Source organism: Semicossyphus pulcher, unplaced genomic scaffold (assembly GCF_022749685.1).
Source record: "Semicossyphus pulcher isolate SPU_LCO1_2020_fin unplaced genomic scaffold, fSemPul1.0.p SCAF_11, whole genome shotgun sequence".
Lineage (NCBI taxonomy): Eukaryota > Metazoa > Chordata > Actinopteri > Labriformes > Labridae > Semicossyphus > Semicossyphus pulcher.
Genome location: NW_027211615.1, coordinates 22,381,819 through 22,525,997, shown reverse-complemented (window position 1 = coordinate 22,525,997; position 144,179 = coordinate 22,381,819). Strand labels below are relative to the sequence as shown.

Genomic DNA, 144,179 nt, shown 5'->3' with positions numbered 1-144,179 from the left:
CAAGTTAAATGTGCTGGTCTGAGTCCAGTTTATGTAAGAAGAATGCACTCTGATTGGTTTGATTCATGTTATGCCGAAAACACGCCGATGAATAATCCAGGTACTTAAGCTAACCTCTTTGCGCCCAGATTGTGCGCCGTGTAACTAGCAAAAGTGGGTCAGACACTGAGCGCCATGCGCTTTAGACTGTGTGTCTTCTGCCGTGTAAATAGGGCCATAAATGTTATTAAAGAGAAGTTAGCTACGGTTGCTAAGATTCAGCTTTTGCTAGTTTTACACATTAAAAAAGGGTTTTCTTTTCACACAACATGAAATGTTTACGGATCCATTTAGCTGGTTGTTTGCTTCTTGAAGCAATGCTGCCTGACACCCCGAAATACTACCTAATACCCACTGTGGCACGTGCAGCGTCTGCATGTTTCCTTTAGTCGAGCTTTTTCAACCTTGTATCAGTAACTGCGAGCGACAGGACTTGGGATCGGTCAATTGAGGCTAATGTTTCATCCTGTTAGACAGCGGCGAAATTTGCTTGACTGCTTGGCCAGGAGCAGTAACTTCCTCTTTTCTTTGAGGTTGCCAGTCGATCAACTGACACCCCGGGAAGTCACTGTGCCTGGCCGGGGAACAGTCTGTTACATAACCCCTCATATTACTGCAAAACACCTACTGCCCCTGTGGGTCGCTATTCACAGGCCTCCTCATGATGAATAATCACTGTGTTTTTGGTTTGGCTGTTTCCCTCTGCTGATTCATAAAGAAGGACACATCTGTTTGCTACTTTTGAACATTACTGGACAGCATAATGTCATTCTTTCCCCTGTGATCAACATGCTTAACATCTTTTTCTACTTTCTGTTAGTGTGTGATGTGTTCCTGATTGTGTTTGTGCTCTGCCTGACACTGTGCTTAGTGTATGGCTTATGTAAATACTGTTTTTAATTTCTGGTGAACAGAAGACTTAAGAGCTGTGGTTTGTGACCAGTACTTTATCTCTCTGTGTGTGTGTTTGTTTCAGCAGCGAGGTTTGGACTTCACAGAGAGGGAGAGAGACACAGACAGTAAATCAGAAGCAAAGAGAGAGAGAGAGGCAGGGAGAGCGAGAGCGAGGGGGAAGCTGATAAAAAGGAGCAGGAAACCAGACCAAACATGGGCACAGGTGACGCACAGAGGATACCCAGTTTCCATAGCAACAGGCAGGTGCAAGACACTGAGAGCTAATCTAGCTTTTCGATCTGCTGAGGTGAAACATTTGCATGCACATTGCAGTGTGAGGCGCACGCACGCATACGCACACACAAAAACACACACTAACACAAGAACATGAGATTCTTAGAGGAGACTACACATCGCACACACACGCACACACACGTGAAGTTAAGGGTGATAACCCTGCAGAGCACAGAGCAAGACGAAAGCAGATACACATGATACTGCATGATATTGCAGTAATAGAGAAAATGTAATTGGCCAACCAGAACCCTGACCTTACTGACCTCATACATGGGAATGCCTGACACATGAAGATACAGAGGGATAGGAGGGGGATGAAAGGGAGTTGACAAGTAGGGGATAGAAGGAGAGGGATGAGGCAGGAGAGGGAGATTAAAGGGGAAGTGGAGAAAGGGGGAAAGGAGAGTTGATCCGTACCCTGGGGGTGAAATACATGATGAAGGGGAGGAAAATGCAGAGCGGAGGAGAGCGGGTGGAGGAGGGGGCTATTGTATGGTGAGGAGGGAGCGGAAGAGAGGAACGAGGTTGAGAAGAAGGAAAAAGGTGCTGAGAAAAGTTGGAAGGATATTTACAGTTGCTGGTGCAGTAACTAAACAACAGCCATGCTAGCAGCTCCGTTACACTCTGATTATGCACAGCGGTGCTATGAGCTAAACGCTAAAGTCAGCATGCTAATATGCTAACGATGCCAAGGCAAGCACCCTGATGTTAAGCAGGTATAATGTTTACCATGTTCAGCGTCTTAGTTAAATAATTAATCTCGAAGATTTTCATGTAAATAAATGTCTGTTAAATCACTATCTGTCGCCGGATGTGGTAACACAATGATGATTGAGGCTATGGCCCACTGATGAAAGCCTTTGCATTTGCAGTATATAGTATTATTATGGACTGGGTGTCTGTGGCGACATGCGCGGAAAAAATCACAAGCAGCGCCCAGTTAGTGACGTGTTTTCGTTACCCAGCAGTGGTTGGTCAACCAGAGAGGGTAGGCGGAGCTAAGCGGCTGCTCCGGTCTCTGCAAGTGTTGCAATTAAACAGTAATCTACTATGGCTGAACAAACAAAGAAAAGATCGATGACTACAGATACAACTTCAAAAATAAGTGAAAATCCAAAAAGTGAAGAACGTGAGGAGGCACGCCTGTTCTTCAATCATCAATAATTGCCAGGATTCCCCACAGATTATCTTGCCTTGTTTTGAAATGTTTTACGATCACGTAAAGAAGCTGTTCACCGGCGACACAGGGCCGAGTCACTTGGAGAGATGTTCACTGATGGAGGCTCTGGTGCTCATCAGTAACCAGTTCAAAGACTTTTAAAAATCGGAGGTGCAAACTGAACTGTTGTTAATGGGTTGCTCATTTAACACTGATGTTATCTGACGGACCAGAACCGCGGCACAGACGGAACGCGATGGACACGGATCCTGCGGGACCGAGGGGTAACAAAGGGAGCCAATTGCGGACGTCTGGTTAAATTGGGAAGTGTGCACCTGCTATTACCATATATTGCCATTAGGTGGTTCCAAAGAGAACAAAACTGAAATTTTTGAGATTGTCCGTTTAAGTGTTTGAACTTTTATTAATCGGCTAGCATAGTAAAAAAAATACATGGCAGCACTAAAAAAAAAGTGTTCAAAGTTAAAGTTCATCCCGAGAGGGGTTTGTTCTTCTATGCCACCTCATATTGCAATCTATCTATTGGTTGATGAAACATTTTACTATAAACTACAAATGTCCACCTCATTGTGTAGTTAAAGACAAAACTCTCTAAAGTCTCAAGGATTCATCATCTGGCAGAAAAACTTTATACCAATCCATTAAAGAGATTTGGAGTGTATACATGAGAACTATGACCTGTTGGGGGAAATTGATTTAGAGTCAATAAATCCGATAGCTGTTAAGATTTTGCAATCTGGAATGAGGGCCAACTTTGCCATCCCTAAAGTGATCATTAATCCTGCTGAGAAGTGTTGCAGTCTATTTGTTGTCAGTGTCACTAAGTCAGATGAATAGAGGGGAAATCTGTGTACTGCCGTCTGCCTCAGTGTCTTTTTTTATACTACCACACGGGGTTGCTGAAGAAAGGTAATGCTACCGATAGAGGCTTCTGTGTTTACATAATTTAGCAGCACTAGATTTAGTGAAATAGCTTATTTTTTTTAATACATGATGGCATCTCTGTAAATCAAATTGGAAGGTAAGAAGGGCTGGCATTTACTGCTGCTTATTCTTCACCATTTGCAGTATTCTAATTACCACGACAAGCACAGAACTGTCTCACTGTCCCCATCTTGATACAGGGCTCATTGCATTTCCCTGCTCACTGGGCATTTCAACCCTGGTCATGCAGCCGGCAATCTCAGCTGTTCAAACATTCGCGCACACACACACAACATTTATATGCACACATATGCACATATGGGAGATTGAGAGTACGCACATTTTGAGTTCAGTCGACAGTAATGTGCCACTTCCTGTGAGCTAGCCAGGAGGGACGTTAGATTCTGGGCCAGTGCACCCTCGCAAATTCTGTTCTGCCTGTTTCCTCTTCCTCCCCTGCTCTCTCTGATGTATTTGTTGCATTACCTTATTTTACATGATGTTACACTACCTTATCTTTTGTTACTTTATGTGACACTACCCTGGGTTTGTGTGTGTTGTATTAGATTAGGATAGCTGATTACTTACATAACCTCATGTTGCATCATGTGGTGCTCTGTTTTTCTGTCCAGCTGCTTCACCCTGCTTGTTCCTGTTTTAGTCAGTTCTCGTCTGCTCTGTTGTACTCCACTCAGCTGTTTACACACAAGGTTTCCAACTTTAGCCTCTGCGCTTTTTTTGTCGATTCTAAAATAGCAAAACACCCAAGGTCTGGTGTATTGTAGAAAAGAGAAGAGACGAGAGAGAGAGGTGCAAACTGAACCAAATAGGGGACAAAGCAGCGACGGTAAATAAGGAAAAAGGACGAACAGAAGAAGGAAATAGAAAAGCAAGGGAGAGAAAAGACGAGAATAAAGAGGCCAGTGAGGTGTAGAGCTGCGGGTCGATGTGGATCGATTCTCACTTTGACAACCATCCTCACCGTCGGATGCGAGACCTTCAGTCCCACACTTATCAATGTCGCCACTCACTCCCGATCTATCAATACCTCAATTATCAGATTGAATATCACGCTCCCCAGTGGGCTGGACGAGACCGAAAGCCATTTTTCATGCACGTCTTTGCTGATGTGCACTGGTTCACAGCTCAGTGTCTCTGTAGGGACAAAACAACACAAGAGACCTGCAGGAAAACGCCATCAGTAATGAAACAAAGAATCCTGAACGTTGGGAATGCAAAGATATCGTCTGTTATAATAATGCAATAAAAAAACACCGATGAATCGTGTAAAGGAATATTTACTGTACTGCACTTATACACTTCCTTTTTTATGCTGCTTCAAATTTCAGCTCACTGTATTTCAAATTAAACTGCCAAACAGCTTATGTTGCACAGACTCCGTGGATGACTTAGAATATAGTCACTCACTGTTTTGATACCCACATTACGAACTGCTGATGCTGCATGTTTTTGTTGAATCTCTGTAATGTCTTTTTTGGCTGACCGCCGGGGTCAGCCCTACACACGGGTCTGTATGTGACTGACTGAGTGAGTGAGTGACGGTACTTTCACAGCCGTAGGACAGCAAGCTTGATGTTCTTTGCAATTAGGTGGAAAAAAACATGTGCCTAATATATCGGCATATTGGATATCGGCAAAAAATTCAATATCGTGCATCCCTAGTTTTGGTGGGTACTTTATTCTATAACAATACAACATATTTTATGGGCTAAGTAGGATTTTTCCTGCATTTTGTCGACAACACATTCAAACTGGGCCCCTCCTGCTGGGCTCTTCGTCACCAGAAGCTCACTCTCACTCTGAGAAAACGTCCACCCCGCCGAGCTAACACCGACAGCATCATGATTACCGTTGCGCTAGCATGCTAGCCGGCGGTTACCTTTGAACTAGCATGCTAACCGTCAATTACCGTTGCGCTAGCATGTTAACCGCTGGTTAGCTTTGCACGAACAACGCTTGTCCAACTCGGTTTGAGGCACCTGACTGTTCAACAGAAAGAAGGCCAACTCTGCATCGCTCTTTCGCCATGTTCGTCGTTCTGAATGGCTCCAAGTTGCTAATTTGAACCACTCTCACACTCACCTATACGCTGTGATTGGCTCAGGGATCCACAACAGCGCCCCTCCTGAAAATGTCCCGTGCAAAGCAAAACAACAGAATAGATGCAGAGGGAAGGGTCTCACAAGGGTCTGCACACACACTCACCAACACATATAGAGGCCCATAAGTGATGATTTATATTATATTATATTTGTAAAAGTCTATATTTTATTTTACTAGGAAAATCCGACTTATTATACCTTTAAAAAGTACTCAAGAATAAATACGTCAGAATCTGAATGCAGAACAGAACATCTACTAAAAGACGGCCACATGCATGTAAAAGCACTCACTGCTATTTCATACATGTCAAATCAGCCATTTGAAAAATCGGCAGCTCAATCAGATGGAACATTTCAACACGACAGCCAGATCATATGAGATAAATTGTCGTGACAAGCTCTCAGAGCCTGATGAAAGGAGCTGTAATGGTGTGTTTGGTACAATGACTAAGGACTGATATTTGAGGGAAAGGAGAGAGGGAGAGGCAGATTTTAATGCTGAGTCACAGCAAGGCTGCTGCTGCAGCACCCTCCCCCACACCGAACAACACAGCCTGGCCGACCGACTTCATCTCTCATCCTTTCCTCTTTCTCTTCACACACACACACCATCCCCTCTGTACATCTCATGGAGTGTGTTCCGTCTCTTCCTCTCCTCATCTTTAATGTTCTGTCTCGGTCGATTATCCTTTCCGGACCCTTCACACCTCTCTTTCTGCTTATAGCCTGCGCCTATTGTTTTTTTTTTTTTTTGCCGTGTCATTCTTTCGCAGCTCACCCCCATCCTCTTTGCTCCCTCCAGCCTCCCACCTTCCTTGTGAAGTTTAATTAAGAATAAAATCAGTCAGAGAGAGAGGGAGATCAGAGTGCGCGGGCTTGTCTGCTACAGGGTTGATAATGCTGCGGCTAATCTTCTCCTCCACTTGCTGTGTTTTGCTCTTTGACTGTGAGACAAATCACTGCTACAGCCCGAGCTCTCCGTCCCCAGACACCTCACACACACAACCACACACACCCATCCCTTCAAAGACTTCAAAGGCCTCGTCTGAAAAGTTAGTTATTCTCTTTAATCTCCTTTAAAAGCGAAAATGCAGCAAGTTTAATGGATGAAAAGAAAGAGAAAAGCGAAGAAAGGATGAGTCGTTAAAGATCTCCTCTCAATGACAGTGCTCCGTTTATTTGTACTCTCCTGAATACAAATCGTCTCACCATCTCAAGGCATTATATTATACTCATTTTCTAAACGTCGGTGCAAAGCTCGCCCCTGTATCGACACGCCAAAGAACTAAGAAGCTGCAGGTTTAAGACTTAAGACATCGACGTGTTCAATCTGGAGCTGCTCTGTGGAGGATCAAGTGTGACAGATAAGCAGCAGCAGTGACAGTGCTCGGCGGCTGATAACCCTTGTAGACAAAAGTTAATATTGATTTAAACTGTCGCAGTTTTAATAGAAGAGAATTTAAAGGGAGATTAACCTGAGTAAAGCTGGAGTAATATTCTCTCATAAATCTGGCACTCTGGGAGGAAGAAAAGGAACATTTGATTGTGAATATATGAATATAGTGGATGGTATATTTGTAGAGTAGAAGTGCTGAGCGAACCAATCGACAGGTCAGGAGTCAATCTGCACACCCCGTGGACATGTGCTATGTGCATTAACCGCTGCACTGCTCAGCTGCCTCACGATAGAGTCGAGTCAAAGGGCCGCGAGTCGATGAGCGTCCAGCTCGGGTCGAAATGTAGTCGATGAAGGAAGCTGCCACCGCAACACGTGACAACACAATTGTTCTCTTTTCATGCATTCACTAAACCAGCCAGTTAACTCTTACATGAGTATATATATCATACGAGTTTCTTGTATTGTTGAACTGCTGCAGTGAGTTAACTTGACTTTAACAGCTGTAAACTGTGTCCTTTGAAGAAGCAATCTCGTAACGTCACTTTTGCTCTCTTTGACAGCGTCCTGTCTTTATATGAATGCCTAATTTTTATTTATTTGTATTAATTTTTCATGCTAACATGCTAAAGGTAGATGGGGAACTGGGTCTACGCTATTAAAAGCTACCTGAGGTAACAATTTGCACTTTATTTGATACGTGAAGACTACCATAGATTTAACAACGATGATACACTAAAGTAAATTAGATCAATTCTACTTTTCTCATCAACTAATTACTTCGTAAAAATAAGTATCAAAAACTCTTGACACAGAGAGACAGACAACTTTTCACTACTTGACCTAACGAGCACGTCTTTGGACTGTGGGAGGAATGCACGGGGAGAATGGCAAACTCCACACAGAAAGGAGCACAACGTTCCGAACCGGGATTCAAACCAGGAACCTTCTAACTGTGAGGCGACAGCGCTAACCACTGCACCACCGTGCAGCCTTTTGTGAATTAAAGAAGCTCAAATAAGAACAAATTATAATCAACAACATGAGCGTGCCCGAAATGTATTTCCTAATATATAGGAAAGTCAGGCAGTGTAACCGCCAAGTGAGAGCTACACATTTACATTTCTTGTCATATACAGACACGCCGGCTACAAATCGTCTGGTGTATCTAACTCATAAATAAACACTTTCATTCATTCTATGATACACAGCAAAACAGGAATCTTAACTTCAACCCCGATGGCACACTGACACTGGCGATTAATCCAACCCTGGTCTGCAGCCAAGAACAATCGCTTACGCATGTGCGCTTTGCAGCAGAGGCCCGATATCTTTAGGTAGATTTTATTATGTTCTTTTGGGTTGCAATTGTTACTGTTGAAAATTAGGTAATGCAGGTAAACTTCACTTGTTCCAATTAATTCACTTGCTGACTTGTACTTTTCCTCACAAATCCTTTTTCACAGTGTACCTCAGTGACCTTTAAAGGCAACTGAACCTCTGTTTGAAAACCCTTCCTGCCTTAACCTGACCCTACACGGCTCCTGTGGCCTTCCTTAAAACTGAAGCACATTTATTTATTCCTGATCTGGTTAGCTACAATTCTGAAATGTTTAATTCTGCTCACTTTAGCCACACACACACACACACGCAGACACACAAATATGAGCACACCTAGGACACAATCATCACATATACCCCCCTGGCAGACATGCAATGGAGTCAGTACACACACACGCTCACAGACTCCCTCCTCTCTGTTCTTCTCCTCTGGCTCTCCTCTCTCCGAATGGATTTTTCATGCAGAGTTATCATTATCATTAATTTAGCCGACAGGTTCGCTTCAGAGCAATTGAAGACACATTTGTTACAGCGCCAAGCAGCTGGCGAAGAAGAGAGCGGGGGGGGGGGGGGGACATTCCCACGCTGCTGAGTCCACAGACGATTCGGTGTGGACGTGCTGAGAAAACATCAATCGCTCTCTTGTTCATCCCAGTAATTGATCGGAAATAGAAACCTCCAGTCGTAATGCGTGCGGTTAGACTTTAAACATATGAAGCAGAGATTCTTTAAAGGAAACAACTGTGAGGGTGAAAAACAGACACCTTACCCAATAACATTTGTCCGATAATAGTGACATGGCAATTTTCTAAATGCCAGCGTCATAGGATTGCTGCCACGCAGATCGTGGTTGAAACTGTATTTTCAGATGAGTGACAAACACAGCCGATGTGTACAAGGTCGGGCTGCCTTGTTCTTCTAAATAACAGGCAGAGAAAGTGATGATGACTGACACATTTTCCAGACTGATGTGATGTGTTTTAAGTCCATTTAGCCAACGATCCATACAAGGTCCATTCAAGAAACAAAGCTGATGACATCCTGTAAGAATCAACAAATAGCAGTGCCCCTGCAGTGTCACTCAGCCAATTCATTCCTACTCAAGACATCCTTGAAAAGAAGCCACAAATATTCACAAGGGCTAAATCATTTGTTAACACAGATGTGCACTGTAGCAAGCTGTCAAACAATAGTAAATAAGGGACTATTTCCAGTGGCGGATGAATCCACGTTTGGCTCTGTAGGAAGTTTTTCCAGCAGCAGGACGATGGTTGTAGGATCGTCTCAAAATAAACTATTGTAATAAAGAAACATGACAGCCAGTGCACAGTGTGGCTCAGTGATGTGTTATATTATAAATAGTTTATGGACAACAAAGGAGCTCTGTGGTGCACAGGAATAAGATATAACACAGGAAGTACTTGTAAGAAGGGTATTGTTTCAAGCCTTGGTAGTGAAACAGCGACTTCACAACTCACAGCAGGCCTGCAAATATCCTATATTTTAGATGTATGTCCTTCTCTGTGATGTTACAGTAACACTGATGATACAGCAGAGAACCACACAGCTGGACTCCGACAGGCCTCAAGGTCAGCACTGGAGTACACTCGTCTCATTACTCATGCTGTCTATTGACAAGTTATGTGGAGGAAGTCAGCGTCATGGTTACCATTAGCCAGATTTATCTCTAAGAAATCAGAATCAGAAATGAGCTGCTGTGCCTTTGTTTCACACACAGATCATTTTGGAATAGACACCATGAAAGCACTGTACTTAAACAGGACACCCGTACTTTATTGTGTGTTTGTGAAGCATGTTTCCATTTTCAGTTACAGTTAATCCGAACCGCCACAAGCACTGCCGCCGCCAACCAGTCAAGTTTGATTCATCACGCTGGCTGTAAACATTGCAGACGAGTCGGATTGCTTATTGGTGCCAATAGGGAAGTTCAGGTGCCCCAGTCCAACATAATCCACAAACTGTTAGGTCTGTATTGATGTATAAAATCTGATGTAATCATGCTTAAACTAATGACTATTTTTAATATGTCTGTGGCAGGCTGTGAATCATAGGTAGCACTTAATAATGATGGGACCAATAATGATCCTTAACTGATGCATGACTCATGGTTTTAATGCCGGATGTGTCACGGACTCCTGTTGCTCGCCATTATGTTGATCAATCCACTTTAACTGTATGAGAGTAGTTGGCATTAAATAGTTAATCAGATTAAATCATATTTACTTTATATATCAATTAAAATGCATCATGTAAGGTGGATATCAGTTTCATAAAAGAAAGTAGGCCTATATGTTCCGTGTTTACTGAAACATTCAACAGAATCAGAATATCAAAATGTTTAGTTGCAATCTGCAACTGACCATGAAAACACTTTTTGAAGTCTCCCCCTCTCTCTCTCTCTCTCTCCCTCTCTCTCTCTCTCTCTCTGACAGACATCTATTAATACTGCTGCTGCTGACGTCAAAAGTGTCCGCCATCTTTGACTAGAGCTGCGCTGCTTTCCCCCCATTGAAGAAGAAGTGAGGAGGAATCAGCCGACGCGCAGTGCCTTTGCAGCATCCCAGTCAAATACAGAGAGAGGCTGGTACCGGGTAGCTGTTGATATACGCAGACATTTCCTCCCATCCTGAGTGCGGGGCACCGACATCAGGCACAGGTGAGAGCTCACACTTTTCCTACCACATTTTGAGCATTTATATGCATTTTTAAAGCAGGATGGTTTTGGTGCTTTGATGCAGTAGATGTTTGTAATTCGTGAAACCTGAGCGATGGTGATGCAAACGCGCATTTTTTTGTATTTTGTATTTTTCCATCTTGTTTGGGGGGCATGGCGGGATATTTGCTGCATTGTTAGGGGGGGAAGAGAAGGGTGGTTGAGGGAAAGGATGAAGGGAAGGAGGCAGAGGAGGCAATGCGTGACCTCCCGGGCGATAAATCTCAAACGCGCAGTGGATTGCTGCGAGGAAGAATGCGCTGCGCTATAATGCGTATATTCAATGTGGGCGTTTTCAATGTTTCAGCACCGTGGACAGCGGCAGGGAGGGAAAACAGCGAGGTGTTGGAATAATGTCTCAGCAGGTCGATTTTTGTGGCCAAACAGCGCACTGTAAAAGAGGTGCGGGGCTGTGTGTGTGCATTTTGAAGGGGATTGTTTTCATTCAAATCAGTGTAGCTGATTCAGAACAACGCATCTCCCACCTCAGAGCTGATCGAGGCAGCAGGTAGATTGCTGATGTCGCAGCACGGCGGCGGATCATGAATCAGTCTGTCGCACTCATGTCAGACAGAGAACAACAAATAATAGCAACCCCGCTGATTTGAGCAGAGGAGTCAGGGTGACTGCGTTGGACGTGGTGTGATGGAGTGAATATCATGCAATAGTAAACTGCGCCATGGTGAAGTCGGTGGGAGGAGGGTAGCCGATATAAACAGGAGGGAGGGGGTGATGCATGATCAGGCTCCATGAATGCGTCGCTTCTTTTATTTATTTTTTTCTCCACGCAGCGTCTTCTCCCCACAAGCTGCCGAATGCATGCCACACCGCGTCGTGAGGAGAGGTCGAAAACATCCCCGGCGGTGTTAGCGGTGGGTGAGGGAGGAGGGTGTTATTCAGGGGAGATGTGGGGGAGAAGAGCGCCGGGGAGGTCCGCGGTGAAACCCGCACTATGACACCCAGCCCCCCTCTTCCTCCTCCTCATCTTCCTCCCCCTCAGTATCCTCCATTCAGCCCGCCGTCTCCGAGGCGACGCACATCACTGTCAATGAGCCCCGAACCCGATGACTGTCGATCACGCATGGCGCACAATGGCACGGCTGGGTGCTAAATCTGCACCTGAGCGCTCCACAGGCACAGAGTGTGTACCCGCTTGGAGTGCTGCATTCATAATGATGTTGGGTTACACATATGGTATAAAGCTCCTGCAATAGTATGGCAATTCATGATACAGACAGACTGAAAAAATAACGTCAATTTGACAGCTTGGTTGATTTCTGCAGGCGGTTCGTTGAGAAGCAATCGTCGATGTCTGGGTTTTTTCTGTGGTGAAGTGACGCACCTGTGCTGCCCGTCACGCATGGCGCGCATCGTGGCTGCTGCACGAGTAACCCGAGCCTCATGACGCAGAAATTGATGGATAATTGTTGGTTATCCGGAGGTTTTATGATGCCACAGATTAGAAATTGAGGTCGTGTTGATCTTTGGCGCACCTGACGTTATATTATATTACCACATGGGGCGGTAGGCTAGCTGACTGATGCTCAGTGACAGATGCTGTCACTTAGGGGTTGATTGAATGTTCATCACTGGAAATCATGCGGTGTGCACTGTGACACTTGGATTACTAAAGTTATCCTGCCCTCACATTCTGTTAGTGAGTTCTGTGGTGATTTGTAACGACCTTAAAATCACAGAATTTATTCCAAACAAAAATGAGTTCATTTGGAAGAGCATAGCCTACAGGCTTTGGACAATGACAGCTGTGTGGTCATGACAATGGCAGCTTATAGCCCACAGCACACAGAGAGCACAGTAAAGCCCCAAAGGATGCTCCAGTTGCCATGACCGCTATACCAATATCACTGCGGCTTGCACTGTTTGGACTGCAGAGAGGGAGAGAGACAGAAGCAGGGAGAGGGTGGTGGTGGTGGTGGTGGGAGGGGGTGTCAGGCCTATACAGTGCGAGGGGCTGCTCTCTGGATAAATGGTGACTCACAACACCATCACCATGTACTGATTGTTTCTCAGAAACACCCCGGCCGTTGTTCGTTTCACATGGGTGCTTTTTTTTTCTACGCCTGCATGTGTGGCACTGTTCTGTAATGGAGCTTTAGCATGTGTGATCGATGCTGCTGGTGGATACGGAGCCGGCCGGCTGGCTGGCTGCGCATTGCGTGTTTTTGGTGCAGGTACAGGCCTGATTTTTTAATCCCCCCATGGCAGCTCCTTTTCTCCTCCGAGTTTCTGTCTTGTGCTTTCAGTGATATTCAGCCATAGTTATGCAAGAAGTCAGAGAAATGCAGAGAAGAATTTCTTGCAGGGATTCTGTGGTTTGAAAGGTCCCTAACAGGCCCGAAGTAACCTCACCTCAAGTCTACACATGCATAAGCAACACACATTAACCTCATACTACAGCCACATTCTGCAAACCCTCTGCGACGAGATTTACAGACACTTTCACCGTCTTTTAATGACCTACATCCAGCCGTAGACGGATCGTTAGATTTTCTTTTAAAGAGAAGCACGAGGCGATATTTAAAGTGCCCTTGAGCCAAGAACCACACACCGCTGCCTCGCTCCGTCGTTTGAAAAGTACTGTGGATTGGGAGTGCAAAGTTAAAGTCGACTGCGGTAATGTCTCGCTGTCACAGTGGAGCTCAGGTTTTAGCTGCATGACAAACAAAATCATCCTCTTGGATTCAGCCGAGCTTGTTCCGCTGCTGTCGCATTAGCAACTCGGAGATGTCCCCACAACACCCTGTGGAGGCCGAGCACGCCGCTCTCTCTCTCTTTATTTTCTGAGTAATTACAGCAATTCATAGTCCGGAGCCAAAGAGACATATCATCTGTCTCAGATGGGATTGTTTCTACCTCTTGGATACATCATTTTTTATTTCTGTCACCATGTGCTGAAACATTGTGGAGTCTTTGTGTCTGAGTTTTGACAGGTGGTTGGCATCACACAAGTGTTTCCCACCGTCTCCCACGTGGAGACAGAGGTGGAAAAAAAGATGGTCCTCCGTCGCAGATATTTAAAGTTAGCTTCTATGTTTGTATTTTTAAATTTATTTAATTTACTGCTGAGGTTTAAATAAGAATACAGAGAATAAAGTGCCTCGTTTAACACTTTGGCAAATACGTTTACTGTGAAGCCTAATTTTGTGTATGTTAAATATTTAGCAACAGCCAGTAGCTTAGCTTAGCATAAGGAAACAACAAGCCGATGTACTGTTTAGCCCTTTAACACAACAGTACGTCATATTTACACTTCAGTTTCACAAGTCAGAATGTGTTAGTTGAGAGGTTTAGAGGTCCCAGCTGAGGCCCTATCCACGCCATGTCTTCAAGCTCAGCTATAGTAGCTTCATGTTTACCATATGGACTTGAGAGTGGTTTAAATCTAACTAACTAAAGTGCAAAAAAAAGTGAGAAGTTATTTGAGAAAGTAAGTCAGAAGTGTTTCCGTGATACACGACATAAAAGCTCAGTGTGAGAGAAAACAGCGAGTCAGGGTGAAAGGCACCGTTTGAGCTTTTCTTTGTGTCCAGTCAGCCCTCGTGGGACATCCTCTCACTTTCTCAGAGACTCTCGTGCATGTGAACAAAAACAGAGAAACAAAATGGCTGCTCCCGAGGCCTCAGAGCCGTGGCGATGCATAGAGAGAGATCGCAGTGGTGCAGAAGTTTCATAACCACGTTATGAAAGCTGTTTCCTTTGTTGCTTTTAGTAGTTTTTATGAGCAAGAGGCTCTGTCATTTTGTAATGCAACTCTTTTCAAACGCCTTTTAAAGTTGTCTCTTGTTTTGGATAGAACTGTGTCACTGCATTTTGTAGTTCAGTTAAATGTTATTAATGGGGATGGCTGCAGAAACACGGAGTCCTTTCAGTGCTTCTTCTAAATTTAGTTGTATTTATCTCACCTCAGTTCTCTCACAGACGGGATATGACAGGTATTATCCCCCGAGTGGTGCTCTCCCTTCTGAGTCTTTTCTGGAAGTGAGAATGAAAAAAAGTTTTTTTTTACCTTTTAAAGTCGTGTTTAGGAGACAGTTATCTGTGAGGCCGAGCCACCGCGCTGTCAGGCGTCGTTATCGCTCCGCCATCTGTCCTCTCTCCCGCTTTCACAGGGTTAGATTATTATTCTTTGATTAATGAAAGGAATTTAGAGAGGAAAGTGATTAGAGAGAGGAGAGGGAGCGCGGTGGAGAGGGAGAGAACGGACAAATGGAGGATATTAATATGAGCGAGGGAAGGAATACTGCCAAAGTGAATAATTACCAGGATGAATTATCTGAGGAAATACCCTGGATACTCTTCATGAGAGAAGATTTGCCGCTATAAGAAAGATACATTTAATGAGTAAACTCCAGGTTATACCTTCATTCATTCATTCTATTAAAACAGTCTCATGTTTTACAACAGAAAATTGATATTCTGGAGCACAGCCACCTGCATTAGTGCGTGCTATGATGCAGAAGCCTCACATTGATCTGTAGCTTCTAACATATCACTTTCACCACAGCATTAGCCCTTTCTTTAGCGGCCTCCTATTGTAAACGATCCATATACGACCGCGGCTTTCACTTCCAGAACAAAAGCATGCGCAGACTTCTTTTCCCCGCGCAAGTGAAGCATAAAGTCACCAATTAATCTGCTCGGGTCAACATGAATACGCCCTCCGCCCTCTAGATTACACGGCATTGTGTGCTCAGGTGCAGGGACAATACGGCTGCATCAGTGCTCTGCAAACACCACCATGTGTGGAGTGTGGTGAGGCTTTCATTCAGCGATTAGCGGAGTGTTAGGTGGTGTTTTTTGGCGATATTGTTGCTGTCGGTCTTCCTGTTGGGTTAGGTAATTTATGATGCTGCAGTGCAGCTGACCAAGGTTGTTGGTGCAGGGAAGCCTCTGCGATGCTTTTATTTAAACCTGGACAGCTCGGTATGTGGAGGAAAGAGTTCATGTAGTGGGCGACCGGTTGATTCAGGTGCATGGTGGTGTGCACCTGACTTTGTAAGAATGGTAAATGGACTGTACTTATAAAGCGCTTTTCTAGTCTGTGCGACAACTCAAAGCTGCTTTTACACTACATATCACATTCACCCATTCACACACTGATGGCAGAGGCTGCTACGTTAAGTGCCCAACTGTCAATCAGATATCACATTCATACAGCAATTTGGGGTTCTTGCCCAAGGACACTTCGACATGTAGCCTGAGGGAGCTGGGGATCGAACCTCCAACCTTCCGATTGAAAGACGACCCACTCTACCACTGAGCCAGCAGCTGCCCAGAATGTGTTTAGCTTCCTCGTCACTGCACAGATAACAAACACGTCCTATTTTGTGTTTTATTGTACTTTTTTTGAGGTTTTGTTGTCCCACTGGTTCGAAGTTACCCACAATAAACTGACATTAATGTCTGCCAGATGTGTAGACAATGTCTTAAATTGCATTAAGGACAATAAAGATTGATTCTTTTGGATTGACCTCCACACTGGAGGTCAAACAGTGCAGCAGGGCATTTGCTGTAAGCATTCCAGTGTGACTGTATTCGCTTAATTTAAGTCTTTTTTTGTAAGAAAAAATGACACAGGAATTTCTGCCAAATCTTCTATCAAAGTAAACTGAATTTCTTTAATTTTTTGGATCATCACTTTGGATTATTTTCTGACTTGTAATAGAACAAATGATCGACTAGTAATTTACATTTTTGAGAGCCGTACTGATCTGAACTTGATCTGAACTCCAAACATTCTTCTGCAGCTCAGGTGAAGAGGCAGAGAAGGTGAAATAATATCTATTTCTGAGTGTATTCTGTCAGAAGGTATAGCCTCATCCTCAGGGTGCACCTCATTGCTTTTTAATGCCTTTCTGCTTTGGCTTCAAAGGACCACGACTCAGTGCCATTAAATGTGTATGGTTGGCTATGAAATAAACCGTTTTGGAATTCTTTGGGAGAGTCTTTTCCCCAACTGTACAAATATGCTCCGTGCCAACAGGCAGGAGGGTTGACTAAAGTAATCATTAGTTCATAACAGTGAGAAGCTGCGGCGCTGCTGCATCACTAAAACATCTGGATTTTTCTCTTCCCACTCCGTTGTTGGTTTGTTGGGATTCCATCAGATATATAAAAAAAAAAGACATCTGCTGAATTTCTCACCCGGAGAGCCTTCGCATCTCTCCACCCTGACGTTTATTGCGTCGTAAAAAATAGAGAGGTTGTGCTTCTAATTCAAAACAGGCTGCGGAGGCCTGCACAGAGATTGCCTGCTTGATTGTTGGTCGTATGTTTCTCTGCATCGGCCTCCCCTCTGAGCCCCCACCTCATCCGAAACAACCCATTTTCACGCCTTTCAGCTTTACTGCCAGCATCAGTCCACGAGCGCCCCTCCCTGCCATGTTTTGCTTGTCAGATGTCGTATCTCCACGGCCCCCTGGCAGTCAAAACGTCACCTTTAATAGCCACATGCTATTAATATGGCTCTGGGGGCTCCTTCGGGTGGGCCGATGCTGCAGCCGTGCAGGACCCCTTTCACTACGGACACCACAGAGGAGACGGTGAACACGTGGCTGAAGGGCGTTGGTGATGGACATATTTAGTGTGCTTTGCTGAACATGTTGAATTTATCCTTATTTTGCCACTTTTTTTCACCCTCATGCATTTCTGCGTTTCTCATCTGCCTACAGCAGCTTTAAATAAACACCACTGAGATGTTCTCCTCTTGTCTCTCCATCTATTGTCCCTTTTGCTGTGCTCTGCATTTGTTACCAAGGAGCTGGAAGCAGGCTGATAAGGAGTCGTGCAGCTAGGGAAAGGGTGGGTGAGGGGGCGGTCGGCCTTATATCACCAGGCTTGCCCTTGTCTTCACCCTCAGTCTATCTGGTCGCTTTTAGCAGATGCAGCAGCTATGCCACCTTCAAGAGACATTAATTAGAATGATGACAAGAGCTGTGCCCGACTCAGAGATTTGTCAGATGAATTTGGATCAGGCTGTTTAATACAAAGATTCGACTATGATCCTTCTTCCAGTTCAGCTCCACCCAAACTGAATCTGCTCCATACAGCCTGCCACGTTAAAGCAGAATACGAGTACACGTTGGGACTTCTGGGGACCACCAATGATTGCAACTGTCCACTTTCAGCCCCAATGATAAAACTGCTCTAACTGTAGCTGCTGCATGATAATGGATGGCCTGTACTGTGGTTTTCACATTATCATACGCACAGTTCATAATGCGGCTATCCCTCAAGCTGTGCAGAGTGAGTGGTCGCTTTGGAATATGATTATGAGAGTGTGTGTGTGTGTGTGTGTGACTGGAATACCAAGTGAGCAGCCTCCCATTAATGACGCGTTCTGTCATTGGTCCCTGACACTTGCAGAAAGCTTCTCACACTCACTTTCCATCAGCCTGACCTGTTACTAAAACCACAACGTAAACTACCGACACTCATGTCATTCTCGCTTTACCTTAACCTTGTGAATAGCTTAGCAGACTGCCTTGGACACGGACAGGATACGTCTTGTGTAATTAACCTACAGCATACAGTATGTTCAATGTGATACCTTGTAGGCTGCTTTGAGGAGGTTATATGTTTGTATTTCTCTCCATGTAGAACACAGTGTTTGGGGTCCTGACCTACCCAGTGGTTGTAGCGGTCAACACACAGAAGGAGATTCATCTCTGCATGGCTTTATATCCTGAAGCTGTCTCCTAGCTTCATTCGAATTCCCGCCAGGCTTCACAAACTGCTCTGGTCTATCTTCCCATTTAGATATACACAACTTCATAAATAATGAATGATGTTTCAGGCGACTGTTCTCACTCTGTTTGCATGCCAAAGGCAGGCTCGCAGCAAGGACTTATGGTTTCATGTGCATGAGCAATAACAATCAGTCAACTCAAGTAAGATTTTAGGTTTTACTTATTTGTTTTTAAGATTTTGGCCTTTTGCCTTTATTTAAGTTGCAATCTCGAAGATTTCAGTTTCGTTTTCTTTGGCTGCACCAATAGCGATCAACGCTAATTGTGGGAGCACTCTTCCCAGATATCCAGACAGTGTCGCATGTGTGACGTCCACGGTTGGCTCCGGTTGTAACTCTTGATTTTCCTCGCTGACGGTCGCTTTCCTTTTTAGTTTGCCTTCATCTGAGCGTCTAATTTGTTTCTTTTTCTTTGGATTTTCACTTATTTTTGAAGTTGTATCTGTAGTCATCGATCTTTTCTTTGTTTGTTCAGCCATAGTAGATTACTGTTTACTTGCAACACTTGCAGAGACCGGAAAAGCAGCCGCTTAGCTCCGCCTACCCTCTCTGGCAGACCAACCACTGCTGGCTGATGGAAAACGCGTCACTGCTTTCATCAGTGGGCCATAGGCTGAATCACCAATGTGTTACCTCATTCAGCGATAGTTAGTGGCTTAAAAGACATTTATTTGAATGACAATCTTGGCGATTATGACTTTAATAGTTCAGCTGCAGATAGAAAGCAGGATGCACCAAAGGGCAAAGGTCGGATTTGACTGGTGTGTTATTTTACATGGCTGCTAGTCTTTACTGTAGGATGGGTTTTCTTGTATTTCCAACACATTGTTCCTTTTAGGAATGAATGTTACTACATTAATAACTAATCTCTTCAATGTTTTCTCAATTATTTATTCTCTTTCATAAATGTGGCCAAGTAGGACACAGTGCTTTAAGCTTAACAACCATGTTCACTGTGCCATTAGGAGCTATTAGCATGGTACAGCTTTAGTATGTTAGCATGCTAACATTTGCTAACATTTGACTGGAATCCCTACAGCTATTTTCTTTTCAGTATGACAGTAACAATGATTTAAAATTCTTCAAGACTAGTTTTTTTGTTGATGGAGTTGACCTCTGTTTAACCTTCCTTAACTCTGGATTTGAATGACAAAAGACCCCTTCAGCTTTTCTCAGGGCACAGTTGAGAAAAATGTCCTGTAAGTCCTTCAGTATCTCTGTAAGGAGCTTTTAAAGTGTTATCCTCTGTCTGCGTCAGGTTTCCCGCTCTGTTATGATCCTCCACCTTCTGCTCTTTAGCCATGCGTTCCCGAGATGTGGATGGTCACAGTGGGGCCGGATGAATAAGTGATGGTGTCTTGGACTTCTCAGGTCAATAATGCATGGCATTCTTTGTAGAGCGGGCCACTGGGATGTCGCTGCAGCACTTATTGCAAGCTCCTCTGAGGAGAGAGCGCTGCAGCTGTAGTGACACTTTGGCTTGTTGTGTAATGTTTCATCACTGTTGATATTATTCCGGCTCCCACTGGTTCCATGAAGGGTAGTGTCGTCAAATCGTCATGGTAATAATGTGTTAAAACTTCCAAGCAAGACGGCTCTGCCCCTGTCTCTGCAGGCTTCTGTAAGGAGCAATAACGGCCCTACAGAAGAAGAGCAGCAGTAACAGAGATATATTTAAACAAGAGCAATTCACATCAGTGTCTCACCTAAGAGAGTGCCATGTGGAGCTATATGGTTGGTAACGACCAGGCCAGAACCTTTTAATCCAGTTGTTGTAGTTTGGATGCTGTGTTCATTTGTGTCTGCATCAGTGCGTATCATATCGTCTTGGGTTTTTCCCGTAACACCAGAAAATGAGAAGCTATTCCTGAAAGCTCGATAGATATTTTTGAACCCTGTGACTAACTGTGTCACTCACACTCCACTGTTCACTGATGTCTCGCGATCATTTAATATGTTTTGAAACATACGTCAGACATTCCAGCCCCGCATTTCCACTGAAGAAAGGCAAAGAAAGATGCAGGGACAGACGTGGAGTGTCTGAAACTGGAAAGGATACAAAATGGCAGCCAACAAGCACAAACTTAGAGGCAGAGAAGAGACACACACACACGCACACACACACACACACATGCAAGCCCATTTGCATAAAACAGCAAACAAAGATCTATTGTCTTCCTTGCCCCCGGCCACATGACTGCTTTTCAGTGTCTCACCTTCATGGTCATTGTCTGTAACATATTGATAAGTCTGTCTCACAGCCTTAAGAAGAAGTTTTTAAAAGTTTTTGTAAGTATTCAGGTAAAAAAAAATAGGCCATAAAACTGACTATATTTCCAAGTATATAGCACAGTACAAGTAATACAAGGAGTCACGATTTTGTTAGAATTTTGCCAATATTAAGTCAGTTGTAAAAAACATTTTTAACTGAGAGGACATGACTAGTAATTATTTGGGACAGTAACATGTCCTAATTCTTTAGTCTAATTCTCTTAATTGGTCTGTTCAACCTTGAATCATGTGTTATTATAAATAATGAGAAATCTCCTTCACCAACACTGAAACAGGAGTCCCACAGGGTTATGTTCTTGGTCCTCTTCTTTTTATTTATACAAAAAACTTAACACAATAATGGGTAGATTGCAGTACGTTATTTATGTATGAAGATGACACCGTCATATATGTATAAGGAATAAGTTTGAGACGTTGTCTTACACTCAAGTGAAGAAAACTGTGTAAGTTTACAATTCTTCTAGTGGTCGGTCCTCAATAGAAGCTAAAGGTTGCAAAAGCAAACTTAGATACATTTAGAGTTATTAGACACTGCCTACCACTTTATGCTATATTATTATGTTATTTAGTAATGTAATGTAATGTAATGCAAACAGTCTCTGAATATAGTTTAGTCATGTAGTCGTGGATGATCTCCTGCCTTTAGTATGTTTATTTTTATCCTGTATTTTTTTCTTTATTACTGTCTCTTTAGTTTTTGTACTCTGTGTTATGTATTTGTTGTTGCTATATACATATACAAACATTAAATATATAAATATAATATACTAATCTGTAAAGTAAATTTTGTAGGTAAAACGGTAAAGATGGTGCAGTCCAGTCTTTTTTATTTACCAAGTAAAAATTAGGGAGGCAGATAGAGACGTAAAAAAAGAAAGACGCAGGGAGAAATGAAGGACAGAGGAGGGATATTAAAGAAGAGAGGAGGGGTAGAAATGAGAATGTGTGGGGGTGGTTGCTGGGGGCTGGCAATCTTCTCCAGGTGGAACAAGATTGGACAGGGTATGAAATATGCCGTCCTCCGGGGAGCAATGTGGTGGGAATGGAAATAAGCAAATCTTCATACCTTTGGTTATTGTTCCCATGGTGATTACACTGTAATGTCACTGTGGAAGTAGTAAACACGTGACGAATGGTTGGATAGATGGAGCGCTAGAAAGAGGAATATCTTATTAAACATTCATGGCGTTATTTCTCGGCTCATACAGTACATAGATGCAGATATTAAGGTGTGTTTTTTGTTCGTCTATTTTCCCACACGCTGTTGATAAATGTGAAGCCTTGCTCTAAAATCACCTTGTCACCAATGAGAGCTGTCAAGCCAGTCATATATCACACTTTACAGCATCTGTTCTTGTGTCGTAAATTAAATCATGCTGCTTATCAGCAGACCTCATGTTGCCACAGCCTCCGTCCAACATGGATGTTATAAAGTGTGTGTAAATGCCTGTGTATACAGTGCTTAGATTTGTGTGGTGCACCACGCCACGGCTTAGCTGCTGTCAGTTTAATAACTGCGAGGTAAATTTTTGTCCTTTTAGCGCTCTGTTCCTGTTCTTTATTGCTTTTCTGACTTTGGGTCAAAAGGTCGCTTTGGTTGCCGTCCCTGCCATAAATGTCAGTGTCAGTACTGTCAGTGTAACACATTACAGAAAGGTTATACAAACACAAGAGCAAAGGAAGTGTACGTGTGTGTCAACACATAGTGGCAGACGCACAAAGACAGATTTGTTAAATAAGGAGATAGATACGGTCCTTACTTCCTTTTCCACGTGCTGCATTGTTACAGAAAGAGAAACTTGTGATTTACTTGTTATTAACATCATGATGCAGATTTGTAAGAAGTAAAAATTCAAGCTTTGTCAGGTCTGTCCTCAAGAGGAGAAGAAAACTCTTAAAATGCTCGTTTGTTGAACGGAGGTCGGATTGATCTGATGCATTCGAGGAAGTCGGGAAATCCGAACACTGAACGGCTTTCGTGACACAGCGTCAAGGGAATTCATCTCAAGTTAAATTTTAGATCTAGAACAGATTGTTAGCTGTTAGCATGCAGATGTCTGTTTATAAACATTAAAAAGAAGCTAAATCGTCGTCAGATCACGCTGATGGGAGCCGGGATGTCATTACGGCGGATTACGTTCCGCCTGCTTTTGCTCTCCTCACTGACTGTTTTTCCTGCGTACGCCGCAGCCTGCTGATACGTGATTGGTCAATATTACTCAGACTACAAGCGTAGGTCAAATGGAAACCAGAACACTTGCCTTCACAGATATCCACTTTATTTAACTCCTTTTAAGTGGTCTCTATCTGCTTTGTTATGGCAAGTTTCTCAGTGTCTAAAAATCTGCATCGTCACTCATATTTCTGCATAGAACCGGAGATAAACAACATGTATATATATTATATATTATATATTGGGTATACAAGGTAAAGAATGATTTCCAGATGAGTTGCCAATACAGCAAGTTGCTTATAAGCTAAATGTGTAAATTATTTTTACCCTTAAATGGTAAATGTTTAGCGTTTAGTTTTGTCTTCAGACCACTCACAGCCCTTCACAGTGCATGTCACATTCACCCTTTCACACACACATTCACACACAGATGGGAGAGGCTGCTATGCAAAGTGCCAATCTGACCACCGGGATTTAACTAACCACATTCACGCACAGTCACACGCTGATGGCTATGCCTTAAAGGAGCAAATTGGGGTTCAGTGTCTCGCCCAAGGACATTTCGACATGTCGGCTGCAGCAGCCGGGGATCAAACTGCCAACCTTCCCATTGAAAGACGACCGACTCCACCGCTGAGCCGCAGCCGCCCCGCCGTTTAAAGTGTCAAAGAATCTGACCCCAAACCACGCACACTAATTAATGCGCTGATTATAAAGCATGATATTACAAAATGGTAATATGCTTGAGCAGTATTTGGCGTTAATTCTTGAGAAAACCTATGATGAGCTTGTTCCAGTTTTGATGCAGGCATTGCTGAAGCCTGCTAAAATGCGAAGCCGTAATTGAGACATAAAGTAAAAGGTCAGGGCGGCCTGTTAAAACTTAATTGCCTGAATTTGGTTACATAAGCGGCCAGGCCGGCGATGATGCCCTCTCCTCCTTCAGAGAGTCGCTCTGAAGATCCAACACGATTCAGACGTTAAGCCGCACAGTCCGGAGGTTTATGTAACCCAACATGGCCGCTGCTGTTGTGAAATGATGCAGGACAGCGAGAAGAAAGGAGAGAGGGAGAGGAGTCAGAGCAGGGAGAGATGCTGTCTTAATATCAGTTTCTGATTCAACATTTTATCAGCAAATGATTGAAATAATCCAAACGTATGTCAGCGTTTAGATCACCTTCAGTTATATAAACAGACCTCTGAGTAAATGCTGCCATGAAAGGAGCCTGAAAACAACGCAGGACTGAATCATTACGATGCAGCTGTTGATCTGAGGTTGTATAAATGACTGAATCAATCTACAGAGATGAATGGAGAACAATCTAGATACCGCCCAGGGAGGCTTTAATGATTCAGACCGTGACGTGCTGTTATATCGCTGTGGCGGTGAAAGAAATGGCTTCATATATTCTTGTATGTGCAGCAAGTGTGTGGCCAGCAGATGTTGTTGTGGAACGTCTCCTGACACACGAGTGGGCGAAGCAAACACACGGGGGTACAGCAGGACCTCCCAGGCAGATTATCAAGCAGACCGCGTGCTCAGTCAGCGGGATGAGACACGTCCAGGTGGGCGAAGCCGCCTGTCCGAGATGATAGAGGGACTCTCGCTCCTTATTGGTCTTTCCTTTAGTTTAAAGATGCACACTGTTTATGTTGAAGTTACAATTGAGCATCGATGAAAACTGTTGTATGTTTGCCTGATGATTGTGCTTCTGTGAATTAAGTAACGGCACATTCGGTTCAGGATGAAGGGGTACAATGTTTTTGGCCGCTTGTGGGCAGCAGAGAAAAGCCACATCATGCATATGATAACCTTACAAACCTGTTCAGGTAGTGTGCATGTATAAAAGTGTTGTCAATGAAAACAGCTGCCTGCTGTTGCAGGAAGCTACGTTGATGGAAGCTTTGAGAATGAATCAAACGGTTGTGGCCGGGAAACCAGAACAAAGAGCTGAAAGAGAGCAAGATGCTCTGCAGAGATGAGGGGAAATGAAAACTTCTCTGTGTCACTATGGGAAACACCTTCCACATACATGTAGTAGTGATTCAATATGACTATGAAATATTTGACTTCTGCTTTAAACTTGAGGGACTTTTGAACCTTGTGAAATGCATCTAAAGGTGGAGTAGATTTCTGTCCACAATCAAGGTGTCTATACTGATGTGCCACCAGCTCCTAAGAAAAATATCCGAGTCAACATACACCCAGCTTGTCTGGACTATGTTTAAAGTTGTAATCTCGAAGATCTCAGTTTTGTTCTCTTTGGTGCCACCTATGGTGATTAACGGTAATTGCAGGAGCACACTTGTAACTCTTGATTTTCCTCGCTGACGGTCGCTTTCCTTTTTAGACCGCTTGCCTTCATCTGAGCGTCGAGTTTGTTTCTTTTTCTTTGGATTTTCACTTATTGTTGAAGTTGTATCTGAAGTCATCCATCTTTTCTTTGATTGTTCAGCCGTAGTAGATTACTGTTTACTCGCAACACTTGCAGAGAGCAGAAAAGCAGCCGCTTAGCTCCGCCTACCCTCTCTGGCAGACCAACCACTGCTGGCTGATGGAACACATTACACCCAGTCTGTAATACTGCAAATGCAAAGGCTTTCATCAGTGGGCCATAGGCTCAATCACCATCGTGTTACCTCATGCGGCGATAGATAGTGACTCAACAGACATTTATTTACATGAAAATCTTCCAGATTATCACTTTAAGATCTGTGACAAAACAAGGGTCAAAAAGAAGGTCAAACCTTTAGTACAGCTGCAGTTGGGTCTGTGCTACGTGTCATATTTCTGTCTTCTGTATTTGGTGTTTTTTTTATCAGAAATATCACTTCAGACATCTTCTTTATTAACACACGTCTCTTTTGTTTCCCTGATGTGCATGAAAAACGTGTCGCTCCCTATTTCAACCCTCTAGCCAGTGAGTCATCCTTCTTCTCCCTGGGCAGTGAAGGCCATCATTGTGAGGGGATTACCGTGGGAGGGAATTACATTTGATTCTTAAGGGGTTTAAATAATTTGAATGCTAATTTGTAAGCATTTCTCGTAGCGATATCCACTGATGATCTCTAACTCATCTGACACATGACAAGATGTTTCGTGATCAGCTTTGGAGTTAGCTCCCGGTAATCCTACATCTGGAGATGCCAAACTGTTTGGCTCGTGATACCACCAGCCTCCTCACGACCTGCAGAGGGGAGGCAGGGATCAAAGCTACACGACTAACAGGCTGTTTATGTCTCTCTGTGGCTAATCCTCCCAAAATCCCAGTCAACCCTGTCTGAGACTGGCATTCCTGTGCAAACATCAGTCGCCCCGCTCTCTTTCCATTGATTCCTCAGAACACTGCTGCTGCGGCGGTGGCTCCTTAATCCTCCATTATACAGCCTGTGACAGTAAACAGAGACTTTGGAGACACAAGCTGCCGGTTGGCTACCTCTGCGTTTTATTGTAGACAATTTTAAATAAGATTCATTTTGCCATGCTCTTTCTTTGTCTCATTAGTATTCGTATTTTAACGTTATTCCCCTTTGACGATTAGCTGCTGTTAGCCAAACCAGAAGCCAGTTGGTAGGGAGGAGTCTTTCACCTTGCTCAAGGGCATGTGGACAGGACGCACGCCGGATGATGGATGTATTTAAACTGAGGAATTACAGGATGAAATGATGTTGAATCAGTGTTTGTCTTAAATAAGACAATAGGAAAGCTCTTCTTCCAGTCCTTAAAATCTTCAGCTGCCCATGTGAGCCCGTAAACATCGCCTCTCACTGCCACTCATGCTTTTTTATAGTGCTCCATTTTTCTGCTTCCAACTGTTCGGAGTATTCTCATTGCTCAGTGGGGTGCAGAGAGGAGACTGTATGATGTTTGTGTTTACAGGTGCCTTACATTGAATGCTTACCGACTTTATTAGAAAACCGTGTTTTAATTGTGTTGTCTTTCCACAGTGGCGTCATCTCTTTGAACTGCAGCATCCAATACTAAGTCCTTTCCCCCTGTTTGTTCTGTCTCCTTTCCAGCCCTCCCCGAATTCCCACTAGGATCTTCTCTTCCCTGTTGGAGGCCTTCTCCACCCCCCACATCTAGCAGCCATGGCAGATGATGCGGACATGCGCAATGAGCTGTCAGACATGCAGCAACGCGCCGACCAGCTGGCCGATGAGGTGAGAACAACGCGCTCGCTGCAGACACATTACGGCATGCACGCATTTATGCAAACTTAGACGGACTCGACTGCATACAAATGAGCCGCACGTATATTGACAAACATTTTGCAAGAACTTGCAGCTTAGAGTTAATATCATATCTGCATATAACAGCAAATCTTGTCATTCTGCACACATTCTACTTATGTGCAGGGTGTTAAACCATAACAGACCATATCACAATAGATAAACAGTTCAGTCCTTGAATGCATAATACATACAGCACTATGCTTATCGCTGCCTCGGGCTGTGGCTGTATCCACATGCTGCATTTAAGTCTGTGTGTGCGCAGGTGATAGTTTACACATGCATCTTACTTTACATAACATTACATGATAGCATTCTGAGTGTGTGTGTGTGTGTTTTTGTGTGAGCACACTCATGAGCGTTACATTTACAGAATTGATTGCGACAGTGTGTCTGTGCTCATGTGTTGGAATTCGTCCGTGAGCGCGTGTGTCGAGGGTGTGTGCGTTTGTCATTAGCAGTCAGGATGAGAGAGAGACAGAGAGGGTCTCCGCCATGGCCCAGAGCAGATGAACCCACGCCCCTCCAGCTTCACATATGACTCACGCTGGCACAGCTGAGCAGAATATTAAACACACGCTCTCTCACACACACATGCATGAACATAGGGCATGGACAAAATGGCGGCATCGGACAGTTTTGCCTTTGTTGCATTGACCTACGAAATCTCTCAGATCCACAGAGAGGACAGCTCGTATATTTGCCTTTTCAGATTGAAGACATGAGGACTGGTTTTGTAAGAGTGCAGGCGCATCCTCGTTCATCAGATGAACAGGGAAAAGATGACAATCAGGAAAAAGTACAGATGAAAGCATGAGGATTGGTAGGAAAGGAGGAGGAAGAGAACTGGCAACATCAAAGATGGCGGCTCAAATCGAGGCTCGTGCCCCACTCGATTCTTTACCCAACCCCCCTTCTCCGCTCCGCTGGGCTCACAGTGAGCACAGCTAGGCGAAGCTGTGTCATTGTAAGAAGAACAAGATATCACAGAGCGCCCCGTCCCTGCCGAGCGGTTATAGCTACCAAGCTGTGCTGTGCAGCCGCACGCTTCTCAGAGAGGCAATTGGAACATGCAGCTACGTATATGTCAATACACAGGCTATTAATAGACATCCAACAGTCTTGATGGAAGGGGAAGAGACGGGCGGATCAAAGCGGGCTTTCTTTACAAGAGTCAAGTTGTGTTTTTACGCAGAGCTGATGTGCTCTTGAGAAAATCACTGGTGAGTTCCTAAAGCTCAAACATGGGGGAAGCATTTGGCTTTGATATCAGACTCAAAATTCCGTCCTAAGACGAGGCATATGCGTTATTGTGAGTGCAGACAGGTTCATGTAGAGGTCATGTCAATAAACATGAGATATTGATCCTTTTTTTGACCATTTGATTGTTCGAATTGACTCCACATTGTTGTGATACACGCTCGCTCATGCACAATTCAGTGATCATAACTATAAGACCGCTGACAACCTCACGACTACACTCGATTTATTCGTTCTCCGTTTAAACATTCTGATGTCAAACTGTACGTTTATTACCCGTTTACGACGGGCTGAAGCTGTTTCAATCTGTCACTGTATTTCAAACTAACTGTGTCTTTTATTCCTCCGCAGTCTCTGGAGAGCACTCGTCGTATGCTGCAGCTGGTGGAAGAGGTGAGGACCAAAAAAAAAAAGCATTAACTAGAAATTACTGCTGAGTATTTACTGCACTGAGTCTGGGGCGGGAACGGGGAATACACTGGAATGGAAATACTGCACCCTACTTTTTATTTGGATCCCCTGCAGCTTCCACAGAGTGGTGGCGTTTAGATTGGATATTACAGCCATGAGGCCGTTTAATTCTGGTACTGTGGGACTTTCATTCAATTTTTAGAGACCCAATGTTCACATATATTTGGTACTTTTATTCTTATTATCACACAAAGAGCAACATGCTGAGAGCAACATGCTGATAGCAACGCATTACAATTGAGAGGAGAGCAGATTAAAGTCACCAGAAGAAGACAGTAAATAGTCTCACAGCAGCAGAGCTGAATGTCCGCTGGTACAGCAAAGGACAGGAAGACGACAAAGTATTAAATCATGGAAGTCAACTTGTGTCCATGATAGAAAATCTTATTTATAAGACCTTTTGTTCTCTTGAGGCACGGCTGAACAAAACAAAACATTAATAAGCATCATTATTTAGCATCTCACATTGTTATGGGGACCATGACCAGGCAGTGACCGACTTGACTAATGCTCTTCCCCTCAGAAGAGCACCTCTTTGCTAACATTTAACACACTCGCAACAGTTCCACGTCTTAGGAAGTCTTGTTTTTGCAAAGCCTTACAAAGCCGGAGCCAGGAGACGGTTAGCTATCGGGGAATCAGCTAGTCTGTCCGGTATCCACCCTGCAGCAAGTTTCAAAGCTCAGTAATTAATACTTAATATCTCTTTTGTTTTATCTGTGCAAACTATCTAACAATCGTATTCTATTTTCTACATAAGAACAGGATTAGCAAATGACTTGCTGACCGACAGGTAGACAAACGATCCAGGGGTCAGGTGCTGGTCGCCTTATTGATCTCTGAACCTGCTGAAGCCAAAGATTTAGCTTTAACATACAGATTATCACTGCGCTGTGCTTCAATACATTCTTGTCAGGCAGGGCTGATTAAATATAATCTTTATTTAACTTGAGTCAAATTAGGTAAGACAACAATGTTACATCAGAACTAAATACACTGCAAAAATACATAATACAAAACAGGGCAGCAGTGTTAAGTCATGTGTTCGATGGTTAAAACTACTGAAGCTAACAGTGACCATTGTTTTACTTTAGAATGAACCATGGATGAATGAACCATGGTGTTATTGGCATACTATAAGGAGACAGAGGAACACAGAGAGACACACCAGAAGCAGACGGTATAAAGGGAATAAAAAGGAAGATTCAGGGAGAGAAAATGCGTGGACAGCCGGGGGAGGTGGCGTCTGACGAGCTCTCCGTGCAGATCTCAAGGTCACATTGATCATCTGTCGACACGTCTCCCCACAGAGCCCCGCCCAACTATCGCACTGCAGGCGGCAGATTAGCAAAGTGCTTGAGATATTTAGATGACACACGGGCAGGAAACAAGAGACTGGCACGCCTTACTTTGTAGATCAGTGTGGTTTCTGACAGCATGTAACTTTATAATGTATGGAAATGTAAACGTTTGAGGGGGGATGGTTTGGAAGATTGCCATGGCAGCAAAAGCAAAACAGAGAGAATTTCCGTCGTGCTCCTCCAAAGCTTTTACCTTTGAGAAAGTTTGAATTGAAGCACTTCTAAGTGAGTGATTACATCCAACTCTACTGTGCGTAGAGATAAAAAGTGTTATCTTAGTGGAAACAGTGTTGAAAAAGGGACTGTGGCTTGGTTTAGCTGCAACAAACATGTAGGACAGACTGTAGAATAACAGTGGCCTCAGAGGTCAGGACTATTATCTTTTATTATTATATTAAAATAGAAATACAGGGCATTTAAGATATTTTGCACATTCTGACAGAAACCTGTAACTATAATATAATATTTAGTATCTAACTCTAATCTTAAATCCTTAATGTGATGTACATAAAGTCTTAAATACGCAGCCATCCTTCCAAACATGTATAAAACCCCTCATCTGATTTGAATAAGGGATCAGCATTGATCCATCCCCGCTCCTGTATCGCCTCATGTTTGATTATTCCCTGGAGTTTCCCCAAGAGACACATTTCCGCCACTTTGGGATTTCTCTCGCACCGAGGCTCTCCGAGTTACGGAATAATTTATACACCACCGTCTCCTCATTGCTCCCTTCTCGCCTCTCAGCCATCAATGTGCTTTCCTCATAAACTGCTGAGAAAGCAGTGGGGGGGGGATGGTGTGTGTAACGGTGTGTGCATTCATGTGTGTTTGTACACTGTCACACCATAATCTTATTTGTGCCTATCAGGCTTCACCAGGTGCCACATCTTAGCGTGGCGGTGCCACATTTCTAAGACGCAGAGAGGAAGAAGAGAGTGTCGCTTTCCTCTGCTTCCTCACACTCTTTGTACCAGCATCAGAACCTGCAGCCAACAAGCCCTATCAATGACTAATAGCCTTACTGTTGCTCTCATGCAGGCTCAGCTGCTCAGACGGTTCACAGTCAGAACGGGATTCAAATGAAAATGTGAAACACCAATGGAACTACAGTCTGACTTAGAGGTTACAAGTGATACCACCGCACGGTCCAACGGTCCAACAGCTGCTGAGTGTTAGACCGAGGCGCTGTGGGGACCCTGGGTTATTAATCGTGTCATTTGTAAATTGAAATCCAATAGCATCCTTCGCAGTCAGCGATATTATTGTTAATCTCCCGGGGGCTATTTCCTGCTTAAGGTGAAATAAGCAAATGACCGTTGCCCCTCCTGATCAATAGCAGCCAACGTGCTGATGTTGGGGGAGCATGGGTTACTTCAGGAGAACAGGAGCATGAACGCAATGATTCCTGGGTAACTGTCACATCAGTGTCCATGTTACAAACATGTAATTCTCCACCTTCACTATTATTTAAGTCGTGTTCTATTTTCCACTTTGGATATTCGACAGAATATTTCAACATATTGGAAACATAAGCTGAAATAAGCTTTCTTGCAGAGAGTAAGCTAGCAAGGCTAATGTAGCTAGCTTAGACTTTTATCGTCCTTTTGCTTTAAAATAAGATAAGATATAAGATATATTATGTTTGAGTGAGAGAGCAGTTAAACATTAATAGTTCTCCTGGTTTCTGGTAAAGGTCAACAAGCGAAAGGTGAAGGGGGAAATCGCTGACGCCGGCTTGTATTTTTCAGTATCCGCATATTCCCTAAACTGTTTTAGCCTCATTCCTGACCTCTATTTCGTTTCATGTCCTCCCCCTCCCTCCCTCCCTCCCTCCCTCCCTCTCTACCTGGCTCTCTTCGGGGAATAGAGCAAAGATGCCGGCATCAGGACTTTGGTTATGCTGGACGAGCAGGGAGGTAAGTCTGGAAGAAGGGAGAGGCTGAAGTTATTCACATTAAGCTACGCTGGTTAAATGATTCTGTAATTGTTAAAAGTAATGAATCCTTCTAGTTGCACCACAAAGGACTTTATTATTTATAGACATAAATGTTGGTAATAAATATATGGTATGAATGGATGAACTGTTTCATATGCAGTTGTTTGTTTTCATTTAAAATCGTTTCTACTTTCTCCTTTTTTCCCCTGATTTTATTGAGTTTCCTCGTTTGGGTTTTGATTTAACGCATGCTTTATCGGACTGGTCAAAAGTGCCGGTTTAACTTTGGGGAAATTTCCTTTCTTTCAGCTTTCTTTAACCTTTGTTTCCTTTGGCTAACATTCTTTGTGTTTGCCTAACTGCTTTTGATTTGCCAGAAGCTTTCTTTTCATTTCCATTAGCTAACAAGGGCAGCGAAAGGAAACCTTGAAAGTGCCAAAATATTTAATGCCAACCACTGCAGTGCCAAAAACCTACAGCTCAACATCAGGATAAATCACGTGTTATCCAGAATCCAGCTGGGTTACAGTGTTTGTCCTGGTGCAGCTGATGGCAGAGCCGCTGTTCTCTGATCTACCTGTGCTATAATCTTCTTTAGAATCTTCCTGACCTTGAACATATGTTACAATCCACCAAATGAGCTCAAACACAAAATTTCAATCAAGTTCATCACCACCTTTATTAATACACCCTATTATAGGGCTCTGGGCAAATGGTACTTCCTAAATGATTACAAGTTTGCCATCCTGTCTTTCCTGTGAATAATACTGGGAGCCTAAATGCCCAACCAGGTCAGAGAACAGCCAAACAGGCCCTGCCTTCGTGCTAACTGTCCAGGTGTGTCAAAACACGAGAGGACGATAAGAAAAACGATCGATTTAGCTGGTAGTGACAACATTTTATCACTTCTCTATCAACCCATTTACTGATTTGTACAACCCCTGGTTGGATGCAGTTTGTTAATGACCAATCCACGATCAATAACATGCTCATATTGTTAGGGTGAAATTACCCTTTTCTTCACTTCTTTCTGGGGGGGAGGAGGGGGGACTCAGTCCCTCAGCTCTCCCATTGGCTGGAAGGCATGGAAATCAATCCACCAATCCTGTGAGAGAGCTTTAATTGCAGCAGTGTGATTGTTCACTCGGGGGGGATGAAAGCTCCATCCCTCTTCTGACCATCCATTTATCCGCTCATCCCTAGCGTCCAAAGAGCCACTCCACACCGCAGGATCACCACTCCCAAATCCAATTTTCATGGCTGACTTGACACACGGGCGGCTGTATGACCTTTGACCCCGCTTCATTGATTCTGTGCAGGCAGAAGAGCCTGTAGTTGATCCTGGAGTGAGTTATTAAAAGGGTGTAGCGGTTTGCTTTTGGTGACGTTAAATATAAAACATTTTTTTGTTAACAATCAGCGCAGCATGGTTAAGCCATTACCCCACCTCACTCTAATAACACAAAACAACATGGATCCTTTCACGCTGTGTTTACACGGATGCATGCCAACCAGGGATTTTACAAATCCGAGAAAGTCAATGAACTCCTTTTTGAATCAGCTCCATGTTTAACTGTGCCTCACCCTCTCACACGCTGCCTGCACCCTAATTTCCTTTAATCACACGCAGGATGGAGAAACTCTTTATGCCACAAAAAGTCACCAACACACCATCCACCACATCAGCATGACAACGGCCCCCGACGCCCATAACGCAGAACACAATTATAACACAATCCTTTCAGTTTGCAAAGCCAGACAAGTAAGAAAGTTTTATTTACTCTATTATAGCAGCAAAATCTCACAATGTATCACACCGAAACATGTAGAAGGGGGAAAAATGCCTCTTAAAGGGTCTCCTACTGTGCTCAGAACTTCATCCACAGCTGCTCAGATATATGTCTCAATACTTTTCCAGTAGCTTTTATGGCTTGAATGGTACCATACACATTTATATCGGCTCTTCATAAGCGTACAAGGACATAATATTGTCCTCGTTCAAGCTCACAGAAAAGATCTTCTCGAGCGGTAGACAAAGTCCTTCCCGCGGTGCATGATGGTAGACATCAAAACAACTATCAAGGATTTCTTTGCTTTGTGAAAAACAGTCGCTCCGTTTCATTAAATTGGATTGATTATATTTTTCAACTCTGTATGCTTAATATGAAGTTAGAGCCAGGAGGCAGTTAAGTTAGCTTAGCACTAAGACGTCAAGTAGTGGAGAGCGGTTATCTTAGCCTTCCTCAAAGATCATTTAGTAACGCGTCATGTTTGTTTGTGAAAGAACAATGTGGTTTTACAGGGGTTGCATACAGAAGCCCTTCCTCTGCTTCCCTTTAATGGATCCAGAACAGAGATTGGACAGAGCCAGGCTCCTTCTTCCTCTATTCTTTAGGATAAACGACGCGACAGCTTACCTTAGCTTCCTTTTGAGCATACAGAAGTGAGAATGAAATAAAGTCTCAGCTAGAAAGCGTATTTTCCCCTGAAAAACGTTGAAAGGTTTTAACTTTCAACTGAACACTTTTCTCTGTCATTATTTATTTATTCATTTATTTTGCGTTTTTTATTCTCTGCCCCAAATTTCTGTGAGTGCACACCCACCCCCAAATCAATGCTCTCAATTCTACTTAGTCCTAATCTCCCAACCTTACACACAATGCACATACATATCTTAGTACAAATCTGACTCACTTACTGCTCATCATGACTCATTTCTGTCAATAAGTCGATGAAATTCATTCCACTACTGTCATCCCTTTGTCCTGACCAGAGCAACTCGATCGTGTTGAAGATGGCATGAACCATATCAACCAAGACATGAAGGAAGCCGAGAAAAATTTAAAAGATTTAGGGAAATGCTGTGGGCTTTTCATATGTCCATGTAACAAGTAGGTACTGACAACGTGCCCCAAAGGTTCTTTACATATGTGGTGGCGTCCAGTTTTTCCTCTTTTTTTCTTTTCTTTTTTGTTTTACTTTCTTTCGTCACAGTGAGTGTCTGAAGTTGTTGTCTTCTCTCCTTTGTCCTCTCTTTATCTCTCTCTTCCTCTCCTCTTCCTCCTTCTTTCCTCTCTTCTCGTGCTTCGTTCTGTGGGGGATAAATGACTTGTGTTTAATCAGAGCAACTGGAGCGCATCGAGGAGGGAATGGACCAAATCAATAAGGACATGAAGGATGCAGAAAAGAATTTGAACGATCTAGGGAAATTCTGTGGTCTTTGCTCCTGTCCATGTAACAAGTAGGTGCTGCTTGCCTGCCTGCCTGCCTGCCATTCAAAAATAAGAATAAATATCTAAGGAGTCAAACTATAATCGAGGTAGAAGTGACATCATGATGGCCATCAGCCAATAGTCCGCTCTGCTCCAGTTTCAAAAGAACCCAGACTCTGCCCTGTTCGCATCTCTACGAGGTGGACACAGGAGGCCATGGCGTGCTTTTAAATCTCCCACAGACACAAACACAAAGTCCAGCTGAAATTTGAATTCTGCTTATCTTCTGTGGAAAACTTATAATGATACTGCAACCATAACCATTGTGATTGCTTCTTGTACAGTTAGCATTTTAAGATGTCGGTCCCTTTATAACTTTCTACATTTGTGAGGACCCATCCGGTTGTTAAGTTTGTAATTTGCTTGGAAAGTGTAAGCTAGCAAGCTAGGCTAATGCTGCGTTCCAGACAACTGGGAACTCGAGAATTCCCAGTAGAAATGTCCAACTTCCGAGCCATGAAGTCTGGAACGCAGCATTTTTCCGACCTCCATAGCTATGGAACGCCATTCAAAGTCGGAGTTCCCACTTGTGAACTCAGAGCAGATTCATTTACCCCGACTTCACCACCGGAAGTCGGAAATTTCCCAGTTGTCTAGAAGGCAGCATAAGTAGCTCCTTCTCGGAGAGTGCAAGTAACTTAGCCTAGCATGCTAGTGTTAGCATTGATTCCCAACAGATATTACTTCTAACAAACTGAGTGACGTGTACATCTTGTATTATAGAAGGAAGCTAGTTTAGCTGACATTAGCTGGTTTTCAGTCCAAAACAACAAGTCTGTTAAAACACGCAGCAGCGAGTTACTCAAAGCGCAGCTGCAGCTAAGCATCGGCTAACTATGCTAGCCGAGCAGCTACCTGTGTGTCTGTTGGAAGGGCCTAATACTACAAACTATTTTTAGCACCCAAAGATGCTGCACCAATCAAAACACAGGTCGCGCTCCATTGTAGAGCATTAAAGTACAAGGTGCTATCACTGCAGTAGAAGAAACAAAACCTTCTTGGTTTCACAATTTAAATTTCAGTTTGACTTTGATGCAAATTCAGACGACGCCGACACACTGTGGATAACTGCGGGCACATGCAGCAGCTTTTGGTTGTTCTCGCCGTTTTCCCCGATTGGCCCCCCAGACATACGGTATCCCAGAATCCATAGCTGCTCAAACGTATTTATCTCTGTGCTGCTGCTTTTGCACGGTCCAACAAGACGTGTGCAAATGGCTTGGGAGACCCAAATCCTTTAAAGACATCCTCAAAAAGTCCAGTCCTTCACATAAGCTCTTCCTCACTTAGTCAAGGCCATGGTTCATCTATAAGTGCCTCTCTAAACACTCGTCTACCAAGTGCCATTCTCCAAGTGCCCTGTTCTCGAAGCTTTCCACTTCTCCAAAGACCTTTATAATGCGAGTCATCAACAGCACATGCAGGTGCATGTTAGAAGTCTCACTTGTAACATTTGTGCTGATTCCTCCAGAAATTATTTATCGGGTTATAATTATAAACGGCCTTACAAACATTAAATCGCTTAGATTCAACCAAAAGAGCAGGGCTGTGGCTCCCGAAGCATCTTGGCACTCTGATCATTCCATGTGTTGACTCCTGCCGGAAGTGTGGTGATCTTAGTCCCAAAATGCCTTTGGTCAGCCTGGTCCGGAACTGTTTGACACTTCTCCTCATCTGCATGATCTCTACCACCAGCACACCGCTCTAACATTTAGTAGATCTTCACCTCTTTGCAGGCAACAAGACCTTTCTGTTTCCCCCTAAGCACCCTCTCCCCTTACCACCACTTTGAACCACAAAACGCCAATGACATGGAATGACTGGCGAGCATGACCCTTTGAATGCTCATGCATGCATGACAATGCAACTCATAACAGGACTGCAACATATGATGATGCTGATATTAACAATGAAGGTGACATTGATGATGTTAATGATGATGAACGAATCTTTTTGTTTGATTTATCAGAAGCAGTTAAAAGCCTGGTGGCTTATTTCAGGTAAAAGGGGATTAAACAGAAGATACTTGTATTAATTTGATCTTTTTTCTTATTCGGAAAATTCTTAATTATCTGAGAAGAAAAACATATGAGAGGAAAACCTAATTCAGCTTTAAACAGACCCTTAAAAGAGACAGAAGTGTTAATTGATCAATGCTAAAAGGAGGCAGTGAACACATCACAAGAAGACAGAGCTGACACAGTGTGTCACATTCAAAGCAAACGGAGAAAAACAGAGTCGTTCCTGAGAGCTGGAAACTGGGTTAAGACACATGCGCAGTGAGATGCTTTCAGGGATGTAGTCATGTTAGTTCTGTAAATGGGTGCACCATGCCACTGCGCATGTACTGTGTGGTACCCTTGTCTTTACATGGCTCGGCGTGGTGATCCAGCCTGCTGCAGCCTTGTCTCCCCCTCTGGTTCTGCTGCAGTTTCTCTGCAGTGCCACCTCTCCTGCAGAGTGCTGTGCTAAATTCCCTTTTATCTGGCCCTGGCTGTTTCAACATTACTGTTCGCTAAGCTGCCTCTCCCGCAGGGAACTCACTCACATGTAGGTCAGCCATATCAGATAGTGGCATGATAGCCTGCTGGGAAGTTGAGTCAAACTGAACGCACACGTAGATGGACACTAGAAAGACAAAGGAAAAGGTTTCGGTTGGATATTTCCACCACTCAAAGACGGAGACTTAATTCCATCATATAAACTAGGACATTTTTTAATCCCTTCAGCAAGCTGATGATCAGAATTAGCTGACTCCTGTAGTTTTTGTGCTTACTAATACCCTCTGATTCTGTCTGTCTTCGTGCCACCGTTGGGGCATTTTGATTGGTGCATAGCTCAACTTGCAGTCAGCGAATGAATTAAAAAGGTTCCCGTTTTGCCATGGGATGTGCAATACTCATAAGATCTAATCAAATCATCTCATATTAGCCGCAAAGCTGATTAGAGGAAAGCATTATATATATTCTGAGACTGCAGGGAAGCAAACTGCAACAGAGAACGTGATGCAAGAGGAGAGGAGAGGAGAGGAGAGGAGAGGATGTACAATATTAAGAAGCAACAGATAAAATAAAAAAAGCTGTGAAGGGAAACAAACTAGGAACAAAAAGGACGGACTCAGACAAGGGTAGCATGTGTGTTTACCACGCTGGTGTGTGTCAGCAGGGACAGCGAGCCAAGCATAGCCTCGCCTCAGTCCATTTCTATTAATAAAGCAGTGTAGGAGGCTGAGAAATCGCCATCCCTGATACAGCTAAAAGACAACCACACAGCGCTCTTTGGTTTGACCAAAAAAAACAAAATGAGACTTATATCTCAGGAATATCAGCGTGAAAATGCTCGAGAGGTGAAACCTGTCCTGCCATCAAAAGTGCCTTAAAATTCTGGAAACACAAATTCACTAAAACCTCATCTAAAGAAAAATTTACCTTCTTATCTGATACCTTTCGTGCCAAATCAGATGCGTTTACTCTGACGGGCAGGTTGAGGTGTCAAATTCTTATCACACTCTTTACTCCTCTGCCTCACCGCAACCTGACCTCCCAGCCTGTCCAGACCTCTGAACCTGGAAGAAAAGCGGTGACATTAAAAGCGAGGGTGGGGTCAGAGGTGGGGGTGTTACAGCAGGTGTTATTCTCTGTTAACTCACTCCAGTTTCTTGTTTTCTTTCGTTTTCTTTTGTCATCTGGCAGTTTGTTCTCCACGTTAATCGTCGTCCCTCCTAACAATGTGACAGTCCTGTACACTCTATGTTGTGTGTCTGCCACAAGCTCGTCTCTTCTCTGTTCTCTGTCACACTGGGACATTTAACTGTGGGACTGGGGTGGGGTTTGTCATGGTTGTAAGAAAAACAAAGGAAGGTAACATACTGAGTCATACCACATGTTGAAGCTATTAAAACGCATGCATATACAAATCAGACAGATGTGACTTGTGCCTGATTCTGAACAGAATGTTATATACCTACAGGATATAACATCACACACATTGTGTAACGACAGAATGAGCCTGTACTTACCAAACCCTATCTACCAACCAGTCCATGCCTGCTATGCTTTGCTTGACTTAGTCTAGTCCCCACCATATATCTATGTGCTGGATGCATGAAGCCAAATAACACCTTTGTGTCGGCTGATCACGCCACATACACTACCTCAAATCCAAGGCTCTCTGTGTAGTTCTGACTAATGGGAAGCCAGCCTGGTTGAGGTAAACTATGAAACGTCGAGTCTACCTGTTGAGTAACCGTCTCTCCTCATTCCTCACCTTCGCCGCCGCCGCCTGCCAGGATGAAGAGCGGAGCCAGCAAGGCCTGGGGGAACAACCAAGATGGCGTGGTGGCCAGCCAGCCCGCCCGCGTGGTCGACGAGCGTGAACAGATGGCCATCAGTGGAGGCTTCATCCGCAGGTACGAGGACACTTCAGATCTAAAATGCAGTGGTAAGGGAGAGGGAGGTGATGTAAGGTGACGAGATGCGCAGGTGGTCCAAACATTTAGAGCTGAACCAAACAAAAGAGAAAGACAGAAGCAACATGGTACAAGGAGTGGCATCTAAGGTGTGACATTAGGAAGAATAAACGTACTTGCTCTATTACTAAGAGTTAGCTAAGAAGATTGATGCAACACTAGCTGAAGCTACAGTCAGGAGACGCTTAGCTTAGCTTGGCACAAGCACACAAACAATGCATGTTCCAGCACCTGTAAAGATGTCATCAGACTTATCTCAGTTTTGGGCAGTAGAATTTTATTTTTTATCAGACAGCCTGCAGTACAAACTGGGGTTGTAGAAATGTAAAAAATATGTGGGTGTTCAACAGATTTGGAAGTTGTAAAGTGGGAATGTGGTGTTTCCCAGCATGGATCAAACTAAACAATAAGTCAGGATGGGCTTTGATGATCCCACGTTTCATCCAGTATCACCATCAAGTCAAACACCTTCGTCATGAGCAAACACATGCTTAACTGAAAACCTTCCCAGCAGCTTCAGTTGTGCTTCAGTGTTTAGTGACAATTCGCTAATGTAAGAATGCTAACACAGAAAACAAAGATGGTGAACATTATACCGACCTAACGTCCAACGTCTTTTAATAATCCTTTGACGGAGTAGCTTTTTTTTTACACTGCAGTTCCGCCTCAGCGCCGTAATGAAGCTCCGTCCTCATGCCACCTTTGTCATTTTACATTCGACCACGCAACGCCGGCGTGAAGCCGCCCCAGTGTGTGTTTTTGTGTTTTTAGCGTTCCGGCGTTGCGGAAGCAAAACGTACGCTGTTCCGCCCTGCCGGCTCTGCAGTTTACACAGACGCCGTTTCGCCTCTGTTACTACCTCCGATGCCGGCTCAGAGGCGGAACGACTTCGCCCCACCATTCCGCCTCCGTGCGTTCTACATAGAAGACGTAACGTAACAGAGGCGTAATAATTCCGTCTTGAACTGGCAGTGTTAGCATGCTAACAGTAGCATTTAGCTCAAAGCACTACCGCAATTGGAATATGGCCTCTCAGTGTTGCTAGCATGGCTGCAGACCCTTTCGTCTGATTTGACGGTGTGCAAATGACGGTGTTGGCGCTAAAAATACTAGTTACAAACTTTGCCTGAAAAACACTGTTGTCGAAGAACAGTGGGTCACTAAAATGTCAGCTTGATTGTATTTGACATTAGCTTACAGTCTGCAGGGTAGGTGTAAAGGACACTAGAGAAGAGGGGAGGCAGAGAGGAGGTCAAGAGTTTAATTAATTCTTCAGCCATTATTTCTTTGTCTCTTACAGCAGTATCATTTCTCACAGTGAGAGATGATACTGCTGTAGGTGCACAGGGCTGTGAACATTTCCAACAAGCTGACTAAGCCTTAATGCAAAAGTTAAAAGTCAACTTGATGGTGATTTTAGTCTCCTGAGAGTGGTGTATATTGTTTTTGTAGAGGATGAAGGGTTCATTTCCGACTACTGACAGTGAAAAGGTTTTATGGGCATTATTATACATCGTTCTTGTTCCAGAAATCATTTCGATTCACTCAAATTCAGCTTCTGTTTTTATAGTTGGATCTTTTCTTCACAATCAGCACTGTTATTAATGCAATGTTAGTAATTTCCTTTTCCTTTCCTATAGCAATATTGAATCTCTGTAGTGTGAAAATTGTTTTTTTTTGTACCCAGTGAAAACAAAATGGTTCTTGGAGGTAGTATTACTCTTTTAGGTTAATTGGATACTAGTTATCACTGCAGTCCATAATGGGTTTGCTATTCAATGTTTGTCTCTTAAATTTACTTTTTAATGATGATTTTAAATTGTGTGTCGGGCATTAAATAGTATTTTGAGCAGAACGTTATGAGACCTACATATAAGAGAGATAGGATAGGATAGGCAGTAAATACAGCAGCAAGAGGGAGTAACTCCTGTGCACAGAGTCCTCATAGTGTCCAGATGCCTGGTCTGAGGTCAGACACGAGGCCTTTAAGAGACAAGAAAGAGATCAGAGGTGAAATACGGATAAGAGCGTCACACCCAGACCGGGCAGCTCCTCCCTGAACCTGGTCAACGTGGCAATATGTGCCGGTGTGGCCTGGTGTTTATGCAGACGTCACAGTATTTAAATCTGCCCTTGTGTGTGTGTGTGTGTGTGTGTTTTTAGGGTAACAGACGATGCCCGGGAAAATGAGATGGACGAGAACCTGGAGCAAGTGGGTGGCATCATCGGTAACCTGCGCCACATGGCTCTGGACATGGGCAACGAGATCGACACCCAGAACCGCCAGATCGACAGGATCATGGAGAAGGTACGACACATGACGAGATGCCGATCTTTTTATCTTATTTATTGAACCGTTATATTTATTCATTTATTTTACATGATAGATTATTAACCTATTGTGGTATTTAAGCTTTATAGAAGATAAAGATAGAGACAAAGGTTAAACACTGCAATGTTTTTTAATTTTAACTATCTAACTTGTAATTAATTACATTTAATTACATTTCCACTGAGATTATTATTATTATTTTTATTATTAAAGATTATCTGGCAAAAAAAATGGGTTTCCCATCAAAATATTTGAAACAGCAACATCAAAGCAAGAACACAAATATCTTAATTGGTCGAGGGACATTTGGTTAAAACCTTTTTTTCTCTCTAATAAGACTACATGTTGAGAACATTGGGGTCAAATGAGAGCTCTAATCTAAACCATAATTAGAACTGTGTTCCTTCATTTGTATTTGTGTGGGATCTTATTAGCAGTAGCGGCCCCTATAGATGATTCATACACAAATTATAAGTAGTTTGTTTTTTAACATTAACTGCTGGAAACCAAAGTGCAACAACAACACTGACATTTCTGTCCTAAAGGACAAAAAGGCTTTGATGTGTTTCTCTTTTATTATTGTACCAATAAGTTTTGATATCAATTACGAAGGTTTAAATCTGTTAGAACTGATATTTCTCACTGCAGAACATTCTAAGTTTAATCCAAAAGCTTAAACACTATCGAACAAGTCTTTCTTTAACTTTACAACAAAAATAACCACAACAAGCAAACTGACCTCCTCCTCCTCCTCTTTTCCTCCTCCCAGGCTGATTCCAACAAGACCAGGATTGACGAGGCCAACCAGCGCGCCACAAAGATGCTGGGCAGTGGCTAAACGCTCCGAGATCAGAGCGTGGGCTTCCCGCGCCGCACGTCGTCAGGCGCTGACATGCTTTCATCATGGTATTGACCTTCTAGGTTTGCACACATGCACATATCACCTCCCCTCCCCATTGTAAATGTTGTTCTGTGTGTCGTCTGTCGAGCTTTTTCAAGATGATTGTCCTCGTAAAAAGATGATTTCTTATACTCCGTATATCATTCTTTCCAAAGGTTGTATATAGTGCTGACTTGATGGCTCTCTAGCTCACCTGTGAAGTTTTTATTCTCTTTATCGATATATATATATATCATATATTATAATATATATCATATATAATATATATATATATTTAAAAGTACACTGCTCTGGATGACAAGTATATAATAGGAATGCTATACAAGCTGTTTGTTTGATTCTTTTCCTTTTCAGTATCTCAGTATCGTCTTAGTAAAACTGTGTCATTCCATTTAGGCTACTGTCATGCTCCTTATTTTGGTGTTGTCACGACAAAAGGGAGAAGACTGATGGAAAAACATGAGTAGGGATTTACTGAGCGACGATACAGACGAAAGGGATTGCAAAGAGCACTTACAATCAAAAGGCAGTCGTTGGTACATTTTCCTTCATTGCAATCATACTGAGTTACTGTTTAGACAATGTGCAACTAGACTCTCTGTAGCTGTATTAGACATTGCATTCCAAGTGATGTGAATTGTGCGTTCTCTGCATGACAAATGGTAGATTTTAGTCTTATAAATAAAACCTGTCTGAAAAATATATATAAAAAATGATAACATGGCAGTAGCAAATTGACAAAACGCATGCTCAGTATTAGGACACAGTTGATCGTTCCATACTCCTGCAAGTTTGCAATAGTGCCACTCTTTTTGTCTCGATATATTTACCGACTGTGACCATCTCGTTGTAAAATAATGCAAAAGGGATCAAAAAAGTGAGTTCAAGATGAAAAAATATGAGGACTTGGGGTTGTATTGCAAAAAATGACCTGTTTTCTAAATGATTATGCAGTTCAATGATGACGATGTTGACTATGTGCTGAAAGATGAGGACTGGTTGTGTACTGTAACATAGGTTTTGGATGCTCTGAAAAAAAATAAACGTTTGCAATGTAAAGCAAAGACGCATATTTCTGAGAGACCTTACTTTTATAAGAAGACTGTATCTGTAAGTTTATTCTCCCCGTGTGGTTTGTTATTGGTAAAAATAATGATAGTATAAAATAACAGTAACTATACTCTGAAACAAAAAAATACATTCAAAGGGTTTTTTTGTTGCTTCTGTACTTTAGAGCTATGCACACCAAATCGCCAAAATGCCGAGTAGTTAGAGTAAGGTGATTAAATACCTAAACCTGAATGACACAATAGGTTAAACCGTGAGATTGATGTCCTCAACGCATGTAATATTAAAGACTCCCTCTCTGTATCCTGTCAGTGTGTGAAGTGGTGGACATTTTGTAGCTAGCTGAATTGATTAAAAGTAATAAACCCTAGTCCCACTCGTGTCTGTCTTTATTGCTCCTGTGAGTCGAGAGGCTGCTGAATATCTCTCAGCTGCAGTCTGATATTTAAAGAGTAATACCGCTCGGGTACGTGCAGGCTATCACAGTTTTTCCTAACCACTTGTACCAAGCCTAATCTTCAGGGATTAAGTAATCCAGGCTTGTTACTAAAAAAGGATTAAAACACTGCAGGTTAAAAAGATATAGAGATTTATATAGACTGTGTGCAGGTATTCGTTTTAAAGAAAGAAATTACTCATCATCAATACTTACTGAAATGTACAGGATTCAATCACTAAAATACAAATGCAGCAAAGTTTAAAATCAAAAAGTAGTTATAAGATAAAACAGAACTTTATTAATCCCAAAGGAAATTATAGAGCGAATAAGAGAAAAAAAAACTCAAATATAAGTGTATGGGTTAATGCGAAAGAGACAGTGCCTAAAACAATATTACAATAGTCATCTACAAAAGTAGGCAGGAAGTAATGGTGGCAGCTCTCTGTAAGATTAAACATCCCTGACTGAATAAGTAACAACCCGTTAAAAACACTGCTATTAAAGCTACTTATTCCCTCTGACATAGCAGGCCATACGACTCAAAAGTATTTATCCAATATATTATTTTTTAAATGAATACGTATTTACTTTGTCGTATCTATGATACATCACATGATCACAGACCATCACATGTTCAATATAAATGATTTTATGCAGCTCCATGTAAGCGTCCTACTCTTCATGAAGTGGCGCTCAAATGTCCCAACAGCTTCTCCGACCTGAAGGAAAGATGCAAAAGAAGACATTCGTGAAAGGCGAAAAAATATAAAGCAACAAAACGGATATTAAGAATATATTCCAATATACTCCCTTTGGAATAATAAGTAATTTAATATTTTATCTGTAACAGAATGCAATAAAAGTGATCTTTAATATAATGCATTTACATGTAAGTAGTTGCTCCCCAAGCTTTGTTTATGATAACCCTACTACCTTTGGACTACAGTTTAATGTTAGCACTTACTTTAGGAAAGATACTCAATACTGTGCAAGGATGTCCCGATTAGGGATCGACCGATTATCGGCCATTTTTAATTTTAATTTTTTTAATTTTTAATTTTTTTAATTTTTTTTATCCGACGGCCGATAAGAGTGCAGAGTGCTCACACACACGGCGGAGAGGAGAAAAAGTTCATTTCTTTGCAAATTGTATTTAACTTTGTTTTATTTACTTTTTATTTATTAAATTTTCAGTTAACTTTATAAGAGATGCTGCTGACCCTGGGAACTCCCTGCGCTTTTTGTTTGTTTGTTTAATAAACATATGCTTAAAGGCATTTAAACAAAGTTAAGTGTTGGAGTTTGTATTATTCCAAATTTTGACGCCAATATTTTCACTTTTACTGCAAATGAATATCGGCTCCAAATATCGGTTATTGGCCTCCTTTACTACTAATAATCGGTATCAGTATCGGCCCTGAAAAGACCATATCGACCTATCTCTAGTCAGGATCAAATCACACAAGGATCACCAAGATAGCTTTTATTACTCGTGGCGGGTACGTGATATATTATACATGAATAACAAATGTGTCAGGAGACAGACATAACACGTTTGGTGATGCTAACTTAAAGGTATATGTTAAATGGACTGCTCTTACATAGTCTTCCAACAACTCAAAGGACTTTACATGTCAGCATTCACCCTACCACACTTCATACATTCATTCTGTGCCAAGGTCAACTGATCAAGTAGTCATCGACACATATTCACACCACGCAGGCGATGCCTTCAGGAGCAGTTTGGGGTTCTTGCCTAAGGACGCTTTGACGTGTAGGCTGAAGGAGATGGGAATCAAACCACCGATCCTCCTGGGAGCATTAATGTGTGCGCAGAGTTTTATATTAGCACAGTGAGCGTGTTCTGAGAAGTGTTGGTCACAGAAAACAAGGAAACACAAATGTGGACGCCGGACAGGAGGACAGAAGAACAGAAGAATGGAGGTAATCATATAACCTTCACTCACCGCTGAAGGTAAAAATATTTATTTCACATCGAATAAATAAATAAATAAATAAATAAACCCAACCACTTAGTCTTCACAGATTGATTTATCTTTGCTTTCTTTATTAGCTTAGCTTTAGAGTACAGAGACCCTGCTAAACATTTATAATGAACCCCGCCCCCACATGAAAGGAACTATTTTGTTCGATTTGTTCACACTCAGCATCGTCCTTTATGCACAGTATTTGGTTCCTTTGTTACTTTCTTTCTGCTTTTAAATACATGACACTAATTAATTATATAATATATTAATTATTCTATAATTATAATTAATATAATAATTAATATATTATATTAATTATATAAACGAATTAATTATATTTCAATAAAAGCGAGTGCTATTTCAGTAAGGAAGTTACAAAACAATTTCGGCTACTTGATTTTAGATAGATAGATAGATGAGAATAAGAGCAGGATATTGTTCTAGTATGTGGTTCTCTCCATGTTCAGTATTAACCCTGGGAACAGTGCGAACAGCTGTCCCAGACGTCTGGACGGATCATAATGTGGCAGAAGATCAGAAAAGTATTTTGACCCTGACGCTTTCAGTGCTTTAAAAACAGGAAACAAGACAACAGTGTGAAGTTTATTTTTCTTTGTTCTTAGTATTTACATTTTTCAGCTCTATATCGATGCTTTAAAAGAGACCTGCAGAGGTTCATTTATAATACTGCTTTTGTAAAGCCGTCTTAGTTAGTTTGTGTCTCGTCTCTTTGCATGTGTAGCAGTGTATAGAGCGATCAGGGCCACAGTGTTCGCCAGGCATCGCTTCACAGCCAATTCAGACAGCAGGTCAGGTCTAGTCAAGTTATTTATACAGCCGGAATCAGAAATCAGATTTGCCTCAGGGGCCTTTACAAGTTGTTCAGGATGCGATATTTGCTGTCCTTACATGGTTGATTAAGATGAGAAGAAAAATCAGATAAGAGGACAGACTGCACAAACACAGGAGCGTCCACGCACAGATAAGAGACACAAACAAACACATGGAGAGAGACACAGAGAGAGGATGACACGCGCACAAGGGAGAGAGGGAGAAAGAGGAGAGGCTGAGTCTCCAAGGGGACCGTGATCCAGATCTACGTCTGGATGAGGCACTGACAGCCAGGAGAGAGAGAGAGAGAGAGAGGTCCCAGGACGGCCACTGGTCCATCACAGAGGGACCTGAGTGAACAGAGGGGACAAGGAGGAGGAACAAGAGAGAGACCGAGAGAGAGAGAGGCAAACAGCTTGGAGGCCTGTGGTAGGAGAAGCGAAAGCGAAGGGGGGCAGGGAACTGCAGTATATTAGGAGGTTTACAGTTTATGCTCGTCAGCAAAACAGATATAGACTACAAGTACCAAGGTTACAGTCTAGTGGCTACAGACCCGGGTTATCAAAGAACAAGCGCTAAAAATTCTCTACGGTGCAAGTAGAGCTGGATTTGAGAACATTGGTACTGCAAGGAAGCCAGTCATGCTGGAGAGGAATAAAAATGTAGCTTCAGTCAAAGATTGACGCAAACATTAGCATATACCCCTGTATAAAGGATGTGTCCTCATGAATTACTTGGAATAGGTGTTGCTATATAGTTAGCAACCACTTGTTTTACATTTTGCTAGCTAGCTAACAAAGTAAATACTGTCTTGAGTGGATAACATCAGCTCATTCATTCAAAGCTTTAATCTAGCTGGTAAATTGGCTAGCATTTAATTCGCTTATTACTTTATCAGCTAATGTGACAAAGCAAGCTTATGTTACTAAGCAACCGTGATAAATCCATGCAGCTGTCTCAGTTACAGCTAGCTGGCTAAGCTAAGCTTGCTTGCTAACACTATTGCTGGAGATTAAAACCTAAAATAAAATCTAGTTGATATGTTAGCGTGAATAGCTTCAGTGTTGCCAGGTCTGATCGACAGCTTCCGGCCCAGTTACAACTGAAAACCAGCCCAAATCGTAACCTCGCCAGAAACCTGTGTAAAACCGTAAAACCATCACATACGCACAGAAAACAGATCACAAGCATGCAAAGCTTCATACCTGCATCAAATAACCAAAGATAAAATGATAGATAAATATGCTATCGCAGCCCAAAGAGTGCAGTCAAACAACCAAATACACTAATTGGTGTTCACAATAAAGTGATCAAATGCTGCCATGAAATGTGACACCAAACATCCAACCTATTTAAAAACTACAGGATTATGGAGGAACGAAAGCGCTAAAATCAAACAAATAAATCAAAAATATAAATTCATGAATATGCCATTAAATGCAACAAAAATATTTTAAAATAAGGCATGATTAAAGGCATTGATTAATCGATAAAATGTGACTTAAATTGATATTCTGATTTAGGAAATTGAAAAAGATTTATGTCACATTGTCACTGATAATGACATCAAAGTAACTCGGTCTTCCTTTATTCATAGGATTGAATCAATCAATCAAATTTTATTTGTATAGCGCCAAATCGTAACCAAAGTTATCTCAAGACACTTTACAAAAAAAGCTGGTCTAGACCGACTCTTTGTTACGTTATTTAAAGAGAGGCCCAACATGAATCACCATGAGTAGCACTTAGCAATATTCGGCACATTGGCAAGGAAAAACTTCCTTTTAACAGGCAGAAACCTCGAGCAGAACCAGACTCATGTTGCATACAACTAATGTCAATCAAATGGGTAAACAATGAGTGAGTGGAAACCACCATAAAATCACAGCTTGTTTGGTGTTCAAAAACCTGCCAGATGTTGACAGAAGCAGCCCCAAAATTCATCCAACACTATTTTCCCCAGCCCAAGGTGATCAAAAGAAGCCCTAATGGGTGGAAACCTGCTGCTGGATAGCTTCTCAATGACTTCAGCAGCTATCTATAATCCATTAGCATGTATTATGACCAATGACCATCAACAGTGTTGATTTTAGCCAACAATAAAGATCTAGCTAATGTGAAAAAGGCCCATTCAATTGGTGCAAAATATAACTAGTCATGCTGGTCAGTCACATACAGTATGTCTCATCACTATGTGAGTGCAAGCAACAGACAGCTTACTGCGGTTCACTGAACAGGCACCATAATTGAAAACATAAGGCACCATTATTAGTGAATCCAACTGAACGAAGGCCCATAACAGCATCATTCATTGCCTATAGTTTTAGCAGCTATCGCTTGCTGTGCGTCCAGAAGACGACACGTGTGTGTCGACGTCTGCAGGTCTAAACTGCTCCAGCTGTTTCGTCTCCTTCCTGCAGTTGGTGCAGGCTTGCATGTAGTGACTGATAATGTCAGAGAAGCTCCCCCTCATGGATAACCTGCAGCCTGTTAAATGTAAATGACCGAGTTTGGGAGCAAGATGCACGGCATGCTTTGCATCCATGAGTTCAAATGTAACGACTTGTTCCATTTCAACACTAAGAAACAGTAGGAGTAGTATGATAATAGTAGTCCGTCTGAATCATATGTACACTGATGATAATGTACGATGCAGATGTTTGTAAGATGCTAAATCTTACAGTATTTGTGGGAGAATTAGAAGCTCCTTTTCCAGGTCAAATCCTGTTGTTTCATATCAGACAGTGGACTCGTGGTTTAGAGGAGGCCAAGACTTAGGAGAACTCCTGAGCAAAGACAAAGCATCAGTGAAAACAAGTGGTGCAGTACGGCTTAGTCGCCAGAGGACTGTCTCCCTCTCTCTGTCTGCGCCTCATCCATTATTCAGCAGAATAACAAAAACACCCTTGAAGGAGACCAGAGGATAGTTCAGGAACAATGTGGACTGTTCTTGTTTCTGAAGTGACAGTAATGCATTCTAGCTCATCATCTCACATTGGATTAGGTTAATTGGTTAGTTTATGTTCCTCTCAGTCTTTCAGGGTAAGGGCCTGACAGCACGGAGGTTAAACAGGGCAAGGCCTTGACCTGAAGGAGCGGACACACGGGCACAGGTACAGATTGATGCAGCACTGTTGACTGTGTATTAAACTGCAGACCTGCTTTCACATCATAATAGATACATTTAATTGAATCAGGACAAACTGACCTGAGCAAGAGACGCTAAAGAGCACACATATTTTATAATAATTTAAAAAAAATAGAAAACTAGAAATACAGGGGTATGGTTATAATAAGTAGAAGAATAAGAATAATACACTTTATTTATAAAGCACCTTTCATAGATAAAATGCAGCTCAATAAGATCCAGACATGTTGAAACAGAACAAAATTAAATTAAAAACAAAACTCACTGAATAAAAATAGTAGTGGTAATAATAACAATGATAAAAACACAAGAAAGAAACATAAAATGCATAAAATCAGGTAAAATACCACATTAAAAATAAGTGCAGCAACATATTAAAATAGGGAAAATCACAGCTGACCAAAGGTGTGAGGGCACTCAACCTTTCGGCCCTGTGAGAGTGTTGAAAGAATCAACTCACTGCAATCAGGTGTGTGTGGCACTGATTGGCTTTGATTAAGCCCAGGTGTGGGGAGTCTTCATAAACCCTGAGACTCCAGTGCCCTGGGCTGACTCATTATCTCACCTTCAGAGGTAGTGAGAGGTTCTCCATGTGGCTTCTCTAGTTGTCGGTGTATCTGCAAACACCAACTCAGAACTTTGTGTGTATTTGTGGTCAATTGTCTGTTTCCCAGGGAATAATTTGGGGTGCTGGAGAGTTTGTGTGACTCCAGCCTTTTGGGTTATCAAAGGCCTCCCGAGCAGCCTTTGCCTTTAGCTTCGAGTTTTCTGGGTCGGTGATTTAGTTAATCATTTTAGTGCTTTATTTCATTAAGGAAGCCTGTAGCGGCTCTATACAGTTTCGTTGTCTTTTTCCTCCCCTTTCCAATCTTTGGTTTAAGCTGTTTTTTAAAGATATTTAGTGACCTGGCTTTCCTGATGTCTCTGGGCGGTGCATTCCACAGCTCGACAGCCGACAGCAGACGATCGCAGTGGTCTTGAAGGCAAATGTTGAACAAGGGAGTTGGAAATGTAGCTTGGTCCTTTTAAGGGCTTTTTATATGAGGAGGAGGACCTTATATCAATTTAAGAAGCCAGAGCAGAGCAGCTACAACTGGACTAATGCGCTCTCTCCTCCTGGTTTTGGTTAAAAGCCTTGCTGCAGATGAACTCAATTAATTGAAGATAATACACATTAGAGATGATTTATTCACTCTTCTTATAGCTCTGTTTTGGTCTCCTCCAACTAAATGTTCCAGTTTGTTCACCAGAAGATTCTAACTGTCGGCCTGCACATGCGGCACCTTGCAGTTCAGGTTTTGAAGCCCGCCTGCAACGCTTGAAAAATGCACCGATGTGAGCAAATAGTCACAAACAAAACAGTGGATGTGAGGGCTGTAAAACCGAAACAACCAGCTGAGAGACACTTTTAACGCTAATTCTCTTCAATGAGTTCATCATGGAAGCTGTGACACTGTTAAGAACATTTGAGTTAACTGACAACAAAGCGAAAATACCGCAACTTTTTCCCCAGCTTCAGAAATTCAGTCCGCAGGAAAAAGCCTGTAATTGTTCTTAGATAATCTTTTCATCACATTTAAATATGTATACCCACATTTATAATAAATAACATAAAAATAAGGGATGACCCATACCTCATTTAACATTTGACTTTGTGTGCGTCAATATTTATATGCATTTAAGTTTATAATAATAACAGATGTGTCAAAAACAGGTGCATGTCATTGGCAGAGCGGCGGATGAATAAATTAGCACTCCGGCTGCTCTGTCCTGAAGGTGACTTTAAGTAAGTCAATTTAGTAATTAAACCTCATGGCTGCAAAGGTGTGTGTGTGTGTGTGTGTGTGTGTGTTTTGTGTACGCACACACAGTATCTTTCTCCAGGCCAACCCTGGAGCTCCAGCAGCCCGGGCTCTGAGTTGTGTCTGCAGACTTTCTCTCTCTCCCTGTCTGTTGCTGACACAGTCTTGGACTCCGTTCTGTCGGAGTCAGCAAATACAGTCTGCAGGAAACAACAACAACCTCCTCCTCCTCCACCACAGACACACACACACACACACACACACACACACATATTTACAGATGAGACAGATGACTCGGTGCATCAAGAAGTTCTTAAATCTGGTTACTAAAACATACAACTGTTCAATAATTATTATGTTACTTATTGCACAGCACACTTATATAAGGGACTGTAAACATATGATTAAACGTTTGTTTCTGAACCTAAGCCAAAAGAGATCAGACTACACAAAGCTCCAGCGCTGCAGAGGACATCGTACACCAGTTTTCTTAGAGGTCAAAGAAGACTAACCAGTACAGTGAACTGCGTGTGTAAAACAGCTGATATACCCAAATATTGTCATGTGTGGAGAGGTAGCAGAGAGGGTTAGAGGTCAGAGAAGGAAAGCAAAACAATCTGCCAGCGCCTGCATTTACAGCAAAGGAAGGGGCCGTGTGGAAGAGACGAAAGTGAAGGAAAGAAGAGGAGGAGGAGGAGGAGGGGAATCTGATGAAATGCTACTGTATGTTGTGTTACGTGAGCATGAAGAGAGAGGGGTAAACAAATCCAACACCCCGCTGGAGAGAGAGAGAGAGAGAGAGAAAGAGGCCAAAGAGAAACAAAGACAGAGAGCAGACAGAAACACAATGAAAGATTCAGAGAGAGAAAACAGACTGCAGCTACTGTAACAAGAGGAAGGCAGAGAAGCGCTTCATGCTACACTGCACACTGTAACATTACAGAAGACCCATGTGTCCCATTCACAGACCAAAACCAAAATTCAGAATGACATTGCCGTAGAAGCAGAAAATGTGTCCGAGCATGTCAGACCCCTGAGAGAGAAACAAGAGAACATGTCACAATACTGAGCTTATTCAGGAATCCTTCTTTTTATATGATTAGAACTATCTTTTATACATTTGGATGTTGATTCAACACCTACAGAAATCCTAGCTGTGTCCCAATCCAGGGGCTGCAGCCTTCAGAGGAGGCGGTCCACTGAGGATGCTCCATTCATAGCCTGCGTAGACCGTTAAAGCCCAATTGAAGTGAGACAGTCTGGCCTACCCTTGTGCAATCTCGGACACCATCAGCTATAGTCTGAGACGATATAGCCTCTGGGGACACCGGCGAACGTGCCGGGCGGGAAGCACAAAACGACTTCCCGTCAAGACTTCCTTTTCCGCGTGCTGCATTGTTACAGAAAGAGAAACTTGTGATTTACTTGTTATTAACGGGTCTTACCTTTGCCCAAATTTCAACATTGTAATTCAGATTTGTAAGAAGTCAAAATTCAAGCTTTGTCAGGTCTGTCCTCAAGAGGAGAAGAAAACTTTTAAAATGCTCGTTTGTTGAACGGAGGTCGGAGCGATCTGATGCATTCGAGGGAGTCGGGAAATCTGAGCGCTGAACGGCTTTCGTGACACAGCGTCAAGGGAATTCATCTCAAGTAAAATTTTAGATCTAGAACAGATTGTTAGCTGTTAGCATGCAGATGTCTGTTTATGGAGATTAAAAAGAAGTTAAATCGTCGTCAGATCACGCTGATGGGAGACGGGATGGCATTACAGCGGATTACGTTCCGCCTGCTTTAGCTCTCCTTACGGACTGTTTTTTCTGCGTACACTGCAGCCTGCTGATACGTGATTGGTCAATATTACTCGGACTACAAGTAGTTCAAGCGGAAACCAGAACACTTGCCGTCCCGCACATCCACGTCCCTGCCTACTATGTAGAATCTGTAAATAAACAGGTAGCAAGCGGGCTAACTAGCTAGTATAACTAACGTCGAGTGAGTTAACCTACTATTTTAAAGATAATTTGTTTCAAGGGCCCTTTCGTTTTGTGTATCTCTAGCTTTTCAATTGAGCTGAAACCAAAAACGTTTACATTTTAAAGTGTATTCCTCTGGCCTTATAAAAGTCCGCCATTCCGTTTGAATTGGCACGCAATGCATCTCTGGAAACGGTGGGCCGCGAAGGATGCACTCGATGGATCCTTCGCGGCCCGGGAAACGGAGGATGTATTTGAAGGAGCCTTTGAATTGGGACAGCCTTCATCGCGCTACTGTGACACAATCGGCCATCAAATACAGCCTTCGAAGGCTGCAGCCCCTGGATATGGACACAGCGCCTGTTGTGTGTTTTGAGTCTTACCAGTATGTTTCCATACTGACATATGAGGTTAGCAGCTTCTTTGACATTGATTGGACATGTTATGGTGTGCAGGGTGAACATAAGCACTGTGCTTTTATGGTGCGGTGTAAAATCAATCAAGCATTCCAGATGATGACATTTTAATTGTAAAACTAAAACATGATTTGGTTTGTACCGTATGTAATGACAGTCATGGCAATAAAACTATATTGAGTGGGAGATTGCAGGCGGATCATTGGTCGGACAGAGAGATCCAAAGGGAGTGTAGGTGAGGGACATGACATGAATAACTGCACGGCCATAATGGCAGACCGGAGTCATGTGCTGGGGCAGGGGAGAAGGGTGGGGCTGCTCTCTGCTACGCAAAGGGAAACCACTGCAATCTCTCCCCCTCATTCTCATTCTTGTTCACTACCACGAGGCAAAAATAGCACCCCACCCATCCCTCCAGCAGCTCCTCATCACACTGCACTTAGGGACTATTTAACACCGAGAATAACCCGATGACATCTTCTGTTGACTCTTTTTCCTCTGCACTCAAAAGCAGCTTTCTGTGTGTGTGTGTTTATGTTTTGTCAGTGTGGTTTTATGTGAGTGGTGGTGACAGCTGGGGGAAGGGAGGCAGATGAGACAGGGAGACTAACAATAACTCACAACCAGGAGAAACAGTGAAAGCAGACAATAGCTGCGAGCTCTTTTTAAACACGACATCCTTTCTACACATCGGAGATGTCCGCTATGTGTCGAAATCAAACCCTCCTGTGATTCTGTGATTGTGTCGCTGTTTGTACAGATTTAAAAGGAGCACCCGCAGTCTTTTTATTAAGGCCGCGCATCGTGTCTGCATCCTCAAAGGCACCAAATGACCTCTACTGTCATGCCGTGTAAATATTTGTCAGGGATGGGGAGCAGAGGAAACACTGGCACCTGGTGGCAGAAAAGGGTATTGCTCAACCACAGGAAAATGGCTTGAAGCATGTAGCAGTTTAATCCTTGTGAGCACACAGAAACAATTGAGTATTAAATCTGTCAGAAGGGTTTTTGTAAGCTAAATATATCAAGGCCAAGGATTGTCATGTGACCAAACAGTCCATCATGATTTAGAAAATCATTTAAAATCACATAAGGAAAGAGTCAATACAATGTTTAAATCACTCTTTAAAGGTTGGATTTTTAGAATAAAATAATTTGTAATATTGAGGCCCATTAGAAAACAGTCGATAACAATTCAAACAAGTTTTTATTATGTTTTTATTATTGTCAACACATCACAGGAAAAGACCACAACCAAAGACATTATTATTTCTGTCTTCTCTGCCTTGTCAGTGGCTCTCAGCCGCAAACCCATTGGGTTCTAGAGGGCATACAGTATTAGATTTAAATCATACATTTATAATGTCATTCTCAAAGAAAGCTTCTTTTTTTTTACCTGTTATTCAAACACAAGTAAACAGTGTGTTGGCTGGGGACTTTTTCCAGAAGTGGATTTGGTGCTTCTGCAGATGTGTATGTGGGATTGATGGTCTCCCACATTGCTAGGGTTAACAGAATCTAACTGTTGTTTGGGTTGGTTAATAAATAAATGAATAATATTGCCAGACTTATCGTTTACGCCTAACTGTAACTTGTAAAAAGAATGTCAATGTATGAAATATATTTCACTCTTATCTTTAATATAAACACAGATGATGCTGTTGACAGCAACTAGAATGCTTAATCTAGCAGCTAAAAAGCAGTAACTGCGAGTGTTTTAAATATCAAGAACCTTTTTTTGTCTTCTTACATTTTAAAGTTTGCATGTTGACTAACATTTTATTTTCATGAATGCAGACTCAACAGATTGGTCAGTGAGGTGTGCCTGCTGTTTACCTCAATGTAGACAGTTAAAAGCGACTTCCTCAGGGTGTTAAGAAGAACGTTTTTACAGATGAAAAACATGTTTTCATTCACCCTGATTAATAACACAACATTCTGTTTTGCAGTGGAAAGAAAAGAGTTAAACACAGCCCATGTTTTCTGAAGTGTACTTGAGTGAGACCTGAACCTCTCCCTGCTGTAGTGTTTCTGTTAGCAGCTCCCATTCCTCTGATGAATCACACTTGTTAGAGTGATATTATTACACACATAAGCAGTCAAAACATTCATGACAGGTCGGGTAACATCCCCAGTAAGACACCAGTACAGACACAATATACTGGAACATGACGTTGGTCAGATCTTTACGGTGGTTACTGTTAAATGTCTACTGGTTGTTTCTGACCGAGAACTTAAGGCTGCGATTACTGAGGCGCTCGAAGAGACTGGTTTTGTAGAAGGCAGCTCCTGGGGTGTACACGCCTCCCCTGTTAACAACAACACAGAGAGAGAGAGAGAGAGAGAGAGAGACAGAGAGAGAGAGAGAGAGAGAGAGAGAGAGAGAGATCACTTTAAGAATAAAAGTAGGCAAATAAAGATTGAAAAAAGGTAGGGATGCACGATATTATCGGCACGTTGTCGGTATCGGCCGATATCGGCTTAAAAATGAACTATCGGACCAACACGCTGATATCCTCCGATATAATTAACCGATAACATACTTGATTAAATGCCCGACCTCGGCGCAATGTCCCCGGCGCGAAGAAGACCTGCGCGTCGCAGCGTGATGACGTCACGTGTTTCTACCTGCAGCATGAGAGAGTTAGAAGCCAAAATGTCCGTGGTGTGGAAGTTTTTCAAAGTGTCCGAAATAGATCGCAAAACTGCTCTTTGCAATGACTGCTCAGCTTCGGTGATGCGAGGAGGAGCCAAGGCAAAGTCTCTCAACACTACAAACTTCATTAACCATCTCAAGACCCGTCACCCCGACCGTTGTAACAAATGTGATAAGAGTATCACCATTATACTGTACGCTAATTCCAATACAGAAGAGAGTTGATGATCTCTGCAATTACGTGTGCAGGAAAAAAATATCGGTATCGGTAATCAGCTAAATGAGGTGTAAAATATCGGCATATTGGATATCGGCAAAAAATCTAACATCGTGCATCCCTAAAAAAAGGAGCAAGTCTCGGCTTGTATGATAGAGAGGGACAAAGTAAAGGAGGTGCAAGCAAAACAACTAAACAGACTAAACCGACCTTCTCGGGAGAGAGTGCAGCTCGTTCAGCAAGGTTACAGCTGTTTGTACTGTGGCAGAAGCTGTTACGATGTAACCATCTGAAAACCAACACACAGACATCCAGAGAAAAACTTTCAGACATGTGTATTTGACAGTTTGCGGTTGTGTGTTTAGTATGCGAGTGCTTAAAGGAAGGGTGCGATGGTGTGGCATTTAATTACACTTCATGTCACTATTTTTAAAACTGGGAAAATGAGTTACTGGATCTAACAAGCAACAGTCAAACACTGTTTAACATCACTATTTTAATTGATGCTAAGTTGATTATTATATAATAAGAACTATAAATCAGCCAACTGTAGTTTTACCTGCTCCTATGACCTGAGTGCAGATCTTGGCGTTGGGTCGACCCTGTGAGGGATCTGTTCCCTCTGAGTATCCCTCCCCGTAGAAGGTCATGCTGAAGGAGTTGTCTTCTATCTGAGAGAAGAGAATTAAGAAGAAGAGTCGACAAATAAATGGAAAATATTTCACAGTGTAAATATAATACAAACTGTACTGTACAATAAAAATACTCAGCAAATGTTTACTTTACATACATGATTCAGGTCACCAAAACTGTAATGGTTGTTATAACAACTAATGATTTAAGAGAAGTACAAACTCCTGATGTGTAAAATCTGCTACAAGGGCAGACGACTACAAAAAAGCTGGAATCAGAAATCCACTAAATCATTAAGTAGCTCATAGTTAAACATTATTATAATTGTCCAGCAGTATAATATTAAAGCCACTGAAAACTTGCTGTCAAATTTTAGGTTTTACAATAAATTAAATTCTCGGGTGGGTTTCGTTCTATTTGGCGCCACCTTATGGCGATAAAAGGCAATTGCGGGCGCATACGTCCCAGATAACCAGACGTCGACAGTTGGCTCCCTTTGTTACAGTTATAACTCTTGATTTTCCTCACTTTCCTTTTTTAGACTGTTTGCCTAAGCAGCCGCTTAGCTCCGCCTACCCTCTCTGACAGACCAACCACTGCTGGCGGATGGAAAACGCGTCACTGACTGGGCGCCGCTTGTGATTTTTTCCGCGAATGTCGCCACAGACACCCAGTCTGTATTTGGCGATAGATAGAGACTTAACAGACATTTATTTAAATGAAAATCTTTGAGATTTTGAGAAGAGTAGATAATTCTTATTTCTTAGTGTATTTTATAAAACAAACATATTAACTTTGACCAATAACTATATTTCCTTCTTGTTTTCAAAGATAAGCCATGTCACGTTACCGAAGGTAATCTTTAATTTATCTCACGATACAAACATATTAAACTGTTACAGTATTTGTATTACCTGCTTCATGGTCGGACCAGACTTGGTGAACATTCCAAAGGAGAATATTGATGGAAACTTTGAGAGTGACAAAAAACAGATATCACATTATACACACACGTAACTGTCACACACTTGTGCATGCATTCTGATTAGAAACTGTCACTCTTTTTCTTGAATTGCAGTGCTGTTTAAAGAAACATTAAAACAGTTGATGTGAAACATTTTTCTGCTCAGAAGCATCAAGTAACATCACAGCTGGTGCCAACATGAGAAGCTTTGGGTAAGCCTTTCAGCTTCACACCAACACCTATATTCATGCACATTTTAAAGGCTTAAAGTTTCACTCTTTAAGCTTCCTTTAAGTCAACTCTACTTCCAAGGGACTCAGATAAGGGGTTCGGTAAGCTAATAGCATGGTACATGTTACAATAGGAGGATAGTTGATGAGCAATGTAGCTACCGTGGTGAGGAGCTTCCTGCCCAGGCTGAATTTGACCATGACCCAGAAGAGCAGGCCGCCACAGAGGAGCTTCACCACTGAGAAGACGCCACCGATCCCGACGTAGGGACTGTACTGGACCTGTGGATGGAGGGATGAGAGAACATGAAAGGCAGAATGTGAATGATGAAAAGGGAAAGTAAAGGTGACAGAGAGGGGAAAGAATAAAGGGGACGCAGATAACAGGTGCAAGTGAGGGGGAAAGAGAGATGAAGGGAAGTTAAAAAAAGAAGAGCGAGGAGGGGATGGGCATGAAAGAAGGAATGAAAGATTAAATTGATAAAAGGACAGGGAGGGGGGGAGGAGAGTGGAGGACAAGAGGATGTAGATGCAAAGGCAGAGGATAGAAGAGAGGTATGAGGATGAGAAGAAAAGCAGCATCACATTAAGGGAAGAAGGGAGGTATGCGTTGGGATGAGGTGTCAAAGGGAGTAATGAGCAGCAGGGAAGAAAGTGATGAATCACTACAGATGACTCATCATATTTCAGCTTTGCTGGTAGATGGGGGTCTAAACAACATAATGAGGTGGTTTCATTAAGGCCGTGTCTCTGGCTGTGATCAAAACAGTGACAGCTGCCGGAGCGGCTGACCTAGTTACAGGTACGGCAGGGGAAACAGGTTTCGCTTTCCAAAGCAGGGAGGCAGATTTGCAGGAGAAATAAGAAAGAGTGTGCGTTCTTATTAATAAGTATGACATGCAGCATACCATACTGTGTTCCTGAGGGACACCGGTAGTACTGAGATTTTACCTGTGTTGTTTCCTGTCCCAAGGCACGCTCAGGTAAGGCTTGCTCAGTTATTGGCATCAAACAATGCTTGCCAAATTTTTGATTTCATGGGAATTTATAAGTATTCATTTGGCAGACGCTTTTGTCTAAAGCCACAAACAAATGAGGCTCAATGTAAGCCAAAGTAAATCGAGGAGCCAAGTTTAGCCCGATCGTGCCTCGGGCTAAGAGAATACACAAAGCTGTCGGATAAGAGAACATCCTGTAATCTTCTTAAAATGATTGCTGATATAATTGTAGGGTTTGTTCTGGTCAGGCCTCTACGGAAAAGAGGGTTCGAACCTAAAATAACAAAGATTACAGATGAATTTGCTCAAACTAAAGCGTGTTGACGCAGGTTTTTCAGACCCGGGAAGACCCGCGTATAGATGCCGATTGTCTCCTTTCCCATTGCCAGTGAAGTATCCTCCTGTCGGTCTCTTTTCTGCTGCATCACCGTCTGACGTCACAAATGCGCTCGAAACAGAGTTAGTAACCAGTGAAGATGTTACAGTGGTTAGGTCTTTATTGTATCTATTACTCATTCAGTCTGTTTATCAAACTCAGCACCAACAAATTTGTAACGATGTTCGAGCGCTGCCTGGACGGAGACGGGCGGAATTTGTAGCTGAGATGACGAGGAGTCGCAGAAGTTAGCGACGGAGCATAGCATCGCGCCAGAGAGGGGGCGTGTTTACACCGGTTTGGTGTTCCCATCAATGCCGAACGGAGCGAGGTGATAATTACCCGGGTCTACAGCAGAGTCATTTGACCCGGGTCTGAATGCCGACTGTAGTCTTTCCCATTAAGCACAAAAGCCGGATGTGAGCGGGTTTTTTGACAAGTGGGAAAGCGGCTTTAGTTTAACAGGACCAGAAGCAGGGAGGTTTCAGTGTCAGCAAAATTATTTATATACCAATATTAATCTAAAGGGTGCAACCATAAGCCAACATAATCCACTGTTCGTGACAGAGCAAGTACAGCTGTGGCAACAAAGCCCCTGAGAGTCCTGAGGGAGAAATGTCGAGTACAGAGAGGTGTGCATGCAAGCTCTATGACAGAGGTAGCCAACCCTGCTCCAGGAGCGCTGCCTTCCTGCATGTTTTAGGTTTCTCGGTTCTCTAACACACCTGATTCAAATGTTTTGCTCATCATCAATCCCCTGAGACGCTTCAGTTGGCTGATAACGAGCAGATCGTTCAAATCAGGTCTGTTAGAGTACGGAGAAACCTAAAGCATGCAGGCAGGTAGCTCTCCAGGAGCAGGGCTGGCTACCTCTGCTCTATGACATCTCCCAGTTTCAAGCTGTTCCACTGATCAACAGTCGGTGGCAGTAAAGTGTCAGGACATTTCACCAGAAAAAGATGGATTCAAGGAGAATTCACTTTGAAAATGTTTTAGGAGAAAGAAAACGGATTCAATTGTTGGGCCCCAAGTAAGAGTGTAACGGATAATCTTACTGGTGACTGTTGTTCCTCCTCGTACAGGTAACGCTGCGTTCTTTTGACCACAGAGCGATCAGAACCCATAAACGGGATGGTGTACTGCTCAATCTCCTTGCTGAAAAAGAGAAAACTCCTAGACAGACACACATGAACACACACACACACACACCGGATTAGGGAGCAGTGGTTTACACTCACCAGATCTGTCTATGCTTGCAGCATCAATGCAGTAGTGTTTGAGCACATTTCATCCATTAATAGTCTTTAGATCTGTCCCTGCATTGCTGCCTACACTGAATGAAAGTACCTCCAAGTGCACTGAACTTTTAACAGTAACTTCAAGTCGACCTTGTGTCTGACTTATGAGTATGTTTCATGTTAAGATTAAGCCTAACATGTATGCTAACAAATTAGCACCCCATTATTATTTTGCTGATGTTTGCATTAGAGATAGACCGATATGTTTTTTTCAGGGCCAATACCGATACCGATTATTAGTAGTCAAGGAGGCCGATAACCGATATTTGGAGCCGATATTCATTTGCAGTGAAAGTGAAAATATTGGCGTCAAAATTTTGAATAATACAAACTCCAACACTTAACTTTGTTTAAATGCCTTTAAGCATATGCATCAGAGCCAAAATAACCCAGTTTTAACTTGATCTCTTATCGGCCGTCGGATAAAAAAAAAAAAAGGCTGATGCCGATATGCGTCAAAATGCCGAATATCGGCGCTGATAATCGGCCCGGCCGATAATCGGTCTATCCCTAGTTTGCATTAGCTGAAATGGCACTAATAAATTAAGTTATATTTAGAAGTTGTGTCCCAACTTGAACTTTGGAATCAAACTATTGAAATTTAAGTCAGTGTGAAAAAGATACACAAGTTTCAGTGGGAAAACGTGTCCCTGCTGTGCACTGAACAGACACAGTAAAACCCTTCTTTCTTGATTTATCATTTCTGGCCCCACATTCCAATAAAGATGTTAATACTTAAAGCCAAGTGTTTTGGCCGGACAGTAATTGGTCAGTTAGAGCCTTACCTCTGTTTGACTTTGGCACCCACCACAGGCAGCGGCTTGTGGCCAAACTTCTTCCTCAGCTTGTGGAGGGAGCCGCTGTCAGCGAAACCGTACACGGCAGACTGCCAAGTGGCATCGTGTCCAGCCGACCCCTGCAAGGGTTGAGATAACATCGTGCCCTCATTTTCACACAGTAAACACAACAGTTTTAACTTATTTCTTTGGATTTTCAGATGTGAATAACCTGAGTCCGACAGGGACTGTTTGACTTGCAGTTACTCAGAAGCAGCCAGGAGCAGGTTTGGGTTTTATAGCAGCAAAATTAGGTTCAAGGGTAATTTAATTACAATTATTCACAAGACTCCTAACATGAGGGCAGCTCACTGAATCTGCTCTCTCTCTTTTTATATATTTCTCTTAATTTCCTTTGAGCTTCTGTTGTGTTCATAGTATTGTGCTCAATACTATTGTTTGCTAGTAGTCGTTTAGTTCAACTGTACACTCAATAGTGGTAAATAAAATGCAATACTTTGATTTTAATAATGTATATATACCGCCTTGGAAGTGATGGCTCAATAATTACGTACACCAACAGCTAGCAATCGATTTTTTTAAAAAGGTGTTATATCAGACTTCATTTCCCATCATGCAGTGCAAAAGGCTGTAGTTAGCCCAGGCTACCTCAGGCCCACTGCGGAATTCCAGGAAGCTCTCCACAGCTGTCAGCGTTCCTGAAATCACACAGAATCACACAGTTGAGGAGGGAGTTCCAGGTGGATTTAATCAGTACTGAAACTACAAGCAGATTCATTAGTGGAACAACTGAACTTGTACTAACAGAAACAAAAAGTTTGTGGTAGTTAAAATGTACTGTGATGTATATTGTATATTGAGATGTATTAAAAAATATTTTTATAGGAAGGCCTTTTTTTAATGATTGATTGGTATTTTATGTGCTGCAGTCATTTATTTATTAATCTATTATTATATCTATTTGTTCTTGTTTATAACTTTGTAACTTGCTGTTTTTTGTATGTATTTTATGAAGTGTCTATGTTTTAATTTTGGTCTATTCTATGTATTCTGTAAAGCACTTTATAACCTTGTTTAGATAAGTGCTATATAAACAAAGTTATTATTATTATTATTATTACTGTGTTCATTTTTTGCTTTATCTATTTATTAAGAAATGTTGTTTTTCCCATATTTAAACATTGTGGTGAAGTAAAAACCTGACTCAACCTGTGGAGTGCTTTCTACCTTTGAACTGCCTCTGTGTATACAGAAGACCCAGGTCTGCAGGGATGGAGTCGAAGCCACAACTGCCAATCACATACACTCCTCTGTCCAAGGCCTTGGTGTGGTACTCCAGCTGCATACGCTCCAGGAACTAGATGGAAACACAACAACAAGCATTAGATTGCATGAAAACACTATCATCATGCACAGTCAAATAGGCAAAACTTTACTACTACTTTAGGTGTTGTACAAAAATCTAATATCTAACTAATGTAACGATCTATCTAAAAAAAACAGAGAAATATTCATTTCTTCTCCTACCTGTGGCTCTCCAGAGACGTCTATGTAGTGAGCTCCATTTTCTACGCAAGCTTTGACCACTGGTTCACCATAAAATCTGTACTGAAAGGACAAAGAGGGCAGTGTTACGAGTCCAGTTTAACAATTGTGTCAAATCGCATTTTTTTCGCTCACCTGCTACCAACATGAAGAGCATACTTACAGGTCCCACACAGTTGAGAATCACCAGGCCTTGTTGGCACATAAGTGCCAGGGACTCCTCGATGGACACATCAGCCACGATGATTTCAATGTCTGTTCTCAGCTCGGGCATGGCTGATAAAAGAGAGGAAAATAGATTATCTTTCAGTGATGGTGCAGTGGATTACTCTTAAACATAACCCCCACACTTAATTTGTGGTTTGTGTTAACGTCCGGCTAAATGCGCTACTAGCTACCCTATACACAATACAAGCCAGACCGAGTCATTTGCCGGTCCGCAGGCCAAATCAGGCCGTTAAACTGGCCCTTTACTTATTTAAAGAAGGTATAAATATGAAAAAATATATTTAAAAACAGATTTGATTGGTAGGCTATTTAGTCGAGGTTGGCATGCAAAGAAATGCATATCTTATTTAAAGCTTTAACCCAGGCAGAGGACGTTTAGGAAAGTCAAACTGAGTAAAAAAAATGTAACATGCAACACTGAGTTTATCAAAACAACAATCTCTCTTCTAAGGTTATTAGGCACTTATTAATACATTTAAATTCCTAGCTTTACAGGTCTTACATTGTAAATCGAAATGTCCAGCCCCTTAAATAGGATTCATGTCTGAAAGCATTTTTAAAACTGTTTTATTTTAGGGTTATAAGAAACAAAGCTGAAAATATCTGATATTAATCAAATATGACTTTAAGACTTTCTATTTGCTGCATATAAGCTATGTTTCTGTGCTCAGATATAAACTCTGAGAGGGACAACATGTCCTCAAACTCTGTAAACTACTATACCAACAGCATAAATAAGGAGTGTGATTGCAAAGTGACTCGCTGGTAAGTCAAACAGGAGTCCAGCTGTTAGCTACACGGCACATTACTGAAACTAAACAGCTGTCTTGGAGTTAACAATATTATCTATGAAAACTTTAAGTGTTAAGTAGCAACTAGCTAACAGAGCCAAACAACAACACAGACTGTTTCTTCTGCCAGTCAGGTGTGTAAAGTATCCTGCAGCAGTGACATCTGATCGTTAGGAGCCTGTCAGCGAACACTGCTGTCTCATTTATCTACAGAACACCCTGTCAAGCACATACACAGCCTCCCTGCGGCGTGTTTCAACACGTCTTCCAGACGCTGTCTGCTTCTCCCGGCCACGGCCCATGTCAGACTGCCACCCCCGGGACTCTCTGCGGCACATCGGGCGACTTCCTCCACAACAAACTGACCGGTGAACCCTGTGGCACCGAAAATTATGATATGATATGGTCGGCTAGAGGTTACAGACGCCATTGTTTACGTTTTAGTTCAAGGTCCCGCCTGGTAACGTTAGTTCCGGTGTTCTGTCCGCTGATTGGCTGAGAAACGAACACTATGATATTATTACCGTAATAGACATTTAGGTGACCACGTTAAACTGTTATTGCGCTATTTGATTCGCCATGTGTTATCTGTTGAATTGCCTGTTTATTAATATTATGAATAAAGGTAACAATTAACGCTTAAATCTTTATGAACTTTCTGCCTCATACTGTATTCTTCATGCATTTTGACAGCAGCAGTATGAGGAGGAACTTTGACAATAAAATGGAGGGTTATTCTGTGGTGAAGCTACACTGACATCTTGTGGTGAAGTAATGGTATAAAATTTGGAGAATTTTTGACCAGAATAAAAATAATCACACATTTAACTTAGAGATAAGAAACTATTTCGTTTATTTAAAACGTTCTGTGTTTTCAGAAGTAACCAGTCTTATTAGGATATCATGATCAATTCTTCATGTGTATCGTCATCAGTTAGTTTGAGAAGATTCATAAAACAATGAAGACAGCTGTGTGATCTCTGCTTGGCAGGACACTTCAACTCAGCTTGTTAATCATTATATTTTATACGAAGTCCATGTTATATATTTTTATATATAATTCAATAACTTTGTTGGTCATATGTCCAACAGCTGGCTATGGCAGGTTAAGAAGGGGGATGCCTTTTGGTCATTTTGCTAACAAGGGGGAAATGGATTCCACGTCAAATTGGCAATTCCAGAAAGTTTGAATTAACCTTTTTACTCCCACTGGTTTGTTTGCCAAACTGAAATCTATTAATATTGCAGCGATCCAAATCTTCTTAGCTACCATGCATTCATTCACACGTGAGATGAACAGCGGCCACAGAATTGGCCAAAATACGTTCCTCAATTCAAGTTATGTAAAGGTGAAACCAGACATTATACACAGGTGAGTCAGACCTTCTAAATTGTTCGAGAAACTTTCTCGTCCATATTCAATTTGATATCTAGTTTCACAGCAGTATGTGGATTAAACTTTGTAGAAAAAAGCATGGGTGGTTCTTTGGTGTACGTCGACATCTGGTGGTGAAGTTCAGAATTTAAAGCCCGACTGAAAACCCTCCAAAGCAACATTCACACATCATTTAGAGGTGATAAATCCTGTTAATACAGGGACACTGAAAAAGAAAACAAGATGGCAAATGTTCCTTAATTCATATATTTTTGTATTCTCTTGAGGACACGACTAAACATAAACACTGAAACATAAAAAGGTGGATTGCATAATGCATTGTCCACAGTGAAAAGACAGGAGTAACATTCGTCAATTTAAAAACATTGAGAGTTCAGAAGGAGAGATATAAATCTGTTGAAATCTGTAAAAACATCAATACAAGGCAAATGGAAAAAAAAGGAACATGCACAACAAATTTCATTTCCTCCTTTTTTAGTAACATTTAGTATTTTCTGTTGTGTTACTTGTCCCAGCCAGGAAACACAACCGTTGTTCCATTAAGCTCTGCTTTTGGACCGAATGATAGATGCATCGGTTACGTACACGGAATATTAAACTCCCACTGCAGAGAAAAGATGCATCACGACTGTGCATGTAAACCACTTGAACATTTAGTGCTGGGAGCATTCATGAGAGATATAATTAGTGTTTTTGATGTGTTTCTATTCCACCTGTATTTTTGCTTTTGTGATCTGGTGTTTGCACACGGCAGAGTGGAACTCGGTAGTTCAAATGTAGAACAGGAAGTTTAGGGTTTCAACATTGAGCACCAAAAGTAAACACAGGGAAAGTGCCTGAGCTTGTGGAGCTGAATCACTGTATTGCATACTGATGACACCTCTGAAATATATTGTCTTATAAGGTGGTAGACTTTATATTTCAACACCAAGAGCAACACTCTGCTCACTGTATATCTAGAGCTTCATTCATGCAGAATGTCTTAAGATGCTGTGCTTTGTTTTGAATAGGGCACTTTGAACATGAACCGGTATCACGTACGGTACAGAGTGTCTCTTTGAACTGCTCTTATTAATGTGATCAGAGGAATGTTAAGAGTTAACCACCTGTATTGAGGTAAACACAAGGCTCATCTGTGTCTGGAATAATATAAATCTTTTATGTCATGCTGTATTTAAAGAAGAGAGATGGGCCAACAGAGCAAACGGTAACATGGATTTAAAGGGAAAAGTAACAACACACCAACACACAGTTTAAATTACTTGCTTAAACGACTATGACTGCTACAAAGGTGAGTAAAACGCTAGTGCACATATAAACTACTTCTTCTGTTAAAATATAAATGTTGTTGTGAGCCCTCTTGTTTGGTATCTGTACGGTTCACCTGAAGATGGGATGTCCACACAAACAGTAGAAACAAGAGTTTGTAAAATCTACTCCCACAACATTGCACACTTGTGGATTCTGACAGCTCTGACTGCTTGGTGTTGCTTCGAGCATCCGTTAGTATCACATGAAGCTGGGACTGATAGCTTTAAGTGATCGAAGCTGAACGAGTCAAACACTCTGGACCGCAGCACCGGATGAATGCTTGTAGGTCCCATGCTTGTCCCGTTGACTCGTGCTCAGGTGCTCCCTCTACGCGTTACGCTGTCCATCCCAGAACAGGAGTCTGGAGTGCTGATAAAAGCGTCTATGTCCGGAGGGGCAGCCAGTGTCCGAGCCCTTCAAAGAACCGCCGTACGTTCATGACGTAGAAGTCAACATTTTGAGTGAAGTCGGTACAAATGTTGGAGTAAGTGTCCACCAGGGTGCAGTACAGAGCGGTCCCACCTATGCTGATCACCACGGTAACCAGGCACAGCAGCAACAGGATCAGGCAGGAATCTCCACCTACCTCATCTACAAGCAAGACATGGACACTGTTACATTCTCTTTCATAGTGTCAAACTGTCATGCCAACGTTGGAACATGCACTGTAAAAGTATCAGTGATGCGTACAACCCTACCTTGCTCAATGCCGTCCTCTGGCTCACTGAAGCGAACTTTGCGTTTGGAGTTGTTCTGTTTAGTAACGATGTCGCTGGGGGGAGGCAGTCCATCCAGAGATGCTCTCCTCCTCTTCAGAATGGAGACCAGGCCATCAGGAGCAGAACTCTGAGGGAGACACAGAGACGACAGAAATGACACTAATGTGTTCTACTTGTTTTGTTCCAGTGGACTGAGAGTGCTTAAAACATCCCGATGACTTTGATAAGTACAGTAGGTCTGTCTGATGTATGTTAAGATATTAAAATGTACACTTATCAAACTAATCACTGAAACCATAGAACAGAAACTGTGTACAAATGTTAAGTATGGTTGTTGAACCAGGAAGTTCAACAGACACAATGGGTTTATTTCCCAGCGGACATTTTTACATCCAACAGGAGGAGAAGAACAGGTGTTAATAATAACTTAACAATAGTTCTGTTCTATTCAGGAGTCTGAGAAAGACAGGCAGTCAGCATGCACACAACCAGGACCATGAAATTGAAGCAGCTAAATGGAATACAGCCATCGTTAATGCCACTATAAACACCTGTGCTTTTCCTCCTGTTGGATGTAAAAATTTCCGCTGTGGCCTATAAGGCCTATAACTGTTAAGTCGTCTCCTCCAATTAAATAAGACGAACCTGCATGCAGGCCTTCCTGCATGCACATTCAAACCTCTGCAGATGATCCAGAACGCAGCAGCGCGACTGGTCTTCAACCAACCCAAAACAGCACATGTCTCTCAACTGCTCATATCCCTCCACTGGCTCCCAGTCGCCGCTCGCATCAAATTCAAAACTCTGTCGCTCGCTTACAAAACAGCAACAAAAACGGCTCCTGCCTACCTGAACGCCCTCATCCAGGTCTACACTCCGTCCCGCCCACCACGCTCTGCCAATGAAAGGTGCCTGGTACTCCCATCACAACAGGGCCCCAAGTCTCTAACTAGACTCTTCTCCTCTGTAGTCCCCCGGTGGTGGAACGAGCTACCAAACTCCATTCGGTCCGCAGAGTCCCTTTCACCTTTAAGAAGAAGCTAAAGACCCAGCTCTTTATGAACACCTCTGACCTTAATGATATTGATGCTATTGGTGATGATGACATTGAGGATGTGGTTTATGTTGATTTAGATATTCATGATGATGACTATAATGACCTTGTTGATGTTGTTGATGATAATTTAAAAAAATAAAATAAAATCAGCTTCTTTACGCCCTGTGCTCTGCCTGTCGGCACCAGTGTCCGGTCGCACTTGAAGCTGTTTGTTGGCACTTACTGACTTCGTTCGCTCCTCTCTTGATTGTTGCTTGTGTTATGTTAACTCTCAGATGTACGTCGCTTTGGACAAAAGCGTCCGCTAAATGAAATTGTAACAGTGTTATAAACTGGTGGTTTGTTGAAAACCTGTATGTTGTCTGACTCCTCTTGCCAGTTGTCTTGTTAGAACTATTTTCAGTGATGCCTAAGCTATATTTGACCATACTTCGTTAAACAAAAAGCATACACAATATTAAGATTGTTGACATCAGGCATGGCGCCAGGATTTTTTCTCTACCAGAGCAGGTACAAAGCACGTTTGGTATAAGTGTAATTTGGCTTATGGCTATTTTGTGATGGTTATATCACAAAAAAGCTAAAAGCTTAATGCAAGGACAAAAAAAATGTGAAAGACTTCAGCACCGGACAGCGCCCAGCAACAACAACACAATACATCCAAAAAGAAAAATTGATTCAAATAATGCTGTTCTGTTTCTCAGGTCTTTACGCGCCGCATGCAGGAAAAACTGCGCTCACATGACGCAGAGGTTACTGACAGTGTGACAGATATGCTTAAAAGTTTATAGAGTCTTTGTGAGGTCATCAGCGGCCTGAGGGGCTTAATTGTGGCTATGCAGTTCTGTGACGGAGCTACAGCACCCCGTAGCCCCGGTGTAGTGCTGTGCTTGTTTGACATGATCTATTCAGCATTCTGTAGCCTCACAACACCTCCATCATCCTCATCAATTTCTGTCTGCAGCTTTATTGAATAATAAAACAGTGCCCTGCTTAGGTCAGTGGTCTCCTCAGGTGACAAATATCCCATAAAGCAAGTTTAGTCCTTGAAGGTGAAACGTACAAAACATCATATGAAGACGAGCTAACTGTTGGCTAACTGTAGCTGCAAAACATTTCATGAACATGAGCCTACTGTGAACACAGAAACACAACCAAGGGCTTTGAGACTTACACCATGTAAGTGCCACATTCGATTAACACTAAAAAGCTTTGCCACATGTCACAACTGATACTGTCGTTAAACAGTATGTTTCAAATTATGAGTGCAAAACCATACTGTTATAGAAGAAATACAAAACCATACTTGTGAATCCTGCTGTATGTTTGATATCAGTCAACAGACGACCAGCAGCATTTCAGGTGGCTGTGAGCTCAGCAGTAGAAGCAGCACAAGAGCAACAACAAAGAACCACAATTACAGTAAAAAGTCAGCAGAGGTCAGTAATGAGATTATCTCCTGGCAGAGCTTTAACCCTTCCCACCCTAACGAGAGCCTTTTGACCTGATCATAATCTCTTAACAAACCACAGGGCAAGACGCAGCACGACCTTATGCTGACTACTGAAGTGGAGACAATTACCGAGCTGTCGGCCTCATCTGCTGCAAACATTTATGGGTCAATTATTTACGAGTTCAGTGGGTCAATAGCGTGCTGAATCCTGCCATGGTCATCACATTCAGCTCCTCTAAAGCTCTTATTAGACTATAAAGGTGAATGCAAGAATATCCAAGCAATATTTTATAGATAAAAATACAATGAACCAGAATTTAACATTAATTGTATTTGAAGCAGCTCAACATTTACATGTTAAAACAACATCGGGTAAAGGGGAATCCCAGGCTTTAGGATACAGCGGTTCTATAATAGGGATAGACCGATTATCGGCGCCGATATTTGGCATTTTGACGCATATCTGCATCGGCCTTTTTTTTTAATCCGACGGCCGATAAGAGATCAATTTAAAACTGGGTTATTTTGGCTCTGATGCAGCCGCGCCTCTCTGTCTGCAGTCACTACTCTGTCTCCAGCATTGTCCCACCCACAGCACTGATTGGTTACACGCAGAGCCATGGGACGGGTAACAGCCAATCAGCAGTGAAAGCTGTGCATGCAGCTCAGTGCTCATACACACGGCGGAGAGGAGAAAAAGTTCATTTCTTTGCAAATTTTATTTAACTTTGTTTTATTTACTTTATAAAACTTCAGGAAGTTATTTATTTATTTATTTAAATGTTCAGTTAACTTTATAAGAGATGCTGCTGACCCTGGGAACTCCCTGCGCTTTTTGTTTGTTTGTTTAATAAACATATGCTTAAAGGCATTTAAACAAAGTTAAGTGTTGGAGTTTGTATTATTCAAAGTTTTGACGCCAATATTTTCACTTCTACTGCAAATTAATATCGGCTCCAAATATCGGTTATCGGCCCCCTTGACTACTAATAATCGGTATCGGTATCGGCCCTGAAAAAACCATATCGGTCTATCTCTATTCTATAATACCACATTTTTAAGTAGGTAAATGAGAATACCCTTTGGTCTATTAAAGATCAATTTAATCTAGCTGTAATTGTAATTTAGTACACAATTGAAAATGTTGATTCAGTGATGTTCTTGTTCAGGTTTTGATAACCTCTTGAAAATGTAAGAGATTCAGTTAACTGTCATCTACAGAAGTTCTCGATGACTCCGCCATCGTCGCCCTCATCACTGATGGGGAGTGCAGGGAACCGACCCAGGACTCTGTAGACCGGTGCCAGTGGAACTGCCTCCTGATAAATGCTGGGAAAACCAAAGAACTGATGGTGAATTCGCAGGAACAAACCCGCTCCTCCCACACTGGTGAACATCCAGGGACTAGACATTGAGATTGTGGACTCCTACAAGTGCCTGGGTGTTCACCCGGACAATAAACTGCACTGGACAGATAACATAAATGCACTTTACAAGAAAGACCAGAGCAGACTCCATCTGCTGAGAAGACTCAGGTCCTTTGGAGTGCAGGGAGCTCTCATCTATCATTTCTGGAGTGGTCTGCTGGAGCAGCATCACGGCTGCAGACAGGTCTTTTATAGGACCCCTCAACTCTCTGGAGGTGGTGGGAGACAGGAGATGATGACAAAGCTGTCATCGCTCATGGAGAACATTTCCCACCCCCTGCATGGCACAGCAACACCACTGGGGAGCTCCTTTAGTGACAGGCTGCTTCGCCTGCGGTGTATGAAGGAGAGATAGCGCAAATCCTTCCTTCCTAACCAAAAATAAACTAACTTCAATCACATGTGCGACAATATAAGAACTTCCAATGTGCAATAACATGTTAGCTATTTTGTGCACTGTGCGCACTGTTTTTCTGTTAATGTGAAATACAACATATGCAGCAATTCTAAAAACAAACAATATGCAACAAGTTTTTTAACTACTCGATTATCTGTGCACTGTGTGTTCTTTTTTTGTTTGTTTGTTTGTTTTGCTGCTGCGTAACACCGGAAATTTCCCGATTGTGGGGTCGATAAAAGGTTTATCTTATCTTAGTCTATCTTAATTTAAGCAGGATGAAAGAAACAATCTTTTAAAAAGGAGACAGTGAGCCTGCAGCCATGACAGAGACTCTTTACGGCCTACAAAGGCATTGAGCTAAATGCTAACAACATGCTAACATTTGTTTATTTGCAACAAAAACTCAGCTGTGTAACTGTACTTTTCTTATCAGCTAAAATACTCACATCCGCATGCTAACATGCTCTCAATGACAATACTGACATGATGATGCGGATATAAAGTTTACCATGTTCACTATGTTAGTTTAGCATGTTAGCATGCTAATTGTGCTGCATGTCATTCCCTCTCTTTTCCCCACATCTCTCTACAGCTCTCACTGTGGGATGAATGCAAAACCAAAAAATGAAGTAAAAAAATAACAGGATATAAAAATCGGTTATTCCTTTAAATGTTGTGTCTTTCTGTTTTTCTGGCCAACAGTCATTCGTTAGTTCAGCATTGGGCATGTCTATATCTTATTACCCTAATTAGGTTGTACAGGGACAAAAGAGGGTAAACTTCCTTAGTTAAAAAACCCTGAACCCTCATGTATTGTATTGCCAAATAAAGGCGTTCCACCAAAGCAAAACCTTTTCTGGAGTACATAACTGCCATTATCCTGACCTCATCAATCCAAGGGCTTCAGCCTGCACGGCTTGTTTGGAATAGCTCTTATTACATCTCCACCTCGAGGAAGTACCAAGCCCTTCCAGCTCAGTGCTCCAGTCGGGTCATGATGTCTTGGCTCAGGCCCCGGCTCGGTAATCTAGCCCATTTGGCAAGGATAGACATCCCAAGTGTCAGGCCACACCAGTGAATATGGGTGGGGATTTTTCTAACAGAGAGAAATTTGCGATGATCTCACCAAGAGACACATTTTAGGGAGTGTCCCGGCAAAGACAAAGAGCTGAATAGAACTTAATGAAATGCAGTCTGCGGGCTGAAAGAATAACAGACAGTAAAAGCGAGGAGATCAGGGAAGGGAAAGAAGGATAAATGCATGCACGAGATGGTTCATGGATCGTGAGGAGGAAAGAATATAGCCTTCCTGTAGTTATCACAACCTTCATCTTCAACCCAAATCACGATCTATGAGAATCTGCTTCTGCTCGTAAGCTTCAACAATATGACCTTCTCTTGTAAAAACAGATGTGAAAGCAGACAAACAAAGTGCATTCCTACCCCCTCTGTGTGGGACAGCTTGGCCAGGTCCTTGTCTGAAGCCTGCGGGACTCCTGTCGGCCACTCCACCTTCACCTCCTCCTCCTCTGGCGTCTCCTCACACGTCTCCTCCTCATCTACTTCATGTCCCTCCTCGTACGTCTCTTCTTCTCCCTCCTCCACGCACCCTTCCAGATGGCCTGTCTGGGGTAAGGGAAGTCCTGAACCCGAGCTCTTTGTGCTTTGTTCTTTTTGCTCATCCTGGTCTGTTGTTTCAGGCTTCTTGACTGGCATGTGGAAAAAAACAAATGTTACATTATTACTCCAGCGTGACTGTATTTGAACGTACAGTTGATACAGAGGCGGTGTAGCTAAATGAGAACAAGTGGATTAGACGTTTATGCCACTAACGGGATTAAATGGGGCAATGGGAAGTTTACTCTATTGTGATTTGTCAGCCTTCATTTATAGAGTAAAGGTAAAAAGAGTGCATGTCCTTTTTGTCTTACAGGCCCGCTAATTAAGTCACAATAGTTTATCAGTGATGTTTGTGTTTCCCACAATAAATCCTGAGAGGATAAATGCTTTATACTTTGGTGACCTCCTGACTTTTTATTTGACTTTTCACACACAAAACTAATGACATTCTAATTAGCATATGTTTTAGCATGCTAACATGCTAAAGTAAACTGGAGAACATGGTACATATTTCCGCTGTTTAGCATCAGATGTTTCAGGTGTTCATTTGGCTGTGTATATAGACCATAAAAAGATGGACGACACGACATCTCCCTAAAAGTGAAGCCAAACCCTCTCTATCGCCCCCTGCTGACTGGCTGCAGTATAGGTCATAAAGCCCGCCTCCTCCATGTTAACAGATGGGACATGAGTCAAACTATAAAATCAAAATACACGTCAAATAAATGTTTCTCACACATGGTTTCTGTCATTATAGTTAGTTCTTATCATGCTGATTTAAGTCCAAGTGTTTTTTGACAAGTGCTGCGATGCTGTAAAAAGGATGATTGACAGCTCTGTTGACCAATCCAGCTCCTGCAGCCGATCTGTTCCGGATTAGCAGAGTAGAGGACGAACGCCGAGAGGAGACGTAACTAAAACAATCACTACAGTCATTGAAGTTTACATATCTGTGAACGTCTGCTTCAGACCAACACAAATTCTATCAAATTCTTTACTTTGGTCTAGAGGGAAATACCTTAACAACAAATGGATAGATCACCAGGAAAGTTTGTTTCAACTTTAATGATCCTGAGAGGATATATGCTTTATACTTTGGTGACCCCCTGACTACTAAACTATTGACATTCATGTCATGAGTCATTCTAGTTTAGTCATGTTGTTGATTTGTATTTTGGTGTTGATATTATTTCCTGTTTTCCTGTCACTTTGTCTCTTGTTGCCATGAGCTCTTATTGTTTAGTTTGTATATTCTGTTCCTGTCTTGGTTTAGTTGTTCTTTTCATTTAGAGAATTTCCTGTTTTACTTTGTAGTCCTGAGTTTGGTTTCTAGTGTTTCCTGTTTTATTTTGTAGTTCTTGCCCCTTGTATGTCATGTCTTATTTTACTTCCCTCCTTTGTTCTGTTTCCCGCCTTTCAGATTGTGTGCCCTGCCTTCATCGTGTTCACCTGTGTTAATTAGTCTCACCTGTCCCTGATTACCCTGAGTGTATTTAGCCTCTGTGATCCTACCCTTCTGTGCCAGTTCATTTGAGTCTTTGTCCGTGACCTTCCTGCTGTGAATTTGTGTGTGTCTACATTGGATTATCTTCGTGCCTCCCCAAGTAAGTGTTTAGGAGTTTTCCTTTTGTCTTTTTGTTAGTACTTTCATTTTGCTCCGCTATTTTGGATTTTGCCTTTTGTTTGATTGAATAAATCATTTAGTCTGCACCTGGGTTCTCCACCTTTTTGGTTTAACATCAAACAGTGACAGTTCATTGTTGTTTAATTCTAATTAGCATATGTTAGCATGCTAACACGCTAAAGTAAAATGGAGAACATGGTACATATTTTCTCTGTTTAGCATTAGGTGTTAGAATTGTCACTGTGAGCATGTTAGCATACAGTTAGCATGTATCTGCCTCTCATTTGGTTGTGTATATAGACATATAAATGTTTACCATTATCATGGCAGGATCGTAGTGTCTCACTGCTGCTCTGAACGTCTGTCAGTGTTATATTCAGTGTGTTCTGTTGAATCAAACACAGTACACAATAATTCATCATTTATGTCTGAAATTGAGCAGATCATTATAGAAAGGTAAGGTTCAAATGTCTTACCTGTTCCACGCTGGTCGAGGGTCTGAGGGATGAGGAAAACAAGAACACAGAGGCAAAGGAAAGTCAGGATAGAGGTTGACGGGACAGCGTGTGGAGAAAGACAAAGAGAGGTCAAACAATGTGTTACAAAACATATTACAAAGCTAAAATATCCTGCAGCCCTTTCCAGCAGGAGGTGGCATCGTGCAAATCAAATCCACCTGCGCCAAATGTCTGCGGGCTGCAATAACATACCAAGAGACTCGCAGGATAGGTGGGACACAACAGCGTCTGGCATGCAGACATGCGGTATGTGTCTGGTGGAAATCACAAATCCTGCGGGAATCTTTTCTGCCCTCTTAGAAATATGGATTTTTCCCCACTTGCTTATGTGTGTCTGTGTCCTGCGTCTGTGCATTAACAATGTGTCGGCTGTGACTCCTCAGTGTGTCCACATGCGAGACAAAATGTACAAATGCAATGAAGGAAATGGGAGGAATGGGCGTGTATCTGTCTGCTGCAGCAACATAGCAAATCACACATCATCTGATAAATGTTGTGTTCATGTGTTGTGATGTACCGGAGGTGTGTCCTGCAGATCTGGCTCAGGGTCTCGATGTGTTTCTGACTGATGAAGTCTGTCTCATCCGGCAAACTGCTTTCAGTGTTCTTCCTCTCTTTCCACTGGCTCTCTGGGAACATACGTGGAATGCATGTAGAAAACAAATGAATGCAAAAACTCATTTTCTCTCTCTATAGCACAGAAATATATTTAAGGTTTTACTGTATGCAGTACCCCAGTTCTCCTGCAGGGTGTCAAGGTTGGAGAGCAGACGCTCATGGTAGAGCTTCTCCAGCTGCAGGAACTGGATGGCCCACTGGTCTGGTAACATCACTAGTTAAAGACACCAACCTAGACTGTCAAACTGATTAACTTCAATTTCAGTCATTTTTACACGTTATAGTAGAATTAAAACAGTCATTCAGTTCTTCGTTCAACTGCTCGTTAACACAAATATCTAATCAGCCAGTCACATGGCAGCAATTCAATGCATTTAGGAATGTAGACATGGTCATCGATTCTCATTTGAATGACCCAATATCGATTCATACACTGAACAAAAATATAAACGCAACACTTTTGTTTTTGCTCCCATTTTTCATGAGCTGAACTCAAAGATCTAAGACTTTTTCTATGTACACAAAAGGCCTATTATCTCTCAAATATTCATAAATTTGTCTAAATCTGTGTTAGTGAGCACTTCTCCTTTGTCGAGATAATCCATCCACCTCACAGGTGTGGCATATCAAGATGCTGATTAGACAGCATGATTATTGCACAGGTGTGCCTTAGGCTGGCCACAATAAAAGGCCACTCTAAAATGTGCAGTTTTACTGTATTGGGGGGGTCCGAGGGGGGTCAGTATCTGGTGTGACCACCATTTGCCTCACGCAGTGCAACACATCTCCTTCGCATAGAGTTGATCAGGTTGTTGATTGTGGCCTGTGGAATGTTGGTCCACTCCTCTTCAATGGCTGTGCCAAGCTGCTGGATATTGGCAGGAACTGGAACACGCTGTCGTATATGCCGATCCAGAGCATCCCTGCTCAATGGGTGACATGTCCGGTGAGTATGCTGGCCGTGCAAGAACTGGGATGTTTTCAGCTTCCAGGAGTTGTGTACAGATCCTTGCAACACGGGGCCGTGCATTATCATGCTGCAACATGAGGTGATGGTCGTGGATGAATGTCACAACAACGGGCCTCAGGATCTCGTCACGGTATCTCTGTGCATTCAAAATGCCATCAATAAAATGCACCTGTGTTCGTTGTCCACAACATATGCCTGCCCATACCGTAACCCCACCGCCACCATGGGCCACGCGATTCACAACGTTGAGCTCCGGTGGACATCCCTGCAGTCAGCATGTCAACTGCACGCTCCCTCAAAACTTGCGACATCTGTGGGACATCTGTGCACATTTTAGAGTGGCCTTTTACTGTGGCCAACCTAAGGCACACCTGTGCAATCATGCTGTCTAATCAGCATCTTGATGTGCCACACCTGTGAGGTGGATAGATTATCTCGGCAAAGGAGAAGTGCTCACTAACACAGATTTAGACACATTTGTGAACAATATTTGAGAGAAAAAGGCCTTTTGTGTACATAGAAAAAGTCTTAGATCTTTGAGTTCAGCTCATGAAAAATGGGAGCAAAAACAAAAGTGTTGCGTTAATATTTTTGTTCAGTGTAAATCGAGAGATCGATCTTTAAAAATATGTGGAAAAACGTGTATGATCACTCACGTTTCTGAGCGCTCCTGAACACACCACGACTCAGAAAAAACACAGCCTTGAGGAAGACATGCCCGGACTCGTTTACTGCACCTACTCCGAGACATCAGTGACTCGTGTGTGTGTCCATGAATATGTAACTTAGTTTTGCAGTGATGTTCATGTTGCTCTCTGTTAGCATCGCCTTTGGCCGCGAGTGTATTTTCAGCATGTCGTACAGTATGCCTTTCCACATAACTGTTAGTCTTGTGTGGTTTTGTTCTCAAATCTCGCGCAAGTTGAAGCCCAGTTTGTTTAATCAAAACCATGAGCCAGATGTTCAGACTGAAAATCGGTCTAATTCATAAAATGGTTAATATTGAGTTGACTGCTGTCTTTGTCATGTTTAATAAAAAGTACATGATGAAACTTCTTTCGGGTCAATTCTTATTGTAAATATTAAAAACTCCACCAGGTTAGAGGTGCACTGATATTGTAACTGATATACTCCCAACTAAATTCGAACTGAATCGAATCGAATTGGGACTTTATGAATCGTAATCGAATCGATTTGAGAAATCCTTATGGATACCCAGCCCTAGACAGAGGTCAGAGGGAGAACGGGCAGACTGGTTCGAACTGATAGAAAGGCAACAGAAATCAACTAACCACTCGTTACAACCGAGGTATGCAGAAGAGCATCTCTGAACGCACAGCAGAAGCAGATGCCCTTGAAGCAGATGGACTACAGCAGCAGAAGACCACACCGGGTGCCACTCCAACTAAGAGCGGGAAACTGAAGCTACAATTCGCACGGGCTCACCAAAACTGGACAACAGAAGATTGGAAAAACGAGTCTCGATTTCTGCGACATTCGGATGGAAGGGTCAGAATTTGGCGTAACCAACATGAAAGCACGGATCCATCCTGCCTTGTATTAACGGCTCAGGCTGCTGCTGGTGGTGTAACATTGTGGGGGATATTTTCTTGGCACAGTGTAGACGTCACAGCCTACCACAGAGTATTGTTGCTGACCATGTCCATCCCTTTATGACCAGTGTCCCCATCGTCTGATGGCTACTTCCAGCAGGATAACGTGCCGTGTAACAAACATCAAATCATCTCAAACTGGTTTCTTGAACATGACAATATTCACTGTACTCAAATGGCCTCCACAGTCACCCGATCTCAATCCAATAGGATGACATGGATGTGCAGCCGACAAATCTGCAGCATCGGCGCGATGCGATCACGTCAATATGGACCAAAGTCTCTGAGGAATGTTTGCAGCACCTTGTTGAATCCATGCCACGAAGAATTAAGGCAGTTCTGAAAGCAAAAGGCGGTCCAGCACGGTACTAGCAAGGTGTAGTGGCTGGTGAGTGTATAACCTAAGTGAAGTACTTCTAATATATTTCATTATTGGTGGAAATGAGAGAGCGTACAGAAAGAGGTGGCAGATCTGGTGGCCTGGTGTCAGGAAAATAATCTCTCCCTAAACACAAGACAAGACCAAGGAGATGAATATTGATCCTAGGAGGAAGAAGGAGCTGCACATGCCACTTTACATTAGGGAGACAGAGGTAGAGAGGGTGGAAACCTTTTAAATTCCTCGGCACCCACGTCACAAGGATCTCACCTGGTCTCACAACACACGACAGATAATCAAAAAATCCCAGCAGCGGCTGTACTTCTTAAGGAGGCCGAGGAAGTTTGGCATGTAAACCAAAATCCTCAGTGACTTCTACAGGGGGCACAATCGAGAGTGTCCTCACCACTTCCATCACAGTCTGGTATGGACACAGCACTGCTCAGGACAGGAAGGCTCTCCAGCGTGTGACCAGAGCTGCACAATTCATCTCTGGAGCAGGCTTCCCATCTCTTCAGGACATTTACAACACCAGGGTTTGTACATTATCGAAGACAGTACACACCTACAACACAGTCTCTTCACACTACAGGACTGACAAACAGCTTCTACTCACAGGCCATCAGACAGCTGAACAGGAGCGTCAAACCCTGCCCCCCTCTCCCTCCCACTCAATCACTCTTAATTGAACTGTACCATACAGACATTTCACTGTTCCTAGTCCGGTTCACAGGATGTAGTCTGTGCACACAATCCTGCCTCTGGCTGCCTATTCTGCTATCTGCGCCTTACCATTATTTCTTAAATCCCATCGTCAAGTGAAACAGAAATAACCTTGCGTCTAGTGATATGCATGCTGGAAGATTTAGATAGAGATGTTGACGTTAGAGTGTAAAATGCAGATATAAGTATGATATCCACTCTGTTTCGTAGGTCATTCTATCTCATTTGACTGAAAAGAGGACAGCAAGAAATACAAACAACTTTAACTCCCTTAGTGATGTGTTATGTTACAAAACGTGACAAAATGTCTCCCAATAAACAATGACCCCTTTTACTCTTCCCCCCCAACAGTCTGCAGCGCTAAACACTGGACATTTTTCTCTACTAACTATGTCACAAATCTTCCTTCTCAAGCCTCCTCTCCGTCTCTGCCCTCACACACTAACCCACCGTCCCCGTTGCAGCACGACTTGCTGACAGATGTTGCCGGGCCAACGTTACAAACAGAGCCAGAGGAAACTACTAGACGGCACGCCTTCAGGGCTTTCTGCCAAAATATGGGGAATACCCAGTGACTGAAGGAGAAATTACAGATAGAAAACAAGATTGTCCTCTAATTGAAATTGCCTATTTTCAAACTGCTTAATATTATTGTGTTATTCCCTTTAGGATCAGTGTGATGCTTTTGTCCTTCAAATCAGCACAGGCGTCTAATGTAAGAACTAGTACGGCCCAGAATCTGCTCTGCTTGATAAACCCGAGCAAAGGGAAACCCTCTCTTCAATCAAATGAGATAGAAGCACTTACTAAAAGACTGGATATCATTCTTTGTTTTGTTTTTTTATATCATAAGAGCCAGTTCAGCTACAGCTCAGCTGGATAATACAAGTGATTGGCAAATGACAGCATGAATAAAAACAGAAAAGATGACATCACCGTGCACTTTAAAGGATACAGTCCTCTTTGAGCGAGTAGGCTTCTGCGATCTGAAAGAGGAACAGCATTAGACAGGAGGGTCATTACACTGATTGAAACATACACGTGCAGTAAAAAAACATTGTGTGACTGTGAACCAAACATTCTAGAGTGAAACATCAAAGCACACAGTGTCAACCCGCCGTGCAGTACAAATGTTGTCGAGCAACATTTTGGCTTTCAACCAAATGTAGATGTTTTAAAATCCTTTTAAAGATGAAGATCACATGACAGCGTCATACCAAGAGAGAGAGCAAAGCAGACTCCCTCTCAGACACGAAGTCACATGAAACTTATTATGGTCTGGATTAGCGTGCCTCTGTGGGATTTTTTACCTCTGTCTCCATTAGCAGTGGAGTCAACCAGTAAGTAAATCCAGAGCTTGGGAAGTTCTACCTTCTATGATATTCTCTTGTAATTCCAGGTGGTTTTAGGGCTGCAATTAAATATTATTTTCATCGTCAATGAATCTGCTATTTTGTAGATTTTATTGCCCATTAGGCCTAAAATATGTGTAGTGTTATCAATAGTTCCCAAATCAAAAGATATTAAATGTGCATCAGAAGAAGCAGCTTTTCCTCACATTTAATTTATAAAATAACTGCTGATACATTTTCTGTCTCATAACCGATCAACTTAATCGACTGCTCTGGTTCGTGTCCGTAACCTCTCTTCTCTAAACTTGCGTCTGGCCTGGTTTCTTGAAAATGTTTAAAGCTCCTGTGAGGAGCTCTTTTTTCACTGGTTATGAAACAGACCGAAATTAATTCTGATGACTCTCTATGAGCTAGAAAAGCAAACCAGACCATCAGCGACAAGATTGATTATTTCTATATAGTTATTTCTAATGCCTGAACCTGCTGGCGGTGGGTAGGCGTCAGACGAAGCGATTAACTGCACGCTGCCTTTGTTTACATTTTACAGGGTAAACATTTAAAGTGAGTGATACATGTGACTGTTAAAGAAAGCAGGATGGAATTTTTTGTTAAAAACACCACTTAGGATGTACAGGAAATCTGCAAAAAGATAAGAGATACGGCTTTGTCCACAGGGGGCACCAAAATCAACACAAACTGACAGTTTCTCACAGGAGCTTTAAATAAATGCATCCTCAACACAATCTGTTTATGATATGAACTGTGGGCAGGCTCTATGTGTTGGCATTTCTATGAACTTGCCGCTGTCAGTGTCTTCTAAACAGGAGCTAAATAGACAGAAGCCCTATGAGCTTCAGGCTCAGTGAGAAAACGGACCTTTAATTACTTTTCTCACTTTCTCCAGAGTGCTAAATAATTACATTTTCTCTCTTTGTGCGAGACACACCGTATCTTGTTGAAACAGATATCCACCGATTGAAACAAACTGAACTTTTCACTTAAGTCTCACAGAAGTCACGGGTGGATGATGTGACAATGAATGCTCGAGCACGGACGTAAAAGGTTCTCCCCTCAGCCACCCCGTCCTCTGTGTGTAGTACATTCTGACTGCATAATTTTCTTCAACATTTTTCAAGTTAAAGGTATAATAAGTAGGATTTTCCTAGAAAAATAAAATATAGACTTTTACATAATATAATATAAATCACTTATGGGCCTCTACACATGTGTGTTGGTGAGTGAGTGTGCAGACCCTTGTGAGACCCTTCCCTCTGCATCCATTCTGTTGTTTTGCTTTGCACGGGACGTTTTCAGGAGGGGCGCTGTTGTGGTTCCCTGAGCCAATCACAGCGTAATAGGTGAGTGTGGGAGTGGTTCAAATTAGCAACTGGGCCCCTTTTACACAGGCGTTTAGCATGCTAGCACAAAGGTAACCGGCGGTTAGCATGCTAGGGCAAAGGTAACCGGCGGTTAGCATGCTAGCGCAAAGGTAACAGTGATGCTGTCGGTGTTAGCTCGGCGGGGTGGGCGTGTTCTCGCACGAGAGAGTGAGGGTGAGCTTCTGGTGACGAAGAGCCCAGGAGGAGGGGCCCAGTTTTAATGTGTTGTTGACAAAATGCAGGAAAAAATCCTACTTATTATACCTTTAAATACATTCAAAAATTCTGCTCTTGGTTGAAACTAGATAGTCAGTACATTCTCCATGCTTGAGGTGTCTAGAGCCCTACTCAGGCTTTTTGACAGATGCATAATAAATAAAATACTATAAGATAATACAGAGTTATATTGCACTAAAACATGGAAATTGCTGTTTTTAATGTACATTCACTGTCATCTAAGTATGCCAGAAGCAAGGAGAATTTGATCAGGTCACACTTCACTTTGAAGCTCTGGCTCAGGAGCCCCTGACCCATTTGACCCCGACATGTGTCCTCTGCAGGCCTGTTCAAGTAATTCATCCCCTGCTTTTTACACAGATATTGATTCCTTAGTAATTCAATGATCTTCATACATTTTCTCATTTAATGGATGATGCTGGCAGCTATATTTGGTGCATGTCATAACGGTTTACAAGGAGCTAAACTCTCCCATCAGGGCCAGACATGAAAACCTGATCAACATAAGATCCCACAACTGAATCATTTTTAGGCACATAAACACTGAGGTGCTTAGATTCATTCTTTTATCTTCACTTCACTTCAGTTGTTCCTTCGGGTATGTCTAGTATTTGACAGCTGAATTCAGATAATGAACTATTGGGTACACCAGAATAGCAGATGCTAGAACACATGACCAAATATGGACCATTATGTTTGGTAAAGTACGAAAGACACTGAACATGTTTCTGCTCAGCGTCAGACTACATGCCAGACAAAGTAATCCGTAGAGTGTAGCATCATCACTCACACCACATTCCTTCTAATTGGAGTTTATTTATATTAATAAACGATAACTCTTACAGTTACACGTCACATTACCACTTTTGTCAAGTAACTATTTGCACTCTTATATTCCTTTGTCCAATGATGACGCAGTCTGCAAAGCAAACAAGCCTCCTAACCTGATGGGATAGCTGAGATGAATTAATCATGTTGTCCAAGTGTTGTTGGGAAAATTGTGGTCTGCAAAGTATTGCACCTGGAACATGAAACCACTGCTGTGATCCCTTTCAACACACCACAGAGGCTAAACCAACTGTATTTATCACACCTCTAATTAGCACGTCTGTTTGAAGGCTGTGCTGTTGATCTAAGCGGGGGAGGCAGCAGGACGTAAACAAAGAGCGGAGGGTTGCCAGTTCAACTCCCTGCACCTGCAGAGTAAAACCGTTGCATACATTCACTAACTATACCACCAAAATTAGAGTGTTGACGCAGGTTTTTCAGACCTGGGAAGACCCGCTTATAGATGCTAATTGTCTCTGTTCCCATTGCCAGTGAAGTATCCTCCTGTCGGTCTCTTTTCTGCTGTGTCTGACAGGGCTGTACCCGAATCAGGATTCTTTGAGTCGAATCGGATCTGGCTGTTCAATACGAAGACTCGACTATTCGTTGATTTTTTGCTATTCGACAGCAATGTTCGGGGGGGGGGGGGGGGGGGAGTACTCTGATTAAAAATATTACAGCCTTAGGCCCTGTGAACATACAAGGAGCCCTATCACCTCCATTAGACCTTAAAAAACATCATATAATAAAAACTGTGATGCAGACTCGCAGCGCTGAGGGGGGAGAGCACAAGCACAGAGAAAGGGAGGGAGATCGTGGACTGAAGCGATGACGTGATAAACAACTTAGTTTGATCATGAATCTCCTCTTAAGTTCTGTGTGAAATATATGAACTACACAGCAGACTGCAGTCTCTGTTCACAGGGCCAGACAGACAGAAAGATCGGCGTGATTAACGCAGATCCACGTTATTCAACGTCTGTGTCCTCCCCCCGCTGCGTTATTATAAACTATGATGAACTGATCGCAGGTTACAGCTCCTGCTCGTTTCATTCACAGCATGGTGAGACGTACTTTATACCTTTTATAGTGACAAATTTAGAACGATGTTAAGGCTGCTTGGACGGAGACGGGCAGAATTTGTAGCTGAGATGACGAGGAGTCGCAGAAGTTAGCGACGGAGCATAGCATCACGCCGGAAAGGGGGCGAAGATTAGCGTGTGGACACAGGTTTTGTGTTTCGATCAATGCCGATCGGAGCCGAGGCGATAATTACCCGCGTCTACTGCAGAGTCATTTGGGAAAACAGCTTAATTTATAGACTATTCATTCATGTTTTAGAGACAGCTGACCTTTTTATATTATAAACCAAGCTATCGCCGAGGATTTGCAGGCGCTAACAAGCTGTTTTGATGCATTTGAGAGATGCAAGTTCAGGAGTTGTTCTGTATGTTTCAGCTAACTGAGAAAGCTGAATTTCGGTAGATGTAGGCATACAGAAACTCACACACAGCGTACACAACCACACACAAAAACATTATGTCTGACTAATTAAAGACACATTCCCTGTGTATTCCCTGTGTATTTGTGAGAAAACACACACACACACACAAACCAACACACCTGGTGCAGGGACTGTGGCAGCAGTGTGTAGTCACTGTTCTCTCTGAGGGACTGCAGCGAGGCCAGCAGTTCTGGGCTGGGGCCTGACGGTCCGTCTCCAGAGACACTTCCTAGAAACATACGACACAAACAAACACAAGAGTTAGACACCGCTCGTATTTCAGACGTTTCATAAACAATATGGTCACATTTAACACCCTTGATTTGTAAGCTAAAAAAGTATTTTTGCTTTTAGTTGTTTTGTTCAGTTTAGTTCTCCATCCTGCATCTCCTTCTATCCCTGAGCTTTAGAGCTCCACTGTGTAGGATTGAGGGATCTATTTGAGTAATTGGCAGAAATGTAATGTAATGTTTTTCAATCACTGGGTTGTGTTTGCAGTTTTTTACAGCCACAGTCGGCTCTCCTACACACTTGGAAGGAGAGAGTGAGGGGAGCCGGTGCTGTTGTCAGTTGGTTGCAATCTGCACTCATTAGATCCCACCAAATCCTACACGCTGCTGCTTTAACGGAGTGTCTCCACTTTTGAGGTAATTTCTTCCTTGCAGAGATGTAGATGAGAAAATTGATACCACTCTCTGAATGTGAAGGTACTACAAACAGCTAGTTAGCATAGCTTAGCATAAAAAGGGAATGGCGAAGATGTATGGAGACACATAAACACCCCTCAACTTACCATTTTATACTTGATAAACGAACAAAACATTCTGTTATGTGCTCATTAATAATAAGTAAGCTTTAGAGGTGCTGTCAGATAGATGTTGTTTCCCCATGTATTTAGCTTCCTATTTCGCATGTGAGCATCAATCTTTTCATCTTACTGAAAAGAAAGCTATTAAGCTTTGAAGTGGGGTTGTATGAGATACTTATCAATAGTAAGTCTACTACACACATGAAGGACAACAATGTCCTCTGGTCCCCACCGTGAACAGCACTTTGTCGTTTCCATAATATTGTATTTTCTTTAGTTTGTTGTCTCTTCTACAAACCGCTGACACAAACAGCTGATCCGACACCGTACGCTGCAGGCGTAGTAACACGTATGTGTTGCGGTCCACACAAAGTAGTGCCACATAAAGAGGCGTCCTTACTGAAAAGTGAAACGTGGTGAATTATTCAAATATAGCGTACAATCAATAACACTATTGATTTTTAGGTGAGACGTCCTTATAAGTGGATAAATTACGTGTGGAATTGACCCTATCTGCAGCGGCATGTAGCCGAGCTTCCGTGCGGCACTCGGCCGGTTGGGGCCATGCTGACCTATCTCATACAACCCCACTTCAAACAAACCGAACCATCCCTTTAGGACCAACAAGCAGCAAAAAATATATACTGTTAGACAACCCCCCTGTCTGCTTGTATTAACCTTGTGTGTACGTGTGTTTGTGTGCTGACAGCCCCAGTGGATGTGGTAGATGCTAAAGCTAACTGACAAACAGGGCTGTTACCTCAGTAGGTTGCCATCAGTGACTGTCATATACAATAATCTAATGTGCTAGCTCATATACTTTTAAATTGTACGTTCATGTGGACCGGATGACGTTTCATTAGGTTGGCACAAGCTACAAAAAAAAAGCCTCTATTGCATTAACGTACGGTGACAGCCTGTCAGCCCAGCGCCTGCAGCTATAACTACAACAATTAGTCACTATTAGCTGTAGCTGTATAGTGCAACGCTTATGTAACGTAGCCTATGAGCTCCGGCTGTATAGTACATGACAAACATCCAAGAGTATTGGCCGAGGCTTCCTCACAGCTTAGTATCATCCTGATCATCTTAAGCTCTGTTTTTTCCGGTGCACTGCAGCGGTTTGTGGGAAACTGTGGTCCACAGATGGATGATAAGCTTTGAGTCGTTGAAGCTGTCAATCAGCACTTCTCCATAGAATTTGTTCCTTCTAATGTGTATCTCTGCTTTGCCATTAGATTAATTAAGTCAGTCTACGGTCTTTTAAAGATGAAATGTATGGAGTATCATCACCTGAAACTCTCCCTGTCTTAAATAAGCTCTTACCTGTTGCACTGTCGATGCACATCCCTTCCTCCTTCTGTGTAGTGCCGGGACCTTTAGGTGGGGTGGTGTTCTTGTTGCCCATCACCTCCGTCACTGCAGCGATCTTCTCCTTTAAGTTGAGAGTCCCCAAAAGCTTCTCTGAAACCCTCCAGTGGTTCTGTTTCTCTTTTTCAGGCCCTCACTGGAAAGAACATTAATTGTTCCTGGCTTTTATCAGAGCGCTTCCTCCGAGTGAGATAAGCAAAACTACTTGGGAACGTTTACTTTGCTCTAAGCTCCCAGGGAAAGGATTCGAGCACGGGAGAGTGAGGTCTCTGCAGGTTTGGTTTGTGATCGCTCTGGACGGAGCATGTGATTTAATCCTCCATCGCCTCTCCTGGGTGGTCAAGAGAAGGGAGACTTAAAACGACCATTATGGTCGAAGAAAGCTGGACTTTTGAGGATGATGCTCAGTTGTTGCAGACTGTGTGGTTTTTTCTCTTCTCTCTTACAAGCAGAATTCGGTGTACTTTCCTTCCCTTGTCCCGAGGAAGCTGTCAAAAGAATAACTACATTTTAAAAACAGAACATAATGTATGTAATGCATGCCGTATGTTCAGAGATGGAGAGAGGGAAGATAAACAGAGAAGGACAAGAGAGTTGAATGCAAAGAGAAGCAGCAATGCTGGTGAAATGGTTGTTATGTCACTGGCTGAAAGAGTCGTCTTTGTGTCTAACCATGACTGCCCGTTGAGGCATAGCAGAGTGCTCCATTCTGAATAACTGAATAACTCACTTGAATATAACGTCACAGTAATCTGTGGAGGAGAATAATTAGCATTGAGTAGGTAATACTGCAGACAGACTGCACACTGTACACTATCAATAATCTATTCTTGCACTTTGTTCTATCAGGCAGGGAGGTTTAGAAGTGGGCGTCAACATTTTATTAAGCTTTTGTGTCTTGTAAAATATTGTAAGATTTTTCAACTGACAAGGGGGAAGACTTGAGTCTAGAGAGCAATGGACTGAGTAATGTGCAGTCATTCTCTTGATTCACAGGGTACATGTGGATTTAATACATGGGCTGTAAAGAAGAAGAAATATGCCCGTCTGATGGATGCTTCAGGGCAACCAACAAAAATAAGCCATGCTAACCAAGCTAGCAGAAAAGCGCCCGACGTCATGGCCGTTTTTTCTACTTGTCAGATCGGATGAAAGGAGAGGCGGGCCTTCTGTCAGTTTACAATATAACGGTTAGGTTAATGACAGCTAATAATTCGGTGGTTGCCTTAACAACCGTAGCCTGTAAGAAAAAAGGGCTCTCTGTCTGATCGAGCCCTTAGGCTGCACAAAAACTGCTTTGAGCTAAATGCTAACGTCAGAATGCTAACATTCAGCTTTTTTAATGTTTACTGTGTTCAACATTTTTGCTTAGCATGTAAACATGCTAACATTTGCTACAGTAATTAGCACTAAACACAAAGTGCAGCCAAGGGTGACAGTTATTTTGTTAGTTTCAAAGGGAAGTGGTAAATAAACTAAAGTATTGGACAGATTAAAGCTAGCTGTTAGCATGATTATGCCAGAAGATGGGTCAGAGGATCAGTAAATTTATCAGTTTATTTATCTCCCCAGCAGAAATCTGAGGAATATATGAAGTGATGACTCTCTATTAACAGGCCTTTAGATTATGTTTTATTCAGAAATGCCGGAGGAGGTAAGAATTCAGTCTCTTGCCTCAGGCTAAGTTCACAAGGGTGTACATGTAGATGTTGATAAAAGAATAACCAGTCCTGCCACAGTTATTATTACCGAGATGTTTTTTATTCTTTGTTTTCATGTTTCATCCATGTAGGTTCTTTTTCTTCCTGCTTGCCTTATGGCCTCGTTCCCTGTTTTTCCCCTACAGGTAAACACCTGCGTCCATCCGTCTTCACCTCCCCAGTGGGACTAAAATCCCAAATGTGTGCACTGTAGGTGCAAATTTTAGACGCAGTCTTCTACACAAGCTCGCAAAAAGCACGGCTTTCTCTCCCAGGCAGTAGATGAATATATTTCCGCTTCACGAACCCTACATTTTCAGCCTGAGTGGTCCGAGGGCATGAAAGCTGTGTGATAGTGTTCACACAGCATGTAAGCAGTCACATGAACATTGTGAATGCTGCTACATGGAATGTGACATAAAGTACAAACGCTGCGAGCAGTGCTTGACTCAGGATGAGTAGCAAAAATTTAACGGACGGAGACTCAAGATGAAAGTGTGTGTAAATGTTACTTAGATGTGTTATGGCAGTTTTGGGTTTGCTTTTACATTTAATGCATCTCTTGTGAATCGCTACAAGCTTCCTAAATCTTACTAAAGGTAAACATGTAGATTCATGCAAGTGTTTTTCTCTTTAGCCTTTTAAAAGAAATTACATATTAACTCTCAACATAATGACCTTTTCTAATGCAGTGTTCCTGGTTAAATATCCTGGTTAAATTTTCCTAGCTTTCAGGCAACCAGAGGTCCCATTGCTTTATAACAGACAACTTGCAGAGACTTACATAGAAGGGTAGAATACTTTGACTTTAAAATACACTTATTAGCTTTTGAGTTGGGTAAGAGAATCGATACCAATCACCTGTGCACATGAGCCAGAAGACATTTTGCTTAGCTTAGCCTGTAGTGGAAAAGCTAGCCTGGCTCTGCCAAGAGGTAACTTGCTGCTTCACTGTCCAATAAGAATTCGTCCAGGTCAGGACACAGCTTCCCCATACAACCGTGAAATGTGTTCTTACACTTTCTGGCTTTTGTACACATTAAACAACAAAGATTTTTCAGTTAGCCCAGTTCTGCTAGCTTGTCAGTTAGCCTTGCTATTTCCCTTGCTTCCATTAGGCTACACTAAGTTCACCTGCTGCTGGCTTTACTTTTATATTTACAGTGGGCTACTGAGTGTGGTGTTGATCTTCAACGAAGCATATGTCCAAAAATGTTAAACCATCCCTTTAAAACTTGCTTGTTTCTATCATTCCTTATTACAGCTGATTGGTTTGCAAAGTTTTCATTCCATAGTCACTGAATTTTAAAGGAGACATTCGCTCCTGGAAAAAGGCACCATCAGTCAAAGCTGGTGTTCTCCGTAATCAACAGAAGCAATAATTTTTACGCCATAGCTGTGGAGAAATTTGTACAAACAGCTCGTGGTTTTACCCGTTCTACATTCCTACAACACCCAGGGTGCATTGCGCCCCTCCCTCTGAAAGGAACGGCCCAGCGAGAGACGCTGGAGTGAAATACTACTGTTTTTGCTACAGGCAACGGCTCAGAGCGGTATAGAATCAGGAATATGACGAGAATATACCGGCGGATCGTCTCAAACATTTTTGGGTCTGCAGTCTACATTTCAAACCTGACGATTTTGAACGAGACATGACATCGGAGATGGGCATCCAAGATTGAGGAAGTGTAGTTTAGCGAGCTCCCTGGCCTCCGGTGGAGGTTTTCCAGGGCCCATTGGAGAAGCGGATAGCGTCCTCCAAAGGTACAGAGCGAAAGTGCATTTTTTCCCCCACCATAACGCCATTAGCGCCCCATAATAGCATGATAGGACTGAGGTTGGAAATCGGCAAACTGGCCCTTTAAGTGTCAATTAAAGCAGATAGCAGCTTTTAATAATGGATAACCTTAATTTTTGAAGTCTTAAATTTTGTTTCAGTCTGCATTCACTAAAATAGAAAAAAATGGAGGCCGCCTGACATATAGCCTACAATTACATTTTTACTACCAGGCTACTGTTATTCACAACTCACTCAAACTTGTGCTTCTATTCACACCACCTATGCTGACACTGGTACTTTGTACACCTGGTGGCTTTCATATATAAAACGTGAACCCAAAACTGTGCTGTGAAAAACATAGACGGCTTTTAATTCTGCTTTTGTTTCTACAGCAGACTAACCAGTGTCCGGAGTGGATTCAATTAGTTCGTCTCTGTAAATGTCGCTCGTTGGGTGGCCGAATGTGCGTGCGCGTGCACGTGTCCGTGATTTATCCAGAGTGAACATGTGCATTGGTGGCGCGCGCTTCTGACGCTTTCGTGCACTAAGAAACCTCGCGCTCGTTTTTTGCTGCCTACATACATGTTCAATCACTCTGACTTGTTTATTTTACACTCATATAACAGACATACGCGGTAGGACGGTATTGAGCTTAAAAAAACACACCATAGCATTCGTATGACAGTTTAGCTATCGAGTTATTCCTATATTTCCTGTAACATTCGGTCCTTTCTATGTTTTTCTCCGTATCCATCTTAAATCTGCTCCAGGAGTTACTCGAGTTCCTCCTGGTAAAGTATAAAAATACCCTTTTGCCACCATATACCGTGTGCGTAAGTTAATGTCACATCATTACACGGAACACACAACACAGGACATAGGATGGAGGGATGCACTCACCCCTGGATGTTGTCTCACAGTTTGTCGTCTGAACACGAACGCCCTGAAACGGCGTCGCGGTGTTTTCGCGTCTCTGTGTTTGTCCACAGCAGCATCCACACAAGCCTCAGTCTGTCAGCTGTCTCTCGCACTCTCTCATGCTTCTTGTTTACGGTCCAATCCGGGGATTTTCTGCTTGCCCTCATTGCAAAATATATATATTCCTGCCTGTCAACTTTATTTATTTATTTCACCATGTGGAGGAGGCTGCCATCTCCTGGCAGCTGTGTCACACTGGCCGCTGGCTGTGTGTCGGCGGTTATGTAACAGCAGATGAAACGGTCATGCGGATGTTAAGCCTATAAACCGTGGATTACACTAGAAATAGTGGAGATGTACAACGTCTTATTGTTTCTATTATATACCAAGCATAGAAAACACATGTGAGTTCATTTCTATCAGACTGACGACGTAGCGTCATGCCAGTACATTACTTGTTTGTATTGTTTATTTGAATTGAATAGTGCTGCTACCCACCTCTGCCTCTCCCCCCTTGTTTTCATTTTCATCATGCACTCAGTGTTTAAGTGGAGACATCAAAGGATACACTACAGACAAATCCTTAATCTTTGGTCAGTTCATTGTATAATAGATGCAGTGCTTCTTGGATATGATATTTTATATAAGAGACAAATATATCTGTAGTCCCAGCAATGGTTGAAGTTAATCCCAGAAATTATTATGTGTTGAAAATGAAATAAAATACAGTAAATCCTGATTGTGTAAATGTGTAACTGTAGGGATGCACGATATTATCGGCACCCTATCGGTATCGGCCGATATTGGCTTAAAAATGAACTATCGGATATCGGCCAACACGCCGATATCCGCCGATATAATTAACCGATAAAATAATGAGCTGCTGCATACTTGATTAAATGCCCGACCTCGGCGCAATGTCCCCGGCGCGAAGAAGACCTGCGCGGTGCTGCGCAGCGTGATGACGTCACGTGTGTCTACCTGCAGCATGAGAGAGTTGGAAGGCAAAATGTCCGTGGTGTGGAAGTTTTTCAAAGTATCCGAAATAGAAAGCAAAACTGCTATTTGCAATGACTGCTCAGCTTCGGTGATGCGAGGAGGAGCCAAGGCAAAGTCTTTCAACACTACAAACTTGATTAACCATCTCAAGACCCGTCACCCCGACCGTTGTGATAAGAGTATCACCATTATACTGTACGCTAATTCCAATACAGAGGAGAGTTGATGATCTCTGTAATTAGGTGTGCGGGGAAAAGTATCGGTATCGGTAATCGGCTAAATGAGTTGTAAAATATCGGCATATCGGCATATCGGATATCGGCAAAAAAATCTAATATCGTGCATCTCTAATAAGCACATGTATCACATTTGGAAAGGGTCTGAAAATTGTCCTTCAATTTATTGTCCTTAATGTCCTACATTTATCTCTGAAAATGCACTTATTTGAACCTAAATTGATGCAAATTCCAACATCTTCCTCCAAAAATAGAAGTTCTGTGTGTGTTGTTTGAGTGTGTGTTTGTGGCATTAATCCGCATTCCCTGTTTGTCTAAATTTGAAGGCCGCCACTCCGCGAATGAAAGAGCATTGTTTGCTTTCAGTTCTGCATTCAAGATTGCGGAACATGAAAGAAGGCTGAGGAAGAGGAAGTGGAGCAGAAGGAGAGGAAGGGCAAAGTCAGGCAAGGAAGCGTATTAGTAAGTGCATATGTTTGTGTTTGTGTGTGCGTGATTGTTTTGAGTCTGACTTTATAATAGGGCTGCTTCAGGGCTCAGCTCTGCTTCTTCTCATTACCTTTTCACAGGCTGAGGAGAGCATGAAGAGTCATCCTGCTGTTGTCATTTTGCATGACCATACACCGATCAGCCATAACATTATGACCACCTGCCTAATATTGTGTAGGTCCCCTTTCACCACCAAAACAGCCCTGACCCGTCGAGGCATGGACTCTTCTAGAACTCTGAAGGTGTGCTGAGGTATCTGGCACCAAGACGTGAGCAGCAGATCCTTCAAGTCCTGTAAGCTGTGAGGGCTTGTTTGTCCAGCATATCCCACAGACGCTCGATTGGACTGAGATCTGGGGAATTTAAGGCCAAGTCAACACCTTGAATTTGTTGTCTTGTTCCTCAAACCATTCCTGAACCATGTCTGCAGTGTGGCATCCTGCTGAAAGAGGCCACTGCCATTAGGGAATACCGTTTACATGAAGGGGTGAACTTGATCGGCAACAATGTTAAGGTAGGTGGTACGTGTCAAAGCAACATCCCCATGAAGGGCAGGACCCCAGGTTTCCCAGCAGAACATTGCCCAAAGCATCACACTGCCTCCAACGGCTCGCCTTCTTCCCATAGTGCACCCTGGTGCCATGTCGTCCCCAGATAAGCGACGCACACGCACCCGGCCATCCACATGATGTAAAAGAAAACGTGATTCATCAGACCAGGACACCTTCTTCCATTGCTCTGTGGTCCAGTTCTGATGCTCACGTGCACCCTGACCGGTCTGAGGCTACGTGGCCCTATACGCAACAAACTGATGCATCGTGTGTTCTGACAACTTTCCATCAGAACCACCTTTTCAGCAATTTGTGCTACAGTAGCTCTTCTGTTGGACCCTGTCGTGAGTTCACTGGTTTTCCTTCCTTGGACCGGGAACACCTCACAAGAGCTGCAGTTTTGGAGATGCTCTGACCCAGTCGTCTAGCCATCACAATTTGGCCCTCGTCAAAGTTGCTCAAATCCTTACGCTTGCCCATTTTTCCTGCTTTTAACACATCAACATTGAGGACAAAATGTTCACTTGCTGCTTAACAAGATAATCAGTGTTATTCACTTCACATGTCACTGGTCAGAATGTTATGGCTGACACACACACACACACTTGCCCAAACATGCATACACACAAATTAAATAGGCACTCAGGTCAACACATATAGACAAACATATGATGGAGGCATGAGCAGGAACAGCATGATGAAAGGATGCACAGTTGGAAATATCGACAAACACGGAAAGTAACTGAGAGCTGTGGTCATTTATTAACAGTGACGTACAACATGCTGAATAATAGGACTCACAAAACGGCCGTCCAGAATGTGTGTGCGTGTATGTTTAAATGCATTGATCCAGGTAGAAAACCTCTCACTGTACATTGATCACTATGCATCAGTCCATCCTCTATTATTGTCTCAATGACTTCAGCTCCACGCGGCTCTGCAGACACGATGACGTTATCCCTTTAATGTAATTACTCCTCCATTACACTGAGAGTGGTGTCCAGGTTTTTCATTCTGCCGCCGCCCGTTCACTAATGTGTTTCAGCATCCAGTTTATTGATCGCGCTCTTTCTGTTGGCTGCAACTTCCATGGGACTTAAACCTCCATTTTAAATCCTTTACTCTTGCTCTCAGCTCAGTCACTGCTTCCACAGATTACAGGAAATGTACAGGATCCTTTTACAAGCAATTTAAAAAGATTTGAAATACACAAATGTACTTTTAGAACTGTTTTCAGCACCAAAATCTATATACAAAATGGCATATTCACTTTTGAACACTCTGGCGAAACCTCCTCTTAAGCAAGGATGGAAAATGAGCAGCTATCAGGAAGACAAACCGTTTCACAAGTCTGAGACATCTTCAAGTTTTGCTACCACAAATCAGAAGTAATTTCAACATAGAAGAAACTTAAAATAGAATAAATAATGCTACTATGTAACTACCTTTGCTCCAACAGTTGTCTACGAACAAAACATACACTTTGGGAAGATTTAGAGTTTGTTACCTGCACTAAAATGTCTTGTTAGCATCAGATGGTGCGCTGAGCTGAACTGGCAGCTCTAAATAAACTGTACAAAGCTTAAAAAAATGCAAAATAATCAGCAGAAATTGTGGTCATAACATCTTTATGAAATTCTAAAATGTGTTGTTAAGAATGAGCCCTTTGTAAAAGGATTCCTGCCAGCAGTAGCACGAGCTCTTTCCCTGAAGGCAGGCAAGATAATGTTGTAAAAGAACCCTCGCCTGTAGCGCCTGGTTAGCTAAAGGGAAATTACGTAATGCAGCAGTTGAGAAGAAAAAGTGTATGGCAGAATGTACACATTTTAATATACAGGTAATAATCACAAAACATGTCGTGGATAGGCAGTCAGATTTTACCGCGTCTCTATTCAACTCAGACTCCCATCAAGGCTCTCTTCTCTGGCGCTTTCCGCCGCCGTTTCTTTTGCTGCCTCCCGGTGCAGGCATCAAAGCAGGTGACCATCATGACGCCGGCCTTGCAGAGGTTGAGCCGGTCCTCCAGCCGCACCGTCACCACTTCAAGGGCCTCCAGGTGCTCCAGGGAGTCCACCTCGAAGGTCTGCCACAGGTCGACTGGTGGAGGACAGAGAGGGGGACACTGAAGCAACTTGTAAGGTGAGGCGAACTAACCAATGTGTTACTGCGTGGAGTATTATACTACCCCATGGCTCAAACTGACCATAATCTACCTGAAGGATGTGGCAGGGTTATGGATCAAAATATTTATGCAGTTCGTGTCAGTTTGACCACTCATCAGTCAAATGGATATACCACATCATGTTCTATTGTTGGAAATGACAGATAGTGCTAAACCTAAGAGTAATGATGAGGATTGTACAGCATAAATAATATTTGATGTTCACAATGTGCAGCTAGAAGCATTTGGACTAACTTCTCCTGTCAGACCCAGTATAATGAACTGTTAGCATCCCAGATAACTGTACTGGGTTACACTGTCAAGCCCAGTGTGTCAATTTAAGAAGTATTAAACAGCATGCAGCAGCAAAACAGCTGCATGACATTATAAAACACAAAATTGAAAATAAGTTAACGACCAGATTCTGAAACAGGCAGGGTGTGCTAAAGCAGAAAACATGATCATAGCATGATCCCTGCCACTGTATAACCACTGCCCACTTTTAAAGGTCTAGTACGTAGAAAAATTAAATATAGACTTTTACAAATATAATATAAATCATCATTTATGGGCCTCTATACATGTGTGTTGGTGAGTGTGCAAAAGCAACAACAAGAAAGAGAAGACAAGGAGAGCGAACTAAACGAAGAGAAAGAGAAGAAACAAAAAGAAAAGGAGAGGGAACAAAAAGAAAAGAAAGAGAAGGAAGAAAAAGAAAACAAGATGAGGGAACAGAAGAAACAAAAAGAAAAGAAAGAGAAGGAAGAAAAAGAAAAGGAGGAGAGGGAACAGAAGAAACAAAAAGAAAAGGAAGAGAAGAGAAGAAACAAAAAGGTAAAAAAGGTTCTGGATGTTCTGGAAGAAAGGCGATGAGGACACAAAGGTGGAGGAAGCTGCTTGTTGAGCAACAGTAGCCTCCTCTTCATCCCCCTTCTCCTTCCTTCCATCCTCCGCCTCCATCTCCCTCCTATCTCCATCCTCCCAACATCATCCCTTCCTCCATCCCTTCTTTCCACCCCTCTTTAAAGGGGATGTTTTTCCTTGCCGCTGTTGCTCATTGCTAATGTTGCCAATGTTTTTGGCAATTTTGTTATTGATTGCTGAGCTGAAATCTGAAGTATTTCAGTTCATTTCGGGAGCTGTGAACAATTCTTTACATTGAAATGTCTACCTTGTGTGGCTAAGTGCGTGTTGTGAGTGTTCAGCTTTGAACTGAATAAAGTGTTTTGAAAAACTGTTCCAGTTTAAAGTATTTGTTTTGTGTTAATGCATCTAAAAGTTAATCTTTTACTTAATTGATAAGTTCAAAGTTCATTCTAAACATATGATCATTTTGCACAACTTGACACAGTTAAGTTTATTTACTTACCTTTCCCAAGGTAATCGCTTTACGTTTAATTTACATTGCACATGATTTTAATACGAATTCAAGTGAATAACTTCAGTATATTGATACTGCAAAATGCTGCCCTCTGGTGAGATGTTGTCATACTACAAGCACCTTGTTTGCTCATCCACTGAGGTGGAGCTGAAACTGGTTAAATAAACAATCAGTTGATGACAGAAAAGTCTCTGTCATTTGTTTTTGTAGAAATGACAACCGCTTTCTGATTCCAGTTCTTTGGGTAAAATAAGCCATTGATTTACTGTACTTCTCAAACGCAAAATAAACTAGTTATTTTATGAAAGACAAAATGATTCTACTGACACTCTTGGTTCCACTTGGCGGGCTCCAGCATGAGGTTGTGCTTGGCCTGCTCCAGCTCTCTCCTCAGGTTGTTGTATTTGGCCCGGACCTCTGAGATCCTCTGCTGACGGTGCTCCAAAAACTTCAGCTTGGCACTGAAGCATGCAGGCCCCTGAAAACACAAACACACACATTTCACCACTTCTACTTACAATCAGGTACATTATCTCTCACTCTCTTTGCTCTCTCCACACACTCGTAAACACCATGTTAGGGCAGGGACCACACCTCTGGGGAGTGAGACGAGAGCGTCTGTAGGCTACTAAATAAATCATCTTCTGATTACACTAACCTTATTATGCGTTAGGGAGACTTTAAAGGGCACAGCATGCACTATACTTTTAAAGTTTTATTCATATTTCTGCCCCAATGAGAAAAAACAGATACTTCAATTAAATGTTGCCTCAATATGTAATTTTTAATTGTCCTTCCTAACGATGAGTTCTGTTTGTTTGACTTCCTGTGCTCCTCTTTGTTCCTTGCCTCAGCATTGACCCAATTTTCCCCCATGTGGTCATTAAAATTGTATCAAAGTTGCAGAGGCTGAGACCAGCCGAGGCGGGGAAATGGTCCCGTGAGGCCAGACCTCTCGTCGTGGGGACATAACGTCACCGTAAGCACCGGTCACACTTGGAGCTGGACTATCATGTTTACCAAAACGTAACTAGGATCAATTCACTGAGCGTGCTACTATCAGCAACATGCTACTTCTACATATGACTGCTCATATCTAACCAACATATACAGTCTTTATTCATGGCTAATGCAGTTGCTGCGCCTCAGCTGAGTGTCTTTATATCTTACCTTTAGACAACTACAGGATTATACTTATATATACTTATATTATAAAACATTTTAAAGTATGCAGCTAACTTAAACTCAATGATTTAGCTTGTGGTTTTTGTGCTAGCTTGATTTATGTTACCTCTGTTAGCTAGAACCTAACAATGAGTAGCAGAAAAAATGAAATGTTGAATGAACGTGTCAAACATGCTGAAATAAAAGGTGAACTTTTGCGCCCTTTTCACACCTAGTTTTCATAAGCTACAGTACACGCTGCAAATATAGGAGGATACCAAACTATAGAACTTAGTCTATAAGCTAGCTTGGTAGCTTCAACATGCCCCTGTCTTAGGTGTGCAGCTTTCTACAGAACTAATCAAGGGAGTGAATCTCTCTCTTTAATTTGATGCAGAGACAAGCGTTTGTAATGATTTATGTTAAGGTATTCATTATTTGGAAAGCTGTAGTTGGGCGATGTTAGCATAAACCTCAATCAATGTGGTTTATTAGCCCTTTACTAGGTAAAGCTAGCATAGTCTGCTGTCTGGGACATTAAGTGCTCTGATCAGAAGCTGCTGAACTTGCTAAATGATTTTAATGTTTTGAAAGCACATGAGTCGTTTGGATATTTTGCTAACTGGGAATGGGATCAACAATGGAACTAGAATCCCAACCAGGGACCTGTGTGGGCAAACTGAGAAACTTTTGACTTTAGATCTTTTTCCAAAACAGATCCTGATATGATCGCAGGGCTTCAGACCAAGCAGCGACCCCAAGGGCTGAGCAATGAAGCCAACACAGAAGTCAATCCCCATTAGCTTATTTCTCTATTCATGACAACTTTATGGGGGTGAATTCTGATATAACTTTTGTATTATATAAAGGCTTAAAGTCATGCATAATTAGGGATGTGGTCTGAGTGACAGGTGGGTGCTGCTAGCTGCATGCTAGGTGTGTTCTCAACCTATTCTAGGCACTGAAGTCAACATTTGGCCATGCTTGTGTTGTTGGTGCCTTGTGGAGCTGCCAGCTGTACCTCTTCACATTGAGTTTCCTTTTTTTTTTGTAATGTCTGACATGTAAGGTTTAATAATGCTGGTGTTATGTCTATCATCATTTCCTTTTTTTTGCAACACTGCTATTCTCTGCGCCACTGCAGCAACGCATGTGCCGCGACTGAGCTGTGCTAGTCATGCTGGCTGCTCTGACCTGTAGGCACGTGGTGGGGTTATTCCCCCCATATACAGAGGCAAAGTCCTCGGCCCAACGGCCACTGGTTTGATTCCAACCTCGGCCCTATGGTGCACATCATCTCAATAAAGGCAAAAAGGCCTAAAAAAATAAAACATGGGTTTCTAAATGAAAAGTAAAAAGTTCTAGGACGCACATGATCGCCCTGGACCAGGCGTTAGCTTACGTAGTCTGATAAGTTAACAACTCTGGTCAGCTACCACCGCCAAAAGAATCTCATTCTGTGGGATGCACAGCAGGTAACCAGCGCCATCCTCTAGTTAAATGATTGTCCCTTCTGGCTCGTGCCAGGACAGCCCATTTGCTTAGGCTTAAAACAGAAGTCAACAAACCAACGGTTGACCCCATCATGGTGTCCATTATTTATACAGTCTATGTTTCAGACCCTTCAAAAGGCAATGTTGCTTTCCCGCTGGTTGCCAGTCGAGGTTGATAAAGGTCATAATTTTACAAATGCCCTTAAACCTCTTAAAAAAAATCAAAATAAACCCAGCACCTGTTTGCCAGCACCTGCTCTTTTTTGCATCCTCTGCATATTGTCGATCTCATAGACCTTGATCTCGTAGGCCTCTGGGATTCCCCGATCCACCCAGCGAGACCGCAGGCCGCTAGCTGAGCGTCTCTGAGACGCGGGTGTATCATGGGAGAGACGACGCTGGTGAGTACCTACAGCAGGGCGAGGCAGAAAGATGCTGCAGTGAGATGCTGTATCTCGACTTGTTTTCCTTTTCTACTTTCTACTGCATACTCAAAGGGAACAAGTTGGGGTAGTTACTTTAAAAATATATATGTTATTTGACTTTTAAATTTAGTTTTTACCTTTCCGACACAAACGTTCCATTCGGGGCATAAATGTGGCATTCCAAGACCGCCATGTCAAGAAAGTTCAGGCTTTATGTCACTCGGGTCACAAGACAGATTTTAACTCTATGGTTCTGGTTTCATCAGAATAAAGTAAATAAATTAGTTATTAAGGGAACACTTCAGGAGAAATTAAGTACTGATAGAATTTAATCATTTCATTATCAGTAGATGACGTACAGCGACTTTAAATGAATGTGCTCATCTCATGAAACTCTGTCTCCTGCTCCATCAGCAGGTTTCACTGTGTTAACCTCTGATTTTAACCAAAAGCTATTAAGAGATTCTCAGTGCATTAGCAAGTATTGTCTGTATGCACCCACCTTTATAATTTACTGTATAAGCCAAAACACATTTCAGTTCACTTTAGCATCTGAAAGCGCCGTCACTGGGTTCATATATTAATCATGTGACCTCCAACGCAATGAAGCTTTTAATGCCAGCAAGGAAACTAGGTCTGACTACATTCTACAGATGTATGTCAGCTCCAATTAATGTCACATCAATATGTTATGTGGTTACAAACCCAAAAAAATATGATGGCAGGAGTGTCATTCATAAAAAAATGTGTTGTTTATTATATGGCAGATGTATAAAAACAAAATGCAAGATGTAAACATCACACTTATAAGTTATTCACTTTTAAATTTTACTGAAATTTCCATAAAATTTAAATTAAATTATTCAAAGGACAGGATAGAGTAGGATTAATTTATCTAAACATACTAATGCATTTCATTTGATTGGTCTGAATCAGCCCCTCCAAATTTGGACAAGGCAGGTTTAAAACATCAGGTTAAGTAAGAGCCTGTGCGTTGACAACATTAGCATGAAACAACAACAAAAAAAAAATGTGGCATACAATAATCTGGCACTTTATAATCATCCTTTAATTGAATTAATAGAAACAATTAGTTGCTTTACAAAACTAAAAATATGTGAGTGAATCTAAAATAAGCGTTAAGGTTAATCAAAAATCTCAATATGTGTGTTAACTTTAAACTATTTTGATACTACATTTGCAAAACTAACTCCTAACACCAATTACACATGATGAGCATGCAGCACTTTTACTAGAATTTGATCTTTCGAGAGGAGATGGTCATCCAGTTCAGTTCATAAACGCCTATTTTTTGCAGGTGTTTTACCTGTGTTGCCTCTCCTCCGAGATGATCGACTGCTGCGAGCCACGCTGAGGAGGGAGCTACTCCGGTCGCTGACCGAATCCCTGGTTGACGTGCTGCTGCCTGTGGCCTCACTGTCCCTCACCATGCTGTCATACCCACTGCTCACCAAACTGTTCCTGTTTGAGAAATGCAGGGTGGTCTTCCCCATAGCTGGTGGCAAGTCACCACTCAACACGCTGGTGGTGTCACTCGCGTGCCCACTCATGTGATCGGGCATGCGGGGAGCAGTCACTCGGCTGTATGGCGAGAGAAGTGGGGCCATTTGATCCAATACTCCTGACGTGGGGCTGGAGGACCTTTCCTTAAGGAGGTCCGAGATCCGGCCGTTGACATACCCCTGGATTGCAGACTTTGTGGATGAGCACGTGGAGCTCTGGCTTGGAGTCCGACTGATTGAGTGGAAAGATCGTGGAGGGGAAGAGGAGAGAAAGGAAGATGTCCGCTCAAAGCTCACGGTTTTACCATCTGGGGAAAGACTAGCACTGCGGTTGATGGACTGTCGCAGGCCTTTGTGGGGGAGGCTGAGGTTCTTGATACTGGGAGCAGAAAGGCGACGCACTTTAGGGCTAGCCATCTTTAGTTTCCCCACGGCAGAAAGCTTGGAATGGATATGCCTAGCAGATTGAGTTACATGGTTTTCAGAATGAAATGCGTGATGAGTCTGGTCGGACCGAGGATTCTTCCTTGAGCTCCTGCTCGCCCTTGGTAATGTACAATCTGCATCATTATTTCCTTTGTAACCTCGCTTACAAGCTCCTTCAATACTTCCTTTGGAGCTGCCTTTAGAGCTCAAAGAGGTATTACTACTTCCTCTATCAAGATTTGGGAAATCTCTTGGGGATCTCCCAAGGGAATTCGTCCTGGTACCCAGATGCTCCAGTTTGGCACTGAAAAGCCTGCTGCTGTCCTCAATGGGTGACATCAGCCTACCACTCATGTGATCATGTTTCATTCTGACACTTGGGGTCTCAAACAAAGACTCAACACCCTTTTTGGGAGCACCACTGGCATGCTGTTTGTACTCTGTTCCATATTTCCGAGGAGAGGAGACATGGAGGCTGTGGTTCGCTGGGAAGTGCTCTCTGCCTCGCCTCCTTTCTAGAGTTACCCCTGGGCTACACGGGGTGGATGATGTCACCCCCCTTGGGTCTCTCTGGTAGTCTGCCATGTGAGCGCCGTGGTAGCTGTCCTGGTTATTGGCATCTTGCCAGCCTCTAGGCAAACTACCTGTTTTAAAGAAAGCAAGGGCGGTTTCTTGGCAACCAGCTGAAACACCAGTTCTCTTGGGGGCATTTCCAACACGTCTGGAGCTGGCTTCTCCCCCATCTGATCCCCTTGGAGTGTTGGTGGAGTAAACATGCTCCTTGTCTCTAGAGTGACTCTTGCCTGTATTTCTCTGCCTTGTTTCATACATTTTGTTTTCTGCAGTTTCATCGCAGAAAGCTGAATCTTCCAAGACCATTAGGTCATAAGAATTCTGGCTAAAATGCGGGTGACTTCCTGACATTTTGGCATGTGTCTCAGAAGCAAAAGGCCTGTTTCCCTTCTCTAGAGCCTTACTATCTTCTTGACATTTGAAATGATTACCCCTGAGCTCAGATGGTGAATTGACTCCTGTGAATGAGTCGTGAGGACTTTCTTTTTCTTTCACACTATCCAAGCGACAGTCCATCTCTGTATCAATAAGCATGGGATTAATGAATGAAGGTAGGAATCTTTGCTCCTTTCTTAAATGACGCTGGGGCTTTTCAGTGCTTGCTTCAGTAGCTACGGACTGAACTGCAGGGCTTTTGTTTGAATTAGAGGAACCCCCAGCCACTGATTCCTCGATGACATTGCTGATAATCCGGATTGGTTGCGAACTGGCAGAGCCTTGAACATGTTCCTGGGGTTGTGCACTGTCCCTGATACAAATAATGTTACCACCTGTTCTCCCTCTGTCCAGTGCTCCACTGATGGTCACCTCCTCCACCATTGAGAAGACGAGCTCATCTTGACCTTTCAGGTCCAGTGGCTGTTGAACAGTTACTGTGATAGTGGCCTTCATTTCCTTAATGTCCTCTGTGGGGCGGTTAGGTAAGACATCTCCAAGTATAACATTGGTAGCCAAGGAGTGTGAAGAGGAGCAGGAGACAGAAGGAGATATTGGGCAGCTTTTTCCTACTGGTGAAGACCTTTTGCCTTGTTTGAACCAATCAGCAGCTTCAGGACTCTCCTGTTTGCTTGTAGTTTGAAGTACAGGGGAACTTGTGGCAGCTATGCTCTGAGCATTCACACCAAAGTCATGAGAAGACGGCTTATTGTCCGATTTAAGAGTTTCACTTTTGGGCCGCTCAGAGCGAGCATTCATGTTAATACTGAGAGCTTGGTTCAGAAGTTCCTCGCTGGAACTGGTTGCACTGCACTCCTCACAATCATACAGACCTGAGTCTTCTCTCTGAAAACTGTCTCCAGGGAAGGCGCCATCTGTTTTCTGTTCTCCGACAGAGGTCTGTCTGCAGCCTAACGCCTGATTTAATTGATTCTGTGGTGCGTCTGATGATGCGGCGTCTGTCTGCTTCCCTGTTTCTTTCTGAGGTTGTGATTTGGTTTTTACATCATTGGCTGGAGGGCCTTTTGAGGAAGACTTGAGCAAATCCATTGTTGTCTCACTTCCATCAATACAGCCCAAGCGCTCTTGAAGTTCAGCAAATGTGTCACATTTAAGACAGTCCCTCCCTGGCTGCTTCATATCCGCTTTCAGCCCTTCAGTATTCCCTTGAACCGTCTCCTCGTTCTTCTTCCCTCCTGGCAGCTGGGGAATTTTCAAAAGCTCTTGCAGCAGAGCGGTAAACTCTGGGTCATCCATGTCAGCCTTGTTAGGATGCAAAGACGGTATAATTGGCACAAATTCAGGTTGTGCCAGTCTTGGGGTTGCTTTGGACTGGACCAAGCCGTACGAGTCTAGTTGGATGACTGTGTCACAGGACTGGTCACTACTGGAGCGCTCTCCCGCATCATCACGCAAACGGAAACGAGGGATGTCAACATCCACCTCATCGGTGGAGTGGAACGCCCGCAGGGAAAAAGAGGGAGGCTTTCTCTTCTCTCTTGTCAAACTCCTTCCACAAGGAGAACATGAGGTGGACTGCTGTTGGATAAAGATGAATTGTGAAGTTAGTTCTACAACTGGACGGTCCAAAACATGAATCAGTTAGAACAATTATCAAGGTGCATTGGGAAAAATTACAAATCATCAAACTTTCACTTCCTTAAACAAGACTTGGTCAAAACCTAGTATGTGGCTGACCGCCCCAGGTCAATTTGCGCTTTTGTGGGCAACACTGGATGCATGGCGTGTGCGTGACGGCCGAAAACAGATGAGTCTTCATATTGCCACCACGACTTGCGCCGAAAAATGTATAGAATAGGAGGCTTGCCTATCTTTACCGCGAGTTGCGCGTGGTTCTCGACCAAAATACATGGTGAAAATGAATTGAGTCCTATTGATCTCTGACAGCAATATTAACATCTCTTCCTGCAGTAAAAGTTACAGGCACGGAGAGTAAAGTAGGTCAACACTTCCGGTATCTGGTATTTCAAAGTAAAAGCCCGGTCTGGAATTCTGACTCCCCTCGTGTTTCCCGGGCCGTTGATGATGTTATTTTTTTAACTTTATTTGGCTCCAAAAGTACCGTCAGTCACCCATTCAGGTAGTCACATAAAGACCCATGTGTAGGGCTGACCTCGGCGGTCAGCCAAAAACGGCACAAGCACAGTGATGCAATTAAAAGGTGGCAAATTGGCAGACAAACATTACAGGACATATACATCACCTTTGTCCTTTTCTGTGTCTTGCGGATGCGAGAAGCCATCTGGATGGTGGATAAGGTCTCTTGAAGATGTGCCAGAGAATCAGCAACCTGAGCGACCACTGTGGTGTGGCCATTTACATGACCCAACGACTCTCGCAGGAGCATAGTCAACTTACTACTCCTATGCCGAGACAAAGAACATGTCCAGACATTACTTAAAGTGTGAACGCGTTCTTTAAATACAGTCTGTCCATTAGTTTGTAGTGTGGGTTTTGTAGTCCACTCTATACCAATGTATGTCATCATGTTTACATCAGTTATACATTTGAGTTACATTCTTACTTGTTTGGGATGGTTTTATGTCCACTAAGTAGAGACAAGACAACCGGGCCCAGCTCAGAAAATGGAGGCTTATTTTTGCTCATGCCCCTCATACCACTACAAACATCTATCATGGTCAACTTAGTGGGGCCACGTGCACCTACACACGGACATGAGAGAGAAGAGGATAGTTTAAACACCAAAATACAGAAGTGGATTATCAGAGATATACATATTAACTGCATTTAGGAATTAAGATTTAACTGTGAAAATAATTCATGAGGAAACAGGCGAATTCAACAGGGACAAAGCCTCCCTGGCAGTTGAATAATTCATGCCAACCTTTGCCAATGGTGCTGCTTTCTGTCCGAGGGGGCTGGATGTAGAGAGTGAAAAACATTATGGAGCTGTGGGACAGATACGTGATGAAGTCATTGTGCCGACGTGCTGCAATGGCCGCGTCGAGGAGGGAGGCAGCCCGCTCGGCGGTGGGGGCCTTCACCCGGTTGTGGTTACGTAGCTGAAAGGAAGGGGGAAAGAGATCACTGCATTAACCTAAATAAAAACCATTTGACATTTGATGTTTTTTCTCTTCTACAGGTATCCCACTCGCTGTCAGATGATTGAAATTACAAATTTAGAAAATGGCTTAGCCTTGGCGGAGCTTTGTGAGAGCTTTCTAGTGTTTGCTTTTATGTCCTTTTAATCCCTCAACAGAATGTTTTTGAATCACAGCTCAGTTTGTACAGTAAGTGCAGCTTCTTTTATTTTTCACAGTGATCAAAAAATAGAAGACGAGAAATGAACAGCGCGTTGCTCTCTTGCAAACAGCAGGGCGAGGGAGGCTCAACAGTCATAATGCAATCGGATTTTATCTTAATACAATATAACAGGTTGCACTCGCTTCCAATAAAATCTTCTCATATGCCGCAGACCATTGTCCATCGAAATAAACATCAATTCTACCAGATTAGGGGTCAAAATTTGAAGTCTTTATATCTGTAATATCACTGTCTTTTTGAAAATGAGCAGGAAAATAATTCGCTTTGTTAAAGCCAAGTTTTTCTAATAATACTTGTTCATTTTCTTGTTCACAGCTGTAAAAACATCAATAAAATAGCACTTATTTGTGTGTGTATTTCCTTTGATGCATTGCCAGTGCAGTGGGGCCAAGAAACAATCACTTGTAAGCAACTTGCCACTTTGCTTTCCAGATTACAGACAGGCTTGTAAATGCTTCCAAAGACCGATAAGGCTACGCAAATTCATACCAATGACAATCATCCATCCCTTATCTATATCCTGTTTGGGGTCGTGAGGGGGCTGGAGTCTATCGCAGAGGCGAGAGGCGGCGTACACCCTGGACTGATCGCCAGTCAACCACAAGGCTGACACATATAGAGACAGACAACCCTTCACACTCACACTCACACCTATGGCAATCTAGAGTCACCAATTAAACTAACAGGCATGTTTTTGGACTGTTGATTTGGGTATATGGAGTCTTATGTGATTGTGCTTAAAAACAACAACAGATGGAGTGAGAGTGACACAGCGGAAGCTCATTTAACAAGCCCCCTTTATCTCTCTACCTGTATCCCATAGACGGGGTCCTCCTGGAGTCTGATGTGGGCTTTCGGACTGTCCTGGATACTGCCTGTCGAGGAGACGACCTCTCCCAACAGATCCCTCAGGGTGTCCTCCTCTCCGCAGCAGAGCTCTATAGCAGACACCGATACGGTCAGCTCGGTCCAGGTCTTCTCCCTCCGCCGCTCGATGGCGCTGTAGAGCCAGGAGATGGCACAGGGAATCAGCCCGAGCTTCTGGGTGCTCTCACCACTCCCCACCATGCTGGACCAGGAGCCTGAGGCAGAGGGCAGAGCAAACAGATGTATGCATGCTACATACGGACACACAAACATCAATAGCATGCTAGCTTAAAAAAACGTTGTGGACTCACTGTCGTCAAATATGACTCAAAAAGGGCATCGTATATCTACGTATATCTCTGTTGGTCTTTGATCTAACGCCATTACTGGGTTTCTTTGGTCCATTCTTTGGTAAATACCAACAAACTAGCCACATTTTCTTATTAGCATTGTCGTTGTTCGCATGTGTGTAGCTCATACTGATGATAGCATCTAGCTCAAAACGCCGTTGTAGTACAACCATGGGAGGTTAATATTATAGTCATAATCTCGAAGATTTTCATGTAAATAAATGTCTTTCAAGTCACTATCTATGGCCAAATGATGTAACACAATAATGATTGCGCCTATGGCCCACTGATGAAAGCGGCGCCCAGTTAGTGATGCGTTTTCCATCACCCAGCAGTGGTTGGTCTGCCAGAGAGGGTAGGCGGAGCTAAGCGGCTGCTTTTCCACTTTCTGCAAGTGTTGCGAGTAAACAGTAATCTACTATGGCTGAACAAACAAAGAAAAGATCGATGACTACAGATACAACTTCAAAAATAAGTGAAAATCCAAAGAAAAAGAAACAAACTCGACGCTCAGATGAAGGCAAACCGTCAGCGAGGAAAATCAAGAGTTACAACCGTAACAAAGGGAGCCAACTGTATATATAAATTAGGAAGTGTGCTCCTGGATTTACCGTTTATCGCCAAAGGTGTCGCCAAAGACGTATCTGAAATCTTCGAGATTAGACCTTTAACTAACCATTCATTTTGCACTAACTTGCATTAGACTGTCTAAAATCTGGTTAAACGTATCTTTAGCCAGATCTTAGCCTTGCGTCTTGCAATGATAAGGACTCCAAAAAGGTTATGCACACACACACACACACACACACACACACACACACACACGTCATACTTACAGATGAACACATTTTTATAAGACAATATAGACATACGGCCGCACATGCTCATTGATACACATGCACAGGCAAATTCATGCCGAGGTAAATCAATGCACATAATGACCAAACTGCACGAGCTTCAACAAATCACACACTCATGAAAATAGACTTTCTGATTTTCTCTTGGACCCGTGCCTTACTGTATGTCCAAGTGCGCTTGGGCCCCACCTTAGTTTTGAGTTATGGGCCTATTTTTTTTACCCTCTCTTGTCTTTTCCAAACTCTAATTGAATGAGGATAAGAGAATTGGTTTACTCCAATTAAAGGCCAAGCTGCCCATTCAGAGAGAATAGTATTCTGTGGAGGAGATTGATATCCCCTGGCTGTGGGCCACATGTAGTTCGTATTGGCCGACTAATTCAATCAGATTTACGGAGAGTGGCGTCATGTGAAAAAAGCAGATCCAAGGAGACCCTGTCCTTACCCTGTGTGCGCGTGCGTGTGTGTGTGTGTGTGTGTGTGTGTGTGTGAGCGAGAGAGAGAGAGAGAGAGACGCGAATCTATTAAACCCCTTGACCGACGCTAAGTGCAGGGTTCCATCTCTCTAATAGCCACATATTACAGTCCATTTTGTTTGCAGTCCTCTCTGAGCTCAGGGCCTCAGCAAAATAGGAGGAAAATATTTGTGTCATTTTGTGCGGTATGTTGAAATGTCTATCAACTAATGGTAAGCTTTTAAAAGAGCACAAATGTTGCATAATTGATAAACAAGCTTATATTTACAAAGGAAGGAGGTGAAAGATGAATGAGTGTAAAGGAGAGAGTTGAAATAGCAATAGGGACTTTAAGTGATAAAGAAAGGGTGAATGATGGCAGGAGTGGGACAGAGAAGCAGGAGGGGGTAGGTTGGGGTGGGGGCACAGATAAAAGCGTCCCACTCTCATCTAAAGATTTTAACCCCTGGCCTCTTACAGCGACCGATTACTCACCCACATCAGCGCATCCCAAACCCAGGACACATCCATCGCTGCCGCTGAGCACACAGCGGATGACGTCAGCCAAGACGCCCGCACACACCTCAGCCTGGTCGGAGCGAACAAAGAACAGCGAGCGTCTTATGATTCATTTCTGCTCTGAAAAAAGAACATGCAGGGTGCACAAAGAAAACTGCACACTGACTCTGTAGAGTCCCTTGGGCTCTGATACTGTACGCAAGCTTGGAGAAGGTTGAATTTAATTGATGGACTGTGTAACTGTGGTGGCTATACAAGCCCATATCAGTTTTCAGGTCATCAGACAGAGAACGTAAACCTCTGTGTGGTGTACAGAGGGAAAATATGCTTTGAAGGCTGGAAGAATACACAGTGGGCCACCCTAGTGGTTCAGTATCAAAGTAGACCCTCCCCTCTGCATCTATGCTGTTGTTTTGCTGTGCATGGGACGTTTTCAGGAGGGATGCCGTTGTGGTTCCCTGAGCCAATCACAGAGTATAGGTGAGTGTGGGAGTGGTTCAAATTAGCGACTGGGCCCCATTCAGACAGGTGAACATGGCGAAAGAGAGATGCAGAGTTGGCCTTCTTTCTGTTGGACAGGTAGGTGCCTCGAACCGGGTAGGACAAGCTAACCGCTGGTTAGCATGCTAGTGCAAAGGTAATCGTGATGCTGTCAATGTTAGCTTGGCGGGGTGGGAGAGTGAGAGTGAGAGTGAGCTTCTGGTGACGAAGAGCCCAGGAGGAGGGGCCCAGTTTGAATGTGTTGTTGACAAAATGTATGAAAAAAAATCCATCAAGACAAGATTAGCATGAAGCCAACGCAAGGACACATTAAAAACAGTACTCTCATATTATTTTCAGCAGGAACGAGGATCCAAACCTGGCTCGACTCTTGAGGATAGGCAGCATCAAAGTTGAAGGTCTTTGTCAGAAGATGTTTGCCATCTCTGTCCAGTGTCATCGTAGCGTGTGGTTGGCTTCTGCTGATTGGTTCCATTATGGTGACTCTGTTCTTGGACGAGTCGACCCGGAGAACAGGTGGTTGGCTTTGGCCCTGTGACAGTGTTGGGCTTACCCTCAGCACGACTTTGACCTGTTACATACAGCAAAGGACATGGAAGCATGATGAAAATTGCAGTATGGTCTAAATTGTAGAATGGCAGGTGAAATATTTTATTTGATCATCACTCAGCTGCAACAGTGTTTCTCTGGGCATGGCGGTGTCGGTATGTGTCCCATTCCAACATTTACCACAAAAACTCAGATAGATTGGAATTAATTTTGGTCCATATTTTCATGGTTGTATTATATATATTATGGCCAGATACCTGCTAAAACTATTTAACATTCCATCAGCCTCAGCTGTACTCTGTGTTTTGTACTGATACTGTATAAAAAGATGGACGACATGACAGCTCCCTAATAGTGAAGCCAAACTCTCTCTATCGCCCCCTGCTGACTGGCTGCAGTATAGATCATAAAGCCCGCCTCCTCCATGTTAACAGATGGGACATGAGTCAAACTATAAAATCATGTTTCTCAAACATGGTTTCTGTCATCATAGTTAGTTTTTATCATGCTGATTTACGTCCAAGTGTTCATTTTTCTGACTAATTAATTTTTAATAATTTTTTTTATGCTGTAATTAGGATGATTGACAGCTCTGTTGACAAATACAGCTCCTGCAGCCGATCTGTTCCTGATTAGCAGAGTAGAGGAGAACGGCGAGAGGAGACATAACTAAAACAATCACTACAGTCATTGAAGTTTACATATCTGTGAACGTTAACCTCAGACCAACACAGAGAAGCTGTTCTGCTGTTAAACACGCCGGCATGCGGGATCTTTGCTGTTTAGTTAAGTGTGTGTGTTTTGGTTAGCGGAAGTGGCTACGGCGGCGCCACCTGCCGATCTCTACTGTGCAGACTCTGGCTCCAAATGACATCACCATCGCAAGATGGCAGCACCTATCACGGGGGCTGTTTTGACTTCAATTTTGTACAGTGAGAGCAGATGGAGACGTGTTGTCCATCTTTAAATACAGTCATTGGTACTGAACGAATATGATTAACATGGATGCATCCACTGAAAACTGAACATGTTAGCATTGATTTTATGAGCATTTATTAGCATGCTCAAAGCCCCACTGTTTCTACGAACAAACAGAGCTTCTTTCTGTGACTCTAAGTCATGTTTAAATGTTAATTTTAATGCTGTTTGCACCTCAAATTAATGGCACCCTCCTCCGATCAAAGGAGGGAGCTGACGTTTAGATGGACATGTCAAACCTGGACAAATAAGACAAGTTTGTATGGTTAGTCAGAAAATGTGCTTGTGGGTTTTCTGGGTTATTTTGTAATCGCACTCTTTCATGTTGTCAGGTATTGACCTCATTATAATAGCATCAATGTATTTTGTAAAGTAAATCACGTGACACCATCCAGTTTATCTAGGCTAATACTATCCTATCATTAGGTTACTATCATGAGAGACCCAGACAGTACCGAGACAGCAAGTGAGCGCCTGCAGGCTGAGACACTAGATGCCTTTAAGGGAGGAGAGTGAACACTATGTACTCATCCCTGTATACATACTGTATACATATATATGCAGGAAAGGGCAAACTTTTTAACCTCTCCGAGACGACTTCATTCCATTATATATTCAATGCAATGGGTAAGTAGCTCTTGCAGAGCAACATGTATGTAAGTGAAGCCTGTGAAGCAGCTAACGTGTAACTTAAACTTTTGAAAATCAATCGGAGCAGCAAAAGATTCACATAAAAAAACAATGAGTTTCAAAACAGCAAGTTCAAAAATATCCTCATGTAAAATTCAGTGAGTCTGAGTCATCACAGAGTCTTTGCTACCTGAGCGCTGAGCACAGCGTGTGGAGTCAGAAAACTCTAAAATATATGTACACACTGTAAGTATGCCAAAAAGTCTACAAATTTGCAGTGTGAAGCAGACGCATTTTTATTTATGCATTTCCTTTGAGAAGCGGACCCATGCATAATGTCTGCCTGAACGGGAGGGGGTTTAAAAGTAGCTGTGAGATGGAAGTAATAGTCACACTGATGCTCAGTCATTGGAAGCTAAGATGCTATTTTATGCAGCGTGGGTTGTAAGAGACCTCGGCTGGAAAGGGAAACCTTCCAGAACAAATGAGTTCATGTCAAAAAGGATTAGGATGGAGGTGGTGAGCTAAAGATGGCGTTCTCCTCTGTTGTGAATGTTTCTGACATCACTTAATTGAAGCACATTTGTACCCTTTAACACATTTGGCATTCTGCTTTTGTGCTTCACAGGCGTCATCTGATTTTAATACAAAAAAATGAGCCGTATGTTGTCGAATGTTGAATTTTGTCGAGGCAGCAGGAGACGGCCTGTAATCTAATTAGTGCAGAGAGCATATGTGCACTTACTGCTGCATGGCCATGCATACCTCCTGCTATACTTCCGCATGTCATGACGTTCATTCCTTAATGCAGTTCTCTGGCAGAAGCCTTAAGATTTAGAGGTTTTAAGGTCTTAAATTAAGTTAGATTCTGACTCTGACAGCCATTTAACAAGGCGCGTATAGGCTTAAGCCTGCAGGAAGACACATACATCGTTACTGACAATAAGCTCTATTAAGGTTTATAAACCAATTACAACATTTTTCATAAGCAGGATTCAGGTCTGCAAGATTGCAAGTAGCCTTGTGCGCCGTGACACCCAGTCGAATGTGGTTTTCTTGAAATTGTCCAGGACTGCATTACACCACCATGACATCATCCCTTATTGACCATATGCAAGCCTGACAGCCATATTCCATCTGCCTGTGAAGGATTTTTTTCCCCTCTCCTCCTCATAATTTTAATACCTTATGCAAGAAGTGGCTCCCTAACCCTATTGAACATGTGTCAAACCTCTATTTATGAGGGTTAAATTATTCAAGGGACCCTTTCACGAGCGGAGAAAATCCTCCGCCGTTCTTGTACACACATATAATCTGGCACGCACAGGCACACAGAGCTGAGTGCTCGGGCAGGTGTGGGGTCTATCTGAGCCCTTATCTGTAACTCTAGACTGAACCCAAGAGTCCATCCATCTCAGACAAGAGGAGGGCAGGCAGCCATATTGATCTCCCCATTTTCTCCCAGAGGAGGTGAGCGGAGGGGAGGGGAGGAACAAGATGGAGACATTAGCACACATTACAGTGTATCATAAAGACGGGGTGATATAGGATCTCCTCCAAATTGACTGTGATCTCTTTATTCTGCAACAAGGGTGGTAAAAACACTTCCAAGGTGGTGGTTGTGGGCCAGGATGGTATGGTATATACCACCACCAATACAGACCTATTGTGCGTATTGTACTAGGAAGGCTATCTGAATAGTATCAGGATATGGAACGCAAGATTGAAGCTAACAGCAGATAATGCACGTCATATGTCTTTACCACACGCATTAAAGAGGGAGAGCAGGCTGTGTGCCTCTTCCATTATCGTGCATGAGGTCTGATTTTTATGTTGTAACTGTCCTGAGCTGATGTATGTGATGTGCTGCAAAGAGCCGCACACAGTCAAGAGTTCAAATGTGTTGAACTTTGAACCCCAGGTCCACTGATCTTCTCGGGTGTAGCTGACAGCTGAAGGCTCCTGCTTGCGCTGTAATTAAAGACGGATGATGAATACACGTTGTGTGTAACTGAACATAGCTGTATCATAATAAAGGATGCTTTGATATTGAGAGCAAACTAAAAGTGATGCACCTCATTTTAGCAGCCTCAACATTGTAGCCTTTAGATCTTGATGAACACCTCGCAAATAACTCTAATGTAAAAAGCAATATCTGTACATTGTGGGGAAATAGATTTCTCTTTTAGAAGACAAGATCAATACAACTCTCTTGACTGTAGGCCAGATGTGAAGTTAGAGACAAAGGGTGACTGCTGAAGCTGAAGAAACTAGTCTGTTAACAAGACCTAGTATGTGGCAATGTGTTACAAGGACTGTCCTTATGAGGCCGATGACAACGTGTTTCAAAGCAGGTGCGCGCTGCAGACATAGGTGGGGACAGCGGAGGAGCAGCCCCGCCTACTCCCCGAACAAAGTATCCAGAGTCATGTAGACAGAGAGTCGCGTCCCTGGAGGTCCAATATGCTCCATGATCCGCCATCTCTCTCTCTCTACAGTATGTCAGTCACATACAGACCCATGTGTAGGGTTGACCCCGATCTGAGAACCAGCATCTCCAATTTTAACAATAAAAATAAATCACCTTATTTGTTTATCCAAATACAAACTGTAATGTAAAAGCCACAAGTTGAGGTTTTAAGGGGAATTATGCGCGATGTCCCCTGCAGTTGTTATGCTAAGCGAAGCTAATCGCTGTAAAAAAGGATTTTTTAAGGCAGTAAATAAAATCCATGCAAATTGTGTAAATTATACTAAAAGTATATAAGTCAATATAACAATAAAATCTACCTAAAGATCGGGCCTGTGCTGCAAAGAGTGCATGCGTTGATGATTGTTCTTGGCTGCAGGCCACGGTTGGATTAACTGGTGAGAGTATCGCCAGTATCAGTGTGCCATTGGGGTTAAAGTTAAGATTCCTGTTTTGCTGTGTTGATACACATGGAACAGAATGAATGAAAGTGTTTATATATTTATGAATTAGATATACCAGAAGATTTGTAATCCACATGTCTGTATGTGACAAGAAGAACACATGTAAATGTGAAGTCCTCTCTTGGTGTTACACTGGCTGACTTTCCTAAATATTAGTAAGAACATTAGCACGAGCAGGATCATGTTGTTGATTATAATTTAGTTTTATTTGAACACCTTAAATAGTCAAAAGGCTGCACGGTGGTGCAGTGGTTAGCGCTGTCACCGCACAGCTAGAAGGTTCGTAGGTCGAATCCTGGTTTGGGAATAGTGGGCCTTACTGTGTGGAGTTTGCATGTTCTCCCCGTGCATGTGTGGGTTCCCTCCGAATACTTCCTCCCACAGCGCAAAGACATGCTCGTTAGGTTCATTGGTGAGTTATTATTACTATTACTATTTTTATTAAGTAGTTAGTTGTGTAATCTAATGAGAAATGTTAAGTAGAATTTACCTAATTCATTTTAGTGTATCATCGTTTTTAGGTAATTTAGGTACTCTTCACTCAAAACATCGGGTAAAATTTACTCAAGCAAATAAAGAGCAAATTGTTACCTCAGTTTTATAGAGTAAATTCTATTGGTTGCTTTTTATAGTGTAGATTACTAGCTGCTTCGTACTCATACTAAATGTACAGAGATAACAGCGGTGTTTTGTCTTTTTTAACCTTTTAAGTCAAACAATATGTGTTTTTCTCCCAAAATGTTTTGAACATTTCTGTTGAGGATTTGATATTTTCCCAAAAGTTATCTCTCAGAGACACAGACACAGTCTGTGTATAAGACATAGACTTCGCCCGCTGGTGTGCAGACTGTTGTTAGAAGCCTCTCGTTTTGCATTTTATCCATCGTAATATTGTTTCTTTGGAGCCGAAGGTAACTCAGTTTGGACTGTGTTTGGAAAGAAGTCAGGTTGAAGGCACTTCAGCATTGGCTTCTCTTGTAACACTCTCACTTCCTACATTCAGTCGATGTTACACAACCACAAACTTCCAACAAGAATCCTGTGCTGAGCAAACAACATATACAGATAGAGATCTTCAGCTTTACACTATGTAAGAAGATAATAAACATTAACTAGTAAAATGTTCACTGTTATATTGATTGTAACATATTAATTTTTACAATTCATTCACTTTTTATGAGGGTTGCAAAGAATTTCTGGATTTATTACCACACTGAACCCACACATAATTTGGTTCACTAAAAAACCTGCATCTACTGTAAATCTATGCTTTACCTTGCCAACACTGGGCGAGTCTTTGGTTCTAGTGGCAGCTTGGAGCAGGCAGGAGGGTACGGGCGGAGGGTTTTTCTGGACCAACTCCCTGAAGCAGGTGGAGAAGTGAGCGGGAGCTGGATCAGAAGCCTGGCCCTTTTTCCTCAATGTCAGGTTGAGCTTCTCGGCTGCCCTGCGGAGAGGAAGGGAGGTGGTATGTCATACCACTGACACTTGTGGTGCATGCAGAACAGACCTGCTGCACATTTTCACACACAACACTTGCCGTTTTATTATATGTATTTATATGTTTTTTACCTGGCTAAAAGGGATATAGCAGCGGTGTTGGCGATGGTCACCACTCTGGATATGTTTGGGATCTTTGAGTTAGTCTGCACAGTCCCGGCGTCACCACAGGCCAGCGTGGCATCATCTGCAGCCTGCGAGGGGAGAAGGCTCATTATAAAAATCCTAATCTGTAATTGCCCTCCTGCAGCCCCTCCAAAAGGGGTTATTATCAAGGGTATTACTCTGGGGACAAAGTATGGGTGCGTCTGTTTAAGTAGGGCATACTCGCTGAGAGCACAGTGGGTTAATTGAACACTATTAGTTGCTGCGGCTGGATGTGTTAGGAAGGGTTTGTGATGGCTGCGTGACTGCTTTCTGAGTTCAAAAACATGACTCAGAGCTGAAGAGGAGCATACGCTCATTCATAACTGTGCTGGGTGTAGGCAATATGACATATTCAACATGCTACTGCTCGACGTGAAGTCAGTGAGCCTCGCCGTAGGCCACGGGGCAGACATCTTTGTGTTGCACTGCTCTCATACAAGGTAATGTCATCTCAGTGCTTTCCCTTTAATAAGGTTCACTGCCAGTTAGAGCCGTACACAAACACAGTAGCAGTTGATTTGCAAGGAGACTGGGAGGAGAATAAAGACAGGGCTTAGTTTATGTACAGCATGTCAGCCAATCTCATTTGTATAATGTAGAGATACTCCCCCATCCCCTCCTCATGTCCTCTTGTTGACTCATATCTTCTATCATAACCTTTTTATATCTTCTTTCTGTCTCCTCTGACTCCTCTCTGTAGTTGCTTTCATACAGTCCTTTATTATTTCTTGTTTTCATCTCTCCCGCCCACTCCATCTCTTTAAATCAGCATTTCTCTCCAGTCCTCCGTCCTGCCTCCCATCTTAAGCGCTTCATTTAACCGTCTGTTCTTCTGCTTCTTTCTCTACCCTCCTTTCAGTCTCCTCTCTTTGTCCCCTGCTTTCACTCCTCTCGTATTATTTCACCTCAGCCACATAAAGCTGTATTGATCCACTCTCATACTGGACCCACATTGCTAATTTCTCATACGCCATAGCAAAGCCCTGGACACTTTCCTTTGAGTAAGACGTCTCATTGTTATTGTTAAATTTGATTAGACAAGTCGATTAGGAATAACAGGTTAATTATAATGCTGCTCTCGAGACTTAATCGCTCCAATTTATCAGCCCCGCCCTCTCCTGATCCTTCATGATGATGTGAATTCTGTTCAAGGGGAGCCTGGGAACAAGATGAACCCACAAACTCATCTTTTAAGTGCTTTGGCATACGCATCTGCATCAGTAATGATGAAACTGGATGGCAAATCACGTTACTTAGCTACTATATTATATCATGCCAAAGATGAATGTATCATGTTAAATCAAAAAGTTACCCAGCCGAGCAGCCAACGTTTCGTTGCTCTGAGTTGCTGTAGCATCCAGAGCCATTTTGGTCTGCACTTCTGTATCTGTTCAGCCTGGTTGATTTGCTCTGTGCATCTTTGAAATCAAAAATGAACTGAGAGATTCCAGACCAATTTGATGCGAGACTAAGTTGTACATGCGCAGCTCGGCCCTCTGCACATCACCAGCGCCCTGACAGCTGCTGAAACCACCAGCCACTAGGTGGCAGGTAGCAGAGGGCGAACGCGATAACGAGTCATAAAATGCGGCAGTTCAGTGTATTAGACGGCGATGAAGACAGTCGCGGCAGTGTTTTAGCAGCTGGGGGCGGCTTTTTTGCAGTTGTTTTCAATGAGAGGGACGCTTTTTGCGCGCTGCTTTTGCGTTGCAGAGCGCCTCGAGTTGTAAAATCTTCAACTCAAAGCAGAAAAGCGCCCAACGTCATTGCTGTTTTGTCTAATGAGTGGAGAGGCGGGTCTTCTGTGGGGGTGACGACATCGTCTGTGTTCGAAATACCGTACATACAACATACTATATACTACGTACAACATACTGCGTTCGGCGGTAGTATGTAGTATGGAGAAGCTTTTCAAATTCATTTTGCAGTAAGCTACGCCAGGCGGAAGTAAACAATAACGTTCTCTAGCTATAGCGCCCCCTTCTGCTGGAATGCTAATGCTGTCCGTCATTTCAACTGCCGCTCTGATGTTCCAGCGCTTTGCATTGTGGGATACAGTAGGCGAGGTAGACTCGTCCGATGCATAAGATGTAAAAAAAGAAAGAAAGACTGTAATTCTTGTATTACAGTGAAGCACTGGTAAGTTCTTATATTATACGTATGATCAACAAGAGGAAACATCTTTAACCCATCACAACACTGTATGCTACATAGCCACACTTGCTAAGAGGGAGCTTACATTAGAGCAGGTAACTCATTGATTCATTGCACTTGGGCTTTTATGCTGTTGAAAATCTACTATAGGACACTTTAAGTTCCTTCTCAAGGAACCAACAACATCACAGGGAACACCTTAAACTCTCTCACCCTGTGCAGCTTTATAAGCGTTTTCATTGGGGGCTTGGGGCGGGGCAGGCTCGATGCAGTGTAGCTTCCATCACAGTAATGCATATTTCACCGGCCGCCCTGTTAAATATGACCATCCCCCTATTGATCACAAGTGCTTTCTGACTGGTCGGCTTTTATGACAAGGGTAAATCATGACCCAATTCCATTCCATTAGCAAAAGTAGTTTTAAACAACGTCCCGTGCCATGGGATCTAAATAGGCTCTGATTAGGCCCCATGAATCATAGCTTCGCTGACATGTGCACCCATAAAGATGTACTTTGCACATATAGCTCATTAAAAGGGGAATGCACACTAGAGGATGTGTTATGTGTGATTTAGTGGTAAGAGCAGGCTTTTAGGGGTACCTGACGGTAAGAGTACATGGTGACACCATCAGTGTTGGACGGAGATTTAGATGTGACCAGCTGATGCTGCTCCTCCACCCAGCGGTCCATGTCAGGGTTGAGGGGCTTGGGCCCCCTCCGTCTGAGGGTTTGAGGGGTACTCTGAGGGGTCCTCTGGGGCGTCCTCTGTGGGGTCCTCTGAGGCGTCCTCGGGCTCCTTGGGCTGTGCGGTTGATGCAAAGCAGTTGCAGCTTCACGTCGAGCTCTGTCTCCATGCTTTGTCTCACTTTGTCCCAGCAGTGTACCGGTGCTAAACGTGGGTTCAAAGGGGGGCTTCGCTAATGACTGACCCCTGCTCAGAGCCAAATGGACGGCTTCCTGTTTCAGCTGGTTCAAGTTTACACCACAGGCTCCACACTCGCCCGGCTCCCTCTCTCTGTCCCTGGACTCATTGTTGGACCGACCGTGGACGCGGAGGTTGTCGTGAAGAAAGGCGGACAGGTCACTGGAGTCCTGCAAAATGACAGAGAAGAAGCTAAAACTCATTTCACATTAAAGAACTGAAAGGTTCGGCTGTCAGGTGTTTTCGAAGAGGTTGCCTGTAATTGACATAAGCACTATTTTCACAATAAGAGGATGAACAAATGAGATTCAGCGCAGGCTCCTGCAAGATATAATTACAAAGCTAATTTGCTTAGTTTGATTCCCGGCTTGAGAATTACATGAATGATCACTGAGCACACGGAAATTGAGTTGTGGGAAGGCACTGCAGGCAATCTTAGCACTTAGCGAAGTAATCATGGAGTCAGTACTATTGCCCTCATCATTAAAAGCGCTGTTAAAAAGTTACATGCTGCACCTTTGATAACAAGCTAAACTCATGAACGACATATTAACTTGCTGAATTTAAATTAAAGGAGCATCATTTTTTTGTCCTTTTTCTTGCTGAGGGAATAAATCTTTCTTTCCCTCCCATCCATCCTGCAAGGCTTCCAGCACGTTGCCAGTGACCTATATTCCCCCAGAGGAGTACTAGAGGAGCTTTAATAATTATATAAACTAAATCAAACATCAGGAACCAAATGAATGTGTTTGATAAAATAATATACAGGAGCAGCGAAGCCACAGGTTATACATTGCAGATCTTAGTGTCTTGCATTTCTGAAACAGAAAATAGAAATAGAAAGCTGGACTCGACCTTTAAACCAGACTGCGAGTCCAGATAAAAAAGATGACATTACAGGGCTCAAGATGTTTTTCAGAAAGTGTCCTTGGATCAATAAACCTGCAAGAAGCGAGGCGGCTTTATCAGATTTCTTCTGACCATGTCTGTGGCCACAAGATACCATCTCTCCTCCTGCTCAAAACGTGTCCTGCTCTGTCCTGTGGTCTCTCTCTTAAAAACACGACGCTCGCTGTGACCCATCCCACTTAGGAGGACAGAAATAAACAGCCCTCCCTCAATGGGAGAGGACTGCGGGGATGACACAGGGATGTCGGAGATGAAATATTCATTCGAAACCACTCGCGCAGGAATGGCACTGGTTTACTTTGTCGATTGGAGTGTGTTTGATGGATGTTAGTGGTGACAAATGTACAGATGGATGGTGTGCATACCTCCCAGAGGCAGCACAGTAAAGAGTGAGGTGCCCACATGAATATTATAACACTTTTTAATTGACTTTAACACAAAGCACTTTGAGAAAATGTGTTTAAATTGGCAGTTTTAGTAAAAAAAAAAAAAAAACAGCTGGGCTGAAACAGGTGGTTATTTTTCCTTTTTTTTCTGAAAATAAAAATATTTCATTATTTTTTTTCTGAGCAGTGGTTTCATAATATTTTATTACGCTACACCACCACCTGCTGCAAACTACCAACATTTTATTTCACTTTGCCAAACACCATTTTAACAATATGTATTCTCTCGTTAGATTGTATCAACCTAACATTGAGCAGCCTGATCTATAGTGCGTTAACGCTCCATCAGAGCGTCCTGCTTACTGACCTTGCAGGAGAAGTGATGGTGCACAGCCAGGCTCAGAGCTTGTTTCTTGAGCGCAACGAGGGTCGCTGAGCACTTCTCACAACACGCAACTTTCCTCTCAGACCTCCCAAAGCCGGGGTTCGTCGACATGGTGCCTCTACATAAAGTCCCGCTGCCAGAGGAGAAAGTACTCCTGATGCGGTCTCCCACGGTCCCTGTCAGGGACCTGTACGACGGGACAGCGTCCGCTCTCTGGCACATATTCCGATGTGGGTCGCCTCGGGTCCCTCCTGCACCTTCAGGGACAGGGCGCTCCTTTGGTTGGCAGAGTTTCCCGTTAATAGTTGCAGAAAAGCCGGCGGTGTCAGAGTGATGCTGCACGTCTGAGCTCTGAGAAATAAATCAGTATCAGAAGGATGTATGTGGGCTTTGGTTGTGGGAAATTAGAAGTCAATCGACGTGGGCAACTGTAACCACACCCAAATGTTTTCCCTTACAGTGCAACAATATAATCCTTCTAAGAAACTCTTTAAGAACATTCAGTGTCTTACAAATGTAAATAAATCTGTTCTTAATGAATAAATCTGACTTACCCGATGTGTTCCTCTGAGCGAGGCAGTGAATCCGTCTCCTCTTCCAGTCAGAGATGACATGACAACTTGTTAATATTTAAAAAGATAACCGAACAAAGGCAGGCAGCACTTTTAATGAATTTCGCCAAAGCGCCATGGATGTAAAGCAAATATGTTTTACTCATTGTAGGCCGAAATAAAAGATATAACAACCTAAGAGGCATAAGACACTGTCTGAGCGCAGTAGAGATGACAGTGGCACAGTGAAGAAGAAGAAGAAGAAGAGAGCGCACTGGAGAACACTTCATGAATTCACTTGGCTATTTATCATAACCTCCTCAGGGAGGCAGTAAGGAGCACGTGTTCAGATAAACAGTTACAAAAGCTGTTGCACCGTGTGTTTATAAAAACTAAATTCCCTAATCCTTTTTGCGCTTTTCTTGCAACAGAATAATGCAGCCTTCGTGGACGCGGAGACATGCAAATAACACTTCTATGATATGACTAGGAAGTGTAAACTACATCTTATATCAATATATTCGCTTAATATGTCTTCTGTAGATATTATTTTGAGGAAGAACAAATTTTTTTGCACATTTAAGCCAAATAAAAGTCTTTTTAAACAACGTCCTTGAACTATGTAGAACGGGGGGCGTCAGACAAAAGACTAAATTAATGCAGTTCAAGGAAAAATAAAGTAGTAACTGTAGCCTATAACACTGGATTAAAGGGTTACTCCAGCAATGTAAAACTGCACTTAAAAGGTTGAGAAAAGGATTAGAGATAGATAGGGTTGGATAATATTAGAAAATATTTTTAATATTAGATTTAATATCAGAAAAGCTAGCTGTATTAAAGTTGGGTAAATTCATATTACCTACCTTTACTCTCTTACAATTTATTTTTATGATTTATTCATATTTCATGTAGGAAGACATTATTTTCGAAGAAACATATGCTACATTATAGCGTAGGGTAGGCTACTTGTACAAGGAGGACACAGACCTGACTTGTTCCTATGTGTGTGTTTGTGAGTAGGCTATATATAGCCTAAACCTAGAAAGAATAGTAGACTTAAAAATAGAGCCTATTGCTAAGAGCAATATAAGACGAAAGACTATATTCCAAATGAAATATGTTTACTTCAAAATGCTTGAGTGACGTAAACGTATTTAATTCAATTAGCCTACATTGTACATTAATATACATATTATATAGACCGGTGCGTTTTGCATATAAAGCTAAGCTGAATAATATCCTAGACGTTCTAAGTGTTTTGTGTTTTTTTATACCTCATTATGGCCCACTTTTACCACAACAACGCTTTGTATTTGGTTTGGTGATTACGGCAGCGACAGATGGTCGGCGTGCTATAAAACCAAGCTGCGTTGCTCTCTGGGTAATTACGGTACGAGACGTCATCCTCCTCCCCCACACAGCAGGATCTGCACAGCTCTTCAGCCGGCGGAAGATTGGTTGGACTGTACGGGTGCCATTTGGCGCAGTTTTGAGCTTTATCCGTTAACAAAGGGTGTCCAGTTATTTATTTGTCGTCGTATTTTTGAATCTTATTTCATAGTTTTTGCCGTCGAATATTCACAATGAGTTCAATTAACGTTAAAAAGCTGAAAGTTAACGAGCTGAAGGACGAGCTGAAAAAGCGTAATCTTTCGGACAAGGGGCTGAAGGCCGAGCTGATGGACCGCCTGCAGGCCGCGCTGGACGAGGAGGCCCTCTCCGGAGACTCTCCGCTGGACCAAGACGCTGCGGCGAACGAGGGTTTCGACCAGGCCGCCGACCAGGAGTGTATGGGTGAGGAAGAAGAGGGCGAGGGCCAGGTAGAAGAAAGCATGGAGGAAAACGAGGAGGAGGAAGAAGAAGAGCCGGAAAATGGGGGCGACGGTGATGGCGGTGCCGAGGACGAAGAGATGGGAGAGGGGGAAGAGGAAGAGGATGATGAGATGGATCCCATGCTGAAAGGAGATGTTGACGACATGGAGAAAATAGAGGCAGAGGATGGTGAGCCCGCGGACCAGGCTGCTGAGGGTGAGTCAATGGGGTTGGTTATGAATATGTGACTGGCTGGATGGACTGTGGCTGGGTGTCGGTTTTTGCTATACCGTTAATTCTACCGCTGGAGGTAGCCGACTGGTAATGACTAAATTTAACGTTTAACCACATAACAGAGCGTCCGTGTTAAGCTAGGTCGTGTGACCTCACTAGACGAGCAGGCGTTAGCAACAACCCGATACAGTTAGCCGGTTAGCTATTCAACATTAGCATCGGTCACCACCTTGGTTAGCTAACGTTTATCATTTTGTAATGTCAATTATCGAACTTCCATTCGACAAATGTGTACCTTTCGCGTTGTTTCTCTATAATTACATTTCCTTAGCTGAAAATTTACGCGAGTTAAAGTGAAAAATTCCGTTTTTATTTAGCGCAAACTTGCTTTTCGTTTCGCTTTGTGAGCATGCTAGCTGGCCGGCTAACGTCGTTTCTTTGTCTGTGGTGCAGTGCTAACTAGCTGATGAGCCGGTAAGCTAGTTCAGTGTTCCCATTACGAAAGGCGACTTCGAAGAGGGATAGTGGGGTGAAGGCGTACCAAGGCAATCACTCACTTCATAACCAAAATAAAAATGGGAAAACCCAAAACAAATTTGAATGATTTAAAAGGTGTGATTACTGCAGTGGTTGTACGGTGTCTCGCCTCCGCATCTATCTTGTGAATTAACCCCTTTTAAGACGAGGCGATTAGAGACTTCCCAAAAAAGACCCCTTTTAGGTTTCGGAATAGCTAGGCTAAATGTCTATACATAAGATTGCTGTATACACGTCCTGAATCTATCTGCCAACTATCGAGTCGGGAACACTTGAACTAGCTGACCTAAAGTTGTGCGGAAGACTGGGTAGGCGCTGAACTGCTTGTGTAGCACGTGGGTAGTTTGTGCGTGGTTTAAATTGAAAGTGTCTTCGTCTTGGAATGCACGTAGAAAACGTCGATTTACAATATAAACACCCAGGTTATCAGGTTTAAATATAGGGGATGGGGTATTCAACAATCTAAGTAGGTCCCCTATTTCCTGCATGATGCAACTGTCCCAGACCACAATAGACGTGTCCTATTAATGATATAAACATATTAAACAGTATATTCTAAGCCCTTTTTATTTTAGGGTTAATGTCTCTTTTTATATTGCAGAGACTTGTTTTTCAGTCCCAGCCTACACTGATAAAATGTTCATTTTGACCAGCTTATATTGTAAAAACCATCTGGTCATTAGGGCTGTTGCAATTTATGGAGTATGACTGTGTTGTTTAAGTGTAATCATGAGGTGTTGCCTCTTAACTTAATGTTGATGATTATGGTCGACACAATGTAACTAATGAACGGGCTTTGTGGGCCAGAACCCCACTGCCAGTCCGACCTCTCTCTCCATAAAAAGGAGCACCTCATTCTATATCTTTGTTCTATTTTCAAAGGGGATGCGGACAAAGACACGAATGCTGATCAGAAGAATAAGAAGGGTGTTAAGAGACGCCGGGAGGAACATGGAAGGGGCTACTTTGAATTTATTGAAGAGAACAAATACAGCTGGTAAGGATGGAACAGAGCAAAAATGGCCTTCAGCATCCCTGAAGTGCCATACATAGCTTTGTTGAACTGTATTGGCTTTAAGCGCCAATGCACAGAACTAGCAAGAGGAAAACCCTCATTTTAAGTATTATACAATATATTAATAACCTTACTTTCACACACATGTTTTGAGGGTCATCCCTGACTACTTAAAGAGCCTTACCATTTATCTTTTACAGTGCCCACTCACATTTGTGTCTTATGGACTGCATTCTGTAGCAGAAGTGCAACTATCAAGTCTCTATGAATTGTCACATCTGTTCCTCATGCCACTTATTGTTTGCAAAGCCCATTGTGTCCTTAAGGTGAATCAAGGCTGCTCAAAGAGAACAAACCCAGTGGAAAGTAGCAGATGTGCACTTTTAAATGGAGGGGAGGGTGGGGAGGAATAGCTGAGAGGGGTGGGAGGAGGGGTCCACTGCTGCAGGGTAGCACACAAGGATGTAGCAAACTCCCTAAAGTGTTTGAAACGTCCATGGAGGAGCTCGCTATTGACCGTCCATCGTTTTGCCTCGCAATGGTCCTTTTCCCCCCCGTTTTGTTTGGTTGTATGATGTTAAAATGCTATTACTGTCTCATGTATCATGTCTTGTGTTTGTTATCATGAAGTGAGAGTGTGGAAGTGTTTGGAAAAACAGCTCTTTTCTACCCCTACTCAATGACATCATGCATGTGTGTTTGTAAATGTGTGTATGTGTGCATACATGTACCTATTCTTGGTCAGAATTTTGTTTTCATTGCGCTTTCGACAGACTGTAAGGATCAACTGGCAGAAAATGCATACACTTTTTGATTAAGCGCCTTTTTTTTTTAAGGCAAAGTTTTGGCTAATGATATTATTGTATAGGTCTTTCTGTGCATTTTTGCCCCAGCCAAAATTTACCACAAACTTTTTTTTAAAGCTTATTCCTTTGTGCAGTTTTTGCTTTGTTTTCAAATATTACAACATTTTTATACATTTTTAATCTACCCTATGTTTAAACCAGTAGCCCCTGGGCAGAGAGCAGCAGCCAATGTGGCTGATTACACCAACTTAAACTTCAACTTACACGGAGCCACAATATCTCACCACAGCAGCCACTTGTGGCTGTTTGAGGACAAATACACTGACAGGACTTTCTTGATGACAATGAACCCCAAATGTGTTTTTCCTGCTAATTACTTTACTCCACTGGACTTTGATAATTGCTTAAGCAAGGCGATTGCTAAGCATAATTGAGGCGTAAATCTTCAACATTTTAACAAGTTTGTTAAACTTCCCATCAGAGATTTAGGTATTTATTCTCAAGCTACAGAGTTGGTAAGTTGCTGTAGCTCTTACTACACTTAATGCTCGTCTCAAGCAGCTAGGCATGTTGTCAACTTGCAGCACATAGTTACAGTTCCCCAGAACTGTGTGAGCCATGACCTTTTCATTGAGAATTCCACACATGGGAAGTTAAATATAACTCCACCCACTATCTCTTTGACTGAACCCACTGTAATCCTGTAGATAACAGCTCTCTGATCTTTAAAGGGAAGAGGACTTATTTGTTTTTATGACTTTAACCAGCGGATAGCCTTGCATGTTAAGACCGAGGGGGGAGTGCTTTCTTTCTGTGTATCTCTCACGTTTTAGATTTCGCTGGATACTGCAAGGTAAGTGTCTGCTAAGGCCTACAATACAGCTGACTATCCAAACGTTGGAGGCTCATTTGCCCAATTTTGTATCCTTTTCCCTAGTCTGCCTGTCTTTCTACTTCTCTCCTGAAATATTTTTCAGCAAGTGGTACCAAGGCATCTATATGTTCCATGTAGTTGCTCTGAGATTTGAACCCTCTAATCGACTGCTTATCTCTTTTCAGGGCCTCTTTTAAGTCTCCTGTGCCACCCCTGGAGGAAGAAGATGAGGAGCTTGATGACACAAAAGTCTGCCTTGACGCCTGTAAGTGATCATAATGTAAACAAATAATTACATGACAACCAACTACAACCACACATGGTTTATCAGAGACCTGTTTACGTTGATACCGATATTAATAAGTGTGGGGGGGGGTTTCTTTTGTGCTCTAGACAACAGCGACCTACACTTCAAGGTGTCACGGGACCGATTCAGTGCCTCATCTCTCACAATGGAGAGTTTTGCTTATCTCTGGTCCGGAGGCAAGGCCACCTATGGTGTCAACAAAGGCAAAGCTTGCTTTGAGATGAAGGTATAGTAACAGTGCTGATCATTTCTGTAAATCACCTTTCCCTGTCGTACTGCAACATTATTCTTCTCTTAATAATGCTTTGACTTAGCAAATGTTTATGTTCTACATAAGCCTGTAAACATTTAGACTTTAGTTTAATAATGTATTTAACTTCTATCTACAGATTACAGAGAAAATCCCTGTGAAGCACATTTCCAGCAAGAACATGGAGATTCATGACGTTCAGGTCGGCTGGTCCCTGTCAACTGGCACCCTGCTCCTTGGTTAGTGTCTTTTTATAAGCTCTACAGTCTTCTATCAATCATACTGTCTTTTTTAGCATTTCATTTTCATATGGCAACATCTCTTCCACTTATAGCTATACTAATAAGTTTTGCTTGGCTGCATCGCTCATGCACTGTGCAGAAAACTGAAGACAATGTAAAGGCCATTAGCTCCTGGTCTGGTATGGCTTAAAATAAATACTGTACATCCTCTCTTTGATGCACAAAAAAGTGACCAAACCAATGCATCTGTTTACCATGATTCATCCCTACAGAATACTGTTGGGCTCAATATACTGTGTGTTGAGGAGACACTATACAGCACGTGACATTAATTGGGTGTCTGTAGTGGCAGTAAGCTGAGGGTGCTGTGATCCCTTTGAAAGGTAGTCTGACCCAAGAGGCCCCCCTAGTGGTTGATAAGCAGCATGACATGTTGATATAAAATGGCTGCAGCTCTTCCTGCATCATAGTAATGGTGGCTGGCCAGTTGCCCACATGGATGATTCACACTACATTACAGAGTCCAAGTGACTTGGGTGTGGCAACTTAATGTGTATTTTTTCAGCTAGTTGTTAATTTGTTTTTCCAATTTATTTTTAGGTGAGGAAGAGCATTCTTATGCATACTCTGGGAAAGGCAAGAAGACCACAAACTGTGTGACAGAGGACTTTGGAGAAACCTACGAAGAGAATGATGTCATCTGCTGCCTTATTGTAAGACATGAATGCTACTTATCAGTTTATTTAACTAGATGAAAACGATGCCAAAGTAAACTTGAGTTAAAATGTGTCACAGAAGAAGGTGCCAACAAGGATTCTTATTATTATAACGTAAACTAAAGGCTGTTATTTTAATGGAAAACAAACAGGAAGTGATGTGAAATAATTCACACATGATAAACTGCTGCTGGGAAAGAAGTTTATTTTGTTCAATGACTAGTATATATTCCCTGTGCATGTGTATCTTTGACTCTAATAACAGTTTGACATCTTGCTGTCTTTTCTCAGGACTTCGAGGAAGAGGAGTTTGTGTTGTCCTTCTCCAAGAACGGCGGGGATGCGGCTGTTGCTTTCAAGGTCAGCAAGGACACTCTGAATGGCCAGGCCCTCTTCCCCCACGTCATCTGCCACAACTGTGCGGTGGAGTTCAACTTCGGCCAGATGGAGACTCCGTACTTCCCTCAGCCCGAGGGCTACACCTTCCTACAGCAGGTCCCTGTGGGTGATCGAGTTCGGGGACTCAAGGGGCCACAGACCAAGGCTGACTGCGAGGTAAGAACTGTCGTGGAGACTCTTTTCAATTAAACACTTTTCAGATGTATCTGAGGCTTTGATCCTAATTCTGTCGTTGCCTTTCCTGTAGATAATAGTGATGGTCGGCCTGCCAGGATCAGGGAAGACTACGTGGGTGAAAGACCACGTCCAAGAGAACCCTGGGAAATACTACATCCTGGGCAGTGACACCATTGTGGACAAGATGATGGTCAGTACTGATACAACTGGGCAGTTTAGTAGTTGATTAGAAAGTCTTGGTAAACTTATTGTTGCCGTGTCTCATACCATTTTAATGTCATGTATTTAATCCGACTTGAACAGATCAACAGTCTGAAACGTCAGTCAAAGGACATCACAAAGCTGACTGCCATTTCCCAGCGAGCACCGCTTTTCTTGGGAAAATTTATTGAGATTGCTGCCCGCAAGAAGAGAAACTACATCCTGGATCATGTAAGTGATCAAAGTTGCCAATATTACTAATGTGACTGTGTAATCAAACATCAAGGTGACAGTGTAATTGAGCCTCCTTCTTGTCTTTCTCAGACAAACCTGTCTGCCCCGGGTCAGAAGAGGAAGATGTGCTTGTTTGCTGGCTTCCAGCGGAAGGCTGTGGTGGTCTGCCCCTCTGATGAGGACTACAAGCAGAGAGTCCAGCAGAAGGTTGAGAGCGATGGCAAAGAAGTGCCTGAACACGCCGTCCTCAAAATGAAAGGTAAGAGAAGATGCTTGGGCCAAAAATCTTTGCTGGAGCTCACATTTTCTCTTTTTCCCATCTCATGTGTTTTTTTTTTTTTCCTCTTCTATTTCAGGCTTCTACTCCCTGCCTGAGGTGGGAGAGAGCTTCAGTGAGGTCATCTATGCAGAGCTGCAGAAGGAGGAGGCTGCCAAGCTGCTGGAACAGTACAAAGAGGAAAGCAAGACGGCTCTGCCGGCTGAGAAGAAACCCAACCAGGGAAGCACAACACCAAAGAGAGGTGGCGGCCTGCGTGGTGGTGGCCGCGGAGGCAAGAACCAGTTTGGTCGTGGCGGTGGACCTGGACAGAGAGGTGGCGGCCGCGGAGGCTTCCAGAACAGAGGCAACTTCAGAGGAGGTAGGGTGATAGTTGGATGTCACTTTAACTCTAGAAACGATAACTTTACACCTTAAACTCAATGTTACTGACCGATTTGCAGCTCCTGGCCCTCGTGGCGGCTTTAACCGCCCACCTCGTGGCTTCCTGCCTCCCCCATCCTTCAGAGGTGGGTACCCCAACCGTGGAAACTACAGCAGGGGTGGCCCCATTCCCAGCCTAGGCGGATCCCCCAGGGGTGGACCAATGAGGGGTGGCAACATGGGACCCAGAGGGGGACCCATGAACAGAGGAGGTCCAATGCACAGGGGGAACATGAACAGGGGAGGTGGAGGCAACATGAACCGTGGTGGAAACCGGGGACATCCCGGACAGGTTGGTTTGGTGACCTCTTGTTAGATTATTTTTCTCAATATAGTCTAAACTCTACAGTAGATGGTAAAATGTCTGACGCCTTTTATCTGTATTCATTGTCCCGTCTGTTTTCCAACATTTTCTCTTTACAGTTTCATCAGAGAGGTGGTAACCGTGGCAACTTTGGTCACAAGAATGGCAATTACGGTAACAACAGGAACAGTGGCAACTTTGGCAACAGGAACGGTATGGACAAGGCCCAAGCCTTCAACCAGAGCTGGCAGCAAGGGGTCAGTATTTCCACAGTCTTCACACACTTTCTCTTTTTTTGTTTGTTTGTTAACAAAATACGGATTAAGTGCGAGCCCCTATCTCGCATACATGCGTAAATATAATTACAAAGTGCCACCTGTGACTTTTCCCACTAAAATGTGTGATTGGAATCTAGCAGGAAAGAAAATTTCCCGTTTCCCACCGTTACATGGCTGCTAAAAAACCTGTCTCGTTAGTTTAACAAAATCCCATCCAAACTAGGCATAGACCGATTATCGGCACCGATATTCGGCATTTTGACGCTTATCGGCATCTGCCTTTTTTTTGTCTTTTTTTTTTTTTAATCCGACGGCCGATAAGAGATCAATTTAAAACTGGGTTATTTTGGCTCTGATGCATATGCTTAAAGGCATTTAAACAAAGTTAAGTGCTGGAGTTTGTATTATTCCAAATTTTGACGCCAATATTTTCACTTTTACTGCAAATGAATATCGGCTTCAAATATCGGTTATCGGCCTCCTTGACTACTAATAATCGGTATCAGTATCGGCCCTGAAAAAACCATATCGGTCAATCTCTAATCCAAACGATGCTTAATTGCCTTTTGTACAATGTATAGAAAACTGGAAGTACCAAATTCCTCTTTCTAGCAGTTTTAGATATCGATTTTTCTTATTTCTCTCTCCTCACATTGTCCCTCGCCCATCACTCAGATATACATGTGTAGTGACCTGGGTTTGATTTACCTAAATAGATGAGGCTTGTTGAAGATGTGCTTAAACTACTCTTAATCCCAACTCCCAACTGTACTAATGCTTTGTACAAATAACTAATGTGAAAAAATGTCACAAACATGTTGGCAATGCATTTTCTATGTTGTCCCAAGTATATTCAATGTAAATAAGGTGGTATAAAGTGACTCTCTAATAGTTCCACTCTTAATCTCCTACTTTACTTTGTTGAATGCACCAGTATGGAACAGTTAATAAAGCCCCTGACAAACACTCTGATTTTAAAACCTGCTTTGAGTGCCTCTTACGGTAGATAATCTGAAAGAATGCGTTTATTTTTGACCGTCTCCCAAAGTGTAAACACAAAATAAACTTTGTTTCTTGTGTCTCCTGTGCAGTTCTGGAACCAGAAGCCATGGAGCCAGCAGTACCAGCCTGGATATTACTAAGACACTTGTTCTAACGGACTGGTGGCCCACACTGAAACCCACCGCTAGCCACGGAACATCCCTCCGCCCCGCTTTTTGATTTTCTTTACATAGAACCCACTTTTAATCATCTAAAAACCCACCCAACAACGCAGGCTAAAGCGATATGGAGCTACAACATTCCACATCAGAGAGACCAGGCGACCTGAGTGTAATTGAAGCTTTATATATCTATTTACACATGTATGACGTGGGTTAAGTCTCATTCAATCATCTATTCATTCTTTTGTTGTATATTTCATTATCTTTTTCTTTTTTTTTCTCGACACTTTTAAATGACGTGCTTTTAAAGGAAATCTAATGTTTGTAATATCAGGAACCTGAAACATTTTGCCGGCCCGGCATATGTTAAGAAAGATTTTTTTTTTTTTTTTTTTTTTTTTTTCAGGGTTGTGCATTTTATCTGTGCTGTGATTTTTGTTTTGCTTTTTTTATTACAAATTGTAAATATTTTTTTGCGTAGTTATGCGTTTAAAGAAAACAGTAATGATTGAAAGGATCCTTGGCTTATTAGTGAGAAGCATGGTAGGTGATTCTATTGTTAGACTGTACATGTCAATATAGTCCACTGTCAATCAGTTAAACTGAATCAACAAATGAATTATAGCAAGTTTTGTCTTTTGTTCCCAGTCTCAAACCTGTAACCTAAACTCCATAGACCTACAATAAACAACTCGTTGGCTTTTTTACATTCTTTCTGGCTTATGACTTTTGATTCAGTTCAAAGGTGTGTAAAAGACCTTTGAATGGGCGATGTCCCAGTTTGCTACTTCAAACAGTGACGACATCAGCCCCACTACAAGCCCAAGTTTACACCTCATTACTTAAGTATTCCCTTCAAGTGTCCTGTCTTTGATATCTTTTCTAATCCTTTAAGCTATTCCAGTGTACACTGCTTTGAGAAAGTATTTTGGCCAAGCCATTTTAAGGATATAAGCAAGCCATTTTTAGTACTACATTATGCCTTTTAAAGTCATTTATCTTTAAAAAAAACAAATTATTTATATTCTTGAATTAGGAGTAGACTACCCTTTATTCTCAGGAGGAAGTCTGGATCTTAAGTGTTTTGTTTTTTTCCAAATATTCCTTTAGTGTGGTAGACTTCTGAAAAACTACAAGCACTGATCAGTCCCACTTATACAAATTCAACTCATTCGATTTTTTGAAACGTACATGAATACCACTATTTAAATTTAACGTTTCTGATGATGCTAGTTCAGCACAAAAGTGATTGAAAGCAGACAGGGTTGGTCATTTTCACCAGCAAACCTAAAAGGGCTACACAGTGTCAACAACACATCCAACATTCACATCGTTCATGAAAAACCTCAGACGGGTGGAAAAGAAGCAGGTTTTTGTCAACTTAAAAGGCACATTCTTTTTAGAAGAACTCCAGAGTATCGTGTTGGTGACTGTGTGGCCCGGCAATAATGGCAGCTCCTCATCCAACTGCTCATAATGTGTCTGAGCACGTTATGCTTACAGAGGACATCCAGCTTGTTTCAACTGTAGAACATCATCAGAGCTGTAGGAACAAACTATTCCAGTAGATTAGACAGAATACGGTTGTGTGTGTTCATTTTTAATTTATTTTTTACCTGCCCATATTGATATTTAAGAAACGTGTAAATATTTCAACCATGCACGAATGTTCATTATTAAATTGACTTCGAGTTCTAACTGTATTGTGATGAAGAAAGTGTTAGTTTGCCCGAGTACTGCTGTGTGATGAATTGTCTACTATATTGAAATGTCTGGAGAGTTTGTACCCTCCTGTTTTATTGTACTGGATCCATAAATCTAGCAGAATGCAAGCTTTGATTTTACAGTATATCCTATAATACAACAGACACTATATTTTTATCGCTTTATGTTGCAGGTTGTATATCAGGTCTTTTATGATTAAACCAACAATGCAAAAGCTTTTCTATCTAACAGTTTTTTGATATTTGTGTTAAAGAATTTGGGGTTGTATTTTTTTTTTATTTGTCTCAACTCTATTAAAGAAGCTGGTAAACAGAGATGTTGTTGTTTCTTACAGTGATTATAAACATTTTAGGTGCATTTTTCCACCGCAGAAAAATAACCGTCAAAATGATGCATTTGCGCCAAGTGAGCTAAATTTATTACAAAAAACTACAAGAAACCTGTTGCTAGACTCTCAAAGTTGCACCTTTGATTATTATTACAGCATTAACCAGCCACTGCATGAACTGCCATGACATTTTGGGAAGAGATTCCTGGTCCCCAGCAGATACATCTTACTGACTTTGCTGAGGCCCTAACTTTTTCTCCACCACCACCTTGAAGTTGAGCTTTTTGGCTGTTGAATTATTTATCTGACAACTTTTAGATTTATTAGGTGAGACATTCATGTTCATTCAGGACGAACTTATAAATTTAAGTTCTCAATGTATTTGTTTTTTTTGCGAAATAAACAGCACATCAGCGTTAGCTGCAAATTGTGTTTACTGCTACATAGCATTTGATATTTTAGCATGCTAAGATGCTAAACTAAGAAGGTGAACATGGTAAACATTTTATCATATTTAAGATAAGATAATCCTTCATTGATGCCCAGGGGGGGAATTCTGGTGTTGAAGCAGTACAAAAACAAAATAGCAAGTCAGTAAATACAGTATAAGATAAGAATAGATAAACAAAAATACAAATTTGAGGTAAATACAACTGTTATATGACAAGTTAAAGTGGCAGTTATGGGATAAAGTAACGTTGTATGCAGGATGAGATAATACAGTATGGTGTGAGGTCTAAGGTTTACAATATGGTACAATATAAGGTGCAGAATTAAAGTGCGTAAGTAATATAACGGTAAAAATTGCAATAATAGTATAATATAGTATAGTGTGATATAATACAGAATACAGTGTGGCATGGTAACAATAACGTAATAATGTAAATTATGAACATATACCTATAGAATACCACAATATAATACACTATATGTACTATATAATATACTCTATAATCTTAATAAAGATAAACTGAGTGAGGGATTAAGAGAAGCATTGATAATACCTGATTCTTGTTGGTACATTAGCATGCTAATGCTAATGGTAGCATTTAGCTCAAAGCCCAGTTGTGTCTAAAGCAAAAAGAAAATCCTTTTCCTGAGTATTTGCATGTTTCCTTTGACTATAGATCTTATACTATATATTATAGATACTGCTATATTTATACTATGGAAACAGATGTATACAGCTATATACAACAAATAGAGCTGTTTTCCTTATGCAGAAAAGGATATATAGCTAGCTAGCTAGCTACAGTAATACTTAAAGTTCGCTGCCAAATCAGCCTTTAATCTAAACATTCCACTGCAAAGATTCACAGCAAGTGATACGTGAAAAACACTTCTTACACATGTGCAAGACAAGATCAGCAAAGAGATAAAAGTACAGCTTTGTCCACAGGGGGCGCCAAAATCAACACAAACCGAAAGTTCCTCACAGCAGCTTTTAGATACAGGTGATTTCTACACCTCTTATAGCTATACCTAAGATATAATTGTGTTTATACTGCTATTAATGAAGAACCCTCGACTACACAAGTGATTTCCTTTCAACAAATCATTTCACATGTAAAGCCAGTAGCCTGACCCGTTAGTGATTCATGTCGGTCCTTGGTGAAACCTGTGTTTTTATATGAAGTAAATAGCTGAGAAGACTTTGCAGAGACTCATTCACTTCAAGCGTCAAACGCCGCATTCGAAGGGTTTGTATGATGTATGAGTGGCAGAGTATGTCTGACATTCATTCACCGCACCACCTGCGTTTCTTGTATTCCTCTGCCTCCTTGCGTTGGCGGAGGTGTATGTTGGGAATCAACTTCCCTCCCAGACAGACAGCTGCTTGTCTTGTGAGGCAGCGTGTTTACCTCCATCAGCAGCATATTAGTGAATGACAAGACCCCCCACTCAGACAGCAAACAGTGCATTAGGTATTGGCCCTGATTACCAATGTTTGACCGGTCTTAGTAAGATGTAAACACATGAAGGGCCCATTCTATCTCACTGTGAATTGACCTGTTACTCTGTATGTGGCCGTGTCGCTCCTTCCCTCCGTCAATAAAGCATTACAAGTAGGTTTGACCGCCTTTGTCAACAACAGCGTAACAAATGTTATAAGTCATTAGGCATATTATTTGCTCTGCTCCACGGTTTCCTATAAGTGTAAATAAAGAGGTGAAAGGGAAGCCAGCTGTATGTCTGCATGTGAATGTTAGCATGAATGTGAATGGGGCCAGACAGACGCACTCGACAGCAGGGGAGAGGACGAGCAGGAACTCTTAAGTGAAACAAAATATTTTATTTTTCCAAACATAAACTCATCCATATTATGTACAGCTCGAAAATATAACACATCAGACAGAATTTGAATGATTGCTGCAGATTCAACACGACAACAATACACATTTGTATAAAAAAGATATCAAAATATATAAAAGTGCTTGTGGAAGGAGACGGAGGTAAAGGCTGTGTTTGAATCTCCCAGTAAATGTCTGTTTAAATAGAAAGTACTTGTCCATTAAATATATAACACCCCCAATTGAACAACAGTATAATATTCCTATAATCCCCCCCAACAGTCTGTGGTTATAGGATTACTATAGCTGTTTTCCATGACTTCATACTATGGAGACGTTGTCCATCGTGCACGCACACCTCTCTACAATCATGTTAGGGAACTCAGCCACTTCTATCTCCGTGTAGTCGCCCTTCTTCACCAAGTACATGATGGGTAGCGGGGCGCTCTCGGACACCGTACACCTCCTCTCCCCGTAGCCGTAGTTGCGCTTCGGCTGCTTGCAGCCCCCGGTGCACCTGAAGGCTTGGTACCCCGCTGGCTCGATGATCCAGTACTGGGTCCAGGTGAGAGCACGGAAGTTGACGAAATACTGTTCCCTGCAGCAGGTGTCTTTGTTTTGGTTAAGGTCGCAGTCGCCACGAGAACTGAGGAGGAAAGGATAAAGAACGTTAGATTACTATTGTAGGAAAGGGTCCCAAAGAGGCCCAGAATCTCTTAGCTGCACCCCTGCTGCTTATATCCATTTATGATATGTGTTTTTAGTGGGTCAATCTTCAGAAATTGACCTATTTAGAAGCAATAACTTCTGGATCTGGAACTAAACCCTGGAACAACACCTGAACTCAGATCAGTTTTGTTGGTTTATAATGCCAGACAGTGATTTGCTGCTGCAGTTCTCCACAACATGCGAATGAGTAAACTGCCGTCCCTGTGTCACCTTACAAATCGACTAATGAATGCAAAAAAAAACACAGAGGACACAGACTAATTGTCACCCTGATACAATATCCTGTATTTCAAAAGCTCGCGCCCTTACCCGTATTCTTCGAGGTTGAGTGTGTAGAGGATGAGCTCGGGCTTTCCCAAGGTGTTGTCCGTCTGCTCCTGGGTGGTAAAGCGCACACTCTTGGCCATCTCTGCCGCGTAGCTGCCAGGTCTCTCGCCCTCGATCCACACCTCCAGGTGCATAGGTGTCTTCTGCTGGCTCTTGGACCAATAGTGCACCGCCTGCGTCACATCAAAGCTCTTCCAGCCGGTCTCGTGAATGGGGATCAACCTGTGAACATGAGATAGGGGCGATTAATTAAACGGAGATGAAACGGATAGTTCCTGGAGAATAATACAATCTAATTATTATTAAGACAACGCACTGACGCCGTAATGGTGTCACCTCTTAATTGCTTAAATATTTCCCACACGTCACCATGAGAAAATGATCCCTTACCGTGAATCAACCAGCGATGTCCGGTTGGATCCGTTCGGGAACACCTCCACCCAGTAGATGCTGACGCGGGCGTTGTTGACGGGACGGTGGTTCTTCCTCTCCACCGCGAAGCGTTTGTGGAAGGAGGCCCGCTGGTAGAGCTTCAGCTCCGCCATGGTCACCTCGCTGTTATCTGGGATTCTCGCCTCCATGTCGAACACCATGCGATGCCGAGTTGTGTCAGAATACACATACTCCCCGGAAATATCTAAAGCACAAAACAATTTAAAATCTATTAGAAGAGTACTCAGGTACATTCTTCAAATCACTGTTTGCTCAAAGCAGATCAGTGCGTAAAATAGTCTTTTGCGCACCATGTGTTACAATTACGCACAGAAATAACTGTTTACTTCAACAGGTTTCGGTGTCAAAGCTATTTTCAAATGATTTCTATGAGTAACATATTTGACAAATAGTAAAGATCCTTACCTGCATTACCAGGGATCCCCCTCAGGATGCCCGCCAAGCTGGGAAGAGATCTGCGTTTCCTGCTGTGGTGCATCTTCAGCATAGACATGTACTTATTTCTGATGTGCGCCGGAATGACAAGATTCTCCAAATCCCTCTTATGGATTTTAGGAACTTCATCCAACCCAAGTTTTTGCAGCAGCGCGTCCTTCATATCCTGATGCGTAAAAGCCTTGACGAGCCCGAGGAGAGCGGCGCAGAGGACACAAGCGCGGAGGAAATCCATGATAGAAACTTCAGTGTGATAAAGAGCAGCACAGTAGCACAAGTCACCGAGAGACAGTGTCCCTCTGACACTCCTCCGGCCCCCTTATATTGTTGCGGCCCTCCCAGTCGTTCGCACTTTGTCAATGGGGGCAGGGACCCTTATCAGAACAAAGGTGCGACCATACAGCCCCGTCCTAAACAGGATATCTAAGTGGCCATACTTCAAACAGCAACAATTAGACTCGAGTGCCATCCGTATTGTGGTGTAATTTCGCCATACTTACACTAAAACTATGCTTGATGTCGGTGGCCTGTGATGTATTTGATGCCAGAACGAGGATCAAAAAGCTGCCCTTTATGGTGCAAATAAATGAGGTCCTTAAGATTTAACTTGATCATATTCTTTTTACAGTTTCTGCATCTATATTTGTTCAACAATGTTTTTGAAAACCACTTGATTTAAACATTTGTATCATGTTAAAATAAATCTCTAAAGGTGATTTAAAGAAAAAAGATGTGAATATTTTGGCAGTGAATTTGAGAAATTATAAATAAATACCCACACAAATGTCATTTAATATAACTACTCTCTACTCTTTAGTGTCCATTGAGTTATAAAAGCATCTAAATTCACTTTTTATTGTTGTAACTTGCTGCCAATCACAGCTCACGTCTATTTCCCACAACTGAACACGTTGCAAAAGTCTCCTTGTATCCAGACGCTCACTTATTCCTCCAGAATTAAAAAGCCTGTCTCCCCAGTCCGCTCTGAAGTGTGCTCTCTGCTGCTACACATGCGTCCCAGACAGACATCTCTTGACCCTGTGAACCCGGAGTGCCCTCTCTCTTCAGTAGCACCCTTGTCTACACACACACACCCCACACTCTGTCGTGTACATTCCACCGGACGATGTCAGGCCTGGCCGGTCTGGCAACAGTCTGTCACACAGCAGCCTTTTTGTTTTTTCTGTCTGGGTGGCTGGATTGCAGATTTTGTCCAGCAAAAGGTGCAGCAAGATCAGGACTAAAAAAAAAAAAACAGCAGGCAATCCATTGTGTTTATTATGGGTACAAGTGTATAACAAGGGGGTCGAGGAGGAAGTAGTGCAGAGCTCTGAGGGAGGAGGGGGACTAGAGGATTAGATGTTTATTCCGAGCCCTGTCACCCATTCTTGGCCCTCTCCAGCAGATTAAAATTATTAGCCAAACAGACAGTTAATCCAGGGGCCGGGGGGGCCGGCGTGGATGTGGATTGGGGCAGGCTCTTCACAGGTTGGTGATTATCTGATTCCATTGCGAGGATTTGCCTTGCCTTTTTTGTCACACAAACATTAGAAGAGGGCCGCTCTCACTGGCTGCCCCAGAAGGCCCTGCCTGCAGTTGTGTATTGGCCGTGTTTGCTTAGAGATGTCAGACAGACTGAAGGGGCACACAGGAAGAGCAAATGACAGATGACTGCCAGACCAGCTCACTTCAGCTACTGACTGCAGCCTACAAACAAGACAAATTATTAATTAGTAGAGCCACCATGTGTGGTACAATCCCAGGAGGCAGTGCTTCACACTGCAGCAGTTAAAAATAGATTTAAAACGTCTAACTGCGTGTGTGCAAAGGCAACAATGTATGCTAATACACTTATAGCACATTTGTAATGATTAATTATATATCTTTTTGCTGTTGCATTAATTATGTAACCCCATCATTTGCTATTTAATTGTATTATTGAAATAATGAATAGTCAAATTTGCAGTGGCTCTTTGCGATTGTGGATATCTAACATAAATCATCGGCCACATTTTATTATTTATTTTAAAGTAAGGAAACCTGCATTTGGTTTTTTTTCTTTGAAATTATAAATGTAACGGCATTACTTAAGCATCTGTCAGCAGAGAAGTTTATCAGTTTACATGGCCAGTTGTTAGAATGGATAATAAATGAGAATTCAAATACATAAAATAAATATACACATATTTATATATATGCACAAAAAGCTTGCACCACCCATCTGTCAGTAAATAATGCTAAGTTGTTCTGTAAAGTACTGTTACTAACACATCCGTGTTTTATTTAAGTATTGCCCAAAAAAAGAGCAAAATGTTTGTCCGAAAAACTGATCTTATTGTACGATAAATCAGTAGGTCCACATCCCAAAGTAATCTCCATCAAAGCCTACACGTCAGGTCAAAAAGGTCAATCCGAATCATCAGTGCAGACATGTAAATTCAGAGCCCATCAATTGGTCCAGTCCAGCCAAAGGCCAAGTCTAAGTGGCTGCTGTCCAGAGCCTTCAATGCACAGACCCGCTGCGTCCCCTCTGCCTCACATTACAACCCCTAATTCGGGAAATTAAGATTCCTTTTGTGTGACATTTCTCAGTCTTTCTTCCTTCCCATGCCAATCAAAGGCAAGTTGCCTAGTTCAAAGCTACATCTGATGCTCCGAGGTGCCATTTCTTTTCAATCAAAGGCCAACAAGCTCCTACAATCAACAACTCAGGTGTTAATTAACATCCACGCATTTGCATTCAAAAGCAGTCCAATTTATAGGTCATTCCCTTCCATTTGTGCAACATGAAATCCCCTTTGCTTTGCAAGAAGTGCTGTTTGTATATGAGATAAATCTTACAGAGGCCTTCGTGAGGGAGAGTTGTCTGCAGTTTGGTGGTTTTCCACGTTGTTTGCACATTATACAGTACATATCAGCATCTTATTTGGAGTCTCCCTGGGAACAAGGCGGCGCTGCAGGCTGCTCCAAAAAGTCAATATTGAACTTGTGTTGGTGGTCAGCGCAAATTCCTCATTATGCACACGGCTCCATTGTCACCGACTTTCTGATCTACTAGTGCCCGCTTTATCTTTATATCAAATATTTGGGGACATGTACCGCTCTATTTTGCACCTTAATGGCCCATACAACTCCTGCAGACGTAAGGTCCACTCCGAGTCTGGATCAGTCCATGCAGCTGGCTGCCAATAATCATTGATCAGTCTGTCAGAGGGGAAAGCGCTAGACCTGTGCAGGGACAACACAATTATTGCTCAATGGCCTCCACATCTAGACGAAGTACAGGGCAGTCTAATTGCATTTCACACAGCTAATGACGGCTCAATCAGCGCTGAGACTGAGGGTTTAATCCCAGCGTAGACTTAACCAAATAGGATCAGACAT

The 144,179-nt window shown here is 42.6% G+C and overlaps 6 protein-coding genes across 6 annotated transcripts; 2 read left to right on the top strand and 4 right to left on the bottom strand.

Annotated features, from left to right (window-relative positions):
• Positions 1-10,699: 10,699 nt before the first annotated feature.
• Positions 10,700-44,836, top strand: snap25a (synaptosome associated protein 25a). The gene is made up of 8 exons (XM_069683536.1): positions 10,700-10,871; positions 27,182-27,325; positions 29,006-29,047; positions 32,357-32,405; positions 35,549-35,666; positions 39,986-40,105; positions 42,329-42,473; positions 43,267-44,836. Exons 2-8 carry the CDS (start codon positions 27,254-27,256, stop codon positions 43,333-43,335), a joined length of 615 nt encoding a protein of 204 aa, XP_069539637.1. The 5' UTR covers positions 10,700-10,871; positions 27,182-27,253; the 3' UTR covers positions 43,336-44,836.
• An 11,431-nt stretch (positions 44,837-56,267) lies between these two features.
• LOC138584338 (saccharopine dehydrogenase-like oxidoreductase) lies at positions 56,268-66,240 on the bottom strand. The gene is made up of 12 exons (XM_069656550.1): positions 66,031-66,240; positions 64,941-65,053; positions 64,760-64,840; positions 64,460-64,589; positions 63,881-63,930; positions 63,221-63,351; positions 62,193-62,310; positions 59,926-60,045; positions 59,484-59,540; positions 58,496-58,607; positions 58,147-58,225; positions 56,268-57,372 (listed from the first exon to the last, which is right to left on the bottom strand). Exons 1-12 carry the CDS (start codon positions 66,224-66,226, stop codon positions 57,273-57,275), a joined length of 1,287 nt encoding a protein of 428 aa, XP_069512651.1. The 5' UTR covers positions 66,227-66,240; the 3' UTR covers positions 56,268-57,272.
• Positions 66,241-67,434: 1,194 nt separating this feature from the next.
• cnstb (consortin, connexin sorting protein b) lies at positions 67,435-93,630 on the bottom strand. Its single transcript, XM_069657236.1, has 11 exons — positions 93,484-93,630; positions 89,059-89,591; positions 87,044-87,153; positions 82,580-82,610; positions 78,055-78,141; positions 77,839-77,950; positions 77,280-77,301; positions 77,120-77,189; positions 75,003-75,268; positions 69,202-69,349; positions 67,435-69,094 (listed from the first exon to the last, which is right to left on the bottom strand). The coding sequence occupies exons 2-11, from the start codon at positions 89,138-89,140 to the stop codon at positions 68,886-68,888; spliced, it is 1,137 nt and encodes a 378-aa protein (XP_069513337.1). The 5' UTR covers positions 89,141-89,591; positions 93,484-93,630; the 3' UTR covers positions 67,435-68,885.
• A 2,898-nt stretch (positions 93,631-96,528) lies between these two features.
• kif26bb (kinesin family member 26Bb) lies at positions 96,529-124,321 on the bottom strand. Its single transcript, XM_069683590.1, has 16 exons — positions 124,262-124,321; positions 123,690-124,058; positions 121,706-122,197; positions 121,171-121,173; positions 118,876-118,997; positions 118,579-118,750; positions 112,571-112,783; positions 111,688-111,781; positions 109,474-109,745; positions 108,224-108,401; positions 107,903-108,041; positions 107,582-107,741; positions 103,728-106,893; positions 102,215-102,384; positions 99,646-99,796; positions 96,529-97,873 (listed from the first exon to the last, which is right to left on the bottom strand). Exons 1-16 carry the CDS (start codon positions 124,319-124,321, stop codon positions 97,674-97,676), a joined length of 5,961 nt encoding a protein of 1,986 aa, XP_069539691.1. The 3' UTR covers positions 96,529-97,673.
• A 1,369-nt stretch (positions 124,322-125,690) lies between these two features.
• hnrnpub (heterogeneous nuclear ribonucleoprotein Ub) lies at positions 125,691-136,546 on the top strand. The gene is made up of 14 exons (XM_069683601.1): positions 125,691-126,286; positions 127,724-127,838; positions 129,722-129,801; positions 129,930-130,069; positions 130,233-130,332; positions 130,936-131,048; positions 131,343-131,606; positions 131,698-131,817; positions 131,931-132,059; positions 132,153-132,321; positions 132,419-132,700; positions 132,783-133,054; positions 133,186-133,323; positions 134,436-136,546. The coding sequence occupies exons 1-14, from the start codon at positions 125,842-125,844 to the stop codon at positions 134,484-134,486; spliced, it is 2,418 nt and encodes an 805-aa protein (XP_069539702.1). The 5' UTR covers positions 125,691-125,841; the 3' UTR covers positions 134,487-136,546.
• A 2,626-nt stretch (positions 136,547-139,172) lies between these two features.
• lft1 (lefty1) lies at positions 139,173-141,030 on the bottom strand. Its single transcript, XM_069657726.1, has 4 exons — positions 140,766-141,030; positions 140,298-140,544; positions 139,890-140,129; positions 139,173-139,497 (listed from the first exon to the last, which is right to left on the bottom strand). Exons 1-4 carry the CDS (start codon positions 141,028-141,030, stop codon positions 139,173-139,175), a joined length of 1,077 nt encoding a protein of 358 aa, XP_069513827.1.
• Positions 141,031-144,179: the final 3,149 nt, after the last annotated feature.

Coding starts and splice junctions, on each gene's coding strand:
- snap25a (XM_069683536.1), top strand. CDS start 27,254: ATGGCAGATGATGCGGACATGCGCAATGAGCTGTCAGACATGCAGCAA. Junction 29,048..32,356: donor TGCTGCAGCTGGTGGAAGAG/GTGAGGACCAAA, acceptor TTCGGGGAATAG/AGCAAAGATGCCGGCATCAG. Junction 35,667..39,985: donor TGCTCCTGTCCATGTAACAA/GTAGGTGCTGCT, acceptor GCCGCCTGCCAG/GATGAAGAGCGGAGCCAGCA.
- LOC138584338 (XM_069656550.1), bottom strand. CDS start 66,226: ATGGCGTCTGTAACCTCTAGCCGACCATATCATATCATAATTTTCGGT. Junction 63,931..64,459: donor TACACAGAGGCAGTTCAAAG/GTAGAAAGCACT, acceptor GTGTGATTTCAG/GAACGCTGACAGCTGTGGAG. Junction 57,373..58,146: donor CTGCACTCTCTCCCGAGAAG/GTCGGTTTAGTC, acceptor TGTTGTTAACAG/GGGAGGCGTGTACACCCCAG.
- cnstb (XM_069657236.1), bottom strand. CDS start 89,140: ATGGGCAACAAGAACACCACCCCACCTAAAGGTCCCGGCACTACACAG. Junction 77,302..77,838: donor ATCTGCAGGACACACCTCCG/GTACATCACAAC, acceptor CTCATCCCTCAG/ACCCTCGACCAGCGTGGAAC. Junction 77,190..77,279: donor CCTCGACCAGCGTGGAACAG/GTAAGACATTTG, acceptor TTGATTCAACAG/AACACACTGAATATAACACT.
- kif26bb (XM_069683590.1), bottom strand. CDS start 124,321: ATGTCATCTCTGACTGGAAGAGGAGACGGATTCACTGCCTCGCTCAGA. Junction 118,751..118,875: donor GCTATATCCCTTTTAGCCAG/GTAAAAAACATA, acceptor TCCTCTCCGCAG/GGCAGCCGAGAAGCTCAACC. Junction 109,746..111,687: donor TTTGGGATGCGCTGATGTGG/GTGAGTAATCGG, acceptor CCTCTGCCTCAG/GCTCCTGGTCCAGCATGGTG.
- hnrnpub (XM_069683601.1), top strand. CDS start 125,842: ATGAGTTCAATTAACGTTAAAAAGCTGAAAGTTAACGAGCTGAAGGAC. Junction 131,049..131,342: donor ATGTCATCTGCTGCCTTATT/GTAAGACATGAA, acceptor GTCTTTTCTCAG/GACTTCGAGGAAGAGGAGTT. Junction 131,607..131,697: donor AGACCAAGGCTGACTGCGAG/GTAAGAACTGTC, acceptor CCTTTCCTGTAG/ATAATAGTGATGGTCGGCCT.
- lft1 (XM_069657726.1), bottom strand. CDS start 141,030: ATGGATTTCCTCCGCGCTTGTGTCCTCTGCGCCGCTCTCCTCGGGCTC. Junction 140,130..140,297: donor ACATCGCTGGTTGATTCACG/GTAAGGGATCAT, acceptor TCATGTTCACAG/GTTGATCCCCATTCACGAGA. Junction 139,498..139,889: donor CTCAACCTCGAAGAATACGG/GTAAGGGCGCGA, acceptor TTTCCTCCTCAG/TTCTCGTGGCGACTGCGACC.